Here is a 107888-nt window from a genome sequence, read left to right on the forward strand (position 1 = left end):
TTTTGAGGCGTTGTCTTCACTCTGTCGCCCCGGCTGGAGTGCAGTGGTGCGATCTCGGCTCACTGCAAGCTCTGCCTCCCGGGTTCGCGCCATTCTCCTGCCTCAGCCTCCCGAGTAGCTGGGACTACAGGCGCCCGCCACCTCGCCCGGCTAATTTTTTGTATTTTTTTAGTGGAGACGGGGTTTCACTGTGTTAGCCAGGATGGTCTCGATCTCCTGACCTCGTGATCCGCCCGTCTCGGCCTCCCAAAGTGCAGGGATTACAGGCGTGAGCCACCGCGCCCAGCCAGAACACCTTTTAAAGTGAAGTAGAAATAACCAATGGCTACTTATTATGTACTAGCTATTGCATATGCATTATCTCATTTAATTCTCAAAACACTGTGATGTAAGTACTGTTAGTGTTTTGGTGAGAAATTGGGCAACTGGGGCCAGGTGTGATGGCCTGTAATCCCAGCACTTTGGGAGGCTGAGGCAGGCAGATCACCTGAAGTCGGGAGTTGGAGACCAGCTTGACCAACATGGAGAAACCCTGTCTCTACTAAAAATACAAAATTAGCTGGGCCTGATGTGGCACATGGGAGTAATCCCAGCTACTCGGGAGGCTGAGGCAGGATAATCGCTAGAATCTGGGAGGCGGAGGTTGCAGTGAGCCGAGATCACGCCATTGCACTCCAGCCTGGGCAACAAGAGTGAAACTCCGTTTCAAAAAATAAAAAATTAAAAAAAAAAACAGAAATTGGGCAACTGGGGCATAGTAAATTAAGCAACTTGCTCCAGGTTATTCAGCCAGTAAGCAAGGTCAAGCCAGGTGGTCTGTGCCTGTAGTCTCAGCTACTTGGGAGGCTGAGGTGGGAGACTGCTTGAGTCCAGGAGTTCAAGGCCAGCCTAGGCAATATAATAAGGCTCCAGATCTCTAATAAATAAAATACAATATTTTTAAAAAGTAAGCAGGGTCAAAGGACACTGGTAAGACCTCAAAACCAATAACTTGAACGGCTGTGCTAGATTTTCCCAATGCCTCAGGCTCACTTTTCTCATCTGTACCTATTTCACAGAGTTACAAGGTTCCAATGAGATAAAATATGCAGGAGGGTTTTATAACCTATGAAGCACATTGCAAAATGGCATATATGATTTTGTTTTTTTATTCCTGAGATGGAGTTTTGTTCTTCTTGTCCAGGCTGAAGTGCAATGGTGCGATCTCGGCTCACTGCAACCTCCACCTCCTGGGTTCAGGTGATTCTTCTACTTCAGCCTCCCGAATAGCTGGGATTACATGCGCGCGCCACCACACCTGGCTAAGTTTTTATATTTTTAGTAGAGACGGCGTTTCATCATGTTAGCTAGGCTGGTCTGGAACTCCTGACCTCGGGTGATCCACCCACCTCGGCCTCCCAAAGTGCTGGGACTACAGGTATGTGCCACTGCGTCCGGCCATGAGTTTTTTTTTTTTTTTTTTTTTTTTTTTTTGAGACGGAGTCTTGCTGTGTCACCCAGGCTGGAGTGCAGTGGCGCGATCTCGGCTCACTGCAAGCTCCGCCTCCCGGGTTTACGCCATTCTCCTGCCTCAGCCTCCGAGTAGCTGGGACTACAGGCGCCCGCCACCACGCCCGGCTAGTTTTTTGTATTTTTAGTAGAGACGGGGTTTCACCATGTTAGCCAGGATGGTCTCGATCTCCTGACTTCGTGATCCACCCGCCTCGGCCTCCCAAAGTACTGGGATTACAGGCTTGAGCCACCGCGCCCGGCCGAGTTTTAAATATACAATTAAAATGGTTTATTTGTAATAACGGATAATAGCATGAATACATAACGTACATATTTCACAACCACAAAATTCTGTGATTTTTTTTTTTTTTTGAGATGGAGTCTCCTTCTGTCGCCCAGGCTGGAGCGCAGTGGCTAGATCTCGGCTCACTGCAACCTCCATCTCCGGGGTTCAGGCGATTCTTCTGCCTCAGCCTCTGGAGTACCTGGGATTACAGGGGCGCACCACCACGCCCAGCTAATTTTTTGTATTTTTAGTAGAGGCGGGGTTTCGCCATGTTGGTTGGTGAGGCTGGTCTCTAATTCTTGACCTCGTGATCCGCCCTCCTCGGCCTCCCAAAGTGCTGGGGTTACAGGTGGGAGCCACCGCGCCTGTAAAACTTTTTATTGCATTTAAAAACTTTTTATTGCAATGTAATGTGTATGGGCCAGGTGCAGTGGCTCACGCCTGTAATCCCAGCACTCTGGGACGCCGAGGGGCGGATCACCTGAGATTAGGAGTTTGAGACCAGCCTGGCCAACATGACGAAACCCCGTCTCTACTGAAAATACAACAATTAGCCGGGCGTGGTGGCACATGCTTGTAATCCCAGCTACTCGGGAGGCTCAGGTAGGAGAATCGCTTGAACCCGGGAGGCGGAGGTTGCAGTGAGCTGAGATCGGGCCACTGTACTCCAGCCTGGGCGACAGAGCGAGACTCCGTCTCAAAAAATAAATAAGTAAATAAAAAAATGTAATGTAATGTAATGTATATGGTTAAAAGTTCATAAAGCATGCACCTTGATTAACTTTTACAAAAGTAAAAATTGCAAAAAAAAAAAAAAAAAAAAAAAAAGCACTATCCGGGTCAAAACGTAAAACATTACCAGTATCTTGGAAGCCTTCCTCTGGCAAATGGTATATACTTTTGAGTTAAATACGTGGATTCGAATGTTGACATTTGGACTTTCTTCTTGCGTGACTCTGGTAAGTTATTTAACCTTTCTTGGTTTCGGCAGAGCCATCTGTGGGGTGGGGATAATATTACCTCATAAGACTATTTAATTGTAGCCGGGCGTGGTGGCGCATGCCTGTAATCCTAGCTACTGGGGAGGCTGAGGCAGGAGAATCGCTTGAACAGCCTGGGCGACAAGAATGAAATTCCGTCTCAAAAAAAAAGAGAAAAAGATTATTGAATTGAAGGAGATCACATAATGTAAAACGTCTATCATAATGCCTAAATATAGCTGCTCTGCAATAAATGGCAATTATTATCAGAGAAATGTAATAGGTGTTCCCTATGCCCACTTCCTGCCTTTCTTTCGCCCGTTTTTGAAAGTTGCTCTCTTTCCTATTCCGTTTCTCCTTCCTTTTCGCCCCTCCTACTGCCGTAAATGGCCTACTAGAGTTGTCGTGAAATGCTCCTCCCCGCCCTCCATGTGGCGAAAATGCAATCACGCTTGACGGCGCAAGGTGGCTCAGCCGCAAGATGGCGGCGCTGGCGGAGGAGCAGACGGAGGTGGCGGTCAAGCTAGAGCCTGAGGGACCGCCAACGCTGCTACCTCCGCAGGCGGGGGACGGCGCAGGCGAGGGTAGCGGCGGCACTACCAACAACGGCCCTAACGGCGGCGGCGGGAACGTTGCGGCATCGTCGTCCACTGGCGGGGATGGCGGGACCCCCAAGCTCACGGTGGCTGTCTCCACCGCTGCCCCGGCGGGGGCGGCCCCGGTGCCTGCGGCTGCTCCGGAGGCCGGCGCTCCGCACGACCGACAGACTCTACTGGCCGTGCTGCAGTTCCTACGGCAGAGCAACCTCCGCGAGGCCGAAGAGGCGCTGCGCCGTGAGGCCCGGCTGCTGGAGGAGGCAGTGGCGGGCTCCGGAGCCCCGGGAGAGGTGGACAGCGTCGGCGCTGAGGTGGCCAGCGCGCTTCTCAGCCGGGTGACCGCCTCGGCCCCTGGCCCTGCGGCCCCCGACCCTCCGGGCACTGGCGCTTCGGGGGTCACGGCCGTCTCAGGTTCAGCCTCAGGTCCTGCGGCTCCGGGTAAAGGTAAGCCGTGGGGTTCCGGGGAGGCACGGCCGCCGCGAAGGGGAGCAAGCCGGTAAGGCAGGGGCTGGCAGGCCTGCACCTCTGCGGGCTTGTTTTGAATTTCCTGGGCCCGCCTCTAGGGCCACATGCCCGCCCCTTTCTCTAGTGCGCCGGCTGCGCAGTCAAACCCCCTTCCGAGCTGTCAGTTTCAGCGAGAGGCTGAGGAGAGCTGTTGAGCAGAGGGATGTATGGGAAGGTGAGCGCGGAGAGGCGGGGACCTTCACGCTTTTGGTCCCTTTCCTCTCATTTGGGCTTTTGAGCCTTGGGCAGGTCCGCCTGAGACTAACAGTGTTTGTACAGTTTCGTACTAGCGTACTTTAAGTTTTATAAGTACTTTATTTTCTCTTTATTTCTTTACTTCCTTTTAAAAGATGTGTTAATAAATACTTTATGGACTTTTTTTTTTTTTTTTTTTTTTTTTTTTTTTTGAGACGGAGCCTTGCTCTGTTGCCCAGGCTGGAGTGCAGTGGTGCGACCTCGGCTCACTGCAACCTCCGCCTCCTGGGTTCAGGCGATTCTCCTGCCTCAGCCTCGTAAGTAGCTGGGACTACAGGCTTCTACTACCACGGCCAGCTAATTTTTGTATTTTTAGTACAGCCAGGCTTTCACCATGTTGGTCTGGCTGGTCTCGAACTCCCGACCTCATATGATCCACCAGCCTCGGCCTCCCAAAGTGCTGGGATTACAGGCGTGAGCCACCGTGCCCAGCCACCATACAATATACCCTTGTAACAATCCTGCACGTCATGTACCCCCTGAATCTCAGCTAAAAGTTTTTTTTTTTTCTTTTCTTTTTTTTTTTTTCTGTGACGGAGTCTTGCTCTGTCGCTCAGGCTGGACTACAGTGGTGTAATCTCGGCTCACTGCAACCTCTGCCTCCTGGATTTAAGCGATTCTCCTGCCTCAGCCTCGCGAGTAGCTGGGACTACTGGCGCACGACACCACGCCCCGCTTAATTTTTTAAAAAGTATTTTTTGTAGAGACGGGGTTTCGCCATATTGGTCCGACTGGTCTTGAATTTCTGATCTCATGATCCACCCGCCTCGGCCTCTCAAAGTGCTGGGATTACAGGCATGAGCCACCGCACCCGACTGAAATTTTAAAGATATATATGGGCTGAGTACCACCAGTGTTAAGTCTTTGGAGGATGCAGGTTCCTGGGCATCACTTCAGACTTAGTGAATCAGATCCTCTAGAGGTGGAATCTGGGAATCTTCACTTTTGAATAAGAGCTTCTAAGGAGTGTTGACATAGGGCAGCTTGAGAACCATGTGTTTAGGCATGGGCATTGGACAGACCTTTTCGTCTTTGCTGCATTTACATGTGTGATGCTGATTGTCATTCTTTTCTTACCTTTTAATTTTTTTTTACCTTCCTATTGGCCGGGCGTGGTGGCTCATGCCTGTAATCTCAGCACTTTGGGAGGATGAAGCGGGTGGATCACCTGAGGTCAGGAGTTTGAGACCAGCCTGGCCAACATGGTGAAACCCCCTTTCTACTAAAAATACAAAAATTAGCCAGATGTGATGGCGCATGCCTGTAATCCCAGCTACTTGGGAGGCTGAGGCAGGAGAATTGCTTGAACCCGGGAGGCCGAGGTTGCAGTGAGCCAAGATTGCGCCACTGCACTTCAGCCTGGGTGATAGAGCAAGACTCTGTCTTAAAAAAAAAAAAATTTTTTTTTTACATTAATATTGTCAAGAGACAAGTCATTCTCATGTTGAATTTTCTCCCTTTATTACATGAGTGGTTATGAGGGTTTTTTTTTTTTTTTTTTTTTTTTTTGAGACGGAGTCTCGCTCTGTCGCCCAGGCTGGAGTGCAGTGGCCGGATCTCAGCTCACTGCAAGCTCCGCCTCCCGGGTCTACGCCATTCTCCTGCCACAGCCTCCCCAGTAGCTGGCACTACAGGCGCCCGCCACCTCGCCCGGCTAGTTTTTTCTATTTTTTAGTAGAGACAGGGTTTCACCGTGTTAGCCAGGATGATCTCGATCTCCTGACCTTGTGATCCGCCCGTCTCGGCCACCCAAAGTGCTGGGATTACAGGCTTGAGCCACCGCACCCGGCCGAGGGTTTTTTTTTTTTAGACAGAGTCTCGCTCTGTCGGCCAGGCTGGAGTGCAGTGGCACAATCTTGGCTCACTGCAACCTCTGCCTCCCAGGTTCAAGCGATTCTCCTGCCTCAGCCTCCCAAGTAGCTGGGACCACAGGCGCATGTCACCACACCTGGCTATTTTTTTTTTGTCTTTTTGGTAGAGACGGGGTTTCACTATGTTAGCCTGGATGGTCTTGATCTCCTGACCTCGTGATCCACCTGCCTTGGCCTCCCAAAGTGTTGGGATTACAGGCGTGAGCCAGCGCGCCCGGCCACGTGAGGCACTTGTAATATGTATATGTAAAATGTTTGGTATGGATAAGTTTATGCCTCTGTATGTGTTCCTGACACCTGAGCCACTGCTTTCTCACAGCAACTGTTGCCACAAATCCATGCAGTAAAACTCATATACAATATAAGGTCTCAGAGGTGATCCTGAGCTGACAATAAATGTTTATTGAATTATCCAGTGCAGAGCTTTTAGCCAAATTAATCTGTATGAGGCCTAATCTTTGCAGCATTGCCAGAAATGAAGTATGAATACATAGCATTGTATTCATATCTCATTTTAATCCATAAATAGAAATGTGTGCAGATGTGGATTGAAGGCCGGGCACGGTGGCTCACGCCTGTAGTCCCAGCACTTTGGGAGGCCAAGGCAGGTGGATCACTTGAGGTCAGGAGTTCAAGACCAGCCTGGCCAACATGGTGAAACCCCGTCTCTACTAAAAATACAAAAAAATTAGCTGGGCGTGGTGGCATGTGCCGTTGTCCCAGCTGCTCGGGAGGCTGAGGCAGGCGAACCACTTTAACCCAGGAGGCAGAAGTTGCAGTGAGCCAAGATAGCGCCATTGCGCTCCGGCCTGGGCAACAGAGCAAAATTCCGTCTTTACAAAAAAAAAAAAAAAAAAGTGTTTGAGAGGAATCTTTTTTTAATGTTGAATTTTGTGAATGAACTATAAGATGAATTATATTGTTGGTTATTTTGCTGTAATCTCTTATCTCTTCAGAAACTTGACCTAATTATAGATCATAACTGAGAAATCAGTAAGGAGGAAAAGAGGCCATCAGAGTAACCGAAGAAATTATCACATTTGTGCAGTAAAGAGCGAAGTGTACTATAATGGCAACTTACAAATATTTCCAACAACCAAATTCTGATTTAATTGACAGATGTATTGTTAGGTGGTGCTGTGTTACAAATAAATAGTTATGTTTTCTGTTTTGAAATGCTGGTTATGGAAATTGTTTTAAGCATATAACTATCTTTTTTTTTTTTTTTTTTTTTTGAGACAGAGTCTCGCTCTGCCGCCCAGGCTGGAGTGCAGTGGCGTGATCTTGGCTCACTGCAAGCTCCGCCTCCCGGGTTCACGCCATTCTCCTGCCTCAGCCTCCCAAGTAGCTGGGACTACAGGCGCCCGCCACCTCGCCCGGCTAGTTTTTTTGTATTTTTTAGTAGAGACGGGGTTTCACTGTGTCAGCCAGGATGGTCTCGATCTCCTGACCTCGTGATCCGCCCGTCTCGGCCTCCCAAAGTGCTGGGATTACAGGCTTGAGCCACCGCTCCCGGCCGCATATAACTATCTTTTGAAGATATAAATAGGGCATGGTCCTTCCCACCCTTAAGTGGTTACATTTTATAAGGGGTAAGAGATGTATATAATGTGAAGGGAACACAGGATGGGATATGTTACAGGAATGTTACACAGTGCTTGGGTGGCTCAGAGAACTGGGAATGTTACTGCAGTGCATGGCTTGGTGGTAATGGGTGCCATTTGAACAGAGCGTTGAGAGAAAGTTAATGTAGTTGTTTGATTTGCACATACCATCTTTTATACAATTTGTCTTTAACATAAGGTAGTTCCAGGAGGAATATTGACTCTTCTTCTTATTGTTTTTTTTTGTTTTTGAGACGGAGTCTTGCTCTGTCACCAGGCTGGAGTGCAGTGGCGCGATCTTGGCTCACTGCAACCTCTGCCTCCTGGGTTCAAGTGATTCTTGTGCCTTAGCCTCCCGAGTAGCTGGGATTACAGGCACGCGCCATCACACCCAGCTAATTTTTGTATTTTTAGTAGAGATAGGGTTTCACCATGTTGGCCAGGCTGGTCTTGAACTTCTGAGCTTGTGATCCGCCTGCCTCAGTCTCACAAAATGCTGGGCCACCGTGATGGCCTGTTATTGTTATCTTAAGATATGGATGTGCTGACAGGTTTCGGTTTGGGTGACTGAAACAAGTGAAAAAAATTCCATTAAAAGATTATGGCTGGGCGCGGTGGCTCATACTTGGTTTTTTTTTTTTTTGAGATGGAGTCTCGGAGTCTCGCTCTGTTGCCCAGGCTGGCGTGCAGTGGCGTGATCTTGGCTCACTGCAACCTCCGCCTCCCGGGTTCACGCCACTCGCCTGCCTCAGCCTCCCGAGTAGCTGGGACTACAGGCACCCACTACCATGCCCGGCTAATTTTTTGTATTTTTAGTAGAGATGGGGTTTCACCGTGTTAGCCGGGATGGCCTCGATCTCCTGACCTCGTGATCTGCCTGCCTCGGCCTCCCAAAATGCTGGGATTACAGGCATGAGCCACTGTGCCCGGCGGCTCATACTTGTAATCCCAGCACTTTGGGAGGCGAGTGGATCACCTCTGGTCAGGAGTTCAAGACCAGCCTGGCCAACATGGTGAAACCCCCCCTCTACTAAAAATACAAAAATTAGGGGGCATAGTGGTGCATGCCCGTAATCCCAGGCATGCACCACCATGCCCTGGGAATTAGTTAGGGACTGGAACAGTAGGCAGGTTCTATTGTTAAAGTGAAGGCATTGAAAAAAAGAATAGGCTGGTTCTTGGGCCATGTTGAAGATCTTTGTTTACCCTGAGAGCAGTAGGGAGTTGTATTGGGTAGGATTACTCAGGAGGCTGAGGCAGGAGAATTGCTTGAACCCGAGATGCGGAGGTTGCAGTGAGCCAAGATCGTGCCATTGCATTACAGCCTGGACGACAAGAGTTGAAACTCCATCTCAAAAAGAAAGAAAAAAAAAAAGACTGTGTGGGCCAGGTGCGGTGCCTCATGCCTGTAATTCCAGCACTTTGGGAGGCCGAGGTGGGAGGATCACAAGGTCAAGAGATCGAGACCATCCTGGCAAACATGGTGAAACCCTGTCTCTACTAAAAATGCAAAAATTAGCTGGGCATGGCGCATGCCTGTAGTTCCAGCTACTTGGGAGGCTGAGGCAAGAGACTCACCTGCGAGGCGGAGGTTGCAGTGAGCTGAGATCTCCATACTGCACTCCATCCTGGTGACAGAGCGAGACTCCCTCTCAGAAAAAAAAAAAAAAAAAAGATTATGTGATTGTGTTGAGGAAGAGACGTTGGGAAGAAAGAGACAACAATCTGAGCAACAACTCACCTCTGGGCCTTAACAAAACAGCCATAGTCACATGGTCATAATAGGTCATTTTCTTAAAAGTTGTTTTTTGTTTTTTAAACAGTTGGAAGTGTTGCTGTGGAAGACCAGCCAGATGTCAGTGCTGTGTTGTCGGCCTACAGCCAACAAGGAGATCCCACAATGTATGAAGAATACTATAGTGGACTGAAACACTTCATTGAATGTTCCCTGGACTGCCATCGGGCAGAGTTATCCCAACTCTTTTATCCTTTGTTTGTGCACATGTACTTGGAGCTAGTCTACAATCAACATGAGAATGAAGCAAAGTCATTCTTTGAGAAGTATGTACATTTTTACATATATATATACACACATAGTGTGTGTGCACGTGCATATATGTTCACATCTGTAACCACACAAATGTAAGACTGCAACTTAAAATGTACGTTGTGAAGGAGAGGTACCTAAGGCTATGAGAACTTAAAATGTGGGGTTTAATCTAGCTGGAGAAGTCAGAGAAGGCTTCCAGAGGAGATGATACTTGAGGTGAGATCTGATATCTGAAGATTAGGTAGGAGTTAGCCAGATGAAGAAAAGAGGGAAAAGTATGTATTAAAGCTCTCTGGTGGGAAGGATTCTGGTAGGTACAGAGGCTGAAAGATGGCCAGGGTAGCTGGAGCAGAGAATGGGATGGGGGTGTGGTATACCATGAAGCTGGGAATTAGGGACTGGAACAGTAGGCAGGTTCTATTGTTAAAGTGAAGGCATTGAAAAAAAAGAATAGGCTGGTTCTTGGGCCATATTGAAGATCTTTGTTTATCCTAAGAGCAGTAGGGAGTTGTATTGGGTAGGATTAGGTTTCATTGAGAGTCACTGAAAACTCATCAGCAATGGCATAAATAAAAGTTTATTTTTGCCTTTATCTTAAGAACACTAGGAAGCAGTGTTAGGATTAGATTAGAATAAGAGTAACTGAGAACCCAAACAACAGAGGTTTAAATACAATAAAAGTTTATTTATTTTTCTCATAAAGGTGGGACATTCGGGATTGGTGTGGTGGGTTCTTCATTACCAGGGCCCCAAGCTCCCTCAGTCTTGTTGCTCTCCCATGCTTTTCATGCATGTTCCACTTTGTGGCATAAGATGGTTTTCCTGCTCTAAGCAGTCACATCAGTGTGCCAGTCAGCAGTTAGGGCACACGGAAACTGCACACACTTCTTCCTTTTATATCTTAACAGTCAGTGGCCACACCTAGCTGCAGGGGAAATAAGAAATGTAGTCTTTACCTAAGTGTCTATGTGCCCAGCTGATATTCAGGTTTTCTTTTATGGAGGAAGACAGGAAAAATGGGTATTTGGGGAGAGTGAAGCCTTTTTGCTACAGAGTCATTTCTGCTACAGAGTCATTAAAGGACCATGTCATTATTATATACTTTGAAAGGACTTCTATGCAGTGGGGAAACACATGGGGGATAGAATGACTATAGGGACAAGTTTTGGAAGTTATTGCAGTGGTTCTCAACTGGGGGTGGAATTGCTCCTTCCACTAGACCATTTGAAAATGTGTAGAGGTGGCCCGGTGCAGCGGCTCACGCCTTTAATCCCAGCACTTTGGGAGGCTGAGGCGGGCGGATCACTTTGAGCTCAGGAGTTCTAGACCAGCCTGGTGAAACCCAGTCTCTACAAAAAAATGCAAAATTTGCCAGATGTGGTAGCTCACTCCTGTAATCCCAGCTATTTGGGAGACTGAGGCTGGAGAATAGCTTGAACCTGGGAGATGGAGGTTGCAGTGAGCTGAGATTGCGCCTCTGCACTCTAGCCTAGATGACAAGAGTGAGACCCTGTCTCAAAAAAAAAAAAAGAAAGAAAATGTGTGGAGGCATTTTTGATTGTCATAATGACTGGGCAGAGGAGCAGGAATGCTAAATGTTCTAATATGTGCACCTAGGTAGTCCCACTTTACAAAGAATTATCCTGCCCAAAATGCTAGTAGCACCCTTGTTCGGAAACACTGGACTAGGTTGTGGTAGAGGTGAAGAGAAGTAGACAGAGTCATGAATGAGACACTTGATAGATTGGCTAGGGAGGTGAGGGAGATGGAGGTATCATTGAAATCTCCAGTTTTCTGGCCCCTCCAGCTGGATAGGGGAGCCAATTCCTGATACAGAAAACCCTAGAAGAGGACTTGATTTGTCAGACCTTGGAATAATTTTGAGTTCTGATTTGAATATGCCTTTGACTCATTTAAGAAATGTCAAGTTGATAGGTAGATGATATATGAGAGCTCAGAGGAGAGGTAGGGACTATAACTGTTAATCGGAGTTGTATGCATTATTGATCAATATGGATGAGGTTGACTAGGGGAGAGTATGAAATAAGCCAGTAAGTGGGCTAGGCCCAAGGAGCTCCAAATTTAATGGCCACATAGAGGAGATATACAGGAAGAAAACCAGGGGAGAGTTGAGTTATAGAAGCCAAGGGAAAGTAGTATTTAAGAAGGAGGCAGGCCGGGCGTGGTGGCTCACACCTGTAATCCCAGCACTTTGGAAGGCTGAGGTGGGCAGATCACCTGAGGTCAGGAGTTCGAGACCAGCCTGGCCAACATAACAAAACCCCATCTCTACTAAAAAATACAAAAATGAGCCGGGTGTGGTGGCAGACATCTGTAATCCCAGCTGCTTAGGAGGCTGAGGCAGGAGAATCACTTGAACCTGGGAGGCGGAGGTTGCAGTGAGCTGAGATTGCGCCACTGCACTCCAGCCTTGGCGACGAGCGAAAGTCCATCTCAAAAAAAAAAGGAGGCCTTGCTTAGCAGGGTGAATAAAAATTTTTTTTTTTTTTTTGAGACGGAGTTTCGCTCTTGTTGCCCAGGCTGGCATGCAGTGGCACCATCTCGGCTCACTGCAACCTCCGCCTCCCAGGTTCAAGCGATTCTCCTGCCTCAGCCTCCCAAGTAGCTGGGATTATAGGAATACATCACCATGCCTAGCTAATTTTGTATTTTTAGTAGAGACGGGGTTTCTTCATGTTGGTCAGACTGGTTTTGATCTCCCGACCTCAGGTGATCTGCCCACCTTGGCCTTCCAAAGTGCTGGGATTACAGGTGTGAGTCACCGGGCCCAGCCTGAATGAGAAATGTTTAATACAAGCAATAGAGCCTGAAGTCAAGATTTATCATTTAACACAGGGTAGCAGTAATAGAGGAACAGTAGAACTTGGAACCCCTGGCTTCTATGCCATTATAGTAATTCATTATACTAGGATGCCAATAGGAAGTATATAAAGCAAAACGTTCTGTAGCCAAGTGTTTTTGGAAAAAAAAAAAAAACTAAGAAAGGCTGACGACAGAACTTCTACTCTAGAAGCTAATTTTTCTTTAAAGTACTGTCATCGAAACACTCCATTCTTGGCAACATAGACACTGTCACTTAAAAAAACAAAAACAGGCCGGGTGCAGTGGCTCACACCTGTAATCCTAGCACTTTGAGAGGCTGAGGCGGGCAGATCACCTGAGGTCAGGAGTTCAAGATCAGCCTGGGCAATACGGTGAACCCTGTTTCTACTGAAAAGACAAAATTAGCCGGGCGTGGTGACACATGCCTGTAATCCCAGCTACTTGGGAGGCTGAGGCAGAAGAATCACTTGAACCCGGGAGGCGGAGGATGCAGTGAGCCAAGATTGCGCCATTGCACTCCAGCCTGGGCAACAAGAGTAAATCTCCGTCTCACCAAAAAAAAAAAAAATTAAAAAATTAAAAAAAAAATATATATAGCCTGGGCAAAAGAGCGAGATCCTGCTTCTACAAAAAGTAAACAAAAATTGAGCCGGGTACGGTGGCTGATGCCTGTAATCCCTCACTTTGGGAAGCTGAGGTGGGCAGATTGCCTGAGCTCAGGAGTTCGAGACCATCCTGGCCAACATGGTGAAACCCCATCTCTACTAAAATACAAAAAATTAGCTGGCCATAGTGGCGCGTGCCTATAGTCCCAGCTGCTCAGGAGGCTGAAGCATGAGAATTACTTGAACCCCGGAGGCGGAGGTTGCAGTGAGCCAAGATCACGTAAACAAAAATTAGCCAAGTATGGTGGCACAGCAGTCCTAGCTACTGGGGAGACGGAGGCAGGGGGAATCCCTGAGCCCAGGAGTTTGAGGCTGCATTGAACCACTGCACTCCAGGTTGGGCTTCAGAGCAAGAACCTGTCTCTAAAAAAGAAGGAAAAACCTTTTTGCTCTTCCAGTCTCATGGTGTAGCTGTCTCCCCACATAGGAAGCTGGAATATCATAGGAGATTCTCTGTCTTTCCTTTATGGACAGTCTTATCCCTTGCCAGGACCCCCATCACCACAGGAGGATAATGGGCAGTTACTGATATAAGAGGCTGAGATTTCTAATTTTATTCAAATCTTCGATCATATATTGATGAGTTGTAGTGGGGTAACATACTTAACAGTTTAGAAATCTGTTGGCTATCTGTTTTTCAGAGCTGGAGCCCTAATATGTTTAGTTATTGTTTTTAAAATGTTTTTGCATTGGTTGCTGTTTTTAGTGAATGCCAAATATATTGTCTTTAATTTTACTTTCTTAGGAAAATTAAGAGTTGTAAAAACACAAGTACATTTAAATTTACTAGTTGTTATCAAGGCTAAAGGGTTTATTTTATTGTCTTTGGTAATAGTGAGTAAGTGGAAGTACTCACTGATTGGTATCAGCAGTGAGTACTTCCACTTAGTTTGTTGTTTAGTGATCATATTAAAGTATTGATATTTTAAAAATATGTCTGGTACGTATTTCCAATGAATATAGGAAATCATTAAAAATGATGGGTTTTATGAGAATGTTATGTATTGATTATTGTTGAGAGGCTGAGTAATGTGTACACTGAGTTCATTATATTCTTTTCTATTGTATACCTTTGAAATTTTCTTTTTTTTTTTTTTTTTTTTTTTTTGAGACGGAGTCTCGCTCTGTTGCCCAGGCTGGAGTGCAGTGGCCGAATATCAGCTCACTGCAAGCTCCACCTCCTGGGTTTACGCCATTCTCCTGCCTCAGCCTCCCGAGTAGCTGGGACTATAGGCGCCTGCCACCTCGCCCGGCTATTTTTTTGTATTTTTTAGTAGAGACGGGGTTTCATCGTGTTAGCCAGGATGTCTCGATCTCCTGACCTCGTGATCCTCCCGTCTCGGCCTCCCAAAGTGCTGGGATTACAGGCTTGAGCCACCGCGCCCGGCCGCTTTGAAATTTTCATAATAAAACTTTTAAAAGTGGGTTTTGAGAAACCATAACATTTAGTAAAGCAAGGGTTCTTATATTTTCAAATGTCTACCAGTTTCTTTTAAATGTCTCCATTCTAAAGAAACTGTCTACCAATGGTGGGTATATTTTTTTTCACTTAGGATATTTAAATTCTTTTCTTAAAATGTTTGTGATACATTTCATTAGAGATTTACATTTGTTCATTTTTAGAATAAATTCAGAAACTGAATTATAATCATTTTGAAATGAGTTACTTCTTATCCTACAGTTTAGTTCAGGATTTTTTAGACTACTACACTGAAAATATTCTGGGATGGTTTATAAGTATATGGGGGAGAGGCAGATCCCTTAATGATTACATTGAAAAATGACTTTTTAAAATCACTGAAACAGGTTCCATGGAGATCAGGAATGTTATTACCAGGATGACCTACGTGTATTATCTAGTCTTACCAAAAAGGAACACATGAAAGGGAATGAGACCATGTTGGATTTTCGAACAAGTAAATTTGTTCTGCGTATTTCCCGTGACTCGTACCAACTCTTGAAGAGGCATCTTCAGGAGAAACAGAACAATCAGATATGGAACATAGTTCAGGAGCACCTCTACATTGACATCTTTGATGGGATGCCGCGTAGTAAGCAACAGATAGATGCGATGGTGGGAAGTTTGGCAGGAGAGGCTAAACGAGAGGCAAACAAATCAAAGGTATGGGAATGAACCTAAGAACTCTATAATGCAGATTATGAAAAATTGTAGCATTTCCATCTACATAAGTTACACATTTTTCTTATAGCTAGCTTGGGAACGATGTTTTTGTTTGTTTGTTTTTGTTTTTGTTTTGAGACAGTTTTGCTCTTGTCACCCAGGCTGGAGTGCAATGGCGTGATCTCAGCTCACTGCAACCTCCACCTCCCAGGTTCAAGTGATTCTCCTGCCTCAGCTTCCTGAGTAGCTGGGATTAGAGGCACACGCCACCACACCTGGCTAATTTTTGTATTTACTTTAGTAGAGAGGGTTTCACCATGTTGGCCAGGCTGGTCTCGAACTCCTGACCTCAGATGATCCACCCGCCTCCGCCTCCCAAAGTGCTGGGATAACAGGCGTGAGCTACTGTGCCTGGCCGCTTGGCAACAATTTTATACTGTATATAAAATTTTGTGTTCTAAGGGTGATGTTTATATGTGACAATTTGGGTATGGTTGCATTTTATAGAACCCTGAATGCAGTGGCTGAAACAAATAATTTTTCTCCCATAAAATGAATTTCAGAGGAAGGCCTTCCAGGGCTGGCATGAAGGCTCCACAGTGCCATAAAGGTCCCTGGCTCCTTCTAGTTTCTGGTCCACCATCTTTAGAATGTGGCTTTCTTCTTTGTGCTCACAAATGGTTATTGCAGTTTCAGCATTGCAGCTCCATTTCAAGAAGGAAGAAGGGGGAGGACAAAAGGCATATCTGTGCTGAAGCTTTCCCTTTTTAATCAGGAAAACAATTTTTTTTTATACAACCGTACCCAATATACTTATATGGACATTCCTAGCTGCAAGGGAGCCTGGAAACAGAAATGATTTAACTGAGCACATTGCTACTCCAATAAAATCAGGGTTCTGTTAGTAAGGAAAAAGGGGAGAATGGCTATTGGGTAGACAAGTACAGAACCCTGCTTCAGAGTGTAAATTACTATTTTGTAATTGTAATTTATCCTATCAAGATGTAAAATGGGTATATTAATGAACAAATAATTTAAAAAATGTTGACTCTTTTGACTTGTAGGTATTTTTTGGTTTATTAAAAGAACCAGAAATTGAGGTACCTTTGGATGATGAGGATGAAGAGGGAGAAAATGAAGAAGGAAAACCTAAAAAGAAGAAGCCTAAAAAAGATAGTATTGGATCCAAAAGCAAAAAACAAGATCCCAATGCTCCACCTCAGAACAGGTGAGGAAAAAGCTTCAGGAACTTGTGTGTGGAGGTATGAGACAATATGTTATAGAGAGTTCAAGTTTGTTAATAGTCAAAAGGTAATTTTGACTCTCTTTTTCTTTCACAGAATCCCTCTTCCTGAGTTGAAAGATTCAGATAAGTTGGATAAGATAATGAATATGAAAGAAACCACCAAGCGAGTGCGCCTTGGGCCAGACTGCTTACCCTCCATTTGTTTCTATACATTTCTCAATGCTTACCAGGTTGGTAAACTAATTGGGTGGTTTCTGCCTGGAGAGTCATGTAGAATGATGATTTACCATTAAGAGAGAAACAAATGTGTTAGCTAAAATGGAGTTTTGTTATTTAAACTCTGTTTTTTTTTTTTTTTTGAGATGGAGTCTCGCTCTGTCGCCCAGGCTGGAGTGCAGTGGCGCAATCTTGGCTCACTGCAAGTTCCGCCTCCTGGGTTCATGCTATTCTTCCGCCTCAACCTCCCCAGCAGCTGGGACTACAGGCACACGCCACTACACCCGGCTAATTTTTTGTATTTTTAGTAGAGACGGGGTTTCACTGTGTTAGCCAGGATGGTCTCGATCTCCTGACCTTGTGATCTGCCCTCCTCGGCCTCCCAAAGTGCTGGGATTACAGGCGTGAGCCACCATGCCCGGCCTTTAAACTCTTAATATAATTTAAAGACAGCAGTCAGGAAAAGAGAATTGGATACTGCACAGAATAGAAGGCAATGTTTAATGGCATTTGTTTCACTGATCAGAATTCTGCTAGCCTTTGAGGAGTAGCAAATTGTGGTTCATCTCTGTTGAACCTGGTTTAAGTACTTATGTAAATTTATTTATCAATTTTTTTTTTTTTTTTTTTTTTTTGAGACGGAGTCTCACTCTGTCCCCCTTGCTGGAGTGCAGTGGCCGGATCTCAGCTCACTGCAAGCTCCGCCTCCCGGGTTCAGGCCATTCTCCTGCCTCAGCCTCCCGAGTAGCTGGGACTACAGGCGCCCGCCACCTCGCCCGGCTAGTTTTTTTGTATTTTTTAGTAGAGACGGGGTTTCACTGTGTTATCCAGGATGGTCTCGATCTCCTGACCTCGTGATCCGCCCGTCTCGGCCTCCCAAAGTGCTGGGATTACAGGCTTGAGCCACCGCGCCCGGCCCAATTTTTTTTTTTTTTTTAAAGACAAGAGTCTTGTGCTGTCGCCCGGGTGGAGTGCAGAGGTGAGATCTCAGCTCACTGCATCCTCTGCCTCCCAGGTTCAAACAATTCTTGTGCCTTAGCTGCAGCCTCCTGAATAGCTGGGATTACAGGCACCTGCCACCATGCCCGGCTAATTTTTGTATTTTTAGTAGAGACAGGGTTTTGCCATGTTGCCCAGGCTGGTTTTGAACTCCTGACTTCAAGTGATCTGGCCGCGTCGGCCTCCCAAAGTGCTAGGATTACAGGTGTGAGCCACCGTGCCCAGTCATATAAACTTTATTTTATTATTTTAATTTAATTTTATCTTTTTGAAATAGAGTCTCGCTCTGACACCCAGGCTGGAGTGTGGTGGTGCGATCTCGGCTCACTGCAACCTCCGCCTCCCAGTTCAAGTGATTCTGCTGCCTCAGCCTTCCAAGTAGCTGGGATTATAGGCATGAGCCACCATGCCTGGCTAATTTTTGTATTTTCAGTAGAGACGGGGTTTCACCAGGTTGGCCAGGCTGGCCTCAAATTCCTGAGCTCAGGCGATCCACTCACCTCAGCCTCTCAAAGTGCTGTGATTACAGGCATGAGCCACCATGCCTGGCCAAACTTAATATTTTATTTTATTTATTTATTTATTTTTTGAGACAGAAGCTGGAGTGCAATGGCACGATCTCGGCTCACTGCAACCTCTGCCTCCTGGGTTCAAGTGATTTTCTTGCATCAGCCGCATAAGTAGATGGAATTACAGGCGCCCACCATCCTGCCCAGCTAATTTTGGTATTTTTAGTAGAGATAGGGTTTCACCATGTTGGCCAGGCTGGTCTCGAACTCCCAATCTCAGCTGATCCACCTGCCTCGGCCTCCCAAATTGTTGGGATTACAGGTGTGAGTCACTGTGCTTGGCCAATATTTTAAATCAAGGATTTAAAAAGTCTTTATATATTCCTTAAAATAGGGTGTTGAGGATATATTTAGTATAGTGTGAAAATGATTAACATTTGCTTCCTGTTCTGTACTCTGAATACCCTAAAATAGTATTGTTTAGTCTAAACCTTTTATTGGCAGGGTCTCACTGCAGTGGATGTCACTGATGATTCTAGTCTGATTGCTGGAGGTTTTGCAGATTCAACTGTCAGAGTGTGGTCTGTAACACCCAAAAAGCTTCGTAGTGTCAAACAAGCATCAGGTAACTGAGATGACCTTTTGGAATGTGAACTTGCCATTAGTCTACACCAATCTTGATTCCATGAAAAACACACAGAAGATTGTGTTCTTTACAGAAATTCACTTGATTTTACTTTAACTCAAGATTCTAACATTCCCAACAGTGAAAAAAGCTTTGGAGTGACTGGGATGCTAGACTGGTTTAATTTCTTTAGGCCTCAGTTTTCTCATCTGTAGAATGAGTATTAGGCTAAAAAACTTAAAAATCTAACATTTTATGATTGCTTGTAAATCTTGAAAAATCTTTAAGGGATGGTACTTCCTGTTTTAGTCATAAAAATGGCTAATAAAGAACAAATAAGGTCAGGATTTTATTTGAAAGTTTTTTTGTTTTTGTTTTTTTGAGACAGAGTCTCGCCCTGTCACCCAGGCTAGAGTGCAGTGGTGCAGTCTCGGCTCACTACAGCCTCCACCTCCCAGTTTCAAGAGATTTTCCTGCCTTAGCCTCCCCAGCTCCCCACTAATTGGGATTACAGGTGCCCACCACCATGCCCAGGTAATTTTTGTATTTTTAGTAGAGATGGGGTTTCACCATGTTGGCCAGGCTGGTCTCGAACTCCTGACCTCAAGTGATCCGCCTGTGTGGCCTCCCAAAGTGCCAGAATTATACGTGGCTCACTGCAACCTCTGCCTCTGGGGTTCAAGCGATTTTCCTGCCTCCACACCTGGCCTGAGATAAAGTTTATTATTTAAATAAAACAATGTATTTTAAATTATTTTAATACGTCTATAGGTTATTTTTATTTTTATTTTTTTTTTAGATGGGGTCTCACTCTGTTGCCCAGGCTAGAATGCAGTGGTGTGATCACGGCTCACTGCAGCCTCCAATCCCTGGGCTGAAGTGATCCTCCCACTTCAGCCTCCTGAGTAGCTGGGACTACAGGTGTGTGCAACCACACTGGCTAATTTTTTATTTTTTATAGAGACAGGGTTTCTCCATGTTGTCCAGGCTGGTCTTGAACTCCTGAGCTCAAGCAATCTGCCTACCTTAGCCTCCCAGAGTTCTGAGATTACGGGTGTGAGCCACCATGCCTGGCTCATAGTTTTCATTTTTGTGAAACACTGTGGCATAGTGAGCGAAACCGAGTTTCAGTCCTGGTTCCCACACTGAGTAGCTGTGTGCACTCTAGCAAATTATCTATTCTGAATGTCAATTTCTTCTTTTACACGCTGAGATGATACCACCTAATTTAGAGGGATTAGCACAGTGTGGTTGGTATATAGGAGGAAATTTTCAAATGTTAATTCCTCTCCTGAACTGTGGTATGATTACTTTAAAAGTTTTGATGAATGTACTTTTAAAACATCAATATTTCTGGACCATTTTAGATCTTAGTCTTATAGACAAAGAATCAGATGATGTCTTAGAAAGAATCATGGATGAGAAAACAGCAAGTGAGTTGAAGATTTTGTATGGTCACAGTGGGCCTGTCTATGGAGCCAGCTTCAGTCCGGATAGGTAAAATACAAACAATAAAAATTAAATACTGCTATGTTATATTGAAATTATATAAAAGTCAACTACTGGAAACATTATGCAAATACTGGGAAAATTCTGATAAAAATCTCATGGTTGTCGTTCATTATCTTTTAGAATCTTGCCGTTTGCTGATTCATCTTTGAATCCTGATGTTTGTACACGGTAGCAATTTAATGTATACTCTTTTTTTTTTTTTTTTTTTTTTTTTTTAAGACGGAGTTTCACTCTTGTTGCCCAGGTTGGAGTGCAATGGAGTGATCTCGGCTCACCGCAACCTCTGCCTCCTGGGTTCAAGTGGTTCTCCTGGCTCAGCCTCCCAAGTAGCTGGGATTACAGACCTGCGCCACCACACCTGGCTAATTTTGTATTTTTAGTAGAGACGGGTTTTCTCCATGTTGGTCAGGCTGGTGTTGAACTCTCAACCTCAGGTGATCTGCCCACCTTGGTCTCCCAAAAGTGCTGGGACTACAGGCGTGAGCCACTGCGCCCGGCCTGTATACTCAAATTTATAGAATCAAAATGCACAGTTTCAGAGCTTACTGGTTTTAAAAATTAGCTTTAGTATTTTCTTCTTTTCTTTTTTTTTTTTAAATTATTTTTATTTGTTACCCAATGGTAAATAACCAACCAAAGCTTTAGTTTTATAGAACTCCATTAGGGGTTGAAATGCTTCATTGGGTCCCTGCATTGTGTCTTCTGGCTGCTTCATCAAATTTAAGACAAATTCCTGACATTAATGGCATATTAGCTAGTAATTGAGGATTTATCTTTCTATAATCAAAAGTACTAAGAGTAAATGAAAAAGGAAATTCGAAATTAGTTTTGTTTCCCTTTAGGTGTATGATTACAATGTCATCCTATGTGTATAGGTATTTGCCTATTTTTCATGATCTCTAACACTGTAAAAATGGGGGGAGGGTGTTTTGTATTCATAATACCCTTAGTATATTACTTGGATAGATAAAAGCTTTCAGGCCAGGGACAGTGGCTCATGCCTGTAATCCCAGTACTTTGGGAGGCCAAGACTGGCGCATCACCTGAGATCAGGAGTTCGAGACCGGCCAACGTGGGAAATCCCGTCTCCACTAAAAGTACAAAAATTAGCAGGGCATGATGGTGCCCGCCTGTAATCCTGGCTACTTGGGAGGCTGAGGCAGGAAAATCATTTGAACCTGGGAGGCGGAGGTTGCAACGAGCCGAAATCGCACCACTGCACTCCAGCCTGGGCAAGAAGAGCTAAACTCCATCTCAAAAAAAGAAGAAAAAAAGATAATAGCCTTCCATTCATCAAGATTTCATCATTATGAAACTTTGAGAATTAGGTTTTTTGTTGTTTGATAAGGTTTTGCCAGATGATACATTTTTACTTGAGGAAACGTCTGATTTCAGTGAAAACTGTAATACCTTCTGACTACCAATCCGTTGTGTTTATCCTTGAAAAAGGTAGAGAATTATTAGCATGTCTATAGTGTTTTTTTTTTTTCTTCAAAAGACATTTCCTTTTTAATTCTTAAATAGCATACACAGCATAGGAAAATAGCATCTTTATTTTAGGGTCAAAACTTGTTGAGTTTTAAGTGACATATCACATTTCCTAAACTTTCTCAATTGACCTTACTTGACTATACTTTGTTAATTACCCCAGTACTTTTTTCTTGTAAAGAACTGATTTTCCGTAAGTTTCTGTATCATCTTACCTCATTCAGTAGGTGCTCGGTATATGTAGAGTGTCAGAGCTAACATTAGTTTGGTTAGTTCTTTCAGTTGATACCTACTGTGAATTGCATGAATGAATTAAAAGTGAGATGTAGCATGTTAGCTATATTTAATATATTCAAATGTATGTAAAATATTCAAGTGTATATAAAATATTTAATGTATTCAAATGTATATAAAACTGGACAGGTGACCAAAGGTTACTCTGGGAGTCAAATATATTACCTTCTCTTCTCTCAGGAACTATCTGCTTTCCTCTTCAGAGGATGGAACTGTTAGATTGTGGAGCCTTCAAACATTTACTTGTTTGGTGGGATATAAAGGACACAACTATCCAGTATGGGACACACAATTTTCTCCATATGGATATTATTTCGTGTCAGGGGGCCATGACCGAGTAGCTCGGTAAGAACACTGTGATCTTATGACTGGGTGTATTCAATGAATAGAATGGTTTCTTGTTGGGAATTACAGCAGCCAGCCAAATTCATTTACACTTCCATTGTTGAGGATCAACTTTCTGAGAAGCTTTTGCATTTATAACTTATTTGAAATTGGGGCCGGGCGCAATGGCTCACGCCTGTAATCCCAGCACTTTGGGAGGCCGAGGTGGGCGGATCACCTGAGGTCAAGAGTTCGAGACCAGCCTGGTCAACGTGGTGAAACCGCTTCTCTACTAAAAATACAAAAATTAGCTGGGCGTGGTGGTAGTCGCCTGTAATCCCAGATATTCAGGAGGCTGAGACAGGAGAATTGTTTGAACCCAAGAGGCGGAGGTTGCAGTGAGCTGAGGTCGCACCATTACACTCTGGCCTAGGGGCAAGAGCGAGACTTCGTCTCAAAAAAAAAAAAAAAAAAGAAATTGGGGCAGGAGTATTATTATATCTGCAATTACATCTATATGAATCCTGGTTTTTAAAAAATAGTTAATTAACAGTCCTCCCTTCCACCCCCATCAGATGCTTAACCTTGTCTTCCATACCACTGTGAGCACCTTTATGTTTCTCTGTCATCTTCTTAGAAGTTGAGGATAAGGTAGTTCAGGTTAGAAACTATTTGGCCAGGTGCAATGGCTCACGCCTGTAATCCCAGCACTTTGGGAGGCCAGGAGTTCCAGACCAGCCTGGCCAACATGACGAAACCCCGTCTCTACTGAAAAAAAAAGAAAAAATACAAAAATTAGCCGGGTGTGGTGGCACATGTCTGTAGTCTCAGCTACTCAGGAGGCTGAGGCAGAATTGCTTGAACCCAGGAGGTGGAGGTTGCAGTGAGCCGAGATTGCACCACTGCATTCCAGCCTGGGTGACAGAGTGAGACCGTCTCAAAACAAAACAAAACAACTATTTGGTGGCCAGAACGAGGGGAAAATACTTTTCTGTGGTTTAGACTAGGAATAGGGGAGGAAGAATATACAGAGAATTGGAGTTCTAGAACTTAAGTTTTGGCTGGCTACAGTGGTACACGCCTGTAGTCCCAGCTACTGGGGAGGCTGAGGTGGGAGGATTGCTGGAACTCGGAGTTTGAATCCAGCTTGGGCAACAGAGCAAGACCTCAGAATTTTTTTTTTTGAGACGGAATCTCGCTCTGTTGCCCAGGCTGGAGTGCAGTGTCGCCATCTCAGCTCATTGCAACCTCTACCTTCTGGGTTCAAGCATTTCTCCTGCCTCAGCCTCCTGAGTAGCTGGGATTATAGGCGTGTGCCACCATTCCCAGCTAATTGTTTGTATTTTTAGTAAAGATGGGGTTTCACCATGTTGGTCAGGCTGGTCTCGAACTCCTGACCTCATGATCCACCTACCTCAGCCTCCCAAAGTGTTAGGATTACAAGCGTGAGCCACCGTGCCCGGACAAGACTTCAGCTTAAAAAAAAAAAAAAAAAAATTGTACCAGATGAACTCTCAGGACTGAGAGTCTCATTCTTCTTCCCCTCAGTTAACTAGTAAGTGGGGGGCCCACTCAGAACTAACTTTTCATATGGATGTTTCTGTATTTATTTTATATGGATTTTTGGCATTTCACAGCTATGTACTAATTGTCGTCTTTTGCTTTCAATAACTTTATAAAAGGCTCTGGGCTACAGACCACTATCAGCCTTTAAGAATATTTGCTGGCCATCTTGCTGATGTGAATTGTACCAGATTCCATCCAAATTCTAATTATGTTGCTACGGGCTCTGCAGACAGAACTGTGCGACTCTGGGACGTCCTAAATGGTAACTGTGTAAGGATCTTCACTGGACACAAGGTATTTTGCACTCTTATTATTCCAGCATCCAAGGTTGATTTCAAGATAAAAATATTTTTTAAACAAGTGACACATAAATTTTGCAGACACCATTCTTACTACAAAACTTTAAAATTTTGTCTTATTTTCCTAGACATACTTTACTCTGATCCTTTCTATGAACTTCTTTTGTAGGGACCAATTCATTCCTTGACATTTTCTCCCAATGGGAGATTCCTGGCTACAGGAGCAACAGATGGCAGAGTACTTCTTTGGGATATTGGACATGGTTTGATGGTTGGAGAATTAAAAGGCCACACTGATACAGTCTGTTCACTTAGGTTTAGTAGAGATGGTGAAATTTTGGCATCAGGTAAATGACTATTAATGGCTTTATGGTAAATGCTATGTTAAGAGGAAACAGTGTTGACGATTGCAAAACTAAGTCCTTGTGTTTTAGGTTTTGCTTCCCTTTAGCTATGATTCCAGAGTGTCACCCTATACATGAATTACTTCTCAGGTTAAAGTACCGCTTGAAATGCTCCTTAGGAAGGAATAGAGTTGTTGGTCAAGTTTAGATTTTTCACCCAAAATGTACAGTAGATACATAAAGTGTACTGGACAAAATGTCCAAATGTAAATATGATGGATGCAACTAATGGTTTCCTTTGACTTCCCCTTAGGTTCAATGGATAATACAGTTCGATTATGGGATGCTATCAAAGCCTTTGAGGATTTAGAGACCGATGACTTTACTACAGCCACTGGGCATATAAATTTACCTGAGAATTCACAGGAGTTGTTGTTGGGAACATATATGACCAAATCAACACCAGTTGTACACCTTCATTTTACTCGAAGAAACCTGGTTCTAGCTGCCGGAGCTTATAGTCCACAATAAACCGTCGGTATTAAAGACCTTTTGGAAGCTACTGTTTTTGAAAAGGGAGACTAAAAGCAAATACCTCAGTGATTAATATTTAAGCTACAAAGAATGTTTTTGTCTATATGGATCTGGAAGTATGCTGCTTGGAAAATCTGAACGGGACAGTTCCACGTTTCTATAGCAACCACATTTGACTAATTTCCGTTAGTTGAATAAGAGGTATTATGATCATGGAGGGGACATTTATGGTGCTTTGGATTGTGTGGAAACTATGCATTTTCTGTTCAAATGCTATTTTAATTTATTACGTTTAGAAAAAAAGTTGATTTCAATAATTCATCCTGCTTCAAGATTCAAATTCAGAAATATACTATCATCTTGAATTTTAGCTGAAGAATCCTATGAGCATGTATGTTTCTGCTGTAAAAACGTAGTTACTGTATGGCACTCAAAAACTGTTAAATGATCCACTAACTTTTTTTTTCTCGGCCCATGATTAGTGGAATGTATGTAACTAGGTGGGGTTCCTTTGTTAGATCTAGATGAATTACAACCATCCACTGACATCTGAATTTATATACCTGTTGAGTTTTGAGTGCACCCAAACACTCGATAAACCAGGTGAAGAAATTTAGCTTCCATGTTCTACTTCAGCTAAAACAGCTACATACAACCTAGTACACTTGAAGTCAGACAGACATTTCAGTTGCTTACCTCCAGTACTGAGCCTTGCTTTGGGAAACTAAAAGATTTAGACCAAGTCACTGCCAGTTTTTGCCTTTGTTGCATTTTGTACAGTTTTTATATTTTTGATATCTTGTAAATAAAGACAACCAGCTTTTCCAGGTTCATAATTTATTGTACAAATTGAATTATCACATGATGAGTTGGGATTAGCTTCTCCAGGCATGGGAACTTAACAGATGAGGTTAAGAACTGTAGACAGTTTAAAATCCTATAAACAAAGCAAACAGTTTAGATACAAATGTGGTCAGCTTTACTTTGAAGACATTCAAGAATTACTAAGATAACATGAACCATTGAAACTGAATGCAAATTTATTAGATTGTCAAAGATGTGACACCAAAAAAATTAAAGTCTATCTCAGATTAATACTTTTTTTTTTTTTTTTTGAGACAGAGTTCGCTCTTGTTGCCCAGGCTGGAGTACAATGGCACGATCTTGGCTCACTGCAACCTCCGCCTCCTGGGTTCAACTGATTCTCCTGCCTCAGCCTCCTAAGTAGCTGGGATTACAGGCATATGCCACCATACCCGGCTAATTTTTTTTGTTGTTGTTGTTGAGACGGAGTCTCACTTTGTCACCCAGGCTGGGGTGCAGTGGCCGGATCTCAGCTCACTGCAAGCTCCGCCTCCCGGGTTTACGCCATTCTCCTGCCTCAGCCTCCCGAGTAGCTGGGACTACAGGCGTCCGCCACCTCGCCAGGCTAGTTTTTTGTATTTTTTAGTAGAGACGGGGTTTCACCGTGTTAGCCAGGATGGTCTCGATCTCCTGACCTCGTGATCCGCCCGTCTCGGCCTCCCAAAGTGCTGGGATTACAGGCTTGAGCCACCGCGCCCGGCCTAATTTTTTTTTTTTTTTTTGAGACAGAGTCTCGCTCTGTTGCCCAGGCTGGAGTGCAGTGGTACAGTCTCGGCTCACTACAAGCTCTGCCTCCTGGGTTCATGCCATTCTCCTGCCTCAGCCTCCCATGTAGCTGGGACTATAGGCGCCCGCCACCGCACCCGGCTAATTTTTTGTATTTTTTTAGTAGAGACGGGGTTTCACCGTGTTAGCCAGGATGGTCTAGATCTCCTGACCTCGTGATCCGCCCGTCTCGGCCTCCCAAAGTGCTAGGATTACAGGCGTGAGCCACTGCGCCCGGCTTAATTTTGTATTTTTTAGTAGAGACAGGGTTTCACCATGTTAGTCAGGCTGGTCTCAAACTCCTGACCTCAAGTGATCCACCCGCCTCAGCCTCCCAAAGTGAGGGATTACAGGCGTGAGCCACTGTGCCCAGCCTCAGATTAATACATTTTAACCTAACATTCCACCTTTAACAAATAAGCTACCAACAATTTAGTATGATCCTAAAGGCATACTATTAGAAAAGTCTAGCATATAAAGTAACATCTTTTTTTTTTGTTTGGAGACAGAGTCTCACTCTATCCCCCAGGATGGAGGGTAGCGGTGTAATCTCGGTACACTGCAACCTCTGCTTCCTGGGTTCAAGCGATTCTCATGCCTCAGCCTCTCGAGTAGCTGGGATTACAGGTGCCTGCCACCACACCCAGCTAATTTTTGTATTTTTAGTAGAGACTGGGTTTTGTCATGTTGGACAGGCTGGTCTCGAACTCCTCACCTCAGGTGATCCACCCACCTCACCTTCCCAAAGTGCTGGGATTACAGGCGTGAACCACCACGCCTGGCCTCTCCGTTTTTGTAATGGGGATACTACCACCCTCCTGAAGTTAGGAGGTAATTAATATAAAAAACTGGACAAAATACTACCTGTTTGTTAGGAATAAGCCAGTGATCACTGCGTTCTGGGATATGCAGTCCCTAAGGTCAACTGTTGAGATTGGAAAAGCTCTTAGGCATTGAAGAGGCCAGGCACAGTGGCTCATGCCGGTAATCCCAGCACTTTGGGAGGCTGAGGCAGGTGGATCATTTGAGCCCAGGAGTTCAATAGCAACCTGGGCAACATCACAAAACCCTGTCTACCAAAATACAAAAATTAGCTGGGCATGATGGTGTGCACCTGAAATCCCAGCTATTTAGGAGGCTGAGGTGGGAGGGTCACTTGAGCCCGGGAAGCAGAGGCTGCAGTGATCAGAGATCACACCACTTCACTCCAGCCTGGGCAACAGAGCTAGAGTCTCAAAAAGAAAAATATCTGGGCTGGGCACGGTGGCTCATGCCTGTAATCCCAACACTTTGGGAAGCCAAGGTGGGCACATCACCTGAGGTCAGGAGTTTGAGACCAGCCTGACCAACATGGTGAAACCCTGTCTCTATTAAAAATACAAAAAAATTAGCCATGAGTGGTGGTGTGCACCTGTAATCCCAGCTACTCAGGAGCCTGAGTCAGAAGAATCGTTTGAACTAAGAGGCAGAGGTTGCAGTGAGCCAAGATCATGCCATTGCACTCCAGCCTGGGCAACGAGTGAAACTCCATCTCAAAAAAAAAAAAAAGATAAAAAAAAAAAGATAAAAATGTCTGTGAAGGAGAGCTACAGCAGATGAGGATGTGGCCTTTGGGCTTTCCACATATCATCTATTGCCAACACAACAGAGATTTACTCATTTAAAGGATCGGCAAATGGGGGTTGGAGGATTATAAGAAGAAAATAAAACCTATGGGGATTTAAGGATAAGACAGAATTACATAAAAATTGGAAACAAACTAGAAAAAGAAATATTTGCAACTGATATAAAAGGTTGGTTAACAATTACATAAAGAGCTTCCAAGTCTGCAACCTCTGCCTCTTGGGCTCAAGCTATTCTCCTGCCGCAGCCTCCCGAGTAGCTGGGATTACAGGCGCCTGCCACCACACCCGGCTGATTTTTGTATTTTTAGTAGAGATGGGGTTTCACCATGTTGGCCAGGCTGGTCTCAAACTCCTGACCTCAGGTGATCCGCCTGCCTCGGCCTCCCATTGTGCTGGGATTATAGGCACAAGCCACTGCCCCTAGCCTCTTTTTTTTGAGACAGGTCTTGCTCTTTTGCCCAAGCTGGAATGCAATGGCATGTTCTCAGCTCACTGTAACCTTTGCCTCCTGGACTAAAGCAGTTCTCCCACCCTGGCTAATTTTTGTTTTGGTAGAGATGGGGTTTCATCATGTTGCCCAGGCTGTTCTTGAACTCCTGGGCTCAAGTCATCTGCCTGCCTTGACCTGCCAAAGTGCTGGGATTACAGGTATGAGCCACTATACTAGGCCTCTTTTTTTTCTTGTATGCTATAAATTTTGCAAAATGACAATGGTTTATTTTTATAGTAAATGTTGGGGAAAAATCCTAACATCAAAATGGCTTAAGTTATAAAGGTTTAAATGTCAACTTCTTACCATTTATGTTGCTTTCACAGCTGGAGTTTTTTTGGACCTTAACTTGAAATATAAGACAATCAAAGCAATGCTTCCATATGTGGCCAGTACACACTGAGAAAGAAAGAAAAAAGTAAACAAGACTTGTTGCATCTATATTATTTTAAAATATAACTGCTTAAAGTTATCATTAATACTTACATTCCTTCTACCTGTGAGAGTGTAAGAGTTGAAATATTTTTTAATACCAGTGAACTGGTATTGCGCATCACTTTCTGGACCTGCCATGATTTCAATCTTTTAAAAAAAGAAAGAAAGCAACAATAAATTGGTTTGGATGTAATTTAAAAGTAAATAAATTTTGTCTTGTTTTAGTCTAAAAACTCAAGGTCACTGCATATAAATACTGTAAATATTTATCTATATCTCACCCAACACAGCAGTAGCAAAGATGGTAGAAAAAGCCTTCCTGATAAAGCTTTTGGAAGTAGGATTTTACCTTGATTGCTATTTCATGAACACCTCAGAATACATAAAATCACTCAGCATAAGAGAACACAATAGCCCCTGCTAAGTTCATTCTCTGACCCAATACAGCTTAATGTTTTCATTCCTGGCTCCATCACACCACAGTACATTGAATTAATCCATTTTAAGGCTACTCGAAAATTGGAGCTGCTATTTTTCAAACGTTCTCAACAGGTGATCATCAACAGCTCAACTACAAGCCCTACTTTTACAATTTTTCTTGTTATAAGTAATTTAGGACCTCCATGGGACAGGGGAGAAGGGATCATTTACTAAATGGAGTTAATAATAGCTACTGGTGGTAGTAAGGAAGCTGGAATCCTTGCACCACCACCAAAATAGATAAAAGATTTAAATGTAAATAGTGAAACCAGAAAGTCCTGGAAGAAAACATGGGGAAATATTTAAGTCATCTCAGGGAAGGGAAAATATTAAGAAAAAAATGCCAAAAACAAAAAGACAAAACATAAAAGGATAACCAACCTATTAGTCAAAGAAATGTCAAATGAGACCAATATTTAATCAAATGAGCAAAGATAAAATTATGGTAAGTAGTAGTATTAAGTACGTGAGAAAACAATAATTCTCTCTCTGTTGCTTGGAGTATAAACTGGTACAACTGGCCGGGCGCAGTTGCTCACGCCTGTAATCCCAGCACTTTGGGAGGCCGAGGCGGGCAGATCATGAGATCAGGAGATCGAGACCATCCAGGCTAACACGGTGTAACCCCGTCTCTACTAAAAATACAAAAAATTAACCGGGCGTGGTGGCAGGCACTGCTAGTCCCAGCTACTCGGGAGGCTGAGGCAGGAGAATGGTGTGAACCCGGGAGGCAAAGGTTGCAGTGAGCCGAGATCGCGCCACTGCACTCCAGCCTGGGCGACAGAGCAAGACTCCGTCTCAAAAAAATAAACAAACAAAAAAAACTGGTACAACCTTCAGAAAGTCCAATTTGGCAGTATCTACCGAATTATAAAATGAGTGTACCCTTCCATCTAGCTGCTTTTTTTCTCCAGGAATTTCAATATTACCCTTATTGAAATATTACAAAGTGGGCCGGGCGCGGTGGCTCACGCCTGTAATCCCAGCACTTTGGGAGGCCGAGGCGGGCGGATCACAAGGTCAGGCGATCGAGACCACGGTGAAACCCCGTCTCTACTAAAAATACAAAAAATTAGCCGGGCGCGGTTGTGGGCGCCTGTAGTCCCAGCTACTCGGGAGGCTGAGGCAGGAGAATGGCGTGAACCCGGGAGGCGGAGCTTGCAGTGAGCCGAGATCGCGCCACTGCACTCCAGCCTGGGCGACAGAGCGAGACTCCGTCTCAAAAAAAAAAAAAAAAAAAAAAGAAATATTACAAAGTGGAAACACATTGTGTGGTTCAAAGATGGTCAATGAAATATTGTTTATGAAAATCTTTGTCTATTTATAGAAGACTCATTAAAAAATGGTTTCCATTAAACGACACAAAATATGCACAGATCTTTGTGTACCGACATGGAAAGATGTCCCAAGTAACGTTAAATGTTGTAAGAAAAATCTTATTTCTGGATTTTATAAAGCACGTCAATGGTTCTCTGATTCTTGTCCCTAGACCAGCAGCATTAGCATCACTGGAAACTTGCTGGTGCACATTCTTAGGCCCTACCTATTGAATCAGAAACTCTGGGCCCAGGAATCTATTTTAATAAGGCTTCTAGATAATCCTGAAGCATGCTAAAGTTTGAAAAATACTGCAGTAAATGAAATAGAAAAACAAATAGTGTATTAAAAAAAACTCTGGAAGAATATATAGCAAAGGCGGCTTAATCTATAGTACCTGTGTATTTTACAAAGGCATGAATTTCTTTTATAGACAAGATATATTCGAAAGGTCACCAGAACAAGAGCTGAAAATTCGTATGCATGACCGCCTATCTACCACGACCGACGCCACGCCGAGTCGATTGGCAACACAGACGAGCCGGTCGAGGTCCGGTCGAGATTGGTAGGCAGTGACAGTGACTCAGCTGGGTCTTGATGAAATGGAAGAGGGAGATATCTGTGAGGGAGTCATTGCTATGGAAACTGGAACTCCCCCATTCAAAGGCTTTCAGAGGCATTCTTGTGTAAAGAATTGGCAATGAAAATTTGAGAAAAATGACCTTAATTTTCAAGTTTCAAGAAGGTTCTTGGAGCAATGAAGGAAATCCAAACTTCCTTAGGCCTCTTCAGAGACCTTGTCCAGTCTAGCCCAAGTTAGGAAAATCTCCATTAAAAGTAACTTTATACACTTGATCTTAGCCAACAGAAGCGATAAAAGCAACTTTGTAATGTAGCTATCAACTGTTTCACTTTACTAAACTTACTAAAGACATACTCCCCCCCCACCATTCATTTCATGATACATTTTTGGATTCATTTCTTAGGGTGTGAAGTAGGTTTTTAGGAGAAACGCTACAGAAAACAAGGGCTTAACTTTGACCATTAACTGAAAACCTCCACTACATTACATCTAACGAAACTTTTTAGGAGAATATGCCTAGCAATACTAAGGTGCTTTAAATTTCCTTTACACATAATATGGGAGGAAGGCTGATGTTTTGTGATATCCCACAGAAGACTAATTCTGACTGCAGGGAAGTGCATGGTTCAAGAACTGAAATCAATCACTCAAGTTAGTCTGGGTCTTAAAAGAGGAGGACTCTTGAGAGGCTCAAATGGAGGGTGAAATGGGGAACGGGGTTGTTGCTGGTGAGAATGATGGAGTAAGGTCGAAAAATTTGGTTCTGCATTCTTCAGCATGCGGCAGGTTACTTTAGGGCAAACATAAAGGAACCCTTATGTTTACAGTGCCCTTTTTAAGACTCCTAGTTGTGATTTAATGTTGTTAAATGGTGGTCTGTTTTAATTAAGCTGCTAACAGCTCTTCTTGAGACAAGGTCTTGCTCTGTTGTCCAGGCTGGAGTGCAGTGGCATGATCTCGGCTCACTGCAATCTCCGCTTCCCGGAGTCAAGTGATTCTCCCGCCTCAGCCTCCCGAGTAGCTGGAACTACAGGCGTGCGCCACCACGCCCGGCTACTTTTTGTACTGTTGGTAGGGACGGGGTTTCACCATTATTACTCAGGCTGGTCTCGAACTCTGGACCTCAGGTGATCTGCCCGCCTCGGCCTCCCAAAGTGCTGAGATTACAGGCGTGAGCCACCGCTAATCCTTCCGTGCCTCTCTCCATCTGTGAGATGGGCACTTTATTAAAGGTTCAAAGTGACCAGTAGCTCTTGTTACTTTCTCTATTCCTCGATATCACTATTTTCCTTTCTAACTTAACACCTACCTAGAATGGTGAGATCACGAGGTAAGGAAGGCAAAGATGAAGGACAACCACTCACGTAACAGAAGCAGTCTCTTGCACTCAAGGAGTTTACAGCTCTCCGTTCTGGCTACCTCTTAGGAAAGGCCTTCCCCCTGATAGTCTACAGACTGAAATCTAACCTTTTTACAGCGGGCCTGGCGAACTGTAGGGGCCAGGCCACATTCACTCGCTTTGAAAAAGGCTGCAGTGTAGCTAAAGGAGGCCCGGCTGGCCAGCTTCCTAAGCACAGCTCGGTGGGAACAAACAGCTATGTGCATACAGAAGAAAAGAGGTTAATTCGGCCGATGATGGGGGTCAGAAGCCCTAGTCCTCGTCCAATATTACGTCACTGGGTGACCTCGGGGGACGCTTCGCGGAGGGCCTCATTTTTCTCCACTGGCGAATGGAATTAAGGGTCTTCGGAAACTGTGGGAGCCCTTGGGCGCACCTACGCACCTCACCTCCAGGCTTCTCACCCGCTGGCCGCCCCCTTGCGCCCCTAGTTTTTTCTATTTCCCATTCCGCACCGTTTCTCTCCTCGAAAACTAAGACCTCGAGGTGTTCCTCGGCCAGAAACGGCGGGCGGTCCAAGCCCAGCCTCCCCTCTTCACCCACCTGCCAAAGCCAAAAATTCCGCAGCTGGTGTCCTTCAACAAAAGTAATCACCTCTCTCCCCGGCCGGAAGAAGCCGCCTCCCCCGCACGCGTTTAGCCGGCCACCGCGATTCGGCCTTCTGCGATGATTGGCTACGGCTCCAAGTCCCGCCCTTCCGATTCCTTTCTCTAGGTCACCTCCGCAACATGGCAACGGAAGTAGGGTGTTGAGCCCGCCCACACTTCCGGAAGAATTGCTCTGGAGCGTAGGTATCCTGGTCTCCACGTGTGTGAGTACCGCGGTTCGAGCTCAGTGCTAGCGGGGTGCTGACGCCGCGGGGCGGGTGAGTAAAGGGAGAGGCGAAAAAGGAGGAAACCTCATGGCTGTCAGGTCTCTCCCAGGCCTGGGTCCCTGCCAGGTACCCGCTAGATGAGTGTGGTTCGGCCACCTTAGCCCCGCTTCGAAGCCGGCTCTGTGCTAGCAGCCCCTGTAACTCCAGGCTTTGTGTTCCGAAAGTAACCTAAATATCTTCGGTGCCCCTGGATCTCCTTACTTTTTGGAGCCTCAGTTTCCCTTTGTTTGAAAGGAAATTAAGGGTGAAATTCCCAGCAAACCAAAGCCCCTGAACTTTCCTGTTTCTTTGATACCCATCCCTGATTCCATATCCTTGGCCCCACCCGGTCATCACTTCTCTAGTCTTAAGCCCTTCTAGATTCTTATTGCCAAGTGTCTGTCAAAACTAACCTCTCCTGTCTTCTGTTTTCACACCCAGTTCTGGTTCTCCTGGTTTCTCTGCTGTCCTGCACTTGACTCCTTTCTTTTTCTTTCTTTTTTTTTAAATCACTGAGATAACAGGAAACAATGCATTTGAATCCTTCTACCGAATTTACTTGCCTTCAGTACTGTCCCTCTTCATGTCCAATCTATAGTCTGCAGTATATTTTTCTTGCTTATTGTTCTGTCGCTTTCCCTGCTTAAGTCTCTGACTTGCCAAAGTAAACTACCCATATCTAATTCAAGGTCTTCCACAAAAAAGCCCAACTTCTCCTTTAATGTTTTGAGACGGAGTCTTGCCTTGTCCCCCAGGTTGGAGTGCAGTGGCATGAGCTGAGCTCAATGCAACCTCCGCCTCCCAGCCTCAAGCAATTCTCCCGCTTCAGCCTCCCGAGTAGCTGGGCTAATTTTTGCATTTTTGGTAGAGATGGGGTTTCGCCGAGTTGACTATACTGGTCTCAAACTCCTGACATCAGATGATCTGCCCGCCTCAGGCTCCTGAAGTGCTGGCATTACAGGTGTGAGCCATGGTGCCCAGCCTCCTTTAAAATTTAACTTCAGTTTTTATGCTTTAATCTCCCAGTGGTCTAGCTGAATAATTCTTAAGAGACAACAGCAAGCCTTTGAGCAGTTGTTTGATAGGGAAATTGCTGGTGTTTATTGAAATAATAGGCTTTTCCTATCCATGTCTTTTCTCACATTCCCTTTCTACCTGTCAAGCTTCTGTTCATCTTTTACCCTTCAGCAAAAAGGATCTTCTTTTTTTTTTTTTTTTTGAGATGGCATCTCGCTCTGTTGCCCAGGCTGGAGTGCAGTGGCCCGATCTTGGCTCACTGCAAGCTCCGCCTCCTGGGTTCACGCCATTCTCCTGCCTCAGCCTCCCGAGTAGCTGGGACTACAGGCGCCCGCCACCTCGCCCGGCTAGTTTTTTGTATGTTTTAGTAGAGACGGGGTTTCACCGTGTTAGCCAGAATGGTCTGGATCTCCTGACCTCGTGATCCGCCCGTCTCGGCCTCCCAAAGTGCTGGGATTACAGGCTTGAGCCACCGCACCGGCCTAGGATCTTCTTTATGAAGCTTGCCTCCTTTACTGAAGCCTTATCCCTTCCTACATCTTTGTGATCATTTATAATCCAATTTACATTTTAAGTTACTTACATAATTGTTTTATCTTCAAAAAGTGCTTGTTCTTTGAAGGCAGAGAATTATATATTCATCTATAGAGCTACAGTGTATCTCTGACTTAACTGTAGCTGCTTAGTGAGTATTTGCTACATTGAATCTATAACTTACTTTTCTGGAAGAAGGTGGGTGGACTTGTGGTTTTGAAGCCGAGACCTTTGGAAAGATGAAGTATGGATTATCCCGGGCCTGACATCTAAACCATCTATATTGTAGTCCTGAATGTTGTCTAACATATTGCTGGAACAGTCTTGTCTCTTGCCTCGTTGATCACACCTTTCTGAAATCTGCTATGAAGACAACATGTCACCATTATCTTTTGCATTGTTTTTAGGAGACCCAAACATGGCAGCCCTGGAGGAAAGCTTCCCCCGAGGAGGTACAAGAAAGATCCACAAACCAGAGAAAGCTTTCCAGCAGTCAGTTGAACAAGACAACTTATTTGATGTAAGTAGTATGCTTGTTTGGTGACACTCACTGGAAACTTTTACTCTAGGGTCTTGTGAAAAATGAGCCTTATTTGAGAATGTGTTATTTTCCAGAATTTTTTTTTTGCGTTGAAGTCTGTGTCTATAAATTTAATTCGTTTAGAGAGGCCATACCACCACGATCCTGTATCTTTTGAAACTTGGCATTTAGTATTAGAGTTTAAAGTACAGTTGTTAGCTGGGTGTAGTGGCTCATGCCTGTAATCCCAGCAGTTTGGGAAGCCGAGGCAGGCGGATTACTTGAGGCTAGGAATTCAATACTAGCCTGGCCAACATGGTGTAACCCTGTCTATACTAATACCAAAACTTGCTGGGCATGGTGGTATACCTGTAGTCCTAGCTACTTGGGAGGCTGAGGCATGAGAATTGCTTGAAATGACAAGGCGGAGGTTGCAGTGACCCAATATTGTGCCACTGCTCTCCTGCCTGGGTGAGAGAGCGAGACTCTGTCTCAAAAAACACACAAACAAAATAAAGTGCTGCAGTTTCTTGTTCTTAGGCTCTCTTTGCTATGTGCTATGTTGATGAAGGATGGAGAGGAAGCAGTTTTTTTTTTTTTTGAGACGGAGTCTCACTCTGTTGCCCATGCTGAAGTACAGTGGCGTGAGCAGCTGGGATTACAGGTGCCTGCTACCATACCTGGCCAATTTTTGTATTTTTGTTAGAGACAGGGTTTCACAATGTTAGCCTGACTGGTCTGAAACTCCTGACCTCAGATGATCCGCCCACCTTGACCTCTCAAAGTGCTGGGATGACAGGTGTGAGCCGCTGCGCCCAGCCGATGTTTTTCTTGTTTTTGTTGTTGTTTAAAGAGATGGGGAGGGATGATGTTTCACTCTGTTACCCAGGCTGGACTTAAACTCCTGGGCTCAGTCGATCCTTCCTCCTTAGCCTCCTGAGTAGCTGGAACAGCAGGCATGTTCCACTGTGCCTGACTGATCATTGCATTTTTACATGGGTTCCACATGTAATGGTCAGAATTTACATTAGACTTCACAGTCTCACCTAGACTAGACTGTGCTCCAAATGCTTGGGGAAAGGGAACTAACATTTGAGTGTGTGGCTTTAGGTCTATATTATGTAACCTTTTCAACTGTGCTGTAAAGCAGCAATTGCAATTCCATGATGAGGAACAGTGTCTTGCTCTGTTGCCCACGCTGGAGTGCAGTGTTGTGATCTCAGCTCACTGCAACCTCCGCTTCCTGGGTTCAAACGATTCTCCTGCATCAGCCTCCGGAGTACCTGGGACTATAGGTGTGTGCTGCCATGCCCGGCTAAATTTTTTTGTATTTTTAGTGTAAAAAAATACAGCCTGTTGGCCAGGCTGGTCTTTAACTCCTAGTCTCAAGTGATCAGCCCGCCTTGGCCTCCCAGAGTGCTGGGATTACAGTCAGGAGCCACTGTGCCTGGACTTTATATAATTTAGCTGAAACCACATAGCTTGTTATGGTTGAAAAGATGAGAGTTTAACTTGGGTCTGTGTAACTCCAGTGTCCATTTTCATGCACTCTTCTACATTGCTTCTCAAACTGAGGAACCCCAGTGTTCATCCCAGTCAAGAGAGGAAGAACAGAGAGGAAGAACACAAGAGAGAAGAGACTTTGGGAACATGAAGGAGGCTTCTCAGACCTTGGGCAGAGGGAGCATTGGCAGCTCTTTTTTTTTTTTTTTAAAACAAGAATTAAAGGAACACTTGGGAGTGGGATGGAGTAGGGTGGAGTGAAGGAGTAACAAAGCAAGGTGAGTGATTACCTGAAATAGGAGGGAAAAGTCAGATTGCTTCTTACTCTTTTGGGTCTTTGTGGGTTCCCCCTATCCGCTTCTAGATTTCTACTGAAGAGGGATCCACCAAAAGAAAAAAGAGCCAGAAGGGGCCAGCAAAAACAAAAAAGTTGAAAATCGAAAAGAGAGAAAGCAGCAAGTCCGCAAGAGAGAAGTTTGAAATCCTTAGTGTTGAGGTTTGTTAAAGTTGGTTTTCATTTAAACAATTGACCTTGGTTGCTTAAGTTTGTGTATGTTCTTTCTCTCTTCTTCCCTTCTTTTTTCCCTTAATTCCATTTTCCCCTTAATATATTATACTTCGTGTGTGTGTGTAGAGATTCTTGCAATTTATGATAAGGACTGAGCATGATTTCATTCTGTTGCTAACCGATGCTAGGAATCTTTTTTTTTTTTCCTTTGTATTTATTTATTATTTTCCAGAGACAGGCCTGACTCTCTTGATCAGGCTGGAATGCAGTGGCATGATCATAGCTCACTTTAGCCTTGAACTCCTGGGCTCAAGCAGTCTTCCTGCCTCAGCTTCACCTGAGCAGTTGGGACTACTGCAGGTGTGTGTCACCTTGCCCAGCTAAGTTTTAAATTTTTTGTGGGGCTTGGATCTTGCTCTTTTGCCTAGGTTGGTCTTGAACTCCTGTGCTCAAGCAGTCCTCCTGCCTCAGCCTCCCAAAGTGTTGGGATTATAGACATGAGCTACCCACCATGCCTGCCCCCTTTTTTTCCTTTAGAACTGCTGTGGGCTTGTGTCCTCACAGGACTTGTGTTGTCATATATTCAGAGGTTAGAATGGACAGTAACTTTAGCAGTTATTCTAATCCTATCCATTCATTTCATATATGTGAATCCCATCTCCAAGAATTGAAGTGGTCTGACTGTGTTCCTTACATTTTTATTTTTTTATTTTTAAATTATTTTATTTAATTAATTTATTTATTTATTTTGAGACAGAGTCTCGCTCTGTTGCCCAGGCTGGAGTGCAGTGGTGTGATCTCGGCTCCCTGCAACCTCTGCCTACCAGGTTCAAGTGATTTTCCTGCCTCAGCCTCCTGAGTAGCTGGGATTACAGGTACACGCCACCACGCCCGGCTAATTTTTGTATTTTTAATAGAGACGGGGTTTCACCATGTTGGTCAGGCTGGTCTGGAACTCCTGACCTCGTGATCCACCCGCCTTGGCCTCCCAAAGTGCTGGAATTACAGGCGTGAGCCACTGCGCCCAGCCTTCTTACATTTTTAGATGATAACACCAATATATGTTAGCTGTAAAAAAAAAAAAGAAGTTAAATAACTTTGAAGGGGAACATTCAGATTTGAAGGGGAACTTTGAAGTGGAACATTCAGATTCAGAGTCAGTATTTTGTCCTATATGATACTTTAAAAAAATTGTTAGACTTGGTGCCAACATTAGAAAACTAAAAATTTTTTTTATTTGAGATGGAGTCTCGCACTGTCGCCCAGGCTGGAGTGCGGTGGCGCCTTCTCTGCTCTGCTCACTGCAAGCTCCGCTTCCCAGGTTCATGCCATTCTCCTGCCTCAGCCTCCCGAGTAGCTGGGACTACAGGCGCCCGCTACCACGCATGGCTAAGTTTTGTATTTTTGGTAGAGACAGGGCTTCACCACGTTAGCCAGGATGGTCTCAATCTCCTGACTTCGTGTTCTGCCTGCCTTGGCCTCCTAAAGTGCTGGGATTACAGGCGTGAACCACTGCACCTGGCCGAAAACTAAAATTTTTTTTACATGAAAAAAATTTTTCATGTAAGCACAAGGCCCGTATTCCCTCATGTTTGTAATGACAAGGAGCTGAGTAGTGGTTGTGCCCTTTAGACCTGGTATGGTCACTCCAGACTGCCACTGTCTCCACTAGCTAGCTGGCTTCCTTCATTGTGTTGTCTGCCAGGCATTTGAATTTGGGTTGCTCAGAATAAGGTAAAAGGCAAAGGTGTCCTCCAGTATCCCAGTGCTGTTAACACTGTTGTATAATCTAGACCTTTCACAGTGCTCGGTCAGATATTTGAGAAGTTCACTGATATGTCCACATGTGTATTTCTTTTCACTTACAAAATTCCTGTAGGTTTTTATTTATTTATTTATTGTTATTTTTTATTTTCGAGACAGAGTTTCACTCTTGTTGCCCAGGCTGGAGTGCAGTGGCCTGATCTCAGTTCATTGCAACCGCTGCCTCCCAGGTTCAACTGATTCTCTTGCCTCAGCCTCCCGAGTAGTTGGAATTACAGGCATCTGCCACCATGCCTGGCTAATTTTTGTATTTTTTAGTAGAGACGGGGTTTTGCCGTGTTGGCCAGGCTGCTCTCGAACTCCTGACCTCAGGTAATCCACCCGCCTCGGCCTCCCAAAGTTTCGGGATTACAGGCGTGAGCCACCATGCCCGGCCTATTTTTTATCTTTTTTTTTGAGATAGGGTGTCACTTTGTTGCCAAGGCTGGAGTACAGCGGTGTGATCACGGCTCACTGCAGACTCAACCTCCTGGCTCAAGCGATCTATTCACCTCAGAGTACCTGCGACTACAGGCGTGCACCACTATGCCTGGCTAATCTTTTTTTTTGTAGAAACTGTGTTGCCCAGGCTGGTCTCGAACTCCTGAGCTCAGGCAGTCCTGCCTTGGCCACTCAGAGTATTGGAATTATAGGCGTAAACCACTGTGCTCGGCCTCATAGCTTTTAAATTGAGACTAGAAGCCAGATCTTCCAATCTTTCCTGTTGTTGTTCCCGTCCTTATTGTACACATTTCACTTTTTCTCTTCTAGTCCCTGTGTGAGGGAATGCGGATTCTGGGTTGTGTAAAAGAGGTAAATGAACTGGAACTGGTGATTAGTCTCCCCAACGGCCTCCAGGGGTTTGTGCAAGTCACTGAAATCTGTGATGCCTACACCAAAAAGCTGAATGAGCAGGTGACACAAGAACAACCTCTGAAGGTAAAGGAAATCCGAATGAAGCCTGTTATTGAAAATAAGTGGAACACAAATAGATTTAAAATTACAACTTTGCCAGGTGCTAAGAAGGGAAGGTACAAGGTCCCATGAGAGTTTATTATAAAGGAATTTTTGACTAAGTTGTTGAGGAAGGGATGCTTAAGCTGAGATCTAAAGAATGAGGGTTCCCTAGATGAAGAAGGAATGGCGCTCAGGCAGAAGCAATGTGATATATAACAGAGAGAAGGCTAGTATGTCTAGGTAAGGAGAACAAGAGAGAGTGTGATGTGAGATGGGCGGGAGATCCTGAATGGGGGCCAGGGCATATGCAGCCTTGCAGACCATTTTAAGTATTGTTTTTAAATTCTAGAATCAATGGGAAGTCCTTGAAATGTTCTCACTGGGGTCGGTGAAATGTAGCATAGCGTGTAGATTGAAGAGGCATGAGAAGTTCCTTAGAGACAAGTTAGGAGGCTCTTGTAGTCGTTCACGTCCTGAGATTGATGGTGACCTGGGTTCAGGATTTCCTGAGGACTGAGGAGGCAAAGTCATTGCTTGGTGATAGATTCAGTATGGGTGGTGGGGCAGATAGAGGTGTCAGGACTGAGTTCTAGGTTTCTGTGGTGCATGAGTTGATACTTGGTCATGACATCCTGAGATAGGAAACCCTGAAGGGGACCTGGATTGGCAGAGATTATCTTGATTTTTCAGTTTTTGAGACAGAGTCTCACTCTGTTGCCCAGGCTGGAGTGCAGTGGTATGATCTCAGCTCACTGAAACTTCCGTCTCCTGGGTTCAAGCGATTCTCCTGCCTCAGCCTTCCCAGTAGCTGGGATTGCAGGTGCCTGCCACTGCACCCAGCTAATTTTTGTATTTCAGTAGAGACAGGGTTTCACCATGTTGGCCAGGCTGGTCTCGAACTCCTGACCTCAAATGATCCACCCGCCTCGGCCTCCTAGAGTGTTGGGATTATAGGTGTGAGCCACCATGCCTGACCTATAATTTTTTTTTTTTTTTTTTTGAGATGGAGTTTTACTCTTTCGCCCAGGCTGGAGTGCAGTGGCATGATCTCAGCTCACTGCAGCCTCCAACTCCCAGGTTCAAGCAGTTCTCCTGCCTCAGCCTCCTGAGTAGCTGGGATTTCAGGCAAACATCACCACACCCAGCTAATTTTTGTATTTTTAGTAGAGATAGGGTTTCACCATGTTGGCCAGGCTGATCTCAAACTCCTGACCTCAGGTGATCTGCCCGCCTCGGCCTCCCAAAGTGCTGGGATTACAGGCGTGAGCCACTGCGCCCGACCCTCAAGTGCTTTTTAATGGTCATGTAAGAGATAGACTGCAAAACTGACCACTGGATTTAGCAATATGGAACTCATTGGTGGTTCTATGGGGAGATAAAGTGGTAGAGTGAGAGGGGTGGAAAGCAGATGGCAGTGAGCCAAAGAGTGAGTAAGAGATGAAGTAGAGGCAGAAAGGGTAGACAACTCTTTTGACATGTCATTTTACATGCCAGTTATGTAGAAATATTTGAAGGCCTTATGCTGAAATTCAAGACTGTGGCTAGGCCACAGACCCAACTTCCTTTGTGGATGCGGGGGTTATTCCTCACCTACCTTTTGGGTTCTTTGGCGTCTGAGGATGAGAAGTCACTGAGCCAAGGCTGGGTAATGGAGTTTTGGTTCAGGAGAAGGGTGTGTATCAGGTCTTTCTCATTTGTGTTATGCAGGACCTACTTCACTTGCCTGAACTTTTCTCACCTGGAATGCTGGTAAGATGTGTGGTGAGCAGTCTGGGCATCACAGACAGGGGTAAGAAGAGTGTCAAGCTGTCTCTGAACCCCAAAAATGTCAACAGAGTGCTGAGTGCTGAGGCCCTGAAGCCTGGCATGGTAGGTATCTAGGGTCAGGGAGGAGGAGTGGGCAGTGTGCCTTCTCCCTGCCTCCTAGGGAGCATGGTCTAGGCCACCTTTTACTCTCAGCTTAACTGTTACACATAGGAGTGGGTCTTTTTCTGGAAGGAAGGTCTCTTGGGTTCTTTGGATACGTAATGGACATTGAAGACTTGAACCTAATCATTACATTGGAGAAGAGAAAAGAGAAATCAAGTCCAAATTTCTTTTGTTTTGAGTCGGAGTTTCGCTGTTGTTGCCCAGGCTGGAGAGCAAGGGTGTGATCTTGGCTCACCACAACCTCCACCTCCCGGGTTCAAGCGATTCTCCTGCCTCAGCCTCCTGAGTAGCTGGGATTACAGGCACGCGTCACCACGCCCAGGTAATTTTATATTTTTAGTAGAGACTGAGTTTCTCCGTGTTGGTCAGGCTGGTGTCGAACTCCCAAATTCGGTCTCCCAAAGTGCTGGAATTACAGGTGTGAGCCACCGTGCCTGGCTAAGCAAGTCCAAATTTCACTGGTGGCAAAGAAAAATGCCTCCTGGAAGCCTTAGCAGGGGACTTGGTGATGGTGAGGAGTTCCTCATAGTGCCTTACTTACTGAAACTTCCTTGCACATTCGGTCTTTTACAAAGGCTTCTGGCATTTGTACAGAATGCTTGAAAGCTGCTGTCTGAGAGCAGGTGACGGGGTAGTCAGCGAAGTTAGTCTATCAGCTGTATTAGTGGATATCTCACTACTTTGTGTTCAGTCCTGTGGAGACTCAGGAGATGTTAGTCCTGGCTCAGAGCCTTCAAGTCTAGTAGGTACAAAAGGGTAAACTTACACTCATATGGATAATGTAAGTACTCTTGTAATTAAGAGGACAGAGATCAATATGATCTTTGCAATGTTGGTTAGATGCAGTAGGTTTTAGGAAAGGCCTAGAAAGTTTGGTAGGATTTAGTTGGATAAAAAGGGAATAAAAGTAAGTTAAGTTGCAGGAAATTGACAAGTGTCAAGAGCCTACCATATGACAGGTGACGTTTTGGGCACTTTGATGAAATTCTCACAGCAACCCTGTGAGGCAGGTAGATACTATGCCTTATACATTTGGAAAAATGGACTCAGAAAGGTTTAAGTAACTTACCAAAGACCAAATAGCTAGTAAGTTTCAGAGCCACACTGCTTCCCTTGTAATATAAAGGAGATTGGCATTTTTTTTTTATTTTTTTGAGATGGAGTCTTGCTTTGTTGTCCAGGCTGGAGTGCAATGGTGTGATCCTGGCTCACTGCAACCTCCACCTCCTGGGTTCAAGCAGTTCTCCTGCCTCAGCCTCTCCAGTAGCTGGGATTACAGGCGCGTACCACCACACCCGACTAATTTTTTTTTATTTTTAGGAGAGACGGGGTTTCACCATGTTGTCCAGGTTGGTTTTGAACTCCTCACCTCAGGTGATCCACCCGCCTCGGCCTCCCAAAGTGCTGGGATTACTGGCATGAGCCACCACGCCCTGCCAGCAGTATTTTTTTTAATGTGTTGGAGGTGCTCAGAAGAGACATACTATGACAGTTAGAAGGGTAGTACTGGATTCTCTCCGTAGTCCTGGTTCTGGGAGTGCCCTTGCAGGGTCTAGCAGTTCATCTCTCTTTGCATAACGTAAAAGTGTGCTATCTTTTTTTATGAAGGACAGTCTCACTCTGTTGCCCAGGCTGGAGTGCAGTGGCATGATCTCTTCTCACTGCAACCTCCGTCTCCTGGGTTTAAGCAATTCTTTTGCCTCAGCCTCCTGAGGCAGGGATTACAGGTGCCATGCCTGGCTAATGTTTGTATTTTTAATAGAGATGGGATTTCACCATGTTGGCCAGGCTGGTCTCAAACTCCTGACCTCAAGTGATCTGTCTGCCTTGGCCTTCCAAAATGCTGGGATTACAGGCGTGAGCCACCGTGCCCGGCCGAAAGTCTGCTATCTTTTGAAAGCACTCGAGGCAAGAGATTCTTCTATATTGTTCCATCATTCAGCTGTGTTAAACATTCCTCATTGCCTGGCAACCGTCAGATCCTTCAAGCCTGGGAGTATTGAATTTGATGTCTGCTGTCTAGTGGGATTGTGGCTTAATGGCGGAGTGGGAGCTTAGTGGCAGGAACATTCAAGTTTGAACGTTTGTTGTGTGTCCCATTACCTTTTAATTGGAACTTTGGGGACTACTTTCTCTTCCCCAGCTACTTACAGGTACTGTATCCAGCCTGGAAGACCATGGCTACCTAGTGGACATTGGTGTTGATGGGACCAGAGCTTTCCTGCCACTGCTGAAAGCCCAGGAGTACATCAGACAGAAGAACAAAGGTGAGGGCAAGAAAAGGGGCCAGTACCTGGTGGTGAGGTGGTACATGTGGGGATTATATTTAAGTGCCATTTTGATGAGTAACGTGACAGAATGGTGACCCTGAAGGTGCTGTGGCTTTGGTTAAACCAGCACTTAATCCTAGTTAATAGGAAAGGAAAGATGTATGAAGGGCCAGCGAGTGGCAGGGTCTCACTAAGATCTGATGGAACAGTGTTAGTTTTTCTCACCTGGAAGATTCCACTGCAATTTGGGCCCCCCATGGCTTCTGAACCAGCAATCTCCTGGCTTGTTGAGATGTTCATATTTTTGTATGGTAATTGAATTCCAGATCAATTAGGATAACTTCATTTCCTTCTTGTAGTTGGCGCCTTAGAGATTGGGAATGTGGGGAGTAATCGATGCTAATTGGGCAGGTAGGCCATGGGTCTCTTCAGGTATTACTTGGGCCCATGTTAAAAGTCCTTCTCATAGAGACATTTTTCCTTTTGGGGTCTGGATCTGGGCTTTCAGGTGCTAAACTAAAGGTGGGTCAGTACCTGAACTGCATCATTGAAAAGGTGAAAGGCAACGGAGGAGTTGTTAGTCTGTCTGTTGGTCACTCAGAGGTTTCTACTGCCATTGCTACTGAAGAGCAAAGCTGGACCCTTAATAACTTACTACCAGGACTGGTGGTCAAAGCTCAGGTGCAGAAGGTAAGCTGTTCATTGCTACTACTACTTTTTAAAACAAAAATAATTCTTTTTAAACTATTACATGCCTATGGTCTAAAACTACTGTCTGATAAGGGTAGTCACTAGTCACTTATGCCCATTGAGCAGTTCAGATGTGGCCAGTGCCACATGTTGAAATGATAATATGTTGGATATATTAGGTTAAAAAAACTATACTAAAATGTCTTTTGTTTCTTTGTAGTTTCTAAAAGGTGATTGCCAGAAAACTTAAAATTACATGTGTGGCTAGCATTGTATTTCTGTTGGATGGTGCTGATCTAAAGGGTCAAATGGAATTAAAAGGTTTATAATGAAGAACGTATCCGTCATAACCCCCATCTTTAACTCTTTTAGCTTATGTTTTGAAATTTCTCTCCATATTTTAGAGTAATAAGCTTCTGCTGGTACCTCTTGATTTTTCAATCTTAGGCATTGAGTTTTAACTTTTTATCAAGCTAGAAAACATTTGGGTCTCTCTTTTTTTCATTAAAAAATATATATATTTTGTAGAGATGAAGTCTCACTATGTTGCCCAGGCTGGTGTTGAACTCCTGAGCTCAAGTGATCCTCCCATCCTGGCCTCCCAAAGTGCTGGGATTACAGGCGTGAGTGACCTCGCCCAGCATACTAGCATGACTTTCCTTTTTTTTTTTTTTGAGACAGAGTCTCGCCCTGTTGCTCAGGCTGGCATGCACTGGCGCGATCTTAGGTCATTGCAGCCTCTGCCTCCCAGGTTCAAGCGATCCCCCTGCCTCAGCCTCCCGAGTAGCTGGGACTACAGGCATGCACTACCACACCTGGCTGATTTTTGTATTTTTAGTAGAGACAGGGTTTCACCATCTTGGCTAGGTTGGTGTCAAACTCCTGACCTCAAGTGATCCACCTGTCTGGGCCTCCCCAAATGCTGTGATTACAGGCGTGAGCCACCACACCTGGCCTACTATGACCTTCTTGAACAGCTTTTTTTCTATTGGAGGTGGCAGTCAGCTTTGTTTTTGTCATTTGCGAAATTCTTTTCATATCAGTATTTTTTCCTATACCCTCAACTTATTTTCATCTCGCTACAATTCTGCATGCTTTCAAACCCTTTAAGTAAACTACTGGTTTCTTTTTCCTCCCACCTAGAACCCTTTTTGATGTCTTCCTGCTCTAGGATGGACTAGTTGCTCTGTAGGGCTCCTGCATAGCCAGTATCCTAGAACTTCCCTTCTGCTTTCTCCTCTATCTCTATTAGAGCCTTCTTTGGTCCCATGTGTTCTTCTTTTTCGGTTTACTTCCTCATTTTAGTGTGGCACATTATCCAGAAGCATCCTGGGAGAGCCTCTCAACTTTAACTTCCAATTCTCTAGGAAGTTTTTGTTTAGATTGCTGTATTATGAGTGAGGTGCTAAAAAACTGAGCAAGTCGGCCGGGCGCGGTGGCTCAAGCCTGTAATCCCAGCACTTTGGGAGGCCGAGACGGGCGGATCACGAGGTCAGGAGATCAAGACCATCCTGGCTAACACGGTGAAACCCCGTCTCTACTAAAAAATACAAAAAACTAGCCGGGCGAGGTGGCGGGCACCTATAGTCCCAGCTACACAGGAGGCTGAGGCAGGAGAATGGCGTAAACCCAGGAGGCGGAGCTTGCAGTGAGCTGAGATCCGGCCACTGCACTCCAGCCAGGGCGACAGAGCGAGACTCCGTCTCAAAAAAAAAAAAAAAAAAAAAAAAAAAATTGAGCAAGTCTGTGTGCCTGTGTGAGATTGTTGACTGTTTTTTAAATTTTTATAATTTTTATAATTATTATTTTTTTTGAGACAGAGTCTTGCTCTGTTACCTGGGCTGGAGTGCAGTGGCATGATCTCAGCTCATTGCAACCTCCACCATCCAGGTTCAAGTGATTCTCCTGCGTTAGCCTCCCGAGTAGCTGGGACTACAGGCATCCACCACCACGCCCAGCTAATTTTTGTATTTTTGTAGAGACAGGGTTTCACTGTGTTGGCCAGGCTGGTCTCAAACTCCTGAGCTCAGGTGATACACCTGCCTCAGCCTCCCAGAGTGCTAGGATTATAGGCATGAGCCACCGCGCCCAGCTTCTTGGTGACGATTTAACTTTCCTGTCAGAAACAGGACTAGCAGATTTAATTTGGACAACCTCCTACTGTGATTGTTATAGGTCTTCTCTGGCATGTTAGATTTCTCTAGAAAGGATCTGACAATCTCCACCCAAGAGGGTCTAAGCCTGGCTGCCTGAGAATGAGTACGAGAAAGGGGCTGGATATTTATGTGATATTTAGAATTTAATTGACATTTTCAGAATTTTTAATTGACATTTTCAGAATTTCCTGTTTTTTGATTCTGGTAACAGTTTTCCTAGAGAATAGGTTTCATATTTTGCGGGGAGGTAAGAGAGAGGACTTAGTTCTCTGATTTCATTCATCTCCCTCATGACTATCTTTTGAGGGGATTGTCACTTTTAGCGTTTTGTTGACTCTGTAGGGTGACTTGGCTTGCTGGTGGTCAGTATCTCCCCTTTGCAAGCCTTTGAGTTTTACCTTCCTATACTGGGCAAGTATGTAAGTAACAATCTATTCCAGTTGTCAGGCTGGCAGTTCCCCAAGGATACATGTACAAAGCTCCTTCCACTCCATGGAGGACTCCCAGAGAGTGGGAGGACTGATGTCCTCTCTTTTTTTTTTTTTGGAGACGGAGTCTCGCTCTGTCGCCCAGGCTGGAGTGCAGTGGCCGGATCTCAGCTCACTGCAAGCTCCGCCTCCCGGGTCTATGCCATTCTCCGGCCTCAGCCTCCCGAGTAGCTGGGACTACAGGCGCCCGCCACCTCGCCCGGCTAGTTTTTTGTATTTTTTAGTAGAGACGGGGTTTCACTGTGTTAGCCAGGATGGTCTCGATCTCCTGACCTCGTGATCCGCCCGTCTCGGCCTCCCAAAGTGCTGGGATTACAGGCTTGAGCCACCGCGCCCGGCCCTGATGTCCTCTCTTAGCTGGAAGGGAGGTGAGCCTACTAAGAAGGAAACAGCCAGTGCAGGAATTGTTCTGCCGGTTAGTTTTATAGGAAGAAAAGATTGATAAGAGTTAGCTGGGGGAGGAGAGATACACAGTTAGGGATAATGTGGCATTGAGTGTTTACTGCGAGCAGTGTCTTACATTCGTGGTTCTTTCAAAGAACTTTTTTTCATAATTTGTTCTGTTTATTTCTAGGTGACTCCATTTGGCCTTACACTAAACTTCCTCACATTCTTCACGGGCGTGGTTGATTTTATGCACCTGGATCCCAAGAAAGCTGGAACATATTTCTCAAATCAGGCAGTAAGAAATGTTGATCCTGTATTTTCTTGATTCCAACTGTGGTCCATTTGCTGTCCAGTATCACAGCTAGCTACAGGGAGGACCTAGGACTGCATGCATGCAGGTGTGCAGAAAGGAGACGAGAGGAATAATGAAAAGTGTTATGGAGGCCAGACGTGGTGGCTCATATGCTTGTAATCCCAACACTTTGGGAGGCGAGGTGGGCAGATCACTTAAGGTTAGGAGTTCAAGACCAGCCTGGCCAACATGGTGAAACCCCGTCTCTACTAAAAATACAAAAATTAGCCGGACGTGGTGGTGTATGCCTGTAGTTCCAACTACTCAGGAACGTGAGGCAGGAGAATCGCTTGAACCCGGGAGGCCGAGGTTGCAGTGAGCTGAGATTGTGCCACTGTACTCCGGCCTAGGCAACAGAGCAAGACTCCGTTTCAAAAAAAAAAAATGTTATGGAAAGAAAGTAAGAAACTCCCAGGGGCCGAACTGAAATTAGAGAAGGAGCAGGTGGAAAAGAAGGCAACTTTTAGTTTTTACTTCATAGTCTTGCATGTAGTTTGGTTTTTTTTTCCTTTAGTATTACTAATTTTTTGTTTTTCTAATTTAAAGTTGTTTAGAAGAATATTTAACATAGGAGAATAAGATACGTTTAAACAGCAAAAGGTGATTTTAAAAGTTCTATGAGTAGTATAGATCCAATTTTGAAAAAATATTTTAAAAAGTACCTCTGGTTAAAATACTGGAAGATTATGCAATCAGGTGTTAATAGTGATGAACTCTGGGTGATTTTTCTGTTCTGTTCTTTTCTTTCTTTTCTTTTCTTTTTTTTTTAGACAGGGTCTCACTCTGTCACCCAGGCTGGAGTGCAGTAGGGCAAACATGGCTCACTGCAGCTTCAATGTCCTGGGCTCAATTGATCCTCCCATCTCAGTCCTCAGAGTAGTTGGGACCACAGATGCGTGCCACGATGCCTGGCTAATTAAAAAAAAAATTCATAGGCCAGGCATGGTGGCTCATGCCTATAATCCCAGCACTTTGGTAGGCCGAGGCGGGACAATCACAAGGCCAGGAGTTCAAAACCAGCCTGGCCAGCATGGTGAAACTCTGTCTGTACTAAAAATAATAAAAAAAAATTAGCCAGACCTGGTGGTGTGTACCTGTAGTCCCAGCTACTCAGGAGACTGAGGCAGGAGATTTGCTTGAACCCGGGAGGCAGAGGTTGCAGTGAGCCGAGATTGCGTCACTGCACTCCGGCCTGGGCAACAGAGCAAGACTCTGTCTCAAAAAAAAAAAAAAATTGTAGAGGCAAGGTCTCGCCATGTTGCCCAGGATGGTTTTGAACTCCTGGGCTCAAGGAGTCCCCCATCTTTGCCTCCCGAAGTGCTGGGATTACAGGTATGAGTCACAATACCTGGCTCCGCTTGTATTTAAATATTCAAGTTTTCTACAATGAACATGGATATTTAGGAAGAAAATCCTAATATATGTTATTCAGAATTTTTTAGAATTCTAAAATGATTTCTTTTTTTAAATAGTAATGTATGGTATAGAGAATTTATTTATTTATTTATTTTTCGAGACAAGGTCACACACTATTGCCCAGAGTGTAGTACAATGGCACGATCACGGTTAATTGCAACCTCAACCTCCCGGGTTCTGGCCATCCTCCCACCTCAGCCTCCTGAGTAGCTGGGACTACAGATGCATGCCACCACGGCCAGCTAATTTTTTCTGTTTTTTGTAGAGATGGGGTCTCGCTGTGTTGCCCAGGCTGGTCTTAAACACCTGGGCTCAAATGATCCTCCTGCCGAGGCCTCCTACAGTGCTGGGATTATAGGCTTGAGCTACTGCAACTAGCTGAGAATTTTTTTTTTTAAAGTGAAACTAGGGTTTTATACTACCTAGTGATAATACTGTTAATATTTTCCTAAACCTCTTTTTAGTAATTTTTTTCTCCCTATAATCATTCGTGTGTGGAATTGAGACATTTTACATGTTTTAATGTCATGAAGAGATCAGGCTTTTTCTGTTAGTTTCAGAGGAGCCTTGGATGTAGTGACACTAGTACATGGTTTCTGTTGTATTACAGATATATTAGCTCCTTGGTGTTGAGGGGACTTGAGTAAACTTTCCTGCTAATTTTTGTGTATTTATTTTATTATTATTTTTTGAGACAGGGTCTCACTCTGTCACCCAGGCTGGAGTGCAGTGGCGTGATCATCAGTCACTGCAGCCTTGACCTCCTGGGCTCACTCAGGTGATTCTTCTGCTTCAGCCTCCCAAATGGTGCACGCCACCGTGCTTGACTAATTTTTTTTTTTTTTCTTTTCTTTTTGAGACTAAGTCTCACTTCGTCACCCAGGCTGGAGTGCAGTGGCACAGTCTTGGCTCACTGCAACGTCTGCCTCCCATTTCAAGTGATTCTTGTGCCTCAGCCTCCTGAGTAGCTGGAAGTACAAGTACGTGCCACCATGCCCGGCTATTTGGTTTTTTTTTGGAGACAGAGTCTTGCTCTGTCGCCCAGGCTGGAGTGCAGTGGCGCTATCTCAGCTTACTGCAGCCTCTGCCTCCTGGGTTCAAGTGATTCTCCTGCTTCAGCCTTTTGAGTAGCTGGGATTACAGGCGCCTGCCACCACACCCAGCTCACTGCTGGGTTTTTTTTTGTATTTTTAATAGAGATGGGGTTTCACTGTGTTAGCCAGGATGGCCTTGATCTCCTGACCTCGTGATCCGCCTGCGTCGGCCTCCCAAAGAGCTGGGATTACAGGCATGAGCCACCGCTTCCAGCCTAACTTTCTGTTTTTTAAATCTAGAGATGAGGTTTCGCCATGTTGGTTGGGCTATCTCAAACTCCTGATCTCAAGTGATCTGCCCACCTCAGACTCCCAAAATGCTGGGATTACAGGCATGAGCCATGATCCCCGGCCAGATTTTTGTATTTTTTGTTGAGATAGGGTTTCACTATGTGCGCAGGCTGGTCTCTGACTCCTGAGCTCAAGTGATCCACCTGCCTCGGTATCCCAAAGTGCTGGGATTATCAGTGTGAGCCACTATAACTGGCTTGAGTAAGTTTTGATTTAGTCAGACATGGTCCCTATGGGACATTTTGACTTTGTTGCATGCTGCTTGAATATGGAAGCCAGTTTGAGTACTTACATACTAAGGATGTGAGTACTCACATACCTGGTTAGCATGTGGAGAGGCTTGATGCCTAGAAGGTCTGCTCTAGGGTGCTCCTGTGTGCCTCCTCCTGCTCACCCTGCCTTTCCTTTTGTCTAGGTGAGGGCTTGCATCCTCTGCGTCCATCCTCGAACCAGAGTTGTGCGCCTGAGCCTGCGCCCCATCTTCCTACAGCCTGGACGCCCACTCACCCGACTCTCTTGCCAGAACCTTGGAGCGGTGCTGGATGATGTTCCTGTCCAGGGCTTTTTCAAAAAGGCTGGGGCCACCTTCAGGCTGAAGGATGGGGTTCTGGCGTATGCCCGGGTAAGGAGGCCTCTTTGTTTGGTCAGGGATCTTTTCACTGGAAGGACTTTTGGAGCACAGGGGGCCATTTCTGCTTCTTTCATCCCTTGATGCTAGTTTAGAATTTCTGGATATTGCAGTTCTAATTCCTGTTCATAGTGATTAGAACAATGTCTGTTGACTGTGTTAGGATGCCTTAGAACCAGCTTGCCATATCTGATACTTGGTTAATGGTTAAGTGTAAGGATGAGTTAGGATCCAGACCAGGGCCCAGCAGAGTTTTTCTTAAAGGGCTAGGTCATAAATACTTTAGGCTGTGAGCCCTGTGGTGGTCTCTGTCCTAATTGTTCAATGTTGTTGTTACGGCTTGAAAGCAGCCATAGACAGTACGTAAATGAACGGATGGCTGTTTCCAATACAACTTCTATTTACAAAAACAGGCACTAGGCACAGTTGACTGATCTATGTTCTGGACTTTCTCTGACCTTCCTGAAATTCTGTGATGATAAAGAGCAGTTTTTTAGTGTGAAGAATTACTTAACCAGGCAATCAAAGTACTGTTTTTATGGTACATGATCAGTGTTGACTCCTCTCTATGGGCTATAAGGTCTCATTGGCTCAGACCTATTGTCTCTGGCTTGTCCTCAATCACTTGGTACTTTGCAGCTCAGCCATCTCTCTGATTCTAAGAATGTCTTCAATCCTGAGGCCTTCAAGCCAGGGAACACTCACAAGTGTAGAATTATTGACTACAGCCAAATGGATGAACTGGCCTTGCTCTCTCTACGAACGTAAGTCTGTCATTAACAGGTAGGGTGTAGAGATGTGCGCCTGTACATGTTCATATTCCGTTTCTCCCGGCTGTGCTTGGGGAGGGTTTTCTTTCTTGCCAGCGTGACTGTGGTAGCCCTGAATTTTAGGCAACCTCTGCCCCAGTTTATTTAATTTTGTGTTTTCTCTTTGTCCTAGATCTATTATTGAAGCTCAGTACCTTAGATATCATGACATCGAACCTGGGGCAGTGGTAAAGGTAAGACCAAGCATATAATTAGGTACTCCCTCAGTTTCAGGAGTTCCTTAGTTCACATACAGGTGACTGTCAGCTCATTAGTCCTCATGTTAACACATTGAATGTCATTTTCCTTACCTTTGCCTGCTGACTAGAATTTCTTTCTTTTTCTTTGGGTAACTCGTAATTAATTTCAAGGTAAGATCTTACTAGCACCACCCAGCTACACAATGGCAGTAGATCATAAATCCTGAGATTTGGGATTTGATGGTAGTTAGTAGACCAGATCAAAAGTTAGTCCTGTGATTATTGAGCTTCCTGGGATATTAGTGAGAAGCCAGTTCCAGATACCTGTCCTCTCCAACCATTTGGTTCTAATCGAGCAGCTCCCTTTATATGTAGAGTTTATTCCTTAGGACACCTTGACATAGTCCCTTTCTTTGGGGAATGTATTTTAAGGCACACAGAAAGCACATGCTCACACAGAAAGATGTGAAGGCTCCCACAAATAAAGCTGATGAAATAATCCAGCTCAGGGTGGGGTGTGTGCTCCACCTGTATGCCATCTGGAATAACAGGCACAGTTAGCCCAGGAAGGTGGCTGTGAAGGGGAGGTGTGACATGCCTTGTAAGAGGTGGGGGAAAGGCCATTCTTGAGACATTGAGGCAGCTTATCTTTGGACTCTCTAGGGCATAGTGCTAACCATAAAGTCATATGGGATGCTGGTGAAGGTGGGCGAGCAGATGAGGGGCCTGGTACCTCCCATGCACCTGGCTGACATCCTGATGAAGAATCCAGAGAAGAAGTACCACATTGGGGATGAGGTCAAGTGCCGGGTGAGCCTCCTGAAGGGTCTCTTGGGATTTTGGCTAGATGGGAAGAGAGCAGTTCTCAACTGAAGTTTCTGCCTTTTTCCACAAAGTGAGTGTGTAATGTCTGTAGTGTGTCTAGTACTGTACCTGGCATTGGGAAGAGAAAAGTGAGTCCCTGTTTTGTGTAGTATAATTGGGAGTTAAAATATTCATACATGAAGAGAGAGCAAGCCAGCCTGTGATCTTTTGCCATGTGGCTTGGTGCAGGTGGTGTGCTGTGGTCACACCTGAGAAAGGGGAGGCGAGGGTGGCCTGGAGCAGCCAGAATTGTTGACATTATCAATAGCGACTGCCACTAACAGGTATTCTGTGCCAGTTTCTATGCTAGGCATGTGACAGGCATTATTTCATTTAATCCTTGAAACGACCCTAACAATTAAGTACTATTATTTTCATTTTGCAGGTGGGAAAATTAAAGCTTAGGAAAGCCAACTGTCTTGCCCAGAGTCACACAGCTAATAAACGGCAGAACCAGTTTTTGAATGTCAGCTCTGTATGACAATAACGTTTTCTAGATTTCTGGCAGAGGTAGCACTCGAACTAGAAAGGATAGGTAGGATTTGGGAGATTGGGGAGAGCAAAGGGTGTGTTCCAGGCACAGAAATAGCCCTAGCAAAGCTGCGAAAACATGGGTGAGTTACGACAAAGGCTCGAATCCCACGGAAAGCCTCATAGAGTTGTGAAGCTCCAGTATGATGATGCACACGGAGTGCTCCATGAGCAGGCACTTAGCATGTCAGATTTTCCTGTATTCATTTTATTTCATCATTATTGACTCAGCAGAGGTAATGATTGCCCATTGGTGCAAAATTTTACAGTAGTGGGATCAAGAGTTAAACAGAGTTTTTCTGTCTTTAAGGAGATGACCTTCTGAGGGGTTGAAAGACAGTTGCATCTCCATCTTATTTGATAGCTAATAAACAGCAGTACTAAGGTGGTAAATTGGTTCATCATTGGTTCTGTTAGACTAGATGCAAAGCCCACTAGGAAGGAGCCAAGATGGTGTAGAAGTTAGTGTAACCAAGACTCCACAGAGGTGCCGGGAATGTTGCTTCATGGTCAGGAGAGGGTAGTGTGCAGCAATTTATGGGAGCAATTACATTTGAAATAGTGATTTGTATGCTGCAGATTGTCATACAGCAGGAAGCAAGAAGAATCTGCCACTGAGTTGATTATAGGAAAAGCTATAGCAGGTTCTTGGGGAATGGCCCCATGGCTTTTGGGTTTAAGAGGTTGCAGAGACCAGCTCAGTGGCTCTCATGGTAACAGATAACTTGACAGCCTATGTCCCTCCCCTAGGTTTTGCTTTGTGACCCTGAAGCCAAGAAGCTGATGATGACCCTGAAAAAAACCCTGGTTGAGTCCAAACTACCTGTCATTACCTGCTATGCCGATGCCAAGCCTGGTCTGCAGACACATGGCTTCATCATCAGGGTCAAGGACTATGGCTGCATTGTGAAGTTCTACAACAATGTGCAGGGACTGGTGCCCAAGCATGAGCTCAGTACCGAGTATATCCCTGACCCGGAGAGAGTTTTTTACACTGGCCAGGTAACCCTTCCCCTAGAAGTGGTGACCCCACAAACACAAATATGAAGGAGCAGTAAGTAGTAGGGCTGCCTTTAAGAGTAGTAGGGCTGCCTTTAAGAGGCTAAGGAAGAGAGCACATGGGGCAGTGGGTATGAGCTGGCTAAATGGAGGAGACAGGGAACAGAACAGGGAGAAAGCCTCGGCGGGTTCAGCAGAAGCTGACAAGCTGATGGGTCTCAGGCACGCATGGAAGAGGTCAGTCTTTACCTGTAATAAACCTGTGCCTCTGGTATCAGAAATTGTTGTGAGGTCACTGTCACCACACGGGGGCAGTGCTGTAAAACTAGTGAGTCTTGGTATCACTAGGAAAAACACTTTTTTATTCCTTTAAACGACTTTAAATGGATAGATAATAATTGTACATATTTATGGGGTACAATGTGATATTTCTTTTTTTTTCTTTTCTTTTTTATTTTTTTCAAGACAGAGTTTCCCTCTGTCACCCAGGCTGGAGTGCAATGGCGTGATCTCAGCTCACTGCAACCTCCACCTCCCAGGCTCAAGCGATTCTCGAGCTTCAGCCTCCCAAGTAGCTGGGACTACAGGCATGTGCCGGCACACCCAGCTAATTTTTGTAGTTTTAGTAGAGATGGGATTTCGCCGTTTTGGCCAGGCTGGTCTCGAACTCCTGGCTTCAAGCAATCAGCCCACCTTGGCCTTTCAAAGTGCTGGAATTACAGGCCTGAGCCACTAAGCCTGGCCACCATGTGTTATTTCAATACATGCTTACAATATGTAATGATCAAACCAGGGTAATTATCTCCATCACCTCAGAGAGAAAAATAATTTTTAAGACTTGGATGGTACAAAAAAAGTTATTTATGTCTTCTGTTTATCCCAAAGCCTGCCCTGGGAGATTGTGTAGTTCTCAGTGCATTTCTTCTTTTCACCACCTTCTGATCTGATCCAAAGGCTTGGTAGATCTCTCAAGGCCTCTGCAGCACTAGTGGAGGGCATGCTGCAGGGCCTGCAAGGCCTGCTGGGAGGAGTTGGCCAAGCCTGTGTGGTTTCTTGCCAGGTGGTGAAGGTTGCCGTGTTGAACTGTGAGCCATCCAAAGAGAGGATGCTCTTATCCTTCAAGCTGTCAAGTGATCCAGAGCCAAAGAAAGAGCCTGCAGGACACAGTCAGAAGAAAGGAAAAGCCATTAACATTGGGCAGGTACCTGGACTTTTCTGGACAAGCTATTTTATGTTACAGTGGCAGAGAGCAGGGCACCACTAACACATGGTGTATTGGAACCCATGAAGCGGAAAGATAGAGGTAGCTCGATAAGATTTTGGGGCTAGAGGGGTTCTTGAGAGAGGACGTCATATGCATTCCTTCCTGTGTGTCAGAACAAATGGAAGCTGTCCACAAAAGTCCTGTTACAGTGAGGCTTTTCAGCAGTGGGCTGCTGACCTCTTTCCTCTTGGGTCCCTAGGGCCAACCTGCAGTTCTGGCTTTCCTGGGGCTCCGTGGAGGGACTTGAGAGAGGAGTGTGATGGGTCCACACATGAGTCCTCGTGCATGTGCACGTGCATGCATGCTGGGTAGTTGGGGTGGTGAGTGGTGTTTGGAAGAAAGCTGCCTCTTAGTGATCCTTGGTGCCGGAGTTTGATGCCTCCAAGCCCTGCCTGATCCAGACCAGGTTGTTCTCTGTTCATGACAAGTGCGATTTTTGTCTTTCTCTTCCCTGGGTAGTTGGTAGATGTGAAGGTTTTAGAGAAGACCAAAGATGGGCTGGAGGTGGCTGTCCTGCCGCACAACATCCGTGCTTTCCTCCCCACATCTCATCTGTCGGACCACGTTGCCAACGGCCCATTGTTACATCATTGGCTCCAGGCAGGTGACATCCTTCACCGAGTCCTGTGTCTGAGCCAGAGCGAGGGGCATGTTGTATCCTTGACTGGTATCTGTGGAACAGAGGAAGGTGAGGGGCCATGGGCGCTTGGATGGGAAATTCTGGGGAAATTAGTTAGAAACCCCATGGGGAAAAGACAGCTATTTGACCTCAGAAATACCTCCACAAAACCAAACCAGTGACGAAGCCTGTGCTGTGGAAAGTAAGAGCAGGCCTGAGTAAGTGCTGCCAGCAGATGCTTTTGGTCAGGGTGGAGTAGCCTGAAAGTTCATAGAGAGGGGGACTCTAGGGGGCTGGAGAAGGAGGCCCAGTGGGCTGCTTGGGAGCACATCTAGCATTTTGGGGGCTTTCAGTGCTTGCCCCTTGGATTAGAACAATTAATACGGTGGCGTCTGTCCCCCTTTCCTCTTTTTTTTTCACTATGTGCCTTCTCCCCCCAGGGCTATAGGCTCAGGAATATTCCCTTTGGTCTTTGCATAGGTTCTTTGAAGGAGCTTCTGCTCACAGAATGTAAAGTTCATTCTCCTTGGAGTAAAAACGGGCAGAGGAGGGAAAATGAGTTCATCAGTGTGAAGAGGGAGTAGTAGAGGATTGTGTGATGGCTGATCCAGCTGTCAGACCAGGGGGATGAGCCATCCCTTTTTGGTCTCCTCTAGTAATCTGCAGATTAGTGAATCGGGAATGGAATAAACCGTGATTCTCAGCTGTAGTGTGCAGTTGGGCCATGCAGATGGCTGAGTCACACCAAAGTTTCTAATTCAGTAGGTCTGGGTGGTGCTTGAGAACCTGCATTTCTCCCAGGTTTCAGGCAATGTTGATGCTGCTGGTCTGCACACTTAGAGAATTGCTGTAGGAGCAGAGGTCAGCCTGCAGTTCTGTCTTTCTCTGTGGAGAAAGGAGATGGGAGAGATGGACATTTCATCTGCCCTTTCTGGAACATTCCTTGATGAAGTACCACTAGCTTCTTTGCAGGAAGCCGGCCTTGGTCTCCACAGTAGAAGGTGGCCAGGATCCCAAGAACTTCTCAGAAATTCATCCCGGTATGCTGCTCATTGGTTTTGTGAAGAGCATCAAGGACTATGGCGTGTTCATCCAGTTCCCCTCAGGTCTTAGCGGACTGGCCCCAAAAGCTGTAAGTTCAACTCCATGTACAAGGGCTTTGAGGAGAAATACAAGGTCACAGAACCTGAGGGCGGGTGGGGAGGAATATTCTTTTTTTTATTTTTTGTATTTCATTCTTCTTATTATTATTTATTTATTATTTTTTTGAGACAGTGTTGTTCTGTCTCCCAGGCTGGATTGCAGTGGTGTGATCTCTGCTCACTGTAACCTCCGCCTCCTGGGTTCAAGCGATTTTCCTGCTTCAGCCTTCCAAGTAGCTGGTATTACAGGCACCCACCAACATGCCCAGCTTTTTTTTTTGAATGGTAGAGACAGGGTTTTACCATGTTGGCCAGGCTGGTCTTGAACTCCTGACCTTAAGTGATCCACCCGCCTTGGCCTCCCAAACTGCTGTGATTACAGGTGTGAGCTACCGCACCCGGCCAAGGATACTTTACTCTTTTGAAAGATTTTCAGGGGCACCACTTAAGGTGTGTGTGACATAAAGGCACCTGGGAGGGGTGAGTGCAGCTGAGCTTTTGGCCCATGTTCCTCTTGCCCAGCTGTGTGACCATCTGGAGGAAGGGACTCCTTTCCCACTCCACACTACACATTGAAGGCCTTGGTCTCCAATGTGAAGATGACTGCACTTGTTTTTATTCTCAGCACATTTAGACAGGGAAATTGATCATCCTGAGCTACTGAGTACAGGTTTTGCAGACTTCTGAGGTTTTTCAGGTGTTAAGGGACCAGAATGTCCTTGAAATTATTACCCGCCCCCCACCCCCAAGTTCCCATGCACTTTTCAGATGGGAACAATCCCAGCAGTCCCCTAGCGGAGCCTCCTAGTGTACCCGGCATGTCAGCTGAGGCCTGGGCGGGGATGGGACTCACCAAAGTCATGGAAGATAGTCGAGCAAATGGCGTGCAGCTGATTGCTGCCGCAGATCGTTCATCAGTATTTCTTCCCCTCTGTAGGCCTGTCTCCCTGGTGTTTTACCTGGGAAAATCTCATTTGCATCCCCTGCCAGAAACATTTTAAAAATGGTAGCAGAGGGGAGGGCCCCTGAAACAAGCCCAGTGAGGGGCAGAGGGTTCCCGTGGGTTGTTGGGGTGAGGACAGCCCTGGTGTCTGCCTGGCTTGCCGTGAATGTGCCTTCTTGCCCGAGTGCCCTCTCCTGGAGGCTCTGGTTTTTTTGTTTGTTTGTTTTTTGTTTTTTTTTTTTGAGATGGAGTCTCACTCTGTCACCCAGGCTGGAGTGCAGTGGTGCAATCTCCGCTCACTGCAACGTCCGCCTCCCAGATTCAAGTGATTCCCCTGCCCCAGCCTCCCAAGTAGCTGGGATTGCAGGTGCGTGCCACCACTCCTGACTAATTTTTGTATTATTTTTTTTTTTTTGAGACGGAGTCTTGCTCTGTCGCCCAGGCTGGAGTGCAGTGGCGCAATCTCGGCTCACTGCAAGCTCCGCCTCCCAGGTTCACGCCATTCTCCTGCCTCAGCCTCCCGAGTAGCTGGGACTACAGGTGCCCGCCACTGCGCCCGGCTAATTTTTTCTATTTTTAGTAGAGACGGGGTTTCACCATGGTCTCGATCTCCTGACCTTGTGATCCGCCCGCCTCGGCCTCCCAAAGTGCTGGGATTACAGGCGTGAGCCACCGCGCCCGGCCAATTTTGTATTATTAATAGAGTCGGGGTTTCAGCATGTTGGTCAGGCTGGTCTGGAACTCCTGACCTCGTGATTCACTCGCCTCAGCCTCCCAGAATGCTGGGATTACAGGCGTGAGCCACCGCTCCCAGCCAATCCGGAGGCTTTGTTTTTATGGAAGGGGAGTAGAGCTGTGTTCAGAGAGGGCTTGGGGGAGCTTCCTGGGCCCCATTTCCCCCCACTCATATCCCCCTTTCTGGGGACATCAAGTGGGTTGTCTTAATGAAGACCTTTCCTCTTCTCATCTCCTGCCTGTTCTTCTCTTCAGATCATGAGTGACAAATTTGTAACCTCCACAAGTGACCACTTTGTTGAGGGCCAGACAGTAGCAGCAAAGGTGACCAATGTGGATGAGGAGAAGCAGCGAATGCTGCTGTCACTGCGGCTGTCGGACTGTGCTCTGGGGGACTTGGCTACCACCAGCCTCCTCCTCCTGAGTCAGTGCCTGGAGGAGCTGCAGGGCGTGCGCAGCCTCATGAGCAACCGAGGTGGGGCACCTGTGGGGCAGGGGAGGCGGGCCAGGGGTGGGAGTATGCGTTGTAAATTACACCTGTTAGGTGAGTTGCTGGGCTTCCCAGAACATAAGAAAAAATTTTTTTGGTTAACTTTTTTTTTTTTAATGGAAGTATGACCTGCATAAAGTACACATTATTATTATTATTATTATTATTATCGAGGCCAAGTCTCACTCTGTCACCTGGGCTGGGGTGCAGTAGTGTGATCTTGGCTCACTGCAACTTCCACCTCCCAGGTTCAAGCGATTTTCCTTCCTCAGCCTCTGGAGTAGCTGGGATTACAGGCACCCGCCACCATGCCTGGCTAATTTTTTTTTTTTTTTTTGAGACGGAGTCTCGCTCTGTCACCCAGGCTGGAGTGCAGTGGCCGGATCTCAGCTCACTGCAAGCTCCGCTTCCCAGGTTTACACCATTCTCCTGCCTCAGCCTCCCGAGTAGCTGGGACTGCAAGCGCCCGCCACCTCGCCCGGCTAGTTACCTGGCTAATTTTTGTATTTTTAGAGAAGACAGGGTTTCGCCATGTTGGCCAGGCTGGTCTCAAAGTCCTGACCTCACGTGATCCACCTGCCCTGGCCTCCCAAAGTGCTGGGATTACAGGTGTGAGCCGCTGCGCCCAGCCATAGTGCATAGTTATTACGTGTGCAGCTTAATCAGTGTTTATGTTACACCCCTTTAAGATAAAGGCCATTACGAGCATCCTAGATGTCCCCTTCTCCCCACTGCCAGTCCAGAGTCAAAGTTTCCCTTAGTTCTGTGGCTTTATATTTGCATTTGTTGTGAATTCACTCACCTTTTCACCTTTCATTCCTTTATTCAGCAGATGAAATGGAACTGGGACCTGCCAGGCTTTGTAAGGGGTTATTATTCTGACCCTCTTAGACTTTGAACCATTGTGTGGGATTGTTGTAACTTTTTTTTTTTTCCTTTTTTTTTTTTTTTGAGACGGAGTCTCGCTCTGTCGCCCAGGCTGAAGTGCAGTGGCCGGATCTCGGCTCACTGCAAGCTCCGCCTCCCGGGTTTACGCCATTCTCCTGCCTCAGCCTCCCGAGTAGCTGGGACTACAGGCGCCCGCCACCGCGCCCGGCTAGTTTTTTGTATTTTTTTTAGTAGAGACGGGTTTCACCATGTTAGCCAGGATGGTCTCGATCTCCTGACCTCGTGATCCGCCTGTCTCGGCCTCCCAAAGTGCAGGGATTACAGGCGTGAGCCACCGTGCCCGGCCGGATTGTTGTAACTTTAATGGAATTTCATAGCAGGAGGCTTGAGAGGGGACAGTGAAAATTCAGAAACCGAAGGAAAGCCTGTCTTCCTGGTGTTTGTTGGCTACTCCCTTGAATTATGGTCAGGTAGGATTAGCAAGGGGCTTAGGTCTGTCTGCCTGTGACAAGAGTTTTCGTGGATACTGAACATTTTTGCAAAAAGTGATTTTACCTTGTCAGTGGTTCCAGTGCTCCACTGTCCTCCATGGTGACAGCACACTGCCAGAGGAAAAGAACAGTGGGAGTGTTGTTTCATGGTACTAATCCGTGTTTCCTTCGGGTCTCTGGCAGACTCTGTGTTGATCCAGACACTGGCTGAGATGACCCCAGGAATGTTCCTTGACCTAGTGGTGCAGGAGGTGTTGGAAGATGGCTCTGTGGTATTCAGTGGGGGTCCGGTGCCCGACCTGGTCCTGAGAGCCAGCAGATACCATCGCGCAGGTGAGTGCTTCTGTCTTACCCATTGTGGTTGGTGGGAGGACCCTTTGCCCATTGCTCCCTCTCCTGGATATAGAATTTCTAAATACTTAGGGTAGATGAGTTGATTCGGTAGAGATTTTTGGCATGCCTACCTTGAGTGAATGCAGAGGCTTAGGTACGAATCCTTTAATTGTTACAATAGGGTAAATCTAGATTTTTATATATTAGGTTACGTAAATTAAGGCCCACCTGAGCTTGAACTATGGGCGATAGACCCTTGGTTTCCCTAATTATGGCCCGCATGGACCCAGGACGTGTGTCCTCTCTGCTTTCTTGGATCTAAGGGGTAGCAACTACACGTGAGAGGTGCTGCTGTCCCTTCACCCTGTTCCAGAAGGATAATCACACTGTGGTTCTTCACTGCAGGGCAGGAGGTGGAATCTGGGCAGAAAAAAAAGGTTGTGATCTTAAATGTTGATCTTTTGAAGTTGGAAGTGCACGTTTCCCTTCACCAGGACTTGGTGAATAGAAAAGCTAAAAAGGTAAGCTTGCTTCTGACTTCCATTTTCGTGGTTTCACATGATGTACCCTTCAACCCCACACTTCCAGTTCAGGAATTCCAACTCAGATGCCTGTAGTGAGGGTAGCCCTATGTCTGGATGGATCCAGGACACCCCCGGTTTAGACCTCTCATCCTGGTGTGGTTCATAGTGCTGATTTCTATTCTGGTTCTGGTGATAAGTTACATGGGCATTCCATCTTTAGGGCCAAACAAATAAATAGTGCAGGAGTGGAGCTGGCTGTGTGGGTAGGGAGTGGCTGGCCTGGGACTCTGACAAGCTCGGGAGTGCATGCCCAGCCCGCATGGGGCTGAGACTGTTTAGTCCTGCCCAATTGTTGCCAGGTGGGAATATCTGGGGCTACTGCTGCTTGATTTTTAAGAGAAGGCAGAATTTGGATTTTTATTTGAAATAAAAGCTGAAAATGTTAGAAACTTATTTTTTTAAAATAAGTTTGGCATGAGCCGAACAGCATGTCTGTGGGCAGTTCAGATCTCCAGGCTGTGCGTCCACACCCTCATCTGCCTTGTCTTCTGGACACTTGTGTGTGACATAAGAATGGGTTTGAGGGAAATCTCAAAATTATTATTTTTCTCTGGGTGATGAATATATTTGATTATTGTCTAAAGCACTTATTAGGCACCTAGTTGCATAGAGTATGGTACAGTATAGATACAATCCTTAATTTCTAGTTGCTTACAGTATTAATAGTTTAGAACAGACAGAGAGAGAATGGAAAGCAATACTAACCTCTCATTCAGTTTTCTAGCAGGACCCTGTACCATTTTATCACCTGAGGGAAACAGGCATACAAGAGCATGAGCACAATTTGGATTCTGAGGAAAGAGAGGTTAGGTGCCTTGCACACAATAAGCTCTCAGTAATGACTCTATTCATTGCTTGGGTGGAAGAGTGATTAAATTGGGGATGGGGAGCTGCAGGACAGAGTCAGGAACCACAATGTCTATAAGCTGAGAGAGCTGTTAGAGGTTGCAAGGCTGTGCATCAGAATTATCTCAATAACTTGTAAAATTCAGATTTAGTAGATCTAGGATAGGGTCTTGCAATTTAAGTTGAAAGCAAAACAAAACCAAGCCAAGGTAATTCAGAGGCAGCCCCATGAGTTTAGTGTACAGGAAAGAAAGCTAGGTCCAGGGAGTGAAGGCTAGTCTGTTCCAGCTCAGACCAGCCTTGGGTTCCCTAGCCTTGGGACCCCAGAGGGTTTCCTTAGCTATACCCTGCCCAGTGGGGCCATGAGTGAGTGACCATGCTGTGTAAACAGGAAAGCAGGGATGGTTGCTTTTCTCTCTTCTAGCTGAGGAAAGGCAGCGAACACCAGGCGATTGTGCAGCACTTGGAGAAGTCGTTTGCCATTGCCTCCTTGGTAGAGACTGGCCACCTGGCAGCTTTCTCCCTTACCTCTCACCTCAACGACACCTTCCGCTTTGACTCAGAGAAGTTGCAGGTGGGACAGGGTGTCTCCCTAACCCTCAAGACCACAGAACCAGGAGTGACTGGCCTTCTTTTGGCTGTGGAGGGGCCGGCTGCCAAGAGGACCATGAGACCGACCCGGAAGGACTCTGAGACAGTTGATGAGGATGAAGAAGTGGATCCAGCTCTGACTGTAGGAACCGTAAAGAAGCACACCCTCTCCATCGGGGACATGGTGACAGGGACTGTCAAGTCCATTAAGCCCACCCATGTGGTTGTGACTCTGGAAGATGGCATCATTGGCTGTATCCATGCCTCCCACATTCTAGATGATGTTCCAGAGGGCATCTCTCCTACTACCAAACTGAAGGTTGGGAAGACGGTCACTGCCCGAGTGATTGGTGGGCGAGACATGAAGACATTCAAGTATGGAGGCTCGCGGGGGTGGCCTGACTTCAAGGGGAGATTGTTGTTGAGGGAGGACTGGGAAACTAGGCGGGCTCCAAAAAGTTGCATGTAAGTCAGATTCTCTTTTAGTTAACAAAAGGCATTCACCAAAGAATTGTTTTGCATGATTCTTTTTTTTTTTTTGAGACGGAGTCTTGCTCTATTGCCCAGACTGGAGTGCAGTGGCGTGATCTTGGCTCACTGCAAGCTCCACCTCCCGGGTTCATGCCATTCTCCTGTCTCAGCCTCCCAAGTAGCTGGGACTACAGGCACCTGCCACCATGTCCGGCTAACTTTTTGTGTTTTTAATAGAGATGGGGTTTCACCGTGTTAGCCAGGATGGTCTCCATCTGCTGACCTTGTGATCCGCCCACCTCTGCCTCCCAAAGTGCTGGGATTACAGTGCATGATTCTTCTTAAAAATGTGGAATATATGGTGTGGTTGTTAAGAACGGGTTCGGAGTCAAACCCGGGTTTGAATTCTAGATTAACTGTGACCATGTGGCAGTAGCTACTTGACTCCAAATTTTATTTTCTTAATTTTTTTTTTTTTTTGAAACAGAGTCTCGCTGTCGCCCAGGCTGGAGTGCAGTGGCACGATCTTGGCTCACTGCAAACTCCATCTCCCAGGTTCATGCCATTCTCCTGCCTCAGCCTCCCGAGTAGCTGGGACTACAGGCGCCCATCACCACGCCCAACTAAATTTTTGTATTTTTAGTAGAGACGGGGTTTCACCGTGTTAGCCAGGATGGTCTCAATCTCCTGACATGATCCACCCACCTCGGCCGCCCAGAGTGCTGGGATTATAGGCGTAAGCCACCGCGCCCGGCCTATTTTCTTAATATGTAACATGAGAATCATGGTAGCGACTACCTTGTAGGGCCATGGTGAAGACTGAAAGAGAGAATGTGTAGTCTGTTCTTTGCCTAGTGAGTTGCCTGCCTCGGTTACTGTGCTGTATACATCTGCCGTTGTCATAATCCATTCTCCACATCCCACCTTAATTATCCTCATTTGCTTTAAATCTTGTGCCACATGTTACTGTAGCAGAAATTACTGCTATAACAAGAACAGCAAAAAAAGAATTCAAAGTCTGGCCAATAATTTGCGTATTAATTTCAGTAGCCAACTGTGGGGTCTTCAGTAAATCATTTATCCTCTAAATAAAGACCTCAGTTTCTTTATTTTTAGAACGAAAGAATTGGAGTGTATAGACTGTAAGGAAAATTGTTTTCAGGATCTGATATGACAGTCCTAAAAGATCAGGCCAGGCACAGTGGCTCACGCCTGTAATTCCAGCACTTTGTGAGGCTGGTGGATCACCTGAGGCCAGGAGTTCGAGACCAGCCTGGCCAATATGGTGAAACCCCTTCTACTGAAAAAACAAAAACTAGCCGGGCACAATGCCCGTAGTCCCAGCTACTCGGGAGGCCGAGGCAGGAGAATCACTTGAACCCGGGAGGCGGAGGTTGTAGTGAGCTGAGATCATGCCATTGCACTCCAGCCTGGGCAAGAGAGTGAGACTCTGTCTCAAAAAAAAAAAAAAAAAAAAAAATCGGATGAGGCTGGGTGTAGTGGCTGATCCCTGTAATCTCAGCACTTTGAGATGATGAGGGAGGTGGAAAACTTGAGCCCAGGAGTTCAAGACCTGCCTGGGCAACATGGTGAGACCCCATCTCTACAAAAAATAAAAATAAAAATTAGCCGGGCATGGTGGCATACACCTATAGTCCCAGCTACTTGGGAGGCTGAGCTGGGAGGATTGCTTGAGCCCAGGAGGTTGAGGCTATTCCAGCTTGGGTGACAGAGTGAGACTTTGTCCCAGAAGGAAAAAAAAAAAAAAAGGATCAGATGAACCTACTCCTTACTATTAACTGCAAAGGTTGGGGATGGAAACTTTCAGCCTGACACATCTCCCTTCAGTGGTGGTGTGACAGTGGAACAGGGTGCTTTTGTGAGCTTGGTTTGGTGGAGAGTAGAGAGAAATCCTGACCTACAGATTACTGTGTTACAGAGATGAAGAGAAATGATTCAGCTTATTTGTTTCTCCAGGTTTCTCCCAATAAGTCACCCCAGATTTGTTCGAACCATCCCGGAGCTGAGTGTTCGGCCAAGGTGAGGGGGACGTTAGCAGCACTGTCTCATGGAAGGAGCACTGGGCTTTGGAATTAGGAATCCTGAGTTAGAATCTTGATTTTACCAGTGTTAGGATTTATTTTTGCCTTTCTCTGTCCAAGTTTTCTTGTTTCTCCAGTGGGGGTATTTGGTTCTCTTAGGGCTAGAGGGATCATATGAAAATTAATGCAAAAGCTGTGTACAGGTTTTAATTACCAGTTTAAAGCCTGGTTTCAGTTCTGTTTGTCAGCATGTCACAAAAAGAAACATTTTTACTCTCAACCCAATTTTCTATAACCCAGTAATTCCCTAAATAAGCAAAATATATCCAAGAATATCTGTTATTTCAACCTGGACGACTGCTTGGTGGGCTGGAAGCTGAGCTAGAATTTCAGGTCATGCTGGGGTAGATTCTGTAGAGAAGAGTGTTCCGTAAGATACCATGTGGGGAGGAGAACGAGGAGTTCTCTAAAAGAACCCAGCCTCTCAGATTGATAGACCCTTAGTGAATAAAGCTAGATGCGTATGACCTTAATTAAGAAAGGCTCTGCGGCTCAGTCCTGAGATCCATCCAGGTTGTAAATCTTAGGCACCTAGAGGTTTACAGAACAGCCTCCAGAGTAATTTCCAGGGCCAGACACTGGCTCACCTGTAATCCCAGCACTTTGGGAGGCTGAGGCAGGTAGATTACTTGAGGTCAGGAGTTCCAGACCAGCCTGACCAACATGGTGAAACCCCGTCTCTACTAGAAATACAAAATTAGCTGGGTGTGGTGGCGGGCGCCTGTAATCCCAGCTACTTGGGAGGCTGAGGCAGGAGAATCACTTGAATCTGGGCGACTGAGGTTGGAGTGAGCCGAAATCTTGCCGTTGTGCTTCAGCCTGGGCAACAAAAGCGAAACCCGTCTCAAAAGAAAAAAAAAAAAACACAAAGGAAATATTCCTGGCACATTGAGTTTCAGATGCTAATAACACTTTTGGGACTTCAAAGTAAGCCCTAAACTAAAGTTTCAGAATAATAAGATTTGGGGGATGAATTACATTCCTATTTGTTAACTCTGTGGTTTCCTTAGTTTTGTAGATTTTGATTGTGTTTACCCTCCAGTCTTTGTTGGAAAATGAAGAAACCTCTTCATATTAATGGTTTCAGCCTGCAGTATCTTCACCTCTGACATGTGATGTCTTGTTTTAATTAAACCCTTAATTAGGGTTGAGGTTAAGTAGTTTATTCAAACTAAGGATAGATATCTTAAATTAACAAATACACAGGGGATGAGTCAGTGTACTCTGTGGGAACACTGAGATCCTAAATGTTTTTTGATCCTAAGAGTACTGAGGGAACCCCTCATTAACACTGCTGGTGTTGGAAGACTATGGTATGAGCCAGAGTGGGGGTACTTTGCTGTAGCAGAGTGGGCCACGTCAGGAATTCAGTGGATTTGTTAAGGAGGTGGGAGATGTAGAGTTATAATAACAGATAGACAGATGGCCAGACACACTCCCAGACAGATGGCCAGACATCTTCCACTTCCTCCATGGACCTTTGTTGTACTGTGACTTGTTTTAATCTTAAGGCTCTTGAGAAACATAGTGAATTTCTCATGCTTATGTTTTAAAATAAATATTTTGAAGTCGGGATGAAAAACATTTAACTGATGGTTTTGACTTAACGGAGGAATTGTAGCTGTATTTTTATTTCCCATTTTGTATGGGGATCTCGTGCAGAACTGGTGCAGAAAGAGAATGCTGTCTGTTCTAGAGCTGAGTTCAGAGGTGTTGGGGGCACTCAAGGTTAAGATTCATCTTACCTGGTTACTCCTCTGGAGGGCTGGGAGGAAAGAGGCAAGGCCATTCAGGAGTGTTAGAAGGTGTCTCTGGCACTCCTGTTAGCCAGTGAGTTTTCTCATCGGTCCCCATTTAGTACTGCCAAGCCTGGTTTTTTCAGGGGTTGCTCTTTTTGCAGAGGAGGTTTCAAATCACTTCAGGAAAAGAACAAAGGATAACACATACCTGTATATGTGGTGGGTTTGGTTTGGTTTGGTTTAAATAACAGAAATTTGTTTTCTCACAATTTTGGAGGCTAGAAGTCTGAGGTCAAGATGTTGACAGGTTTTGTTTCTTCTAAGGCCTCTCTCCCTGTCTTACAGATGGCCATCTTCTCCCCATGTCTTCACATGGTCTTCCTTTCATATGTCTCTGTGTCCTCATGTGTCATTTAAAAAAATTACAGTAACAACACATACATTTACTCTCTTAACAGTTTTCAGATGTACATTACAATATTGTTAACTAAATGCATGTTGTACAGCAAATCTCTAGAAGCTTTTTGTTTTGCGTGACTGAAACTATACCTATTGAACAGCAACTCTGCTTCTCCCTCTCTTCCGCCCTTGGCAACCACCATTTCCCCTTCAATCCCGGTGAATCTGACTATTCTAGGTACCTCATATAAGTGGAACACATACAGTATGCATCCTTTTGTGACTGGCTTATTTCACTTAGTGTAACGTCTTCAAGGTTTATCCATTTTGCAGCATGTGTCAGAATGTCCTGTCTTGTGTTTTTTCTTTTTTTAGAGACAGGGTCTTGTTCTGTCACCCAGGCTGGAGTGCAGTGGCGTGATCATGACTCACTACAGCCTTGACCTTCTGGGCCCAAGTGATCCCCCTGCCTCAGCCCCCCGAGTAGCTGGGACTATAGGCATGCACCAACATGCCTGGCTAATTTTTTTTTGTAAAGATTGAGTTTTGCCTTGTTGCCCAGGCTGGTCTCAAACTTCTGAGCTCAGGCAATCTGCCTGCCTCGGCCTCCCAAAGTGCTGGGATTACAGGCATGAGCCACTGTGTCTGGCATATCCAGTCTTTTCAAGGCTGAATAATATTCCGTTGTACATATATGCCACATTTTGTTTATCCACTCATTGGTCAATGGACATTTAGGTTGCTTGTGCCTTTTGGCTATTGTTTGAACATGAGTGTGCAAATATCTCTTTGTGATCCTGATTTCGGTTCTTTTGAGTATATTCCACCTATAAGTGGAATCGTTGGATTGTATGGTAATTCTGTTTTTCTGAGAAACTTCCATACTGTTCTCCATAATCGCTGCACCATTTTACATTCTCATCAACTGTGCACAAGGGTTTCTGTTTCTCTACATCCTTGCCAACACTTGTTATTTTCTTTCTTTTTTTTTTTTTAATAGTGGCCATCCTAATGGGTATAAGGTGATATCTCATTGTGCCTTTAATTTGCTTTTTGTGATAATTGGTGATGTTGAGCATCTTTTCATTTGCTTGTTGGCCGTTGGTATATCTTCTTTGGAGAAATGTCTATTCAAGTCCTTTATCTCTTTTTGTTTTTAGACGGAGTTTTGCTCTTATTGCCCAGGCTAGAGTGCAATGGCACAACCTCAGCTCACTGCAGCCTCCACCTCCTAGGTTCAAGTGATTCTCCTGCTTCAGCCTCCTGAGTAGCTGGGATTATAGGCACCTATCACCACGCCCAGATAATTTTTTTTTTTTTTATTTGAGATGGAGTCTCACTCTGTCACCCAGGCTGGAGTGCAGTGGCGTAATCTCGGCTCACTGCAAGCTCCGCCTCCCGGGTTCACGCCATTCTCCTGCTTCAGCCTCCCGAGTAGCTGGGACTACAGCACCCGCCACCACGCCTGGCTAATTTTTTGTATTTTTAGTAGAGATGGGGTTTCACTGTGTTAGCCAGGATGGTCTTGATTTCCTGACCTTGTGATCCACCCGCCTCAGCCTCCCAAAGTGTTGGGATTACAGGCGTGAGCCACTGCGCCTGGCCAATTTTTTTTTTTCTGAGATGGAGTCTCGCACTGTCGCCCAGGCTGGAGTGCAGTGGTGCAGTCTTGGCTCACTGCAGGCTCTGCCTCCCGGGTTCATGCCATTCTCCTGCCTCAGCCTCCCGAGTAGCTGGGACTACAGGCACCCGCCACCACGCCTGGCTAATTTTTGTATTTTTTAGTAAAGACGGGGTTTCATTATGTTGACCAGGCTGGTCTTGAACTCCTGACCTCGTGATCCACCCGCCTCGGCCTCCCAAAGTGCTGGGATTACAGGCGTGAGCCACAGCACCCAGCCTCCAGCTAATTTTTTGTATTTTTAGTAGAGACAGGGTTTCATCATGTTGGCCATGCTGGTCTCAAACTCCTGACCTTAGGTGACGTGCCTGCCGTGACCTCCCAGAGTGCTGGGTCAATTCTTACTTTACTAGATAGGAAAGTTCCCATTTTCTACATTAGGGAGCACTTGCTATTGTATTTTACAGATTTACTAACATTACTTGTAGCATTTTATTGGTGAGTTTGGTTCATTTGGGCTTAGAAATTATTTGAATTGGTAAGTAGGGGTGGCAGTTCTGTGATTCCTTCGAAGTGATTGTGGACCGGTAACTTTCAGGCTACATCCCTTTGTGGCTTTTCTGAGACGAAAAAAGAAAAAGGCTGAGTGCCATGGCTGACATCCATAATCCCAGCACTTTGGGAGGCCAAGGCCAGTAGATCACTTGAGGTCAGGAGTTCGAGACCAGCCTGGCCAACATGGTGGCTTTGTCTTTACTAAAAATACAAAGAAATTAGCCAGGTGTGGTGGCAGGTGCCTGTAATCCCAGTTACTTGGGAGGCTGAGACATGAGAATCACTTGAACCTGGGGGTGGAAGTTGCAGTGACCCGAGATTGTGCCACCACACTCCATCCTGGGTGACAAACCAAGACTCTGTCTCAAAAAAAAGAAAAAAAAATGAATGCTCCTTTTATTAAAAAAAAAAAAAAGAAAATCAAGAAAATGCTAATGGAAGGGTAGCATAGGGCAGAGAGCCCTGGATTTTGAGTCAGAAGCCCTGACTTTAACTACTGGTTTAATAGCATAAAATGGGCCTAATATCTACCCTGCTGAACACACACAGTTGTCAAATTCAGTGAGAGAATTTTTGAATGCAGTTTTGCAAACTAAAGCAACAAAGTATTATGAAAGAAGTAAAACAATTTTGTTTCCTGAGTTTATAAAGGCTATTGTGGGCTACCTTCTTTAAAAGCAGCTTGTTCATAGGTAGGTGAATGAAATGGAAAAGATTAGCCTTGGGCCAGTATTGTGGACATTCCCCTTTGAGGAGTGAAACGGCCTTGGAGGGTGGGTGTGAGTAGGGGAGTCCTGTACAGTCAATCCATAGCCACTTGGGAGAGATGGTTTCAAACTCGAAGTCTTATCCAGTGCTGGGTTTACTCTTTACATTTCCTTTCTGCAAACAGTGAGCTGGAGGATGGCCACACTGCTCTTAACACTCACTCTGTTAGCCCTGTGGAGAAGATTAAACAGTACCAGGCCGGCCAGACTGTTACTTGCTTCTTAAAGAAGGTAAGAAGTTTTGCCACTCGGCAATGAGATGTCATTCTTCTTTCAGAAGAAACAATCGTGACATTGGAGAAAAAAGCCATTAGCAGAGAAACGCATTTGAGTCTGTGCTACCATGCTGGGTTTGTGGGAGACAGTACATGGCCTCTGCCACTAAAGAACTTCTGGTCTAATTAGGGAGCTAAAATACGGCTTACACACGATTAGCAAGCAGCTCATAATTCAATATATTGGTAGATTAATTGTAGAAATGGAAAGCAAAATATAGGGCAAGATTTAGAATATAAATGTATATAATTTGGATTTTAGATTCATGCTTTTCATGAAGTTCAGGTGCACTGTAAAACAACATGAAATTGGGTGCCAGATTATGTGTTCCAACCCCAACTGGAACAGGAGTTCAAAAAGGAAAGAAAGCAACCTGTAGTGGTTGAAACATAGGTGAGGCGGCTGGATTGGGTTTGACCTTGAAGAATAACACCTCTCCATTGTTGCCAGATTCCTCTTTGATGAGCATCTCTGAGCATGATCGTCACTGATGCTTGATCCCTTCAGTTACCTATTGTCTATAGACATTCATATGCCCCAGATGCCTTAGCGTGGCAGATAAGGCTCTTCATAATCTGACTCTCCGTGCACCTTATGTGGCAGTTATTCTGAAAAGCTTCTCTGCCTTTTCCCTTCCTGTCTTTATTTGTGCTGGTTTCTACATCTGGAGTACCTTCTATTCCGGTTGTCTACTGCCCTTCAAGCTTCAGCACAGATAACCTTCCCCCTTTACTAGTTACTGTAGCATGTTGTACTTCCTACATGTTGCTTGCTGTTGCAGTTATTTGCATACTGATTTGACTTACTGTTTGTAGGCTGTAATCTCCTTGAAGGCAGGTCCTGGCTTTTATTTATCACTATGGTGCCATGTACACAGAAGCTGCTTGATAAATGATTTGTTAAATTGACTTGAAAATTTGAGTATGTATTTATGGCTGGGCGCGGTGGCTCACGCCTGTAATCCCAGCCCTTTGGGAGGCCGAGGTGGGCGGATCACTTCACGTCAGGAGTTCGAGACCAGCCTGGCCACCATGGTGAAACCCCGTCTCTACTAAAAATACAAAAAATTAGCTGTGCCTGGTGTATGTGCCTCTAATTCCAGCTACCCTGGAGGCTGAGGCAGAAGAATCACTGAAACCCAGGAGGTGGAGATTGCAGTGAGCCGAGATTGCCACCACTGCACTCCAGCCTAGGAGACAGAGCGAGACTCTGTCTCAAGAAAAAGAGAAAACTGGAGTGCGTATTTAGGGCAAGACACTGCATAAATAGTGAAGGATCCAAATTGGTTTAGAAATAAAAAATTGGCCCCTGGAGATGGTTAACAATCACTGGACACAGCTGAGCTTGGAGGAGGCTACAGAGGTCTGTGGGATTGGTTCTCCAGCTTGAGGTCATCTCTGGAGTCTCTCTTGCTTCCTGGTCAGCTGAGACCCTGGGAGAGATGCATATTCTGCTAGGCTGGCAAAGACTCTGAGCTGGAGTCTGAGGGAAGCTGGTGAGAAGTGGAGGTTGGGCAAGGGCAGTGGGATGGAAGGGTGGATTCCTGTTCCTTAGAAAAGTATTGTATTGGAGCCCTTTCCACCTTATAGTTTTAGGAAAGTTTCAATGACGGGAAACCTTGTATTTGTATTTGCCCTACTCTGGTTCCTTTTTTTCCCTCAGTACAATGTGGTGAAGAAATGGCTTGAGGTGGAGATTGCCCCAGACATCCGGGGGAGAATTCCCTTATTGCTCACTTCTCTGAGCTTCAAGGTCAGTGTGCTTGAGATCCCTGGAGAGGGGACCCAAGCCCCCTAAGCTTGGCTCAGTGTCTGGTGTATGGGTTCACAGTGGGTTTAAGGAACCTTGTTCTTATTTAAGGATTGGTTTGGGAGATACTTGCTATGGAGACTTAAATGCTATGGTTTTGGATAAATGACAGCCTTTCTTCAAGCTTCACAGGAGTTTTCTTATCCTTCCAGGTTCTGAAGCATCCAGATAAGAAGTTCCGGGTTGGCCAGGCCCTGAGGGCCACCGTGGTTGGCCCAGATTCCTCCAAGGCCTTCTTATGCCTGTCCCTCATAGGTGTGGGAATGAAACAGTGCCTGGTCGGGGAAAGGAAGTGGCGGGAAGGGGTGGGATGGGTTTTCAACTTTTGCTCAAGTTGGAGGACCCCTTCAGTATTGGAATCCTCAGAAAGCCTGGTGTGGGACCTTCTTGGAACAATTCTTCTCTTGGGCTTTGCTCTGGCCCAGTTACTTCGCTACTCTCTGAGTTACCTTTACCTACACAGGTGTTTTTCTCAAGTCTGTGGGAAAGAGTTGTCTACCACTTGGCCCTGGGGTTCTTGGCTGCATGACAGGGTGATCTCAGTCTAGATGGTTCTGGATCATTCAGCCCGGATACCCCAAGTCTGGGCAGCCTCCACCATCCCCAGCCTGTGTGTGGCCAGCATTCCTGCTCCTCCCTTAGCTCATTTCCTCTTCCCTGAATCAGGTTGGTTCTTCCACCAGGTCCTCACAAGCTTGAGGAAGGGGAAGTGGCCATGGGCCGAGTGGTGAAGGTGACTCCCAATGAGGGACTGACCGTCTCCTTCCCCTTTGGGAAGATAGGAACAGTCAGTATATTTCACGTGAGTGACTCCTACTCCGAGACGCCCCTGGAAGACTTCGTCCCTCAAAAGGTTGTCAGGTGAGCCAGGTGTTCTTTCTCTTTTCACCTGTCTGTGGAATTGGTGTATTTTTTTTAAAATGTCGTTGTAATACATGACTTTTTATCAGAAACAACAGGTTTATGAAATAGAAAATGAAAATTTCTGTCACCTCTCTGTTTCTCTACCACTTTTTGCCATTATGTACTTTGACTTCTATCTTTCTAGACTTTAATGCATATATATAGTTTTTCTTTATATAAATAATAGAATATCATTTTATATATTGTTTTTTTCTCATAGAAGTTTATCATGGATTTTTTTCCTTTTCCATGCTAATATATTAAAATCTGTTTTGTCCTTTTACCTTATTTTAAAACGTTTGTTTAGTATTCTGGGTTTTTTTAAATTGAAATTTATGTGACCAATTCTCTGTTGATAGACAATACTGTTTTTTGATAGACAATAATGTTGAAGGATCTTTGTACATATATTTGGTTTTTGTTTTTTTTTTAAATTGAGACAGAGTCTGGCTAGAGTGCAGTGGCATAAGATAGAGTCTGGAGTGCAGTGGTGCGAGACACAGTCTTTTTTTTTTTTTTTTAACTGTGACAGATTGCAGTGCATAGGCTAGAGTGCAGTGGCGCGATCTCAGGTCACTGCAGTCTCCTTCTCCCAAGTTCAAGCAATTCTCATGCCTCAGCCTCCCAAATAGCTGGGATTACAGGCATGTGCCATGACGCCTGGCTAATTTTTGTACTTTTAATAGAGACTAGGTTTTGCTATGTCAGCCAGGTTGGTCTTGAACTCCTGACCTCAGGTGATCTGCCCACCCCGGCCTCCCAAAGTGGTGGGATTACAGGCGTGAGCCATGGTGCCTGGCTCTTTTGCATATGTTTGGATACTAATACAGGTATGTTTGGTAAATAAATTCCTAGAAGTGAAATTGATGGGTTACATGCCCTCCAAAATGACTGTGCTAATTTATGTCCCCACTAACAGTAAATATGACTGTCCATTTCTCATACCACTGTTGGCACTGGATATTTTAAATTTGTATCTTAGCCATTGGTTCAGCAAAAATTGGTCTCTTGTTTTTTTCTTTTTCTTTTTTTTTTTTTTTTTTTTGAGACAGAGTCTTGCTCTGTCCCCCAGGCTCGAGTGCAGTGGCGCAATCTCGGCTCACTGCAAACTCTACCACCTGGGTTCACGCCATTCTCCTGCCTCAGCCTCCTGTGTAGCTGGGACTATAGGCGCCCACCACCATGCCCGGCTAATTTTTTGTATTTTTAGTAGAGATGGGGTTTCACCGTGTTAGCCAGGATGGTCTCTATCTCCTGATCTCGTGATCCGCCCGTCTCAGCCTCCCAAAGTGCTGGGATTACAGGTGTGAGCCACCACGCCCGGCTTCTTTTTTTTTTTTTTTTTTTTTTGGACAGAGTCTCGCTGTGTTGCCTAGGCTGGAGTGCAATGTCACAATCTTAGCTCTGGGTTTTTTTTTTTTTTTTTGAGACAGAGTCTTGCTCTGTCACCCAGGCTGGAGTGCAGTGGCACAATCTGGGCTCACTGCAACCTCTGCCTCTTGAGTTCAAGTGATTCTCAGCCACCCAAGTACCTGGGATTACAGGCGTTGCGCCACCACACCTGGCTTATTTTTCTGTTTTTAGTAGAGACAGGGTTTCACCATGTTGGCCAGGCTGGTCTCAAACTCCTGGGCTCAAGTGATCCACCTGCCTTGGTCTCTCAAAGTGCTAGGATTACAGACGTGAGCCACCGCACCCAGCCAATTCGAGTTTTAAAGACTGTTTTAATAGCCTGAATAAACTAAACTTGAGGAGACAGATTTCAGCTGGATCCAGTAGTCAACTGACAGTAGAGTAGATGCCCTTGGAGGCAGAGACTGGAAAATAACTGCCCTCTCCTGTCTCAGCTGTCCCAGCCACCAGCACCTACCTGCCTAAATTCTCAACCACTGACAACCACTGCACAGCACAGACATGCCCAGGGCCTGAGAGAAGACAAAGAATGAGTCCTAGAGTCTGGTTTCTCTTAAGGTTTAGATAATGAGGTTGTGGTTTTAAATGTGTTTTATTGTGGCCAAGCCTACGATAAATTCCTTGCCTAAAGGTAGACTGCCCCTTGAGGCCCTGTCCCGCTCTGACGGCTGTGATGCCAAGTTATCAAAGGCAGACATCTGTCGTGGGAAAATTTGGACTGGGGATTGTTACTGAGATCCTTTCTACCTCTAAGATTCTGTATATTACGGTTTGGGACTACTAATTGCCATTTTAGATGAAATGTTTAGAGATGCAACCCTGCTGTCCCTCCTGGAAGCCTTGCTAACCCGCCTCCTCTGAACTGCTCTTGTGTGTCTGCGGTAGTACCTAGCTGATCCCTTGGGCATGTTCTCCTGGGGTTAGTGTGTCTCTCTGCTGAGATCAAACGTTCTCAGGATCTAACACAGAGCTTGTTCTTCTTTTAAGGACATACCGTATGCCTCTGTGAGACTTTCTTTTATTCCCTCCTTCCCACCCTCCTTCTCTTTATTTCTTTCTCAGGGTCTTACTCAGTTGCCCAGGCTAGAGGGCAGTGGTGTGATCGTAGCTCACTGCAACCTCAAATTCTTGGGCTCAAACAATCCTCTGTCCTCAGCCTCCCAAGTAGCTGGGACTACAGGTGTGTGGCACCACACCTGGCTTTTTAAAAAAAATTTTTTTGTAGAGACAGGGTCTCGCTCTGCTGCCCAGACTGGGCTTGAGCTCCTGGCTTCAAGCAGTCCTTCTCCCTTGGCCTCCCAAAGTGTTGAGATTACAGGTGTGAGCCACTACACCTGGCCCCAAGAAGAGTGGGTCGTGTTATTTCTATGTAATAGACTAGTAAACTGAAGCCCACAGAGGTGACGTGACTTGTCCAGAGTCCCTCAGCAGGTTTTCAACAGAATGAAAAAACATGACCAAAGTCTCCTGTCCCCTCACTTGTGCCTATTGGTCAGCCTGGAGGAGAGGAAGCTGAGGCCCTTTGCTGTTCACCGATGCTGAAAATTGAGTGTTTCCTTCTCTTTTGCCTTCATTCAGATGTTACATCCTGTCCACTGCAGACAGCGTATTGACTTTGTCACTGCGATCATCCAGGTGGGTTTCTGTGTTGTTGGAACAAGAAGGGAGGAAGACCCACTCAGGATCGAGGGGAGGCTACATGTATCTGACACGGAATTTTGGGCTTCCCACCTTGTCTGTTCATCACTTTTTATCCTGAACCTCTTTTACCCAGAAAAGCTGAGGCTGTTCAGATTGCCGTAAGAATCCTGTCTGCTCAGGCTCTTGTTTCCCAGGGAAAGGGTCAGATACCCAAATGTGGGTGTCCAAGGTTGCAGATGGTTGTCCTGGTGAGGGGGGATGCTTTAGCCTCCAGGGTTCCATTGTAGGGGTGAGTGTGCCATGTATGGAGTTGGCTTGAGGTCAGCTTGCTCTGTGGTTAGACATCGATGTTAATGAGGCCAAAGCTTTAGGTTTGACCTCTCTGGCTTGGTCTGCCTCTCCCCATTTCTATATAGCTGGCTCCCAGGTACCTGCCTCTGGCCTGGCAAGATGTTAGGAGACAGTAGAGTGGGGCTCTAAAGGTTATATCCTACTGATAGGTCCAGAGTCATATTCTTATTTACTAAGTATGATGGTTGCAGGTATATTGGGGTGGCATGGGACAGTGGGGGTTAAAGATGTGCATGTAAACCTTTTATTCCTTTAGAACAAACCCGGAGACGAAAAGCAAAGTAGAAGATCCAGAGATTAACTCCATCCAGGATATTAAGGAAGGGCAGCTTCTGAGGGGCTACGTGGGGTCCATCCAGCCACATGGTGTGTTCTTTCGGTGAGTGAGGTGGGGGTCTACACCCGGACCCAAGTGCCTTCCCTGAGCCTGTCTTGCTCTGGGGTCCATGTGTTCCTCAGTCAACTTCTTTGATGGGAATATAAAGGGAGGAGAGTTTATGAGTCCCCCCTAGTTTTTAAAATTCCAAGTTTTCTAATACTTTTAAAACAAGTGTTATTAGTTATTTGGTGTTTTGGACAAAGAATATGGCATTTCTAATTTCTGTTCTAAATAAATCTGGGGCCAGGCACAGTGGCTCACGCCTGTAATCCTAGCACTTTGAGAGGCTGAGATGAGAGAATTGCTTTGAAGGCCAGGAGTTCAAGACCAGCCTGGGCAACAAAGCAAGACCCCCATGTCTCACAAAAAAATTGAAAAATTAACCAGGTGTGGTAGCATGAGCCTGTAGTCCCAGCTCCTTGGAAGGCTGAGGCAGGAGGATTGCTGGAGCCCAGAAGTTCGAGGTTACAGTAAGCTATGATTGTGCCACTGCACTCCAGCCTAGAGGCAGTGATACCCTGTGTCTAAAAAAATTAAATTTAAATTTAAAAATAAATACATAAATGTGGACGTTCTGTTGTACTGTTTGATCATGATTTGTAAGTATTCATTCTGTGAAATCACCTCATGTTTACAAGCAGCGGATACTGCAGCCTTCCCTGCCATGCTGTTTCTGCACTTTCTCCTCTTCTCCTAGCAGTTTGTGATTTATATATTGTGATGCCATGATGTGGGGTAAAAAATGCCCTCAATCATATCTTCATTATGCCTGATGATTTTTTTCTAGTTTACAAAGCCCACTTTATCCTGCTGAATGCCAGCAACTTATGTCTGTCACAAATCCTTGTCACAGCTTGAGTCCCTGTGAGAGTGAAGTCCCGAGGCCTGGTTGGAATTCTGTTGTTGCATTTATGACCACAGGACTCTTGCCTCTTGCCTTTTAGCCTTGGCCCCTCCGTTGTGGGTTTGGCTCGGTACTCACATGTCTCCCAGCACAGCTCGTCCAAGAAAGCGCTTTATAACAAACACCTCCCCGAAGGGAAGCTGCTCACAGCCAGGGTCTTACGGTAGGTGCCTTCCCGTTCTCGCTCTCTCTGTAATGGGAATCAAATCCCTTTCTCCAGGAGCCCTGGGAGGAGATTTCAGGGTGAACTGTAAACACAATGGCTTGCGTAGCGGTGTTCAGATGAGTAAAAGGCCTTTGTTTGGAGCCTTCTCCCCCAGTGCCTGTGAAAACAGGTGGTAACTCATCTCTGCATAGCCCCTGTTGTTGGGGATGGAGGAGGGGGCATCATATCTACCCCCTGTATTTTTCTACTAAGCATGAAAAATTGTGCAAATCATTCTTGAGGATATTGAATGAACTCCCAAGGCAGATGGGGCAGGGCCCGGAATCGTGGGCTGATCAGGAGGAAGAAGGCCTGGGCTGCCTGCTGTGCCCTCTGCTTTTTATGGTGTCTTCACCTCCCCCTGTCTCGCTCTGTCATAGCCTTAACCACCAGAAGAACCTGGTAGAGCTGTCTTTCCTCCCGGGAGACACTGGGAAGCCAGACTTGCTTTCTGCTTCCCTGGAAGGGCCACTTCCAAAGCAAGAGGAGAGGAAAACAGAGGCTGAGGAGAGAGACCAGAAAGGGGAAAAGAAAAATCAGAAAAGGAACAAGAAGAAGAACCAGAAGGGGCAGGAGGAGGTGGAGCTGCCCAGCAAGGAGAAGCAACAACCCCAGAAGCCACAGGCGCAGAAGCGGGGCGGGCGGGAGCGCCGGGAGTCTGGGAGTGAGCAGGTGAGGTCCTGCGGAGGGCCGTGGCTGCCTGTCCTCCTCCTGGAGGGACAGCCGCGAGGGCATGGGGACGGGGCACCCGCTGGAGCAGAGGGAGGGTGTCGCCTGGGGCTGCAGGAGGATGCTCCCAGGCATTCTTCCACCTGACCTCTCAGGAAAGAGTGAGCAAGAAGCCAAAGAAAGCCGGCCCGTCAGAGGAGGACGACAGCCTTATGGACGTGTACTATCGGGAGGGAAAAGAGGAGGCAGAAGAGACGAATGTGCTGCCCAAGGTGAGGGCAATGTCGCAGGGAGGGGAAAGGCTGTTCCAGGCAAGGGAAGAGCTGGGCTGTCCTCCGCCTCGTCCTCTTTTACTTCACTTCCTATAAAATATGAAAGTGGGGGCTGTCAGTTGCCTCCGTTGACCATCAGCAACTTGAGGACAAGGGACCCTTTTTACCCAGAGAAGGTTGCATAAAATAAATTCTAAGGAATGTTTACTGGGTGGAACTGAATTAAATTAGGAGGCTGGGCAGATAAAGAGGAGGCTGAGTTGTTCTGAGCCTGTATCCTCCAAAAGATGAGAATAGTAATACCTAGGCTGAGAGGACTGGGTATGGGATGGCTCATACCTGTTTGGGCAGAGCCTCCCTGCCACCCTCAGAATTCTTGTCATATCTCTGTCCCAGCTCTACTGTTATTTTTGTTTTTATTATTTTGAGACAGAGTCTCGCTCTGTCACCCAGGCTGGAGTGCAGTGGTGTGCACTCAGCTCACTGCAACCTCTGCCTCCTGGGTTCAAGTAATTCTCATGCCTCAGCCTCCCGAGTAGCTGAGACTGCAGGTATGCTCCACCATGCCTGGCTAATTTTTGTATTTTTAGTAGAGAGGGGATTTCGCCATGTTGGCCAGGCTGGTCTTGAACTCCTGACTTCAAATGATCAGCCACCTCAGCTTCTTAAAAGTGCTAGGGTTACAGGCATGAGCCACCACTCCTGGCTTCTATTGTTATTTTATATACGGGTATGCATACGCATGTGTGTGTGTGAAAATTTTGTTACCTAAACAAATGTATTTACTTAAACGTTTATGTCACTGCTATAACGTTGCCCCAGTGGGCTGGGGCCTGGCATGGCCTGGGAGGAGAGGAGAGGAGAGGAGAGGAAGGGTCTCTGGGCTTGGTGAGGAGTCTGTGCTCCTCCAGGTGGGCTGGGGTGGGGAAACAGGGAGCAGCCTAAGCCAGGTGCTTTCCTCAGCACCTCTGTGTTCCTCCAGGAGAAGCAAACCAAGCCCGCAGAAGTGCCTCGGCTGCAGCTATCCTCAGGCTTCGCTTGGAATGTGGGACTAGACTCTCTGACCCCGGCCTTGCCACCTCTAGCAGAGAGCTCAGACAGCGAGGAGGATGAGAAGCCACACCAAGCCATGGTGCTGTATTTTGCAGGGCATGTCCTTTTTGCAGGGACCCCTTGGTGTCAGTCTCTTGTGCTCTGTTCCTAGGCTGGGTGTCTTCCTGGGTGGGTAGGGGAGGGGGCAGCGGCCATTCCCAGGCCAGGGGGAGACTATAGAGCCCTGGGCTGCCCAGCCAGCTCGTGGCTTCCACCACAGCCCTCCCCTAGGCCTTGAGGAGCAGATGATTCACTGTGTTTCTGCCTTCCATAGCAGAAAAAGAAAAGCAAGAAAGAAAGGGAGTTGGAGAAGCAGAAGGCAGAGAAGGAGCTGTCCCGCATTGAGGAGGCGCTGATGGATCCTGGGCGGCAGCCAGAGTCTGCGGATGATTTTGACCGACTAGTGCTCAGCTCCCCCAACAGCTCCATTCTGTGGCTGCAGTACATGGCTTTCCACCTGCAGGCCACGGAGATCGAGAAGGCCCGTGCCGTGGCCGAGAGGGCCCTTAAGACCATCTCCTTCAGGTCTCAGCTTTGCCCCAGGGAACACTGTGTCTCCGCACGTTCTGGGCTGGGCGGTGTCTCAGCCTGTGGGGTAGTTCCTCCTAGGCAGGCCAGCAGCGTTTTGGGTGGCTGCCACCAGGGGCCCATGGGTCCCCAGGCTTTCTGCCATAGGTGTGGCCATCTGTGAAACAGATCCACTCATTTATATTTTATAGTCCTCTTCTCTGAAACTGCTAAGGTTAACCTTCACAAGAGTCTGTACACTTATATGAGGAAACCAGTTTGAGCAGAAGCACAGTAAGAAAAGAGCTCACTACATACCTGGGGGAGATCCCTGTAGGTGGTTTTCCAAACAGAGAGGGAGTTTTTGAGGTCTGATGAAGAGGGAAGGCAGTCCTTTGCTTCATCCTCTTAGTTTGAAGAGAGAATCAGATCCAGGACACTGCGTCCAGCCCAAACCTCAGGCCTGTTTGGGATCTGGTGGGCATCCTTTCCAGGAATGGAGGCAGAATCCAGGAGAGCCTCAGACCCAGCCATTGGGGTGGGAGCAGGGGTTCCTAATACTGTGGGAGCTGTGGTGGGGACACAGCCTTTTAAGAGTCTGCATTTGGGGTGGGATCTGAGGACACAGAGCCTGGGAGGGGGAGATGGTTCCTGGGTCTCCCTGGATGGGGCGGGAGGCTCACTGGTCTTTTGTGGAGCTCATGTGCTGACTGCTCTCCCTCCAGAGAGGAGCAGGAGAAGCTGAACGTGTGGGTGGCTCTGCTGAACCTGGAGAACATGTATGGCTCTCAGGAGTCCCTGACCAAGGTCTTCGAGCGAGCCGTGCAGTACAATGAGCCTCTCAAAGTCTTTCTCCACCTGGCTGACATCTACGCCAAGTCAGAGAAATTCCAGGTAGGAGGCTGGGCCACACATGAACTCCTGGGAGTCCCAGGGGCCACAGTCTCAGGGAAGAGCCCCTGGGGTTCTGGGTCCAGTCCTGCTCTGGGCTTGCTACCGAACATCGGGGCCCCAATTTCCCCATCTTCCAAGTAAGAGAAGTCATTTCCCTCACCTCTTCTTCAGGCCTGCGGGGTCAAGGTGAGGGAGTGGCTTTGGAAGCGAAGGGGCAGTGGACCCCTGGTGTGTCTGCCTTGGGCTGCTGGCAGGGCACCACAGACAGAAGGGGACGTCCCGGCCCAGCATCCGCTCTGGCGTCTCTCCCTCCCGCTTGTCATTCTCATGTTCTCCTAGGCTAGGACCGCCCTCCTGTGGGTGTGGATCAGCAGGGACTCCCCTGTCCACTGTGCCCTTCTCTGAGCCTCCCTCCCGCTCCTCTCAGGTCTGTAGCATTAGGCCTTGAGAGTATGTCTGGGAGCCCCAAGTCTAGCTTCTTGTGAGTGTTGCTGCTCGTCTGTCTTGTCCCCTCTGTAATATCACACTCTCCTTAGCATGCCTTGTCTTTTCCCACAGGAAGCTGGTGAACTCTACAACCGGATGCTGAAGCGTTTCCGGCAGGAGAAAGCTGTGTGGATCAAATACGGTGCCTTCCTTCTGCGGAGGAGCCAGGCTGGGGCCAGTCACCGCGTGCTGCAGCGAGCCCTGGAGTGCCTGCCCAGCAAGGAGCGTGAGTGCTCATTCCCAGCTCCTAAGCCCATGAGCACTCCAAGATCGGAGTAGGGATTGGCCCTGGCATTGCTTATTCTAAGTCAGGAGAGCCTTATGAGGGCTTTCTTCTTGCCTGTCGATTCTGTGCCCCTGAGCATAAGAGTGCATGTTACATTTCAAATGCCAGGCTCCAAAAGATGGAGGAACAAAATGCAGTTAGCACTAGTTCTGTTGCCCTTGGGATCCCCCACCTCTTCTGTGCCCAGAGAGTGGTGTATCTGCAGTGCCCATCTGTGTATTTGGCCCCAAACCCACCCCACCTTCCTTTTGGGGCTTTGTCCCTCTTGTCACAGCCTGGGTCTTGGGACCCAAGAGCAGGGAGGCAGGCTCATGCTGACCCTGCGGAACACGGTGTTGTGGTGAGGCGGGCTGTCTGCTTGTTGGGTCTCTGAGCCGTCATCCTCTCCCTGCAGATGTGGATGTCATTGCCAAGTTTGCCCAGCTTGAGTTTCAGCTGGGGGATGCAGAGCGAGCCAAAGCCATTTTTGAGAACACGCTGAGCACCTACCCAAAGCGCACAGATGTCTGGTCAGTCTACATTGACATGACCATCAAGCACGGCAGCCAGAAGGCCGTCCGGTGAGTGGGGCAGCCGGCCAAGGCCGAGTTCCTCAGGGGAGGGCGTGGTAGGCACTGGTCCCACAGCAGCTCTCAGCATCCCAGCCCTCTTACATGATCTAGAAAACCAGCTTGACGTGATGCCTTAGGCCCAGTGACATTCACTTCTTCAACTTTTCTTTCTGCCTCAAAGGCTGGCATTGGTAGGAGGTAGCCTGGTCAAGAGTTTCTCTCATAATTAACTGTTCCTGGCTCTCATTGTAGACCACTTTCACAGGCATTCTTTTGCTTTTGACCCCAGCATCTCCACAAGACAGGGAGGGTTTAGAGATGAGTAGACTGAGGTCCAAAAAACAGGTGCCTCCCCCAAGCCCTTCAGTGAGCTGAGCTATTCTCCTAGAAAAGCTCATTATGTATGTGTCTCACTGTTGTGTCCCCCATCCCAGTAGCTTTGTCCTGATCACTGTGTGGCTTTAGGCAGGGAGGTCCCTTACCTCTGGGTGTCCGTCTGCTCATCTGGAAGATGAGGGTGATAGTGCCTCTCCCTAGGGCATCATGGGAATTCATCATGGATTAATAAGGATAATGGTAGAAGTGGGAGTCTTGGATGGGAGAGGGTCCTGGTTCCAGGGCTGAGAGCAAGTGGGTGAGTGCTCGCCAGGAAGCATGTGGCCTGGTACTGAGAGGCAAATGCCACTCTGCTTTTCCTCAACAGGGACATCTTTGAGCGGGTCATTCATCTGAGCTTGGCCCCCAAGAGAATGAAGTTCTTCTTCAAGCGCTACCTGGACTACGAGAAGCAGCATGGCACAGAGAAGGATGTGCAGGCAGTCAAGGCCAAGGCCCTGGAGTATGTGGAGGCCAAGAGCTCAGTGCTGGAGGACTAGTGGCAGGCCAGCTCCGCCGGACACTGTCAGCAGTGGGCCAGCCCGGCTCCATCTCGAGTGCCTGGGCACTTGGAAGACTGTTGCTTCAGGACGCTATTTAAATGCTGCTTTTTCTGCAGCACCCTTGGGGGAATCCTGTCAGGATGAAAAGGAATTTGAGATTGTTTTTAATTCCTCTTTGCTTGCTTTATTTTCAGTACCAACTTGTTATCTTTTTCCTTATCTGAGGCCGCTTGGGGATTGCGGGCAGCAGGCCCCTGGATTCCCAGAAAAGCTGAGGGTCCCTCTTCCAGGGGAGTCCTCTGGGGAGCAAGAGTGGAGGGGCTACTCCCGAGGGTCTTGTGGTCAGGATCCTGCTTTGTCCCTGGCAGGCTGTCAGTCTAGCCAGAGGGGGTCAGTAGGCTCCAGGGTGTGGCCCTCCCCTCCTATCTTGGAGTCTCTGGGTGTTCCTTCAGCCTCAGCCCCACTGGTACCTTCTGCCCTTTAGTGGAGGCTGAGTCTGGGACAGGAGGACATATTCAGAGTCCAGAGGAGAAAATGGAGAAACCTGGGCTGCTAAGGAAAGCCACGGGTGTTGGCGTGAACTGATGATATCTCATGCCACGCCCACCATGGCCACATTACCTAACCTCTCCATATCTGGGCTATTCAAGGTCTTGGAGGCCAGCACAGACCCAGCTAGTTGTTGAAGCCAGTTCTTTTTTGGCTTGGTCCTGAGGGAATTAAAAGTTTTCTCTGGCAGAGCTTTAAGTGTCTTGAGAGCTTTTCCATGGGAAATGACTGAGTCATATGCCAGGAAGCCAGACAGGGCCAAGGGAGAGCATCCAAAGGTTTTAGAGGTGGTGGGGGTGGCGGGCAGGGATGGGAGGAAGGAGAAGCTGGGGCTGGCCTGCTTCTTGGGCATGAGCACTAGGTTACAAGAGCTAGTTCTGGGCCTGCCCACTGAGCACGGAATCTTCTGACTCGTGAAATTTCAGACTGTGTTTCCTTCTGAGATAGGCCAGGCTTCATCTGTTCCCCACACCAAATCAGATAATGGAACCCAACTGCAAAGAGATCATCAGCCCCAGGGCCTTCCCCTGTGTTGAACCCCTGGCACTCCCTGCACCGCTGCCACCCTGTGGGCCATTTTAGTCCTGCCCCCTTCCCTAACACGGCATAGGATTTGGGCCTGGCCCCATGACCACCAGCCTGCTGTGGCATGCCCATTCAATCACGCGGACACCAGACTACTCCTTTTAGTAAGAAAAGCTTTATCAAAAATTTAAATATATAAAATAAGGCCAGAGGCTGCACTGGAGGCCGCTTCCCAGTGGTGCACTGCTGCGTTAGGCACATCTTTGCAGCTAGACACGTTAACTGTGCAAAGTACCATAAAGGAGCCCACTGGTGAGCTTCACTGTCACCTGGCCCTGCTGGCTGGGGCTTCCATTGTCTACTGGGTCTCTCCACACCACAGATTGCCTTGTGGTCCTTTCCCCTGGCCAAAACGGTTTTTAAAAAATCCTCTTCTGATAACGGATGTGAGCAAGCAGTGGGGTTCAGTTTGGGACCAAGTAGTGCCATTTACAAAGAGCATGAGAAGCAGCTCCTTAGGAGGCGAGCAGGGCCATCTCCACGTTGTCAGGGGCCGCGCCGTTGCCTGCCAGACCCTGGGCCCACTTGTGCAGGCGGCTGTAGAGTGGGAGGCCCTGGTTCTCACGGTACAAGTAGACACCGGTGATGGCATTCCACTGTGGCCGCGGCTGCGTGCCTTCCACTGGGAAGTTGGCAACCAGCTCCTCATCATCCTTGTTGAGCGCCACGAAGCCAAAGAAGCGGCGCACATTGTTGGCAGCCAGCACCCGAGAGTGCACCTCGGCCGTGCGCTGGAACAGCTGGTCCTCATTGGCGCGGTACTGCGCCCAGTAGGCCTCCTGGCGGTAGCTGAGTGGTGAGCAGTAATGCTTGAGGCATTTGGTCAGGAACACCAGGATGGCCACCACGCCAATGAGCAACCACCCAAAGAGCTGGCCAGAGAATGGGCACAGTTCAGGAGGGGCAAGGAACTGCCTGAGCCCTACCCCCCAGAGCAAATGGAGAAGGAGCAAGTTCCGCTTGTATAAGGGAAGCAGGTCCTTGTGGCTGTGATTCCATCGCTTGCTTACCCCCTTTAACTCAAGCTGTAGTTGCTTTTAGACTTAGCCTGTTTTCTGCTGCCACCCCTGCTACCTTAAGAGCACCTCCTTCCCCTGCCATCATCTCATGCCATCAAAACCCAGCTCAACCTGCCAGGCTCAGCTCAGATGTCTCCTCTGGGAAGCCTTCAAAGGCCCCTCTGGGAGCACGTGTGCCTTCCCTGAATCCCCCATGGCCTGGTTCCTTTCATCACCATCTGCCTTGTTTGGAAGTCACACGTGCTTGTCTGAAACACTTGGAGGGCAAGGACAGGCAAGGTCATCCTTATTCCACCATTTGCTCCTGTACAGAGACCTGGGGGCATTTGATCAGCATCAAATAAGTATCATTTCTTTGTCTACCATCTTCCAGCTCTGGTGCTGTCTCCAACCTTTTCTCTCTTTATGTTTCTTTTTCTTTTTTTTTTTTTTTTGAGATGGAGTCTTGCTTTGTTGCCCAGGCTGCAGTACAGTGGCGTGATCTCGGCTCACTGCAGCCGCCACCTCCCGGGTTCGAGCAATTCTGCCTCAGCCCCCCAAGTAACTGAGATTACAGGTGCCTGCCACCACGCCTGGCTAATTTTTCCATTTTTAGTAGAGACAGGGTTTTACCATATTGGCCAGGCTGGTCTTGAACTCCTGACCTCCAGTGGTTCACTCGCCTTGGCCTCCCAAAGTGCTGGGATTACAGGTGTGAGCCACTGCGCCTGGCCTCTGTTTATATCTTATTTACCCAGAGAAGAAACCTTTTAGAAAACCTGTGCTCCCTTGAGGTCAGGAGTTTGAGACCAGCCTGGCCAACATGGCAAAACCCCGTCTCTACTAAAAATACAAAAATTGGCCGGGCGCGGTGGCTCACGCCTGTAATCCCAGCACTTTGGGAGGCCGAGGCGGGCGGATCACAAGGTCAGGAGATCGAGACCACGGTGAAACCCCGTCTCTACTAAAAATACAAAAAATTAGCCGGGCGCGGTTGTGGGCGCCTGTAGTCCCAGCTACTCGGGAGGCTGAGGCAGGAGAATGGCGTGAACCCAGGAGGCGGAGCTTGCAGTGAACCGAGATCGCGCCACTGCACTCCAGCCTGGGCGACAGAGTGAGACTCCGTCTCAAAAAAAAAAAAAAAAAAAAAAAATACAAAAATTAGCCGGGCTTGGTGGCTGCGTGCCTGTAATCCCAGCTACTCGGAAGGCTGAGGCAGAATTGCTTGAACCCGGAAGACGGAGGTTGTGGTGAGCTGAGATCGCACCACTGCTCTCTAGCCTGGCGACAACAATGAGACTCCATCTCAAAAAAAAAAAAAGAAAAGAAAAGAAATCTGTTCTCCTTCCTATCTCTCCCTCACCCCCTGCTTCTCTAAGTTGACCCTTGCAGCTGAGATTTTCTGCTACTGCCCAGTTCTCTTCCCTTGCCTTCTGTCCCTTGACCAACCTCCTCTCCTTCAGAGCCCAGCTAAGGCTCAGGACAGCAACTGCATCTCCTGACTCAACACTCCATCCTGACCCAAGGGACTCCCCTTAAGTCAGCAACACTTGAGGCTGACTCAGTGCTTGGACTGGGCCCTTCCTGGGATAGGAATGTGTTCATCTCCAGAGCCAGCCACACCACTGTCAAGGGCCCATCACAGATGTTTCTGGGGTGGCTTGCGGGGGTCCACGCTCAATCTGGCTGGGGTAAGGGGCTTATCTGTGATTGGAATTAAGGCCCAGACTGAGCCAGAAGAATGTTCCTTTAATGTTTAAAACTAATTTGGTCATATACAAGTGAGATTTACAGTAAAAAAAAAAAAATTGATTAAACTCTTATTTGTGTCTGGAAATAGCCCTTGCCCCACCACGCACCTGTTAACCAGCCCTGATACCTAGTGCTTTCCCACAGACCTCAGCCCCTGAGGACCAACTCCAGTTTCAGCACTAGGCCATCCCCGGACCTCCCACCAGCCACCATTAGGGAAGAGGACCTTCCCTTTGCACAGCTCCTTACCTGGGACTCATACCTGAGCCTGCGGCTGACCTCCTCCCGGAAGTCTGACAGGTTGTCAGGGTTCTCCTTGCAGGGGAACCTGGCCAGGATTTCGGTAGCGTGGGCTGATGGGAAGTGCTCTTCCCTGGCCGTGAGTGAGGAAGGGTCCACGAACTCGCTGAGAGCACAGACATAAGCCTCACCACGCAGCAGGGAGATGACAGACCAGGTGACAGGGGCCACAGCCGCACGGCCCAGGATGGAGCTTAGGAGGAGGAAGGTGGGGGCAGCAGAGCAGTTCTTGGTCCTCCGGTGCTGGCATTCGGCCACAAGGTTCCAGGTGTGGTTGTTGAGGATAACACCAATGATAAAGAGCACCAGGGCGGGCACGCCAATGGCCGCCAGCCCGTACAGGTAGTTCCGGGCCGGCGAGCAGGGGCAGTGGAAGGCCACCACAGAAAACAGCTCCTGGCTGCCCACCGTGCCCAGTGCCACTAGCCCGTTAAAAATCATCACATCTTTGCTCTTGAAGAAGAGTGACAGGAAGCGGAAGTTCTCTGCGATCAGGGCTGCCATGGTGACGGTCGTGGCGGGGTGGATTGCAGGAGAGGAGGCAGGAGGAGACGGGATTGACAGTTGCTGGTGGTACTAGGAAGGGGCGCAGGCTGGGAGACGCCGGACGGCAGGGTGTGGTTGTGCTATTTTATCCCCAACTGTGGTTGACCTGGTGTTTCCTGTGGAGCAGATGACTGATAAGTGTTTCCCTCTGAAAACCGGGAGTTGAAGAAGACGCTAGTGTGGCCAGGCTGGGGAGAAAGGAAGGAGTACAGGGCCCTGGGAAGTGACAGATGCCACTGTTCATTGAGTTTCTCCAGGGCACTTGGCACCCCTCATTTCCCATCCTCACAGTCCCACGTCGAGCTGTGTGCCCGCCGTGCCCTAAGGAAAGTGAAGGCTTCCCGAGGACGAGTGACTCGCCAGGGTCACAGATGAGAGGCAGACTGAGATTCAAGCTTGGCTGACCTGCCTCAAATGCTTAGGTTCTTTCTGCCACCATGAGCTTCTCTTGGGGTAGGGCTTGGGGGTGGCCCATGGTGCTAGTGCATGTGTGGCACTGACTGGCTTTCCCTGTGGGAATCCAGGTGGCACACATTAGCGGAGGGGCCACGGACTCCTTGGATCCACGGCGTGTCCTCAGGGCCTCAGCCTTGAGGGTGTAAAAGCTAGAGTGAGTGTCCGGGTGGATAAAGGACTTGGACAGGATCCTGCCGTGTGGGCTGGGGTGGGCATGGCAAGACGCCAGAATCCCTGAAGTTCGCAAGGACCTTATCTTTTTGGAGACCTCAGGGTCTGATCACGCTTCATGACTTTTCTCTGGGCCTCAGTTTCCTCATCGGTGAAAAGAGAATAAATCGTCCTGACCCTTGCTCTTTCCTAGGGATGTTGGAGGGAAAGGAAAGAATAAAAGATGCCTGATTGTGCTCTGTGTGAAACTCTCCATCTCTCCCACCCTATCTTTTCTTTGGGGTGGGGGACGATTCTCCTGCCCGCAAAGCTCAGGGAACTGAGACCTGAAGAGGATAAAGTGCCTTGCTGAGGCCAAACAAATACAGAGGTGCCCCAGCAGGACCTCTAACCACAACCTAAGGAGACTTGGGAAGTGGACAAGGGTGATTCTGTGCTAAGTGAACCCTCTTTTTTTCTGTCTCCTACTGACCTTGCCGTGTCCATCCGCGAGTGTCCCGAAGAACCTCCTCTTCTGCAGCCGTGACCCCCTCTCCTATCCAGCAGCCTCCCAGCAGCCCTGCTCCACCCCGCCTGCCAGCAACAGGAAGCCCTGGTAAGAGCAAAGGCTCAGCGGTGCCACCAGCTCATCTGGAGATTATTCTGCCTTGGTCTGGGCTGCAGCGACGCTGGCAACCTGCCGGGAAGTGGCCATGGCCTCGGGCAACAGCGAAGTTTAGCCCAGCTCCCTTCCTAGCCTCCACCCACACAAGCCTGAGAGACAGGCCAGGGTGTGGCCCCATATCCTCCCCATCTGGAGGGTGAAAAACAAAACTCCCCAGGTCAGAGGAAGCCAGGGAGTAGAGGGATGGGGTGAACGGCAGACAGGGAGGGACCTGGCCCTGTTCCCTTCCATGCTTCATGGAGGGATCACCCCTTCTAGATCAGCCCTTCCGTCCCTGCCAAGGAAGGCTGCCAGATGGGATCAGGCAGAGCCATGTGGCCACGTGGGCTCCAAGAAAAGGAGAAGCTGGAGGAGGAGGACCAGGAGCAACAACAGGAGGAAGAGGAGGAGGAGGAGTCTGATTCTTCCCCCACTTCACAGCCTGGAGCTTCCAGTCTAACTTCCTGGGAAAGGCAGTTTGCGTCACTGCTGGGGATGAATGGGTTAAAGTCAGTCCCCTCTGCCCCATCCTTTTCCCTTCTTGGCTTCTAGGCTTCTAATTAGCTCCCTGTGGAGGCTCTGGGTTCATAAACTGGCTCAAACTGGGGTACAAGATACCTGCACAGGGTGGGTGGTGAGCAGAGGATGAGTCAGGTCGTCCTGTGAGACCACTGCCCCCAGACCAAGGATGGGTCACATCCAGACCCCTAGTGGGACCTCCTCCAACATCAGTGACAACAGGAGACTGGCGGCTCGGGGAGGGGAGGACCGCTCCCTGTTCAACTGGGTGGAGGGAACCTCAGCTAGGGGCCTCTCTCCCTCTGGGCAGCGTGGGACCGGCTCCACCATGCTCCCCTGACAGCTGGCACACCCCAGGGAGGGCCTCTTCCTTACCTGGGGCCAGCTGTGGGCACTTGTGGCCATGGCCTAGGCGGGGCTGGACTCTCCAAGTGGCCTCCGGGAGGAAGGCGCAGGGCAGCGGCAGCCTCCGCCACTCCCTCCTGCTTTTCTTCTGCACGGGGGCCTGGGGCTGGTGGCGGCTTCAGACTAATCTAACTCCAGAAAAGAGAGAAGAAAACAGTGGAATGGAGTCTGCGCGCCAGTGAGTGGAAAAACAGCCTCCCGGCGCCACCAGGCAGAGGAGGGCGGGCCCCGAGGGCGGGCGGCGCGAGAGGAGAGGAGCCCAGAGGAAGTTGAGGTGCCTGTTCTGTAGCTGCAGCGCGTCCCAGCGACCCGCTGCTCGCGCTCCCTGGGCGGTGCTGGCTCTCCGCCCTCGGCCCAGACCCGGACCCGGCCGGGCTCCACACCAGTGGGACCAGTCGGGAGGGCCACGTGGGGGTGTGGAGGCACTGGGGAGATCTGACCTAGACCTCCCCCCATGACAGTTTCAAGAGCACCGCACGTACTTGACCTCCGCGGGGCAGAAGCTACCGAAGGAGACCCCGCAAGGGTCAAGGGAGGGTGCCGTCAGACCCGCGCTGAGCCCTGCAGGATGCTCAGGGCCAGGGACCCACCCTCTTCTGGCCCTTCTCCCTCAGAGCGGTCGGATCATTGACTGGACAAGCCATCCCCAGTGCTGGCTCTTTGACCCATAGTCAGCTAACTCCCCGGGACCTGCTTCGGATCCCTGGAGGGCTGAGGGTTGAATTCAGGAACCTAGAGATTCTCCGGGGCCTGCAGGCAGAGCTTCAACTGGTGGGTGGAAGTTACAAGGAGGCAGGTTTCTGAAGGAAGCCCTTGGTACTAATCAGAGCTGCCCAGCCTGTATCCAAAAGTGGTCAAGATGCGGGCTGAAGCGTCACGGGTCAGGAATGCTGCAGAGGAGAGTCTATGGACAAGCTAGATGACCCTTAGCATGGAGGGAGAGGACCCCCAACACCTGTCAGCTCTGCAGTGCACGTGGTTCCATCATGGTGGAGCTGCTGAGTGACCCACTGGCCTCCCTAAGCTGGGCTTAACCATATGTAGGAAGGAAAGAAAAGGTACTGGGGTTTGCTTGCTTGTTTATTTGCTTGTTTCAGATCCCAGCATGTGCTAAACACAGTCCCAGATCCTTCCCTAAAAGTTATCTTCCTTTATCCTCACCACAATCCTGAAAAGCAGGTCTTTAAAAAAAATTTTTTTTTTATTTTAAAAAAGGCCGGGCGCGGTGGCTCAAGCCTGTAATCCCAGCACTTTGGGAGGCCGAGACGGGTGGATCACGAGGTCAAGAGATCGAGACCATCCTGGCTAACACGGTGAAACCCCGTCTCTACTAAAAAATACAAAAAAACTAGTCGGACGAGGTGGCGGGCGCCTGTAGTCCCAGCTACTTGGGAGGCTGAGGCAGGAGAATGGCGTGAACCCGGGAGGCGGAGCTTGCAGTGAGCTGAGATCCGGCCACTGCATTCCAGCCTGGGCAACAGAGCAAGACTCCGTCTCAAAAAAAAAAAAAAAAAAAGTTATAAATCTGACCTAGACCTTCCCCCCATGACAGTTTCAAGAGCACCCCACATACTTGACCCTCGCGGGGCAAAAGCTACAGAAGGAGACCCCGCAAGGGTCAAGGGAGGGTGCCATCAGACCCGCGCTGAGCCCGGGTCAGAAAAAGAAGACTTTTTCTTCTTCTTCTCCTTCTTCTTCTTCTTCTTCTTCTTCTTCTTCTTCTTCTTCTTCTTCTTCTTCTTCTTCTTCTTCTTCTTCTTCTTCTTATTATTATTATATAGAGTCAGAGTCTTGCTATGTTGCCCAGGCTGGTCTCCAACTCCCAGTCTCAAGTGATCCTCCCTCCTTGGCCTCCCAAGTGCTGGGATTACAGGCATGAGCCACCACGCCCGGCCAAGCAGGTCTTCTAATATCCATTTTATAGACAGACACACTGAGGCTTAGAGTGGCTGGGTGACTTGCCACAAGTCCTACAGTGCTGGTATTTGAACCCACGTGTGCCTGACCCAAAGCTTTGCTGTCCTTCACATTCGTACCTCCTGATACCTCCGGGCCTTCTCTTCACACTGGAAGCGCCCTCGTCCACCAAGATGCACCTTGTTTTTGCTCATCCTAATCCTCCCTGACTTTAGGGCCCAGACCAACTCCTACCTCCTGGAAGGGCCCTCCCAGCCCACCTTGGCACATGAAGATCTGAGCAGCTCCTCCCAAAGAATTAAGAGGAGGGAAACTGGACCCCAGAAGTGGGAATAGAGGGAAGGATGGATAAAAAAGGATGGAATCATGCCAAGATCAAAATCAATTCTTAGATGCTTGGGACTTATGTCTCAGAGCTGACGGCGGTGCTGAGAAACCTATCTGTACCTCTGTTTCTTCCTCCTCAACAAGATGGAAGCTTGAGTATTTGTGTTACTGTCTCTCATCCCTGCCCAGGGGAGGAGGACGGAAGTCCCTGGGTTCAGAAATCAACAAATACATTAGCCACCCTGTGCTGGGTGCCTACCATGTGCCATGTGCTTTTACACATAGCAACCCCATGATGGGGGCGGGTGGGGCTCATCCTCATTGTATAGATGAAGAAACTAAGGCACAGGAATTGATGCAGCTGGCCCAGGGACAGTGTTTGTGAGTGGTAGAGACAGCATTTGACCCAATTCTGTCTCACTCTGGAATCTGAGCTGCTTTCTGTTTAATGCTGCTGTCCTCCCCGCTCATCCCACCTGGGCTACAGCCTCGGAACTCCTCTTAGCCTCTTAGAACTTCATCCCCAAGAGGTGGGTCTTTAAGAAAAATGGAGAGACTTCAGCTTCTGTGTCTAACTTCTAAAGCCTTGGGGATGGTCTGATTTCCCCCTGAGACCTGGATGTGAGGGGGGTATTAGGGTGGTTTTCAAAGACCCCTCTACAGGAGGACTTTTGTGCTTGGTGCTGAATAAACACTCAGTCCACCGGGACAATTGTCACGTGACCCCCATGGTGACCACACACTCTGGCCTCTTCCATGTGAACCTAGCTTCTGACATCTTGTCTCATCGCCTGTCACCCCAGGTGTGTCACCCCAGGTGGGCTATGTGCCATGTCCTTATGGACCCACCCCGGCCCACACAGTCTCACCTAGGACATACTTGCCCAAATCAGAGGGCTCCCACTTCATGAGACGCTGGGATGATTCCCACTCCCCGAGCCCTGAGCGTAAAGGAAGAGAGGCCCTGAAAAGCCACAGAAGAGAATGAACCAGGGGCAGGGATGTCTGTCAAACCTGGGAGGAGACGGTGAACATCAGCCTGGGAAGGGATGGGCAGAGGGGAGCCATCGGTCCCTGTACCCGCCATGACAGTTCCGACCCCTTTAGACTAATACTGCTCATGAGCCCACTGCCCTAGGGCCATCCAGGGCAGTGTCACAGTTGAAGATATCAAATCCTCTTGCAGTTCCAAATGTCCTGCCTCCGATGGGCAGGCGAGTGCTAGGGAGTGTGGATCTGCCTAGGGGACTACTGCCCAGTACTGAAACCCCTCATTTTTCCACCTGGTTTGGGGGTGGGAGGGGCTGTGGGCTCAGATCCCCATTCCTGCCTCTTCAGCAGACCACGCCTCATACTTTGCTAAAGTAGGTGGCCACCTCCTTGCGCGGAGGCCGGGGCCCGCCCCCAGCCCAGCCGTTGCCCATCAGCGGTGGCTCCTCCCTGCCCAGCTGCAGAGGTGGTTTGCATTTGTGCCAGCTTGTGAGTAGCCTGTTCATGGTGCCTTGATCCGTGATGCCACGCAGCTTCTCCCTTTCCTCCTCCGCACCATCGGGGGGTGTGGGGGCAGCCGTGGAAGCAGGGGCCGTGGCCAGTGTCCCGTGGGTGTGACCCAGCTCCAGGTCATGGTTCATGGCCTCGAAGAACTGCTGGATGCAGACCTTGGCGAAGGCCTTGGCGTGCTCCGTGCACGTCTCGTCGAAGAGCTTGCGCTCGATGTCGATATAGTGGGACCAGTACTTGCTCTTGAGGAAGGCGACCTGCGTGAAGCAGGGCCGCACAGAGCGCACCACGAATGCCAGCAGTGTGGTCAGCAGCACAAAAGACCAGCCCAGCGCCTGTGGGGAGACGAGAGAGAGTCACGGGGCACTGTCCTTGGGCCTCCGAGCCTGTTCAGACTCCCAAAGCACTCTCTATGCCAGCACTTCTAGCTCAAAGAGCACAAATTGGGCAAGTGAGCTTGCCTCTTGGCCTCCATTTCCTCATCTGTAAAACGGGCATAGAAATTGGAATAATGGAGATAGGTGCACCTCATGGAAAGAAGATCATGTGGGTAAAGCACCTGCCATGCTGGCGGGGCACCCACAGGGTCCAGGAGTTATGTGGGCAGACCCTGGAGTTAGGCTGCTTGGTTTGAATGCTGTCTCCACTACTTACTAGTTGACCAGGAGCAAAGCACTCAACTTCTCCGTGCCTCAGTTTCCACACCTATAAAATGCAGCTGGTGGTAGCACCTATCTCAGAGTGTTGTGAGGACTGAATGTGATAAGCTTAGCTCAGTACCTGGTACCCAGTGCTCAGTGACTATTAACCATTACTGTTGTGCCAATAGGCCCTCACTTACTGTGCCTCTTCTTTCAGGAAGCCTTCCTTGATCTCACCAGGCCATAGTGGCCCATTTTCCTCTGAGTCCTGAACCTCTCCTTTGGCTCCTGGTATTGTCACCAAAGACAAGCGAGCACCTCCTCTGTGTCGGTTCCGAGCTGGGCCTTCAGGGGTCATGGAGGCAAATCAGGCAAGAACTCAAACTCTGCGCTGAAGAGCACCCTGCACTTGGTTCCACTCTGCTCTGTCAGCTCACTGCAGGGCACGGGGCAGGACGCTCCCCAGCCCACGCTTCAGGGTCAGGCCCCAGCCGCACAGAGAAGCATTTGGGCAGATCAGGACTGGGGCTGAGGGCAAGCCCAGATGCCTATCATGGGGCTGGGCAAGTCATGACAGAGCAGACAGGGTGGGGAGCCACTGAGCGTGTGTACAGGCTGGGGGCACCCCAGGCTGTTCCAGGAGTACATGCGGGCTGGATCTTCTGGATTTCCAACTTGAAAATCTGATTTTTATGTGAAAAATTCTGATTTTTATTTTAATTTTATATACTTTGTTGTTTTGTTTTGTTTTGTTTTGTTTTGTTTTGAGACAGGTCTTGCTCTGTTACCCAGGCCAGAGTGCAGTGGCACAATTACAGTTCACTGCAGCCTTGACCTCCCAGGCTCAAGCAATCCTCCCACTTCAGCTTCCTGAGTAGCTGGGACTACAGGCATGTGCCACCAAGCCTGGCTAATGTTTTTCTTTTTTTTTGGAGTCAGGATCTCACTATATTCCCCAGGCTGGTCTTGAACTCCTGGGCTCTAGCGATCTTCTTGCCTTGGCCTCCCAAAGTGCTGGGATTACAGACATGAGCCACATCGTACCTGGCCCATTCTGGTTTTCAGAACATGCCAACGAATTCTAAAGTTGGATCTAGAATTCAGTCTCTGAAGGCCAAATGAAACGTGTATAGGCCAGGCAGCCTGCACCCTCTGGGGCCCACTCAGCTTATGATGTGGTGACTTAAAGGTCAGGTGGAGGGACAGCTGCCAAGGCCTTGAGGCTGGGGACGATGGGATGAGTGCCCACAGGAGAGGAGGCACAGGTTTGGGAGGAGAGGGAAGTAGAGTTCAGTCTGGATGCTCAGAGCGTGACATTCACCAGGGCCATCTGGGTGGTGATGGAGGTCTCCCAGGAGAGAGGCCCCTGCTACAGCGGGAAGCCAGGAGTGTCTGGACTTGCCAGGGTAGAGTGTGCACGTTTCTCCAGCCCTTGCAGGGCAGGCTGGTCCCAGCCCCTCGCCCTGACAGCACCTGGTCTGCCAGCTGTGGGGGTGGGCTGCCTGGGTGGTCCTCCCCACACAGCACTGACTGGGTTGGAGAAGGCCATAGAGGCTTGGATGGGTGAGCGTGGAGGGGCAGAGGATGTGGGAGCAGGGCTGGGGAGGACCCTCGCTCTGGTTGACCCGTCAATGGGCTCTCCAACCTGTCTTTCCGTCACATCCCAACAGGGCCTCTCTCTCATCCACGCACCCCCTTCCAGGACACCCTGGTCCTTAGCTCCCACTCCCCAGCAGGGACGCACCAGATGGGGGCATTTGCCAGGGAAATGTACCCAAATGGCTTAGCCACCCACTGGCCTCACCACTGCCGAGGCCCGGAAGAGGGAAAGGATGCAAATTCCTCCAGCTTCCAAGCTCAGAGATCAGGATGGGGATGCAGGTCCACTCTGGGGACCTCAGGACAGGGGTCAGGCCCACTCACCAGAAGCCTCTGGACAGAGAGAGCCAAAGCACGTTCTCCAGATGGCCCTGGGCTGAGGGCACACGCATGGCTGTGCCTTCAGCCTCAGTTGGGAAGATGCCCCCCACACCTCGGAGCTCCACCTGAGCAGAGGCCCCATTTTGAGAGGTAGGGGGATAGGGCCCTCCCAGAGGGACCTTGATCTGCCAGTGAGACCCAGCCTGAGGCCACGCGGCCCCCTCACCTGGGAGATGCAGCGGAGGTAGCGCACAGCCACCTCTCGGGCCAGCAGCCAGTCGCCATCGTAGATCTCAGGGCAGGGCACCCGGGCCAGTAGGCGGGCGAGCTCAGGGGCAGGTAGACCGGGTGCCAGGCTGCCATTGCCCAGTGCGGTCACTGGCACGGCAGTGCAGAAGGCACAGAGGAAGCATTTGCCGTCGAGCAGTGTGACGGCCACCCAGACGACGGGCGCGATGAGGGCGCGCTGGGCCATGGAGCAGAACATGTAGCGCAACACAGCGGGGTCCTTGGCCCGGCGGCCCGGTGGCCGCTTCCACTCTTCGGCCAGCATGGACACGTTGTTGTTCATGACCAGGCCAAGCAGGAAGAGCACCAGGGGTGGCGCCAGCAGGATGCCCGCGCTGTAGGCCGCATTGTAGCCTGGCAGGCAGGGGCAGTTAAAGTCAAAGGCCGAGTACATCTGGGCACTGGCCAGGGCCATGATGCCGCAGATGCCGTTCATGAAGGACTCCTGGTTGGACTGCAGGAACTGGAAGATCATCCGGAACTTGTCCATCGTGCCCCCTGCGGGGCCTGGCCTCTTCTTCCCAACTCACCACTGCCTCCGAGAGGGCCCCTGCTGCCCACCCTGCCCACTGGGTGCCCACCTCATGACTCAGGCGCTCCTGGCTGGGACCAGCAGAGCTCAGAGCAGAGGCTGAGGTCACTGTCGCTTTGAGGAATCTTTAGTCAGGTGCTGGCCGGGAGGGTGCAGATTGACCAATCCTGTGCGTTCAGCCAGGATTGTGCCCCTCCCTCCTGGGCTTCTCTCTCTCTGCAGCCGCCTCCACCTCCAGCACTAGCACCTGCTAGGGACCAGCTTTCTGTGGGTGTGGGAGGGAGGGAGGGAGAGGTGGGAGAGGGCAGGCTCAGACACAGGCTGGGAAGACACTGTCTCCAGCAGGGCTGCAGTTTGGAGAGTCCAGGGCTGCTGCAGGGGCCAGAGCTCCCGGACCTTGTCTTCTGAGCTCCTAGGAAGCTCATTGCCCTCCTTCTGCCCTTCCCACTGGGGGTCTCCTCCATGCTGTATCAGAATCCCAGAGGGCTCCTCTGTCAGTTCCCCGATGACAGTGTGGTGCTGCGGTGGCGGTGGCTGCAGTGAGGGTGCTGCTGGTGGTCATGGGGATATTGGTCACAGAGGGGATGGCAGTGGTGGTTGGGGGGATTGTGCTAATGTGGACATGGCGTAGAATGAAACGTCCTGGATTTGCTGGCAGAAGACTTGGATTTGACAGGTTGCCTGGGCAGGGGCTGTGGCCTGTGAATGTGTTGCAGGGGTCCTTATGTTGGCCTGCCTGTGTATCTGCGGGTGTGCCTGTGTGTTTGTGGGCTGTGGATGGCAAACCCTTTCCTGGCTCCACCTCTGACCTCTACTTCCCCAATCAAAAAATAAAGGGGTCTGCATGCTGACAGCAAGGGGGTGAAAAAATTAAATGGGTGGGGTGATGGGGTTTCATGCCTGGAGTTTGGGCCTCAAGAGTGCCTGCAGAAACCTGGCCAGCCCTCCTTCACAGACACATCAAAGAGGAGGAGCTGAGTGTGCTCGCTCTGATGCCCAGGGCTCTCCCTGACCTCCCAAGGGCAGGTCAGATCCAGCTCCAGCGGGATGTCTCCTGTCTGGGAAAAGGAGTGGGGTCTGGGGCTGAGACAGAGCCTGGCCAGGACATCTCCATGGGGCCCACAGATCTGTGCCTCCCCATGTGTATGCCCACGCGTGAGCTCACTGTGCCTTTGGGCCTCTGCATCTGTGTGTCAGTGTGTGTGTGTGTGATCACGTTAGTGGTCTTTGTATCTGAGGGTCTCTGTATCACTGACCAGAACCAGCAGTGACCCAGGCTTGCCCTGGGTGGAGCCCTATGCCAGGCACTTACAAGCATTGCCTGTGTAACCTTCGTACAATCCCATGGGACAGGTACTACCATCCCCATTTTACAGAGGTGGGGACTGAGGCTTGGAGAGGTTAAGTTATCAGCTGAGAGTTACCCAGCTGGTAGGTGGAGGAGTGGGATTGGAACCCAGGCTAGCCCTCTCGTGGGAGTGGGAGTGGGGGGTGGAGGAGGGGTCAGGAAATGTTTTTTGGCCTTTCTCTTCTGGGCGAATCAGGTTCCTGTTCTGCTGGTCTGGGTGGAGATGCTGGATTGTCACCAATAGGATACAGTGGGGAAGGATGTTGCTCCCCTTGCTGTCAGGCTGGGCTTGGGGCAGTTGGAGCCCCCAGGCTGGGAGCCTCTGGAAGACCCTCGCAGAGGCTCCCCATGGAACACCATGGGTGGATGGCAGGATGAGGGAGGTCCAGTGATAGAGGTGACCTACCCTGCACATCTGCAGTGTTCGTATGCGTGTGAGCTGATGCCAGAGCTGGGGTGGGCTTGGGGTGGTCCAGGAAACCAGGAGGGGTGGTTTCAGGGGGCTACCTGGAATTCTGTCTTGTATATTGCACATAGCTCCCTGCTTGTAGATAACGTGCCTTTCTAGTAGCTCCCACACTGCCTGCTCTAACCACATATACACATTCTGCAAATTCTAAGTGCAGTGTTATTTTAAAATACTTGAGGCTGGGCACAGTGGCTCACACCTGTAATCCCATCACTTTTGGGAGGCCAAGGTGGGAGGATCACTTGAACCCAGGAGTTTGAGGCTGCAGTGAGCCATGATCACAACACTGCATTCCAGTCTGGATGACAGAGCAAGACCTGTCTCTAAATAATAATAACAATAATAAATAATCAACATAAGACAGTTTGATTAGATTATCAATCAATTGTTCTCATTATCATAAGAATTTTGGTTGCAGGGTGGGCACTGTGGCTCACAGCTGTAATCCCAACACTTTGGGAGGCCAACGAGGGAGGATTGCTTGAGCCCAGGAGTTTAAGACCAGCCTGGTGGCCGGGCGCGGTGGCTCAAGCCTGTAATCCCAGCACTTTGGGAGGCCGAGACGGGCGGATCACGAGGTCAGGAGATCGAGACCATCCTGGCTAACACAATGAAACCCCGTCTCTACTAACAAAATATAAAAAACTAGCCGGGCGAGGTGGCGGGCGCCTGTAGTCCCAGCTACTCGGGAGGCTGAGGCAGGAGAATGGCGGGAACCCGGGAGGCGGAGCTTGCAGTGAGCTGAGATCCGGCCACTGCACTCCAGCCTGGGTGACAGAGCGAGACTCGGCCTCAAAAAAAAAAAAAAAAAAAAAAAAAGACCAGCCTGGGCAACATAGAGAGACCCAGTCTCTATGCCCGAAAAAAAAAATATTACAGTTGTCACTGAAAGTAGAGTGAGGGTTAGTTTTTTTTCTGAGACAGGGTCTCACTCTGTCTCCCAGCCTGCTGTGCAGTGGCATGATCTCAGCTCACTGCAACCTCTACACCTCTACCTCCCAGACTCGAGCCATCCTCCCACTTCAGGCTCCCGAGCAGCTGGGACTATAGGTGTGCATCACCATGCCCGGCTGATTTTTGTATTTTTTCCTTATCTCAGAAAAAAAAAAAAAAAGATCACCTACTTGGGCTAAGTTTTTTTGTGGGTGGTGTTTATCCAACATTTGAAGAAATCATCATTAAAGAGCCTTCATGAGTCCGGGCGTGGTGGCTCATACCCGTAATCCCAGCACTTTGGAAGGCCGAGGTAGGTGGAGCACAAAGTCAGGAGATCGAGACCATCCTGGCTAACACGGTGAAACCCCATCTCTACTAAAAATACAAAAACTTAGCCGGGCGTGATGGCGGGCGCCTGTAGTCCCAGCTACTCAGGAGTCTGAGGCAGAAGAATCACTTGAACCCAGGAGGCAGAGGTTGCAGTGAGCCGAGATCGCGCCATTGTACTCCAGCCTGGGTGACAGAGCGAGACTCCATCTCAAAAAAAAAAAAAAGGCCGGGCGCGGTGGCTCAAGCCTGTAATCCCAGCACTTTGGGAGGCCGAGACAGGTGGATCACGAGGTCAGGAGATCGAGACTATCCTGGCTAACATGGTGAAACCCCGTCTCTACTAAAAATACAAAAAACTAGCCGGGTGTGTGGTGGCGGGCGCCTGTAGTCTCAGCTACTTGGGAGGCTGAGGCGGGAGAATGGCGTGAACCCGGGAGGCGGAGCTTGCAGTGAGCCGAGATCACGCCACTGCACTCCAGCCTGGGAGACACAGTGAGACTCCGTCTCAAAAACAAACAAACAAACAAAAAAACAAAAAAAGAGCCTTCATGAGCCGGGCATGGTGGCTTACGCCTAAAATCCTAGCACTTTGAGACACCGAGATGGGCGGATCACTTGAGATCAGGAGTTCCAGACCAGCCTGGCCAACATGGTGAAACCCCGTCTCTACTAAAAATACAAAAATGGCCGGGTGCGATGGCTCACACCTGTAATCCCAACACTTTGGGAGGCCGAGGCGGGTGTATCACCTGAGGTCAGAAGTTCGAGACCAGCCTGGCCAACATGGCGAAACCCCATCTCTACTAAAAATATAAAAATTAGCTGGGTGTGGTGGCGGGTACCTGTAATCCCAGCTACTCGGGAGACTGAGGCAGGAGAATCACTTGAACCTAGGAGACAGAGGTTGCAGTGAGCTGAGATCATGCCACTGCACCCCAGCCTGAGTGACAGCGTGAGACTCTGTCTCAAAAATATAAATAAATAAATAAAATAAAGAGCCTTGAATAGGAATTGCCTGCAGCATTTCATGCAAAAAAAACCCCTGATATTAAAAAGTGCTCACCAAAGCAAGCTCATTTCTCATTTTGAGAAGTTTAGGAGGTTTCATTTGGATGTTTTACACAAATCTTTCCTAATACTTTATATTTCATTTTTTTCCTATCATAATTATATAAGATAAAGAAACGTAATCTTTTTTTTTTTCACCAGGTATCCTACGGACGTCTCCCAGTTCCCTCCCTGTGGCCCAGTGTTGTATATCAATGCCATCATGGATACACCTCCTTTGGGAGGTGATTAGGCCATGAGGGTGGAGCCCTGGTGAATGGGATTGGCCCCCTTATAGAAGGGACCCTGGACCCTGGACCTCTACCCTGCAAGGATACAGTGAGAAGGCAGAACCCAGCCTCCAGTACCCTCATCTCAGACTTCCAGCCTCCTGAACCATGAGAAATAAATGTTTGTGGTCTGTGGTATGTTTTGTTACTGTGGCCAAAGCTGTTGGACACAGGGACACCCCTGGGCTCCCGGGTACCACCCTTCCCTCACGCTGCTGCTCTCCTGGAACACGGTCGTGCCTCACTGCCCATCCAAAGCCACATCCAGGCCCCACCCACTCGCTCCTTGTTTCTTCCACTCGATGGTCAAGTTTTTCTCTTACCAAGAAGCCGGCCGGGTGTGGTGGCTCACTCCTGCAATCCCAGCACTTTGGGAGGCTGAAACGGGTGGATCATTTGAGGTCAGGAGCTTGAGACCAGCCTGACCAACACAGTGAAACTCCGTCTCTACTAAAAATACAAAAAATAAAAATAAAATTAGCAGGGTGTGGTGGCGTGTACCTGTAATCCCAGCTACTCAGGAGGCTGAGGCAGGAGAATCGCTTGGACCCAGGAAGCGGAAGTTGCAGTGAGCGGAGATCATACCACTGCACTCCAGCCTGGGTGACAGAGTGAGACTCCATCTCAAAAAACAACAAACAAACAAACAAAAGAAGCCGTGTCACAGAGCTAAGAGCAACCCAACCAGTGACCTGGGTTCAAGTCTCAGCCCGGCCACACACTAGCCAGGGACCGTGGGCAAGTCATCTAACCTCTGGGCGCCGCAGCGTTCTCATCTGTGAAATGTGGAGGATGATAGCGCCTGCCTCCCGGGTGGTTGTGAGGATTCAATCAGCTGGGCAGGTCAAGAGTTTCGCAGTGCGCCAGGCACACAAGGAGTGGTCATGAACCATCCTTACAACACTGTAATAATAATAGTGATCATCTCCACACCTGAGCTTCAGTAGTGCATTTTCAAAATTTGTATTAGTATTCTATTACTGCTGTAACAAATGTCCACAAATACAGTGGCTTAAAACAACACGAATTTATTCTCTTGTAGTTCTGAGGTCAGGAGCCTATAATGGATCTTGGATGGCTAACATCAAGCGGCTGTCAGGCTGTGCCTTCTGGAAGCTCTAGAAGAGAATCCATTTCCTCGTATTCTCTACTGTGTAGAGGACACCCGCATTCCCTGGCTTGTGACATCACATTCCTCCAACCTCTGCTTCCCTCATCACAGCTCTTTCTCTGACTCTCACCCTCCTCCTACCTCTCTCTCTCTCTCTCTCTTTTTTTTTTTTTTGAGATGGAGTCACTCTGTCGCCCAGGCTGGAGTGCAGTGGTGCGATCTCAGCTTACTGCAACCTCCGACTCCTGGGTTCAAGCGATTCTCCTGTCTCATCCTCCAGAGTAGCTGGGACTACAGGCGTGCATCACCATGCCTGGCTAATTTTTGTATTTTTAGTAGAGACAGGGTTTCACCATGTTGGCCAGGCTGGTCTCAAACCCCTGACCTCAGGTGATCCTCCCCCCTCAGCCTCCCAAAGGGCTAGGATTATAGGCGTGAGGCACCATGCCGGGCCCTACCTCCCTCTTATAAGGGACCCACCTGGCTAATCCAGGATAATTTCCTCATCTCAGAATCCATAATTTAATCACATCTGCAAAGCCCCTTTTGCCATGGAAAGTAACATATTCACAGGTTCTGGACGTTAGGCGGTGGACTCTTGAGGGCTTATGGTTCTATTTAACTTCAGTAGGGGTCTTTGGTGGTGCACTTATCAGTGCTTAGTGTCTTCTCAATCTCTCCCCTATAACTCCCAGGTCACGACTAAATAAATAAAAAGCAGGATGTCACACACATTTTGGAGCATGGTGGCAAACTCAGCCATGGTCAACACTGGGATGTACACTCGCCTCCTGCTTCCTGGCCTTGGGGCTGTTGTCCAGGCACCCAGAGGGCACAGCTGGTGAGTGCCCTCTGGTTTGGAGGAGTTAGGGGTGTCATGAAAAGCAGCATGCAAAGGAGGCTCCTGGGGAGAGCGAGTGCCGTACTTTTAGGAAAATGCACAATTTGCGTAGGAGAGTGTGAGTGTGGGGTGCTCCAATGGGCGCTGCCCTCAACCAGAAGCTGTTGGAGCATCCAGAGATTGGGGCAGTGGAGGAGGCAGGAGCCAACAGCAAATGGGGCTGCCAAGGCATCTCAGGTGCTGGTAGGCTGGGTTATCAGAGGTATGAAGTCTCTGCCTAAGAAAGATAAAATGCTACATTCTCCACCAGCCAAACCCTATGGGGGTGTACGCTGTGGCAAAATGGTAGCACTCACCAAGTCATTCACGTGTTCCCTTATAATTCTCAGCCTCTGTGCCAGGGAGGCTTGGGCCTTGTGCCTGATTTCTGGTGCAGAATCTACCATCACCTCTTACCATCTTCCCACACTTCTCCGAGGGTGGCCCTGGATGTCAGGTGTAACAGACACCTCTGTGCCCCGCCCACTCCCCTCAGCCCTCACCACTATCTTCTTTTTTTTTTATTTTTTGATATGGAGTCTCGCTCTGTTGCCCAGGCTGGAGTGCAGTGTTGTGATCTCAGCTCACTGCATCCTCAGCTTCCTGGGTTCAAGCGATTCTCTTGTCTCAGCCTCTTGAGTATCTGGGACGACAGGTGCCCGCCACCACGCCCGGCTAATTTTTGTATTTTGAGTAGAGATGGGGTTTCACCATGTTGGCCAGGTTGGTCTCAAACTCTTTACCTCAAGGGATCTGCTCGCCTTGACCTCCCAAAGTGCTGGCATTACAGGCTTAAGCCATCACACCTGGCCTTTCACCACTATCTTCTTTTTTTTTTTTTTTTTTTTTTGTTGAGACGGAGTCTCGCTCTGTCGCCCAGGCTGGAGTGCTGTGGCTGGATCTCAGCTCACTGCAAGCTCCGCCTCCCGGGTTTACGCCATTCTCCTGCCTCAGCCTCCCAAGCAGCTGGGACTACAGGCGCCCGCCACCTCGCCCGGCTAGTTTTTTTTTGTATGTTTTTAGTAGAGACGGGGTTTCAATGTGTTTGCCAGGATGGTCTCGATCTCCTGACCTCGTGATCCGCCCATCTCGGCCTCCCAAAGTGCTGGGATTACAGGCTTGAGCCACCGCACCTGGCCTCTAAAGGCTGCTCGCTAAAAACAGCTCAGACTGTCTGCCTGAGGGCTTTTTTTTCTGGCACTGGGTTTACATTTGGCCCAAGGAAACCTGGAGGTGCCCAACTAGTGCCCCAGCCAGTGACAGCCAGAGATTGGTGGAGACATGCCACCTCCTCCTTCCTGGGGAACGGTTACTCGTGTTGTGCTCTCCCCGAGCTCCCCAGTGGGATCAG

General features: G+C 47.7%; 5 protein-coding genes and 1 long non-coding RNA gene across 22 annotated transcripts; 2 read left to right on the forward strand and 4 right to left on the reverse strand.

Annotated features, from left to right (window-relative positions):
- The first annotated feature begins 3202 nt into the window (after window positions 1–3202).
- TAF5 (TATA-box binding protein associated factor 5) lies at window positions 3203–26060 on the forward strand. Of its 2 annotated transcripts, XM_001113759.4 has the most exons (11): window positions 3203–3797; window positions 9411–9648; window positions 14953–15268; window positions 16333–16496; window positions 16609–16744; window positions 18743–18863; window positions 20231–20360; window positions 22338–22502; window positions 24164–24341; window positions 24516–24693; window positions 25004–26060. In XM_001113759.4, the coding sequence occupies exons 1-11, from the start codon at window positions 3239–3241 to the stop codon at window positions 25219–25221; spliced, it is 2403 nt and encodes an 800-aa protein (XP_001113759.1). In that variant the 5' UTR covers window positions 3203–3238; the 3' UTR covers window positions 25222–26060. The 2 variants fall into 2 exon arrangements, with proteins under 2 accessions (XP_001113759.1, XP_077803591.1); XM_077947465.1 differs by lacking the exon at window positions 22338–22502.
- On the reverse strand, window positions 26045–33803 carry ATP5MK (ATP synthase membrane subunit k). 5 transcript variants are annotated; one of them, XM_015147965.3, is made up of 5 exons: window positions 33726–33803; window positions 31598–31793; window positions 29455–29550; window positions 29275–29367; window positions 26045–26161 (listed from the first exon to the last, which is right to left on the reverse strand). In XM_015147965.3, exons 3-4 carry the CDS (start codon window positions 29539–29541, stop codon window positions 29278–29280), a joined length of 177 nt encoding a protein of 58 aa, XP_015003451.1. In that variant the 5' UTR covers window positions 29542–29550; window positions 31598–31793; window positions 33726–33803; the 3' UTR covers window positions 26045–26161; window positions 29275–29277.
- A 139-nt stretch (window positions 33804–33942) lies between these two features.
- PDCD11 (programmed cell death 11) lies at window positions 33943–86817 on the forward strand. Of its 3 annotated transcripts, none has more exons than XR_013398383.1 (36): window positions 33943–34047; window positions 35994–36106; window positions 37974–38105; window positions 40692–40859; window positions 42585–42746; window positions 44950–45073; window positions 45585–45766; window positions 48985–49092; window positions 52366–52572; window positions 53218–53342; window positions 53521–53581; window positions 54251–54397; window positions 55733–55984; window positions 57042–57182; window positions 57705–57899; window positions 58826–58996; window positions 60940–61159; window positions 62737–62886; window positions 63292–63407; window positions 64741–65282; window positions 67356–67418; window positions 72687–72792; window positions 74500–74589; window positions 74799–74901; window positions 75330–75507; window positions 78541–78597; window positions 79211–79333; window positions 80278–80400; window positions 80823–81114; window positions 81267–81383; window positions 82366–82515; window positions 82753–83026; window positions 83681–83876; window positions 84435–84588; window positions 85043–85208; window positions 85903–86817. XR_013398383.1 is itself a non-coding variant. In XM_015148089.3 (36 exons), the coding sequence occupies exons 2-36, from the start codon at window positions 36005–36007 to the stop codon at window positions 86072–86074; spliced, it is 5619 nt and encodes a 1872-aa protein (XP_015003575.3). In that variant the 5' UTR covers window positions 33943–34047; window positions 35994–36004; the 3' UTR covers window positions 86075–86817. The 3 variants fall into 3 exon arrangements, 2 of the variants coding, with proteins under 2 accessions (XP_015003575.3, XP_015003576.3); XM_015148089.3 differs by having other exon boundaries at window positions 82750–83000; window positions 83708–83876; XM_015148090.3 differs by having other exon boundaries at window positions 82753–83000; window positions 83708–83876.
- On the reverse strand, window positions 44855–50219 carry LOC144331333 (uncharacterized). Its single transcript, XR_013398390.1, has 3 exons — window positions 49471–50219; window positions 47850–48496; window positions 44855–46905 (listed from the first exon to the last, which is right to left on the reverse strand). It is a non-coding gene; the product is annotated as an uncharacterized LOC144331333 (long non-coding RNA).
- A 493-nt stretch (window positions 86818–87310) lies between the features above and the next one.
- Window positions 87311–93181, reverse strand: CALHM2 (calcium homeostasis modulator family member 2). 10 transcript variants are annotated; one of them, XM_077945431.1, is made up of 5 exons: window positions 92972–93181; window positions 91907–92007; window positions 91515–91623; window positions 90211–90923; window positions 87311–88083 (listed from the first exon to the last, which is right to left on the reverse strand). In XM_077945431.1, the coding sequence occupies exons 4-5, from the start codon at window positions 90763–90765 to the stop codon at window positions 87667–87669; spliced, it is 972 nt and encodes a 323-aa protein (XP_077801557.1). In that variant the 5' UTR covers window positions 90766–90923; window positions 91515–91623; window positions 91907–92007; window positions 92972–93181; the 3' UTR covers window positions 87311–87666.
- Window positions 93182–96594: 3413 nt separating this feature from the next.
- CALHM1 (calcium homeostasis modulator 1) lies at window positions 96595–100084 on the reverse strand. Its single transcript, XM_001113863.5, has 2 exons — window positions 99533–100084; window positions 96595–97080 (listed from the first exon to the last, which is right to left on the reverse strand). Exons 1-2 carry the CDS (start codon window positions 100082–100084, stop codon window positions 96595–96597), a joined length of 1038 nt encoding a protein of 345 aa, XP_001113863.1.
- Between the last annotated feature and the right edge of the window lie 7804 nt (window positions 100085–107888).

This window comes from Macaca mulatta, chromosome 9 (assembly GCF_049350105.2).
Source record: "Macaca mulatta isolate MMU2019108-1 chromosome 9, T2T-MMU8v2.0, whole genome shotgun sequence".
Taxonomy (NCBI): Eukaryota; Metazoa; Chordata; class Mammalia; order Primates; family Cercopithecidae; genus Macaca; species Macaca mulatta.

Excerpts from the sequence above, each read along its gene's own strand:
- TAF5 (XM_001113759.4), top strand. The coding sequence starts at position 3,239 with ATGGCGGCGCTGGCGGAGGAGCAGACGGAGGTGGCGGTCAAGCTAGAG. Across the intron at positions 9,649-14,952 it reads GCAAAGTCATTCTTTGAGAA|GTTCCATGGAGATCAGGAAT; the intron begins GTATGTACATTT and ends TCACTGAAACAG. Across the intron at positions 24,694-25,003 it reads TGGTGAAATTTTGGCATCAG|GTTCAATGGATAATACAGTT; the intron begins GTAAATGACTAT and ends ACTTCCCCTTAG.
- ATP5MK (XM_015147966.3), bottom strand. The coding sequence starts at position 29,541 with ATGGCAGGTCCAGAAAGTGATGCGCAATACCAGTTCACTGGTATTAAA. Across the intron at positions 29,368-29,454 it reads CTCTCACAGGTAGAAGGAAT|TGTGTACTGGCCACATATGG; the intron begins GTAAGTATTAAT and ends TTTCTTTCTCAG.
- PDCD11 (XM_015148089.3), top strand. The coding sequence starts at position 36,005 with ATGGCAGCCCTGGAGGAAAGCTTCCCCCGAGGAGGTACAAGAAAGATC. Across the intron at positions 49,093-52,365 it reads CATATTTCTCAAATCAGGCA|GTGAGGGCTTGCATCCTCTG; the intron begins GTAAGAAATGTT and ends CCTTTTGTCTAG. Across the intron at positions 83,877-84,434 it reads CCAAGTCAGAGAAATTCCAG|GAAGCTGGTGAACTCTACAA; the intron begins GTAGGAGGCTGG and ends CTTTTCCCACAG.
- CALHM2 (XM_015148022.3), bottom strand. The coding sequence starts at position 90,765 with ATGGCAGCCCTGATCGCAGAGAACTTCCGCTTCCTGTCACTCTTCTTC. Across the intron at positions 88,084-90,210 it reads GGCTCAGGTATGAGTCCCAG|CTCTTTGGGTGGTTGCTCAT; the intron begins GTAAGGAGCTGT and ends TTCTCTGGCCAG.
- CALHM1 (XM_001113863.5), bottom strand. The coding sequence starts at position 100,084 with ATGGACAAGTTCCGGATGATCTTCCAGTTCCTGCAGTCCAACCAGGAG. Across the intron at positions 97,081-99,532 it reads ACCTCCGCTGCATCTCCCAG|GCGCTGGGCTGGTCTTTTGT; the intron begins GTGAGGGGGCCG and ends GTCTCCCCACAG.